This window comes from Lagopus muta, chromosome 7 (assembly GCF_023343835.1).
Source record: "Lagopus muta isolate bLagMut1 chromosome 7, bLagMut1 primary, whole genome shotgun sequence".
Classification (NCBI taxonomy): Eukaryota; Metazoa; Chordata; class Aves; order Galliformes; family Phasianidae; genus Lagopus; species Lagopus muta.
This window is the reverse complement of record NC_064439.1, coordinates 17,922,374-18,048,932: the sequence shown is the minus strand read 5'-3', so window position 1 is coordinate 18,048,932 and position 126,559 is coordinate 17,922,374. Positions and strand designations below refer to the sequence as shown.

The window sequence follows — 126,559 nt, the reverse complement described above, 5'->3', positions numbered from 1 at the left end:
GGGAGGGGGAGGAGGACGCGGGCTGGCGTCAGCCCCGTAACAAAGCATAAAGAAGGCAGAAAGGCGCACACTTCCCCCAGTTAACCGTGCCGGATGGCGAGCTGCGGTGTGCTACGGTCCCGGAGCCCGTGTCGGGATTGCTGCGCGCCGATTGATTCCAGCGGAGGAAGGAGAAGGCGGAATACCCCGGGTGCTTCCAGGGCTCTACGTAACAACACCGAGCGCTGCGCGCACCGTGAGCGGGGCTGCGAAGGGCTACGGAGCGGCTGCCCCGCTCTGGGCATGGCCGGGCCGGGGCGGCACCTCCGCGGCCGTGCGGTGTTCCATGGGAGCAGCCCCTTAACATCAACGTGAAGGTTTAACCTCTTCTTGGGAATGCGGAATTATTGCAGTGCGAGGAGCGATGGTTCCGGACTCGCTGCCCCGCCGCACGCCGCTCCGTGTCACGTCCAAGTGATGCTCGCGGTGTGCACTCAGCCGCGGGCACGGCCGTGTGGCCCGGAGTCACACGTATCCGCGAGGGGAATGACACATGCCGGAGTGCTGGGGCTTGGCAAGGGAAAAAAAAAAAAAAAAGAGAAAGAGAAAGGAAAAAAAAAAAAAAAAAAAAAAAGCAGCTTCAATCTTGACTGTCAATATCCACTCCATGGACTGGCGATACGGTGCGCAGAGGTCGCGTTACCCCGTCAGGTACAGCCAAAATAAAGGGCATCATCCCCCCGAAAAAGGCTCGGCGAGGGGGAAGCACGCGATCCCCCCCGTGCTGCAGGAATTCGAGAGCGAGTCGGGAATTTCGAGCAGCGCATCCGGAAATTGAGGAAGTCTATGGCAGAGAGCCTCCGAGTCACGGGCTGAGGTTTGAAGTCAGCCTCGAACTACTGTTGCTCTCAGCGCAGATGTAATCGCCGCCGTTCAACTTAATCCATGTGTGCCCGGCCCGCGATGTCTACTTCTTCCCTTTGAAATCTAAGGGCAGCGTTCCCATCCAGGAAACCGGAGCTAGGGCCGATTACATCGCGGCCCCCGAACGGGAGAGGCTCCGGGGCGCATCCCGCGCCGCGCGGCCCCACCGCGGCCGAACAATGCCTCCGCCGCTCCCCCCGCCCGCGGCTCTGCCCCCGGCTCCGCGCTGTGCCCCGGCCGGGAGGGACCCGGGGGCTGCGGCGGAGTCGCGGGGGAACGCGCTGCCCGCGTGGGAAGGAAACCCTCGTGGTGTTTGTAGAGCGAGAGACAATACGGGCGTTTAAAAATTCCTCCTGATGTACTTATATGCTGCCAACACCCCCACCCCCTCCCGCTGCTCTCCTCCCCCTGCTTTAAGGTTAAGGCGATGGAGTCAACAGTGAGGGAGCAGTGAACTCCGAGAGAGCTTTTCAGAAGACGTTACAAAAAAATAAAATAATAATAATAAAAACACACACACACACACCACCACCAACAAAACGCCATGAGCCCCGAGGTCCTTTATCTGCACGGAGCTGGGCGGTTCGGTCCCTGCTGAAATCCCCGCGGGGACACACAGAGGCACACACACACACCCTGCGGTGACAGCCCGGCTGTTATTTCCAAAATGCGTGATTTCTGTTGGTGTAATTCCACCGATACCAAACGCCAGGAAGCAGCGGCGGCTGTCTGAACACCCTTCGCGTTCTGAAAGGTACGGCCACGGCCGCTGGCTGGAGCCGGAGCCCCGTATGGAAGGGCAGGAAGGCGGCAGGACTCCTAGGAAACGTCCCCCCGTGCCCACAACCGCACCCAGCCCCACATTCCCTCACCAGCACACCTCTGCCCGCTCCCCGTACCCCTCCTCTCCCCGCGCCGGGTCGGGCATCCGGGCTCTGCCCCGGCCCCGCCGAGAGACCCCGAGGAAGGGCCGCGGGCCCCGCGCTCACGCACACGAAGGGCCGGGGGCTTCCGGATTGGTTTGCACACACAAGGGGGATTGCGATCGATAGATACCGCTGTTTGCGGCCGGGATCGGTAACGTGAACGACAGCCAAAAGAATTAAAATGAGCAATTAAAGGTGTCTGGCGTCAATTACGCGAAAAGTTGTGTGCGTGTACGCCCGCGTGTCCACGTCCGTGTGTGTGTTGACCTGGCTGTGTGTGCGGGGCTCCCAGATGCCAGGGAGTCCCTTTGTTAATTTTACAGACGGTGTCACCCTGCCCGCGATCACGGATGCCCACGGTGAAGGGCCGCTGCCTGTCCCACGTTTCCTGGGAGGAGGACGCAGAGGTGCCCGCTCTGGCTGAGCACACACACACACACACACACACACACACACACACACGGCTCTGGGGTGGTGTGTCCGGGCACACACACACACCCACACACCCCATCAATCAGCCGTGCTCCTTTTCACGCTGAGCAGCGCGTAATGCGCGATCTGCACTCTGCGCTGAGCGGTGTTCCAGCCCCGGAGCCTTCTGCCCGAAGTAGAAACCTCATTAAGAAAATAAAGAGAAAAAGAATATTCGTGGTACTCCGCTGCAGACCTATTCCCATTTTCTATAAATCGCATACTTTCATTTTTATAAACTCGTGTTCAAATATAGGGAAGTGCTTCATCACGGCGTTGAGAGGAAAAAAAATACGCGTAGCGCTGGAAATTCGCCTTTACGCGATGGTTTGATTTATTTTCACTGAACGGTGATGTTTAAATACCGTCGCAATTCCTCCTGACCTCTTCCCCCCGCAGCGGCGCGGCACACACACCGCGGAGCGCTCAGTGGGAAATGCAGCAGCGATGCCCACCGGCAGCTGTGCCGATGGGAGAGCGCTTCGGGAACCTCCAGGGCAGCCCGAGAGGCCATCTGCATTTCCACCCACGGATTGCTGTCTTATTCGTGAATTATCATTACTAATTATTATTTCTTAAGTGCTGGGCTGTGTCTTCAGGTATTGACGAGCTGTAAATAAACCTTCTGCTTTCACGACTTGGGCAAAAATAAATGCTCCAAAGGATAACTCCTCTGCTCCCAGAGCCCGCCGTGCGCACCGCGCTCGGGGAGGAGCAGCGAGCAGCCAGGGGCTATCACAAAGGGCCGGGAACGTAAATATAATGGGGTCAAAGAACAGTATAATGGGATCCTTCTGCTATTTTAAAGTCAGCCAAATGTGACTGTAGGACTTAAAAATCGCCGTAAATTCCGCTGTGACAACAAACGAGAATGTTCGACTAAATCTCCTAAATACATAGGACACGTAGAAATGCCAAATATCGGCCTGAACAAAAATCATCGCACCGCTGTGTCCAGGAGTTGCAGGGCTCTCTTTCTCTCTCTCTCTTTTTTTTTTTTCTCTCTCCTTTTCCCCCTTTGCAAACAAAGCAGCGCTGTGCAGTTCCGCGGAGCGCTGTATAAGTTGTGATGGTCGGAGGGGGCCGGGGCGTCCCCCGCACGTGAGAATTTGGTGCGATTCACAATCACGGCGGGTTGAGGCTCTGCCTGAGCTCGGCGCTCCCGCAGTTTTAGGACACTTTCCGCAGGAGTTTCTGGCCGCGTACTCCATGCCATGTTGTTTACTGACCCATAATCAAAACGCGGTGACCTCCTACCCTTTTTTTGCCCCTTGACCCACGCTGAATTCAATGCAGCCTTTATAAATTTGCAAATCCTTGGACGTAAAGGGGATTTGGCGCGGCTTTGTTCGGAAAGGCTCCCAAAAGTTTGCATTTTTAATTAGGTAAAGGTACAGCACCGAGCGCTGGGAAACTGGGGCCCGTCCCGCACGGAGGTGATCGCTCTGAATTTCTGCACCGGGGATCTGCGTCCCCAAGCTGCGCCGCAGCCCTGAAGCGGAGGGAATCTGAAGTTTTGGGCAGTCCCAAATCGGCGATGTGGCCCTGCTCAGCGCGGGTCGTGAGGACGGACGGGCGCGTCCTTTATCACTGCCATCACTCAGCCCAAAGGACACCGTCATTACGATGGTGATAAAACAACGCCCGCTGATGTGTGCTGGATAAATACAGAATGTTTACAGCCCTAAAGTGCTTCGATTCCAATCAAAGGCTATGAAAGAAAAGCCCCTCTTCCTGCCTCCTTCTTCCCCCCCCCCCCCCCCGTCATTCTTTATTTATTTACCCCGCAGTCGCAACGCGGCCCTAGGAAATAGAACGGCCGCACCGGGGGGGGGGGGGGGGGGGGGGGGGAACCTCTGCATTCATTTTCCAGCTGCCCAGGGGGTGCCGCTGCGGGGGGGAGCACAGAACCCCCCGCTCCCCGAGAGCCCGCGATCATCTCAAATATTCACGGTATCAGCAGATCGCATCGTAATCAGATTAAAGCGAGGTTTGGGGGTGGGAGGGGTGGTGCCCTGGGGCCACCATTGAGATGCGTGGGGAACGCAGAGCAGGGTCTGCCCGGCGTTAGGGAAAAAAAAAAAAAAAAAAACCAAAAAAACACAACAAAAAACAAATACAAAGCACCAACAAACCAGAACAAAACCAAGCACAGTGAGGCACGGCGGCCGTTGTGCGAGGAAGGGGCACCGTAACACGCCGAGGTTCCACATTCAGCCGCCCGGTTCCGCCCGGGGGCTGTTTCCTTTTAAACTTCCTGACCGATGTTTCTGCGGGATGTGCTTATTTGTTTGCGCTCGGAGCTCCGCGCAGGGCCGGCTCCGAGCTCGTCGGGCGCTCGGCTCACCCCGTCCGAGCCGGGAATCGCCGCGTTTAACCTTTACAAAACGCGCTCCGCGGCGCGGCGCCCACTCGTGCGGACTCGGCGCAGAGCCCCGCCGCTCTCCCTCTCTCCTTCCCTCCCTCGGGCGGTTCACAGCCCCGCGCCGGGGTGGCTCCGTTTGATGCCGCACGGAGCGAGAAGCGCCCAGGAGCGGCCCGAGGGCCCTCCCGACCCCGCGGCCACCTCACGGCAGACGGCGGCGCAGAGCCGATGGGCGCGAAGAAGGTAAAGGCGCCGCCACACCGAGCCCTGGGAACAAAGGCGGCCCGAACCCCGCGCGGCCCGGTCCCGTCCCGCGCCTCGGTGCCCCGACGCGCCGCCGAGGAACCGGGCGCGGAGAGGGCGGTGCGGCCCGGTCCCGCCCGCCTGCGGAGGCGCCGCCCGCCATTGGGGCCGGCGGCCGCTGACCTTTGACCCCTCCCCTCCTCCCGCCGCTTCCTCCGCCGCCGGCCGCTCGCCTACCCACAATGCCCCGCGCCGGCCGCGCTCGTGCCGCGCTCGAGCCTCCCGGAACGCCCCCTCCCCCGCCGCTCCCCTCCCCCCGGCCCCGTCCGAGAGGGGGCAGCGCCCTGGGGCGGGGCGGCCCCGTGGCGGCGGCGTTCACGCCAGTGGGGGCGGGGAGGGACCGCGCCGTGTTCGAACGGCGGCGTGCGAGGAAGGGCCGGGGGCTGCCGGCGGCTCCTCGCTCCGAGCCGCAGGGAGAGGAGAAGAGGGAAGGAGAAGAGGAGATGGGGCCGGGAGCGGCACAAAGGCCGAGCGCGGGGAGCGGGCAGGGCTGGGCCGCGCCTCGCCTTGACGGCGCTCCTCGGTGGCCCGAAGGAAGCCACACGTGACGCCGGCCGAGTCGCGCCAATGTAAACAGTCGGAAGTTAAATCCTAATGTTATGCAATTATTTAAATGGAGATGTGGCTCCGCTCGCTCCGCGCCGTCCGTTGCCGCGTCCCGCTGTGTGGCGGCGCGCCGCTCCCGAGCGTGACGTGGGAGCGCTGCGGCCGGACCCGTCCGAGGCGTGCGGGAGCGGAGCGCTGCGACCGCTGCCCCGGTACGAGGCGGGGAGCGCGGCCCCAAGGGAACGTCCGCGTGGGGGAAGGACGGGGCCGGCGGCGCCGAGCGGAGCGGAGCGGAGCTCCCCCGAGGGGACGGGGCGCTGCGGGGTGGGCTGCAGAGCGGGCCTCCCTCGTCCTCTCGCCTCCCGCCCGTCCGTCCCTCCCGGCTCTCCTTGGCCGCTCTCCTGGCGCGGGGACCCGGGGTCAGAGCAGAACAATGCCGCACGGCCCGCCGTGCGCGGCACTGTCCCCTGAAGGGAAGCGGCGCGCACTGCAGCCCAGGTGGGGCCGCGCGGCTGCCTCCCCTCCCGCCCGCTGAGCTCTCGGCACGCGGGGCGGGAGGAGGTCGGGGCTGCGAGCGGGGCTGCGCGGCTCCCATAGGCCGCCCCGCCGACCCCGGGATAGGCTTGGAGCGCGGCTGGCCGCGAGCCAGCCCGGCCGTCCCGCTCGCCCTGCGGCACGCTTTGCGCTGAGGGCGATAGAGTGCGAGGGTGAGTAGCCGGGAGGAGGAAGCCGCGGTGGCCCGGGCGGCACGGCGAGAGCCGACGGAGCTCCGAGGGGAGCCGGGCGCCCCGGGGCCGCGGGAAGGCGCCGTAGGAGGATGGAGGACCCGGGCGGGAAGCGCGCCGGGCCCCGGGAGAGCGGTGCCGGGCCCCGAGGAAGCGGCCGGGCCCTCCCATTGTTCGTGCGGCCGGCGGGGCCCTCCGGCCTGAGGGAGAGCGGAGCAGCTCCCGCCGCGCGGCCGCGGAACTCGGCCGGCAGCCCGCAGCCAGCAGCGCGGCGGCTCCGGTGCGGGAGCGCCTTGCTCCTGTGGGGCCGTACCTCACTGTTACTGCAAAGGTAAAACCCCGCTCCGGCGGCGGGCTCGTGCGTAAATAACATCTGTGTGTGGGCGGATGGTGGGCAGCTCTGCTCGCAGGGACGGACAGGAACCGCTCCGAGCTGCAGCGTTTGAAATCGCAAACGTAGCCAGAGAAGTTTGGAAGGAACTCGCCGTACTGGTCTGTTTGTAAAAACGGAGATTAATCTTGTCCCGTTCCATATAAGCACCACAATCTGGATTTTTCCGCTCTTTTCGTTTTTCAAGTGATTGTTGGATTTTGGCTTTAAAAAAAAAAAAAATGTTTTCTAGGAAAAGCGTTTTTTTTTTTTTTTTTTTTTTTTTTTTTTTTTCCCCCTAAAAATAATTACGAATTAAATAGTTTGGTACGCTGTTCCGACCAGAACCTTCTCATGTGTTGGCATAGAGCAGAGCTGCCTGAGCCGATGCTGAGGCGGTTTCCAACAAGTGCCCTGCTCTGCTGCGGGAGAAATGTGCCCTGCACGTTGGCTCGTGAAGAGCACTGACACGGAAAGGGCTCCTGTTAGCGAGGGGGGAATTGTTTCCAGAGAGTGCGATTTTGGTAAAGAAGCCCTTTCGAGGAGAACGGTGATCGTTTTTAGCAAGTTAGTTCACAGTGTGTGGCAGTACATTTGGAAGGATTACAGTTGGTGTTGTCGCGCTATTTTTTTTTTTTTTTTAACGTATCACCACCAAAGATTTTGCAGTCTTGTGAGTGAGGAGTATAAGAAGTTAAAGGATGATATTAATGAATATCACCGTTGAAAATAATTCAGCAGTGATTTCCCCCTCCCCCGGGAAGTTGCCTGCTCGCGGGCATTGTCTGAGATAGCAGCTCCGGACTCCTCTTTCGCTCTTTGTGAGCTCCGCTCCTTTGTGGGACTCCTCCAAATCAAAGCCTGCTGTAGTTCAGATGGGAAAATGCATTTCTGTTACTGCGAAGTTGAGGAGGCTGGAAATATTTAATAGGAAAACCACACCATGGGAGCATCTAAAAGCAATAACTTTAAAATCGAGGAAAAAAAGCTTTTATTTGTTCTGTTTTACCTCTCCTGCTGAGTGTTCCGGAGATGCGTTTACTGTTAATTGCTGTTTGGTGATTTTCAAAAGGTAACTGCAAATTTAGAAAGCGTCATTCAGAAAGACATTTAATGCTCTTGTATTTACTGAAAGAATATATCGCTATTTAAAGGCCGTCTGATGGAAAGGGAAGATGGAAAAAAAATACAGGGAGAGACTGCATGTTGCCATTCTTTGTTGCTCTTTATTTTGTATTTGTGTGGAACATGTTGATGTATTTCACATAGGAATTTTTTTTATTTTTTTACTTTTTTTTTTTTTTTTTTTTTTTTTTTGAAAGGAGCATCGTTGTTACATTTAATGGGGAAGTACCACGGTATAAAACCAACCCACATCCCCCACTCTGCAGTGCCCATGTAAGAGTGACAAATCGCGGGCTGAGGCTCGCGCCCTCCGTCCTCCAGCAATGTGAGGCTTCCCAGATCCCAGTGTGGCCATGCCAGCCTTTTGCTCTTAGGCAGTTCCTCATGGTCACAATCTACATAGATATATTTCTTCCACGTACGTATGTGGGGAATTGAAATTAGATGGTAACCAGTGGGAACGGAGCTCTCTGATCGAAAGACCTTTTTTTTTTTTTTTTTTTTATTGCATTTGGCAACCTCTTTTCTTTCAGAGACACAATACAATTAATTAACATATTCTGGGGCGTGTTTTTGCGATTGGGAAGTGGTGGCCCCTTGTTGAGAAGAAAACACTTTAAATAAAAAAGTAACATTGTTGTGTCCAAATGGTACTGGGAAAAGCAGAGTGGTACTGCTGATGCAGCCCATGGATGCGGTTGATTTACTCCAATTTGCTTTAGTATATACCAAACCAGCTTATCCTTTCCCACGCCCACATTAGATATGTGTTTTCTTTATACAAATCCACCTAAAATAGGTCTGTATTTAAGATATTGGGAAATTCAGCACGTCATTTCTCCTGTATGGCGGTAGCAGAGATACGATTCCTAAATTGAAATCAAACACACGTGAGCAGTGACATGATACAGTATCATGCTGCTCATCGTAACACCACAAACATGAGAAAAGGTTGTTAATTTATATGGAATGTTAATTTGGCAAATCCCACGCTGAGGTATGCCTGTGCAGAAAAAGTAATCCGAGGCTTGGTTTTGGCATGATGCTATGTAAATGTATTTAATAAAAATCCAGTCAATTAATACGTACCTCCCCAAATCCAAACTTTGCAGTGATGTACACTTTAAAGAAAAGCCCAATGTTATGTTCAAGTTACATACAATCTAAATTCCAGAGTTTACTAAAGCAGCTTTTCAGGGCTTAGCGTGACATTAATATTCAATATGGTTTGATGGAAGTTTATTTCAGGTTCTTTTGTATCATACTGTAATTATCACTGCTTTGACTTGACTCACATAAAAATGTGGTTAACGTTTAAATGTCTTTTTAATGTAGAGAATTATAAATTAACTGTCACATGTAAATCTTTTAGCTGGTATCACTTAGGGAATGTTAAGTCTTTCACAAGGAAATAATCACTGCGCTTAAAAACATCCCGTGTAGGATCCTTTCCTTTAGAATTTTGGTTTGAGATGGTTCATTCAAAGAAAATCCCTTGTTTGGTGTTTACTGTAAACCTAGGTCGGAAATTAACATTTAAATGGCAACATGAGTAACAGAGGCAGTACTTGAAAACCACCACCCTTATCCATGGCTGCTAGCTAAGTGGAATTTACCAAAGTCTCCAAAGGTGATAATGCAATTTAAACCAAGAAAATGAATACAATAGTTGGTGGAATTCTTCCCCCTTCCATTCCACTCTGAGGAATTACAAAATTTGTCATTCCATTTGCACAAAAGAAAATAGCACAAGATGTGCAGGGGCGCAGTGTCCAGGAGATGCGCCAGCGTGACCCCTGGTGCTGCTCCCTGTACCTGTGTCACGTGTGCTTGTGCAACGTGCAGGCTGCCCGTGGTGAAGTCATCGCATCTGAAGTGTTAGAACGTTCTAGTTATTCAGCAGCTTGCATTGGGGTAGGTGTTAAACACAGATTTGACCATTAAATTAAAGAATATAAAGGAAAATTAAACTTTGCTTTCTTGGTATAATTTAAGAGTAAGCACACACAGATGCACTAACGCTTCACTGTGGGTTGTGGATGTGCATTATCCATCCTAACTGAACATGGGCAGGAATAATTTGTTGGATCCGAGGCGGACTGCCATTTAGAACACGCTATGTGCAAAGGTCAGCATGCGGGAGTCGCATTCTGCTTTGTGTAGGGTGACCATTTTGCTGCTGCCTTCCCAGAAATGGAGCAAGTACCCACGATCAGGATGTATTTCCACGAAGACCGTTAATGATTTAAACCCGCAGAAACAAAAAGCAGACGAGCATCAATCTATTTTAAAGAGATAAACAGGGGAAGTATTATTGTACATATTGAGAACCTCCGAGTTACTGCAATTTTCCTGGTCTCGGTTGCATCCGCTCGCTGTGTAGAGTGTGTCCTTTTGTACAGAGGTAAAGATCAAAGCTTTCCCAACAAAGTCGCAAGTAGAAAATGGACTAAAAATGGCGACTAGAAATTTGCTTTAAAGAATTAGCTGTAAAGTGAGTTTTCCCACTTGGCATTTCCAAGCCCGATGTCAGTTGATGTTTTCTAATACAGCGCACATTTTATGTAAAACCTCTGCTTTTTCTCTTATCCGTGGAGGACTCCTCTGATGCTTACATCCAACCAATAATGTGCCTCTGTAAAGGAAAGACTTCTGCTTGTTCAGTGCTTTGTTTTATTCACTGAAGTTACAGTGATTGTATACTTTGTAGAGAAAAAGCAGTGAAATTTAAAGCAAGTATGCAGATCCCAGCATTGTTGTTGGGAGTGATGAATGGCTAGTAAAAATTTAAGGTGAATACCTCTTTATTTTTGCTAACGAAGCTGAAGTGCCACGCAGCACTGTATGTTAACATTTTTGTGAGGGATCCCTTCAACTTTAGAAGTGCTTTACATGTGGGCAGTGTAATTTTCATTCACTTATGCATTAATTCTATTTTAAAAATATCTAAAAAAAATGTGGATATGTATCACCCTGTTGTATGTTTGTTATAACCAAACTTGTCTGGGTGTTAGATTCTGTAGGTTTCTTTTAAGAGAACTGGCTTTTCTCCTCGCATTTAGATTAACAATGAAATTATTCATTCTTACCCCCTGAACTATATTCCTCTCTAATTATTTTAATCTTATATATCACTATAAGAAGGACAGGCTTCTTTTTTCAAACAGAAAATTGGCCTTCTGTGTCATGTCAGTGCTTATTAAATACTACAATCATAAGAACACATACACTACAAGATTTTACCTTCTGATTCCATAGCTGTTACAGGCTTAGTGGTTGCAGAATTTATTTAGTGGTAATGCATTTCTTTTCCTATTTTGCATTTCAAAGGTCTCGTCTAAACAATTGTTTTACAGAACTATCCAGAGGTTATCTAAATTTCCCCATCAAATATTACGCAGCACCATAAGCTGGGAGTCATGGAGTTTCTTTCCGTTCATTTACATTCCCTCTGTAGAAAGAACTGATCAGAAAGCCACAAAAGAAATACGACAAATCCTTAATGAAATGGTTCAGTGTATTCGGTTTGACTGAATTTGGACCAAAGCAAAGTTTCAAGCTGTTCACTGCTAAGCTGGTGTTAAACGCTCTCTGAGTAAAATATTTTTATTTGGAAACAATGCAGTGGGCTTCTCATAGATGTATTCTTGATTCCTCGGTGCGGCTTTAATCAAGTTGTTGCAAAGCAATTAATTTTTTGCTTTAGTGATGCATTTTTATAAAGCCAGAAATTGGGTTTCAGAATCACTAACATCAAAAAAGCCAAAGCCCCAAACCCAGCGCTACCGGCAGCTGCACGCGTTGCTGTTCAAAGAGGAAGTTGCAGGAAAACCGTCTCAATTAATTAAAAAAGAAAAAGAAAGAAAAAAAAAAGCAGTGATAAAAATGTACAACTGTTTGTTGCAATACAAGCTTTACTGTATGTATACATTAATCCAACAAATTAAAATATACTTAATATGTTTTCCTTTCAAAAGGATATTTATTTTAATTTACCTGTCAGGGAAATAAAGGACAGATTTGCTGCTGCTGTATCGTGATTTTTTTTTTCCTTGTCAGGGTTAACAGAATCATTGGGAATGCTTTTTAAATTAGATGTCATTTTCTTGACACGAATGAGGAAGGGCCAGGAGGGTGCATCTACCTTCAAATCATTTGCCTTTTTTTAAAACAGTGTGATCTATTGGCTGCTTTATTTCCTCACACAGTAATTGCTCACACCTGCAATTTTCAGCGTATTTTTTTTACGGGCCTTAAAAGTAATAAAAATAGCGTTGTGTGTTTTATCATACAAATAATTCCGAGTCCAAATGTGTGTTGTTCCTTGCTAAGATAGGGCAGTTTTGTGCAGGGTGGTGTTTTTGGGAGCACTAACTGCATTATTTTATGCAAACTGAAACATTCCACATCCGGATATCCTCCACTGTTTTGTTTTGTTTTGTTTTTTGTCTCATGTGTTAAAAATGTCTAGACTCAGGGATATGGGAGCGTGCATTTACAGAGAAATGCTACAGCGTGTCCCAAATGGCCATGCTAATTGCGCTGGGCTGGGCCTTCACGGAGGAAGCTGCCTCCATCACTCCCCTTGCTTTTGCCCTCCATTCTGCCTCTATTTATCTAATTTCACTTAAAACTTTCAGGGAGAGAAAAGAGCTTGACCTGAGCTGTCCTGCCTGCACTGCGGCTCTGGGGGTGGAGCTGGGCACATCCTTACCCAGATCCCGTCTTCCTGCTCCCATACACGTTAATTAACAACGTTTAAAACACATATATATGTATAGGCCCAGGTAGCCAGGCGTCCAAGAATGCACACAACTCAGCAGTGATTTGCTCAGATACCGTATCGACTGAGCTGGCCTTGCAAAACTATCACAAAAAGCACCCGTTCACCACACAAATTCTACATGTCTGCCTTTTAGCGTGGCAACGGAGATAAAGCAGTGAGGGCTTCCTGGCCCAATACAAATGCAAAAATAAAATAAATATATAACGTCCCTGGGGTGGGTGAGGGAGGACCGGGCAGGGATGTGTGCATTTCTGTGCTCCCGAGCACAGCCAGGAGCACCGTACCTGCCTGCAACGGAGCACCGTGCAGCTCGGGGCCGTCCTCAGTGCAGGCTGCCTCCGCTCAATCAGTTTTGCGATTTTTTAATGTTAATTTTTAATTTTGTTTTAAATTCAAGCATTTAACTTCAATAAAATAATAACAAATACCCCCCCCACCCCTCCGAATAAATAAAAACATTTTAAAAACAATGCCGCCTCGCCCCAAATCAATAAATCCCACCCAACCTCCCGGAGGGAACGGGCACCTCCGAGTGCGGCGGGACAGCCGCGTGCGAGCCCGCGCCTCCCAGCGCCCTCCCGGTCCCACCTCCCGCCTCCCCGCAGCAGAGCGGCGCGGGGCCGCCGGCGCCTCCGTTCCGCGGCTCCACGAAGCGGAGAGCGGAAAGGCGCGAGGGTGGCGGGAGCGCGCGGCTCCCGCGTGCGCAGCGAGCGAGGGGACGGAGGCCATACGAGTTGGCGGCGGTAACGCGCGAGCCCCGCGGCCGCGTCGCGAACGAACGGGACGGTAAAAGTCGCGGGGCGGGAGGAGGGAGCGGCGGGGGCGACTCCGTCAGTCCCCTGAAGGGGGCACGAGCGGCGACATGGCGGTGGGAGCGGGGCGCATGTCTGCCACCTCCCCGCCCCCGCGCCGCGAGGGGAGGGGGGCAGCGCGGCGCCCGGCCAGCGCTCGCCTGGGCTACGCGGGGAGGCGGCTCGGCGCGGCGCGGCCCGGCCCGCCAGCAGCCCCGGCAGCGGGCCGCGGCGCGGGGAGCGCGGGGCCGGGGCCCGCCCGGAGGCGGCGGCGACGGCATGGCGCGCCCGGCGGAGGCGGAGTGGCAGCGCGCCGAGGTGGGTGCGGGGCCGCGGGGCCGCGCGGCCGGGCCGGGCCCTCGCTCAGGTGGCGGCCGGGCGAGGCGAAGCGAGGGGCGGGCGGGCCCGGCGGCGGGGCCCCGCGCGCTCGCGCACGCTCTCTCGGCGCGGCGGTCGGAGCCGAGGTGGGGGGCGCGCGCTCGGCCGCCGCGCACGTTCCCTGGGCGGCTCCGAACCATCGCGAGGAGGCCCGGGCCCGGGCCTTCCCCGCGGGGGCGCGCAGTGCGCTTGCGCGCGGCCCGCTCTGCCCGCCGCCCGCTGCGCGCCGCCCCGCTCCGCCGGCCGCCGCCGGGCCGCCCCGTGCTGACTGACGCACCCGGCCGCCGGGTCGGGCGCGGGGGGGGGGGGGTCGAGGAGCGGCGCTCGGCCCACGGCCATGGGCCCGAAATCGTCGCCGTGGCGGCGGTGGTGGCGGCGGCGGCGGCTGAGCGACTGAGGGCAGACGGCGGCAGGGATCGGACAGGCGGGGGCGAAGCGCGTGTGTGCGTGTGCGGCGCTGACGGCGGTGTGTTTAACCCTTAGATGGTCTCTAGCGAGCCGCTGCTGCTGCCGGTGTCACTGGAGGGCGAGTTCTCCACTAGCATGAAGGAGATGATCGGCGGCTGCTGCGTGTGCTCCGACGAGAGGGGCTGGGCCGAGAACCCGCTCGTTTACTGCGACGGGCACGGCTGCAATGTCGCAGTGCATCAAGGTGAGTGGGCGGGGGGCCCGCGCCCTCTTCCTGGGCTCCCTGTCCTCTGGGCCCGCGTCCGTGCCCCTGGCCGCCCCCCGCCCCCAGCGGCCCCTCGTGGCACCCCCTAGTTGTTTCCCTGCCTGCGGGCTCTTGTGCTGACTGATCTGACCCGGCCTGTCATCCCGCGCCTCGCCGTCTGTCTGTCTGTCTGTCTTTTCCCTCACGTGAGACTTCCTACGCCGTGACTTCCTGTGTTATGACTGGTAGAGACAAGGAACTGTGCTTCCAGTTTTCCATCCCTTCTCCTTCCCCTCGGACCTTGCAGTCTTGTGCTTCCCTGTCCTTTGCACCCCGCTGACAGCCTCACCTATTGCAGTCTGGGGACTGCTGAAAACTCCTGTCTTTTTTATTTTCTTTTTTTTCTTTTTTTCTTCCCCCAAAGTTCTGTCCTGGCTTCTGGCCTGGCAGTTGTTGCTTTGTCTCATTCTTCCTCTTCCTGATTCCTGTTGTCTCTGCCTTGCCCAAGTTAGATAAACTGTCAGCCAGTAGCTGAGGAGGGTTTGGGACTGGGATGTGGCAGCGTGTAGGGACAGCTCAGCTGTCATGTGATTTCTGCCCCTGCCTGCATTTCTCTGAATGTCGTTTTTCCGAGGTCACCTGGTAAGCAGGGAGGCTTCCTGTTGTGGTTGTGCAGCAGGAGGATGCCGGTCACAGCGGCTGATGCAGGATTTGTTTGGATTAGTGAGACCGGTTGGTTGGTTTCCAGCTCAGCACAGGAGCTGGCGTGTTCTCTGTTTCATTTTTGTCAGCGGGCCGACCCTTCTGATAACACTATTTCTATTGAGTTCTTATGTTGCTTATGTTGTAAGAAAGGCAGTTACAATCACTTTTGCTTTATGTGTAACAGAACTAGGAAATAAAATTGTAGTTTCTCGCTACAAACTCCCAAACACTCATGTGAACTCCATGGTTGGTTCTGACTCCTAGGTGGTAAATAAATGGGAGGAGAGGTAACATTCTCAATCCAGTTTACTAGTCTGAATGCCTAATGTGTGTGAAAGTACTATTAACACGTCTCTAATGCTTGGTCTTAAAATAAGATGACATAGTAGCTGTTTGTTGCACGTATATGTTCTTAAATAGCAGCCTTCATTTAAGGAGACGTGCAGAAGAATTCAGTTAGTCTTGATGCTGGAGTTCAGGCAGAGAGGAGCTGACAGTATCTGTGAAATCAGCTAACTTCTGAATTAGTTTCGTGTTGTTTTAAGAGCTGAATAAAGTTAACTGGTAAGTTAACTGCTTTTGTGGAACCTCGGGATCGTGAAAAAGAACACCAGAACATGAATAGTTTAAGAAGTCATATCTGAACCACCTACTACTACTATTGTATTAAGTTTAGCATCTTCATTTAGATTTAGAGTCTCACTGATGGTTTCAGTGAGCAGATCTGATGATAGCAGCTGGGTGCTGCCAGTACTCACTGAACTGAAAAAGTAACAAGAAGGTTTAGGAAGTATTCCTAATAGAGAGAATTAAGTAAGTTGGGTGCAAGAGTATTGCACTTCTTTAAGTTCAGGTCCAAATCTGAATTTGAATATGGAAGGAAGCATGCAAAGTCCTGCTTCTAAATCCAGGTGCTGTTTTAGTGATAATAAGAAAGGGAGAACTGTATGTTTTGATGTATTGTGTTGGTAATGTTTTCTGTTTTTAATTTGACATGTTGTGTGAAGATGGTAGAAGAAACATGTTGATTCCGGATTTTCTTTTTGTAGTCTTTCTGCAGTGGTTATCAAGGTAAAGGCTGGAGCTCCTCATTTGAAGATCAGATATAAGAATTCCCAATGAGATATTCTTAACTGCATTTTAAAATTATTGTAGTTAGTTTTAATTAAATGAGAGGAGACACCTTTTCCAGCATTATGCCACTGGCAAGTTGGGAAGTACAGAATTCCTCAATGCGTTTTCCTTTGTGCAATTGTAGAATAAACCAAAGGAAAACAAGAAACTCGAGAAATAATATCACAGTGTGTCAGAGCACAAAGCTGTGGTGGAATTCTGTTAGGCTCTGGAGATACTTCTACATTCGTACTAAGTACTTCAGCTTTGGTTTTTTTTTCCCAGCTTGTGTTGCCTTTGGATTTCATTGGCAGCCCCATCTCAGAGTTGCATTCTGCAGTTAGTTTCTTACTCTGCACTGCCTTCTGGTAATTTAAATGTGTGATTGCATGCTTGAAGTCTCCCACTGAATTTATAGAGGAATTCAGAATCCCCCCCCTCCTGTCTGTAGCTAATACAAATGCAGCTAAAATTAGATGTTTTCTCTCATGTTAAAATTTTTTCTTGTACAGGGTTATCAGGTAGTTTGGTCTGTCAGTGCTTGGATAATGTATTTGAAAATCTGACAACTGATCTTAGTATGACTAAGTGTATGCACAGAATAGGAAAGTAGTTTCATTAACGCTTCTTCGTAGAAGGAAAGGTGCCTTGTGGAAGGGATAGCTGTGTCGTGCAAGGAAAGCTGTTTTACATACTGCTGCTGCATTAGTTTGTTGTTTGTTTATACAGGCTAGCACAAAACCAACAATGTTTTGGGATATATGGTAGAAGATAGCAATATGATCTCAACTTTCCTTATTAATTTAAACTATTAATATGTGATCCCCCAGATTTTTAAAAATTTAAATAAAATATCCTAACTGGCTATTGAGGCATTAAAAACACAAGGTCAGAGTCATGATTATGTTTTTTGAGAAACATTTTTGGCTTTATGGGTTGTTACTAGTCATTAAAACCATGCAGATAGAAGAACTAAGTGCTATGAGCAAATTGGGATACCATCACTCTGTCAGGAGTTCTCAACGTTTTTTGATCTGTGCATTTTGAACATAAGCAGTACTGCCAAGTTGCTAAACTCTTTTTCTGTTAAATTTCTTATCAGACTTCTGTATCAACGTACTATAAAAATATTGATGATAGGCTGGCAGAGAAATGTGCACATCTCCAAGCAGCCCTTTCCTAAGGGTTTATGTTGTAGCCTGCTTACAGTTACGGCGTTAGTCGTGATGCTCAGATTGGTTTGTATTTAAAGCTTCACATGAATTTTCAGGGCAAAAAAGCCAACTTTTTCTCATTGTTAAGTTCACAATGGATTTTTTACCTAAAAAGGGTTATGTTATTCATAAAGTGTAAGAAAACATGGTTGTAACTGAGCGTATGAATGTGGTGTGGCCATCTCAAACCCTGTAAGTCACTTTTGGTTTTGTGTTAAGAAAAATCAGTACGACAAATGAGTGCTTATTATTGTAAGGTACGTCACCTGTTTTGCTGGTAAATAAATAGCAAAACATGTTGCATATAAAATGTATTGCTGCTTTTGAATTATTACATTACTTAAAAATTAATTGAAGCAAGCATTTTTTCATAAATTGAAGTGGAAGGTAATTGTTCTTGATGTCTGGTACCGTTGTGGTAGAACTTCATGTGCGGTGTGTAGGTGTGAATTTGGGTCATTGATGTGAGATGTATTAATATGAATTTCGCAAAAAAGCGTAGTGTTATGCTGTAGAGATACTGCAATTTTGCTGACATATTGTGTCTTGTTCAAAACAGCTTGCTATGGAATTGTTCAAGTACCCACTGGACCTTGGTTCTGCAGAAAGTGTGAATCTCAGGAAAGAGCGGCCAGAGTGGTAGGTGCTTTGTTACATGTTGCTATTTACAATGATGGTATGGGCAGTGTTTGCTGAGGTATCTCAGTGACAGTAGAAAATAGCTCTGTTTTCTGTCATAATTCCATCTATTCGGGAAGACTTTTTTGTAAAGCAATCTCTAATTGTTCTTTTCTGTTTCTTCAAACAGCTGTTGGTGTGGTTATTTTCTTCTTATCTGTGATGGGGGTCTTGTATATTTTTGTCTGCTTAATACTTTTATGGTTATTGTTCTAAATTTCAGAATCTAGTGCTTACTTTGAATTGGCTTTTGTCATACAGTACTTCTAAATAAAGAAATGTCTTTATTCTGTCCTCTTATTTATTTAATAATGGTAAGTATTGAGGACTCAGGTAAACCTCTGAGCAAAAAAAAGCAACCAAGAAATCAATTACAACCCACTTTTTTTTGTGATTACATGCGGTTCTTTTCTGTTTTTCAGTTGTATGTTATTAACTCAAGCTGCGTGATGTCAGATTTTTAGTGAGAGAATCATTCTCATCACTACTTGTAGTTTGTTTTCCAGCAAAAGCTAAAAGGAGGATGTTTTGAAAGATGAAGTTGTGTTTTTTTTCTCTCTTAAAAATAAATTCTTTGTATAAAAATCAAAGGATAGTTCAGTGCCGTGGGTCATTGTGAACTATTTTTAGTTTTCAAAGCTAAAGACAATGAGTGTAAAACTGAATTTTTAGTTTCATCAGTGGCTGGCAGGGTGTTTACATGAACTGCTTGCTGTACTGTATTTTCTTTTCTACTGTAGTGTACTATAAAAATGTTAGGAAGACTTCCCAGGGTGTGAATTTTTGGCATAGAGTTGAACAGTCTTGTTCCTCCTCTTTTTCCCATCTCACATCTAGTAATTTCATAATGTGCTGGAATGTGTTTCCTGCTCCTTCAGAGCAGATCTGTTGGTGGAAGCAAGAACAGATTGGAATCAATGTGCTCTCCAAATATTTGTCAACAGAAAATCAAAACCACCACCCTTCATAAAGAAAGGTCATTTTTTTCCTTGTCCCGGGAAGATCACCAGCAGTGTGAAGTTTTAAGAGGAATGGTTTTTTTCTTATTACTGAGTTTGATACATTCAGTTTGACAACACAAGAAAAATTGTAGAGGGGAGAAGAGAGATGGTGGCTGAAAGGAAGGATTTTCTGGCTCATGGTAGGAAATTCTCATCAGGATTTAGTGTAGTTATTCCTGTCTTCTCTTGACCCAGTGTATGAAGGAAAACTGCACTGACTTCTGAAATAAGCCTTGTATTACTGCTGCCTGATACTTTATGGAGTTCACCAAAGAAAATTGCTTTGACGGGCATTACACTGCTCTTCTTCACTGATGGAATTTGTTAAGCAGTCAGCTTAAATGAGTTCTCTCCCCATTGTATTCAGTTTGTGTTTCCACCTTGTGTCTGCGTACTGTACAAAGAGCTGATTTGTTTTTTAAAAGAAGAAGTGAAGAAATCTGTCCTATTTGTCATACAGCATAGGTTTAAGTGGTTCTTAAATGACCCCATGTTTGGAGAAGGGATAAAACAGCTTTATAATAGTTAAAATTTTAAGAACTGCATGTATGCTAGTGAATTACAAACGTGGTGCATGTCTCTGAGGTGTCTCGATGAAGTCCTTAATGGAGAGAAACTGAGCTTCGATCGGAAACCAAAACATAATCATTTGTCAGACACAGAAGGTGGACCACACTTACAGAAGCAACCCCTTCATCATCCTTCCAGGAGGCTGGAGCTTAGTTTTTCTGTTTGCATTTTTGTCTAGAAACAAAACCAGAAACTGTATCACATTTGAATGTGCTTCAGCTTACTTTTAATTGTTAAGAAGACCCAAGTCTTGCACTCAAGGCAGATGTTTCCATACTGATGTGCTCAGAAGATTTCTTATTGTTTGTTTTAAGCTGCAGTTGAGAAAGAAGGGCTAGTTGCTTGCACTGAAGTTAGACTTGCTTAACAACTGAATGAAGCAGACTAGCTCAAGAGCATGTAACTTAGGTAGGTGGATCACCAGAGAGCTTAACAGCAGAAATGAGTTTCCTATGTACTTTCAGTTACGATGTCTACCTTCTTTTTATTTATTTTTTTTTTTTCCCAGCTGACCTGCTACATACTGCTTGTCAGTGGAACTGATGGAGTTGTGTAGGCTGTGCAAGCCTCCTGGCTGATTGACTTCTGTGGTTTTGATAGTGAGGTTGTTGCCAGTATTCTGGGTTTAAATGGTCAGCTGTTTGTTGGAAAGCACATTGTGGTGACTGAAAGCTGTCTCGTGTCTTGGCTCTGCTGGAGCCATATTTCTGTGTGCGTGAGAGAAACTGCAATTTTGGTAAACTTAAGCTTGTTAATAGACATATTAAGTTATCTGGTAGTTATTTGGCTTATAATCATACATATACAGTGCATAAGAAGTAGATGAACTAAGAAGTAATCCCAGTATGCTTTTTTCTTTTTTTACAATAAATATATACTTTTTTAGTATTGCTTGAAAAATGTGTTTTTCCTGAGTGAGCTGACTTAACTGACTCATGGTGTGTTGACTCCCTTCAAGATTGGTGGCAATTGCTTTCAGTTGTGCTGATGTCAGCGTTGACTGTTATGGCACTGCATTGTGGGCATTTTTGATGTGTTCAGAACTTCTGAATCAAAAAACTGGGCAAAGTCGCTGTAGGAAGAAATTGATATTAGGCTCCATGAGAGGATGTGTGCTTATGAAATAGTATGTTAAAGGCTTTAGGTCCTGACTTGGAGAGCTGATTAATGTGTGTAAGTTCTTAGTGCTGCTGTCCAAAGAGAGCCTAGAGAAGCTAAGTTTAGAATTTATAGCGCAGCTGTTTACAAAAAAACTTTTTTCCCCATCACGCTATTATGGTCAAGACATTTTTCTTGATAATCTTATTTCAAGAATGATTTAATTATAGTATTTACAGGAGTAGAAATAGGCAACATTTTACTACAGGCTATTCTTCCTTATGCTTATCATGAGGGAGCTGGAATAATCCATGTGAAAGAGATACGAGGCAGACATCTGACATTTGCACAATTAGCTTTTGTGTAGTCAGGCTTCTACCTGCTTGGGTCCTCGTGGATGCAACTTGATTTAGAGACACAAGAAGATCTTGGCAGTTTGGAATTCCAGGAAGCACAGTTCGTATCATACGTGGGAGTTGGATTGCTTGTAGTAGAACAAGTGAAGTAATACAGTGTTGATTTTTTTTTCCCCACTGCAATATGTATGTTGTAAGCATCTCATTGGATCTGGAAAAATGTTTGTTTTAGTTGAAACTGCGTAAGATTGTTAAAGATGATGGTTTTTTTTTTTTTCCACTTGGCATTTCTGTAATGTTTGTTTTTAATGGGTCAGTTTATGAAGTCAAGTGCAACACTGGCTTGCAACGGAGTCCTGATGTTTGAGTGAGGCTGCGGCTGGCCTTATTAGCCACCTGGATTTGAGCCCTGGGGAATGTGTGGAGGGGGCTGTGACTCCCTGTGGAGTTAGCCACATTTGAGTAGTGTTCATCTGGATGTCAGTTGAGTTGAGGATTACTGGAGTCTCGACACTTACATGTATTTCTTGGAATTTGTTGAGAGACAGACAGACCGTGCAGTCAGTGCAGATGATACAGTACCTCATAGTTAGGGGTTCTGAATTGCAGAAACACAGCTGTAGTGTTTACCTCCAGTGTGAGTTCAGGTACATTGTACTGCTGTAGTGATAGGTTTCTGCTTCAAGTCCTGCCAGACCTGAGCTGTTCCTGCATCTGCTGCACAGATGATCTGAACTCTGAACACTTGAGAATAATTTTATTTTAATCTGTAATATAGCAAAGTTTGTAGTTTGCCTTTCCAGATTCCTCTTTTTTTCCTTTTAAAGCTTTAATCACACGTGTTTGCAAGTTCATTATTGAAGAGCTGTTTATAAGGGTTGAATGATATATTCATAATTTAGCCCTGACTTCCCCCCAGCATTTAAAAAATATAAAATAACCATGCTTGTAGCATTGCTTGCATTTTGCCTGAACAGGAGGAAGTGAATGAGGAGAAAATAGGAATGCAAACTTTGGAAAAGCATATGAGTTTGTAATCAGGGCTCTGACAGTTTGGGCACAACAAGTTGCTGCTGCAGGAGTGGGATCTTGGCCTGTGCTGAGAGGCTTTTTGATGTGATTGTTAGATCTGCAACTGTTAAATAGAATGCATGTTGATAAATATGGTCACAATAAGGATGAAGTAACCTTAATTTTAGAGGAAGAAAGTGGTTTGTAATGACTTGCTGCTTTCACCTTTTTTTATTCTTCTATGTGAACTACTGGCAGCCTAACAGTTAATTCCAAGGTGAATTTACTGTATGTTATTTCTGAAGGTACTCCTTGAAATAATTCTTAAAGAAATTTTGGAATGAACACTCTGTTGTATGTATCCATAATTAATATTAAAGGACAATTTTATTGGGCTATAATTAATTGGGCTACTTTAATAGTACACTGACAAGCACTAGAAAAGTTGCTTTAGTTTTGAGCATAGAATGGAAAAATTTACTTACTTTTATTTGTCACTTGTGTTTTCTACACAATAGTAAATAGTAAACTTCTGAATAAGGGGAGTGACTGTAAAATACAAATGACCAGAATTTTTTTTATTAGTACATAAACTACTTCTAATATCCCCATGCTTCCTCTCCGTTTAGAAGTCAGCCAATGTTTGTTTGTAGTTGGCTAAGTGAAGTAACCTGCCTGTCTGAAGATACACAGGCATTGCACTTGACATTTCTGCTTTTATTCTGAACCCGTATGGATTAAGAGAAGTGCATTTCTTGTCTGTTAGACCAGTGACTGTTGTTTGCCTTGCATGTCCTGAGTAGAGAGAATAATGTATCATGTTCAGATTATTTTCATGTAAGTAATAATGACAGACCCTTAACTTCATCGCACTGTGTCTCAGAACAAGTTGCTTAGGACTATCTCAGAACAAAGTTGCTTAGGATCCTGTGTTGTCTGGTTGTCACAGTTAGTAGTACTGTTTGCAGAAGATGCTGATGGTTTCTGTGCACTCTCAACTTGCCGTTTTCCTTAGAGATATTGATAACAAGTGCAGTGTCACTGAAGAAATGGCTTCTTTGGTGTTATTTAAAGACACAACAACATCTACCGATTTGCTTGAAGCAGTAAAAAAAAACCAAAAAACAACTTTAAAGTGATTTTCTTTAATCTTTGTTAACGTATCTGGTATAGCTACTGATGGCACCCTGATGGTTGGTAAAAAGGAGGGACTTATAAAATTAATAGAAGATGATGCAGTTACTGGCAGCAGCTCAAGTTTGATGAAATATCACTGCATTGGACATCAAGAGAATTTGTGTGTGAAAGCTTTAAAAGTGGATAATGTCACACAAGTGGTCATCAAGTTGTGAATTTCATAACGTCCAGGGGGTTGAATCATTGCTGATTCTAGGGTTGCTTAGAAGTACAGATGCTTTTTCACACAGGGGATGGTGACACACTGAAACAGGTCGCCCAAGAAGGCTGTGGATGCCCCATCCCTGGAGGCATTCAAGGCCAGGCTGGATGTGGCTCTGGGCAGCCTGGTCTGCTGGTTGGTGACCCTGCACATCGCAGGGGGTCTGAAACTAGATGATCATTGTGGTCCTTTTCATCCCAGGCCATTCTGTGATTCTGTGATTTTATGATTCTATGCTGATTATGGGGTCATCTTTTCTGAAGGAAGATGGCTAAGCTGGGTAAAATACTATGATTTGCAAGGTGAGATATAGTCCTTTGTGGAATTGAAAGGAAAATCAATGCCAGGACATGGAGATTAGAAGTGGCTCTCACATTTAGCATTTTTGGTTGGTTTGACCGTTCATTTGAATGAATTGAATGTGTGTCTTTAAGGTGAAAATTACCTGTGCTATGTTTCAAAGCATAACAGCATTTGAAATAAATAAATTACGGCAAACTCAAGATATATAATATCAAATAATTTCATGCATTTGGGTGCACTGGCTAAATACAGTCCTGTGAACAGTAAAAAATATGCAGCCTTTCTGTTTCAATGGAGAAATTTGAGAATAAGTTTCAAGATTTTAAAACAAAAAAAATCAGTGTTTTGGTATATTTGTGATTCTCTTTTCAGTCAACGGAGTACATTACCTGTGAATTTTCAAGTGGAAGGTATGGAGTTGCAATCAGACATTCAACTGAAGGAAATTTTGGTTGTGTCTCTTCACCAGACTTTTACGAGACCTATCTTGCCAGAGAAAAATATCCTTCATTTCACAGTCACGCCTTATTCATGCAGTCACTTTTTGGCAGTGCATGTGTTTGTGAACAATAATTGCCAAAGATGGAGAGTAATATTTCACCAAAAATCTCTGACAAACGCCTTGAGAACTCACTAAGAATTGCAACCACTTCAATTGAACCAGACATTGACACATTAGTTTCATAAAAACAGGGTCAAATATCCCACCAGTTTTATGTTTTTGTTTCACTTTTTTATATTTTAATAAAAAATACATAAATTTTTGTTACTTACATACGTTAACTATATTGTAGATTTTATATGTGGCCCGAGACGGCAACTGTTTGCTCATTGCGGGTGGCCCAGGAAAGGAAAAAGGTTGGACAGCCGTGAAATAATCTAAATGTCCTGTGGCAAAATGAGTAACTAAAATGAGAATAGAGCCTAAAGCAAAACATTTTCTTTCATTGGAAATGCCTGGTGCTCACACGGAAATGTTTTGTGACCATTAGTTTCATTTCCTTAATTGATGAAAATTTGTTAAATCACAGGCAGAGATATTCTGTAAAGAGCTCCTCAACTGCCAAGGGTCTTAAAATGTGCACTAGGGTTTTATACCTCAGAATTTGTAGGGTCCAGCTCTAATATGTTTCAGGAAGACACTGAAGAGAACCAATGCAGACTTGTTTTTCTTTGGCTGTTGCTTTCAATTGGGATACTTACAGCCTGATAGCAAAAGCTTAGGTGGCTGGTTGGAAATGCAGCCAAACGTGTCATAGCCTTCTGATGCTTTCCAGTAAGGGTAGATGTGTGCGTTTTGAATTTTGTGTGTGCTTATAGTTTGTGTTCCTGTGACATCAGGACTTGGTAGTCTTAAATATGTGCTGGGAAATATATAACATGGGACTTGGGAGGTTGGAGTAGGCACATCTCCATGTGTGCTGCGTGGAGCTGGGGGTCATACTGATGGTCAGTTGTGCTGCGCGTTATCTCTTGTAGTTACCTTATGTGTACCGAGTTGAAGTGTGACCGACTATCACCTGTGCTGTGTACTGAGTGGATGGTCTTGCAAGAATGCTGATTTGCATGTTGAGTGCCTCTAATCTTCTTGTCATATTTAGTAAATTTACTGTCTGTAGTAGACGTCTTTGACAGAGCTAACTGAATCTGCATGTACCTTTATCTGATCTCTTGATAAAGCAAACTAGATTGAGTCTCTGTAATTTATCCAGGTATAAAGCCCCAAATACTGCAGGTAGTCAGTCTGTTTTTCTCTTACCTGTCAACTGTCTGCTTAAAAAAAAAGTTTTCTCCTCCTCCTGGGACAGATGACTGAATAGAAATGGGGCAGAGATTTGGCAAATTTGTCAGCATTGAGAAATGATTATTTGAAGAGGGAGATGACTTAATTTCTTCAGTTGTCAAGTTGCAGAACATAGCACTTTGGAAGAGAAGTGTGACAGTATGCGTTCGTTTGCTCTATTAGTGGTGTCAGCCAGTTGGGGATTCATGAACGCTTTCCCCATGGTAGTAGAAGATCTTTTTGTTCCTGTTGGTTCTTCACTGCAGCATGTAAGTACTGGAGCCTGATGTGAATCATAGGTTAGAAACATTGGAACTTTGGTAGTTTTTGTTTGCCTCTTTTTAGATATCTTAGTTTGAAAAATTGTGCAGTTAGCTGCTTGCTGACTTCTGCTTAAAATACTTGTATAGTTGAAAGCTATTATTTATAGAGACATTTAAGATAAAAATATGGAAGGTGTATGCTGTAGGTTTATGGGTAAGGTCATAATTCTGAAATACTGCAGGTTGAGACTATTGATAAGGTATCTTACTATCGAGCTGTAGTTTAGAAACTGATAAGTAAAGAAATGTGGATTTGGTTATATGACCATCAGATACATTATATAGATAGCATAAATACTGTGTGTTGTGTGGATAACAGCATTGACTATCTGTGTTACATAGATAGCAATGTTGGCTGGGCTATATATTACCATAGGTGCTTTTGAAAAAGAGATTATGTGTAATTAATCCTTTTTGCTCTACTGAACAATGAAAAAGAAAACGGAAATGATGAAATTTTGATGTTAGTAAGTACTAGTAAGCAAGGGTTTGAAAAATCAGAAGTAGTCTGTAATGGGTGGTTTGAAAGTACCTCATTAGTTCTGAGGAAAAATGATCAAAAATATTAATAAAACATCAGAGTAAAAAAGTAGGCTGAGTTTGGTCTAAGTTCAGTAATTTCTGCAGCCCTTGGGAATGCGTGTGAATTTGAGTGGGCTGGATTTTCTGGAGGTTTCAGGAGCTGTAAGGTTGGTCTCCTCTGGTTAGTATGTTGGCAACATCAGTTTTGTCTCCTGAGATAGTCTGAAGGGGTGAATGGAAAAATGAAATGTCACTGAATTCTGAGGCCTGGGGTAGGTTATTACCAGCAGATGTAGACATGGTCAGTCTCCTATACATCCTGTTGCTGGGTGTGTTTTTGTACTAACCATCTGTGATTTCTCATCTATTGGTTTGCCAAGATCTAAATTTCCATTATTCTGGTTTGCCCCACTCTGCAAATATCTGTTTTTTTTTTTTTCTTTTTTTTTTCCCTTCTATTTGTTTAATCCTGGAAAACTTGGCTTCTCTTTGGGCTGTCAGGCAATGTATCCGCTGGATTAGCTGAGTTAAACTTAGGTTTTCTGTTAAGTATAATCTAATTGTCTGTTGTTTGATTATTTGATTAATTTATTTACATGCTAGTCTTTTCAAAGTATGGTGTCTGCTCATAGAGGAAGCCATGCTTGCCTTGTCCCAAATTATTCTGTTTTTTTCTTTGCTTTTTAAGGAGGAGTCTGCAGGATTTTCTTCTGTCCAGTGTTTTCATTTTAAAGCACTTGTGTTGGTTTTTTAACTTCTTTTTTTTCTATCAAAGAAATGGGCCAAAACATGAAGAAGAGAGATAGTGAAAGAAAAGTTTAAAAAGGGAATATAAGAAAACTAAAAAAGGAATATAAGAAAACTTAAGACTCCATCTTCTGTTTGAAGAGAATAGGACACTGTATGGTTTGAGATGGAAATTAAGCTTGTAAACAAATCAGTTCACACATGGCTGATGCTGGTTCAAAAATTTGAGATGTAAGTACGCTGGGGAATAATAGTGGCCCAAGAAATTTGCATTTATTAGTAGAGTGTGGTTGTATTCTTGTCCTACTCCCTATCTTCATTCCTGTTACGTTCGTTATCTAACATAGTTGTTCTTATGGTCTTACGGAGAGATGACTCGAAGTGATCTGGCTGAAAACTAAGAAGGGAAAAAGAGTTTTATTTTTAGCTTGCTGATCAGGATTTCCATATGGTTGAATGATTGCTCTTCCAAGAGCAAGGGAGACAGTAGAAAAGTACACAGCAGGGGGTGGCCAGTGATCTTCTTTTGGCAGAAGTCAGCAATTATGTTAGCTTAAAGTGAATCTGAATTGAAGTCAGCTGGAACTGCAGCCTAATTTCTCGGCTAACAGCTAGGAACTGTACTCTATTTTAGCTGCTGTAGATCTTTTGTGTTATTTAGGTTAACGGGTCATACTGAGACACACTGTTTATTGCATTATTGCAGTGCTGGGAATGCTGGGAATTCAGTCCTATAGGACTTGGCTTGCTTGGACAGTCATTACTCAGGTGAATGGCTCCATTGGCCTACTGTGGATTACAATTCAGTAAATTACTTGCGTATTTTGTTTTATTTGTTTTTTTTTCTTATAGCAAGATAAAATATAAAATGGATATCTCCACATTATGCTTATGAAACTTGCTTCAAATTAACAGAACTCTTAAGAAAGAACAAGACTGTATTTCTACCATTCTTTTCTTCTCTCAAGAATAGTCTTGTTCTTATTTATATACTCTGTCTACTCTATAAGTCTCTTCATTTCAACACGAATAAGCTGGTCTGTTGGACTAAATCAGTTTCTCTCTTTTTTTCTGATTGAAAAATTGGTGGAATTAAGTTAACCAAAAAGGCTCCAGTAATTAATTTGTATAATGTCTACTGATGGATTTGACAGTTGTTATTCTTGGTTAAAATGGAATGATGTATTTATCTAAAATGAGGGAGAAAACTTGGGACCTTAATGCAGTGGAGCCAAGTTGTATTCTGAGTAATTCAGTATAGGAAGTTGAGTTTATGTAGCTCTTGCTTTACTTGTGTTGTTTTGGTCTTTCTGTCTTGACTTTTCCTACTATGTGTCTTTAATGGTCACCTCCATTCTTTTTATTTTACTGTTATTCTTGATTATTTTTTACTTGTTTAAGACAAAAGCTATGTCTGTGAACTTAGTCTGTTCCACCAGAGAGTTTCAAAACTGAGGTCTGCATGTTACATTCTGTAAGCCAGTAATGCTCCTTTTATCACTTCTCTTCTTCAAATCGAAATCAACTGGTTGTACCTACAGCACCGCATGCACTCATGGCCCGCTGTGCACGCAGTAAAGGATGTGGCTATTCCTTTGCATCACAGTCAGCCTTTCTGGTATTCCCATTTGCATGGTCACACCCGATGTTTATTTGAATTGTTGATCAGTCTTAGGATTTTGCCCTGTTTTTGCTGTATTTTTTTTCCCCAGTAGATTTAGTAGTTCCATGAACAGTAGATCTCAGAAATCCTTTCCAAGGGCTGACCCACAAATGGGGAAGAGAACCTTGCTGTTGTCAGTGCTTGAGTATTATAGGTCATCTGGCCATCCATACAGAACCTTTTTGCCTTCAGCTGTCACAGAGATTGAAGCTTTATTCTGTTGTGTGAGTTACATGCAGATGTGGCATTTAGTAAAGAGATTCAACTGTTGTTCAATTCAGCATTAAGGTCTGTCCATAAGTTAAAGAAGGAGACATGATTTTAGATGAAAACATTCAAATAAGAAATTAAAATCAACTGGATTTTTGAAATACGTATATATGGATGCTATTCTATTTCTTTTCTCCTGAAGAATCTTTTGTAATAACATGTGTTTAAGCATTTTGAAAGTACCCAGGATTTATTTATTTATTTATTTTTTTAGCCACTTGCAAATTCTCAGCTGAAGTTACCACTTTTTTTGAAACACAGAAACATAAAATCATTTGTGTTGGAAGGGACCCTTAAAGGCCATCTAGTCCAACTCCTCTGCAATGAACAGGGACACCTACAGCTGCATCAGGTTGCTCAGAGCCCCGTCCAGCCTGTCCTTGGATGTCTCCAGGGACAGAGCATCCACCACCTCTCCTGGCAACCTGTTCTGGTGCTTCATCATCTTTCTCCTTATATCCAGTCTACATACAATTTTAGAGACTTCATGTGAAGGGTCAGGCAGCAGAAGGTCTGTGACATGAGATCCATCTGAAATGGTTGCTCTATCTAGTAATGCTCTAAGATTTTAGAATGAGTAGTAAAATATTTGTTAAAAATGTAATGGGAAGATGGTCTGCTACTTTACTTACTTGTCTCAGTCAGGTGGGAATGAGGCACGTGGGGCCCACCAGGCAAGGACACTGGTTCTGCTGCGTGGTGCCTGTTGTGAGGAGGTAACTTATGAGAGCCTGTAGGCCGGGAACCAGTTAGATTCATAGCCTAGAGCAAAAAGGGCAAAGGGTCACTGTGTGGTATATTAGCTTATTATGATGCTACTTTATTGCAGATGGTAGCTAGAATTCATCGCACCAGAAACACTACATATCATCAGAATCCCACCTCCAGCTCGAGAGCTGAGCGCAGGCATTCTGCTCCCTGCCAATAGCAGGATACTCTACAGAATTCCCAACACTTCAGTTTTCTTTCGTTGTCACAGCTCTCTCCTCCAGATCAGTTTTCTGTCTCCTGTCTTTATTCTTCCCTGGCTGGTTGCAGCTACAGAGGAATAATGAGGGGAGATCTAATGGACCTGAGCCCTATGGGGATCTGAGAGAAAAAGAAATGAGTTGAAACTAAGCTCTGAAGAGACAAAGGAGCATACTGAACTCTTACACATAAATAACTGGTTCTGTTCCTTGTCACTCAGTATCTTGTGATTGTTTTCAATTTTTTTTTATTCTATGACTTATATAAAGTTTATTCAAGAAGTTTATTCATTCTTGTTTATGTTGCAGTACTGCCATTCCCTGCCTTCTGTATTGCTGTTGTAACTAACTGTGGGATTATGCTGTAAATTGTGTGAGAAATACACACTGAATTGAAAATATTAAAAGTTTATTTCACTCCATTTCACTGATCTGGTTTGAAGAGCAGCCTTGCAGAGTTTAGCAGCTGTGGGAGTGATGGAAGGAGAGATTATTAAGGGAGTGGTGAAGGGAAAAAGAAGGGAACCTCCTAAACTGGTTTTACTACTAGTGAAAATATATGATGAATTTTCACAGGCTTGTGGAGGTAGGGCAAGGGAAACTATGTTAATAGCTTCAGTTGTCTCTGTGCTAGATACATCATCTCAGCTCACTGCTCTTAAGCTGTATCGCTTTGGGATAGAAACAAACTTCATTGCACTATTATTGTCAGTATGTACCAGGCTTCTTACTTTGAGAGTCTAATCCAGTATGTATGGAATTCATTAAAATTAACCTCCAGCTACTGCGTGTCTCAGCAGCTTGCATGTAGTTAATCTCCAAACATGGAGAGCTGAAGTGTTAAGATACAGCACATTTACTGCATATGTAAGATTTTGTTGGAAAGGAATAATGGAGTCATGGAATGTCTTAGGTTGGAAGAGACCTTAAAGATCATCTAATTTCAATTCCCTGACATGGACAGGGAATGAACCAATCGTTCATTTCAGTTGCAAGAAGGTCATTATAATCTTGACTTGAAAAAGAAGTGGTATAGTGCTCCAAGTCTGGAGCTTACAGAATAGTTTGGAAGTTTTCAGACACTTTGACCTTTGAATTTCACTGTAGACTTAATATTGCCTTTTAATAAGTTGCTGATCATTTTCATGGGTTGATGTGAGGGAAGAGTAAGGGAAGCAAAAGACAGGAAGGAGGAATCCTAAAGATTCTTTTTCTTGTGTGCATCTGCCTATACCAATGTACTCAGCAAAAATAATTCAACAGCTTTTCAGTTTTACCTTCTGTGAAAGCCTCTTTGCTGCTAATACCAGTTTTGTTACAGGTTACATAGTCCTGAAGATATACTTTATCTGTGTTAGTTTCAGGAATTTCCCAAGTCTACACAAACTGTTTTTGAGGCACATAGAGCATCGTAGGCTCCTTTATCTGCTAGCTTAGCAGTTTGGGTTGTTACTAATTTGGGAATACATAAAGATTGCAATAAAATGATGTCTAGGTATAGGTTCTCCTGTATCAGTACTGCTTTTCACATCATCTGGACCAGTTAAGTGGAATGTGTGTCAAACCTGTTCAGTTTATATAGTCTCTGGACTGATTTGGAATTGATTGACTCTATTGTGGAAAACTTAGTGCTAAGCTTGATGTTAGGAAGTTGATAGAAACAGTTGCAGCAGAAAGATTGCACTGCTGTCATTCTGGTATGTCACAAGAAAAGGATGCCTAGCTGCATGTTTCAAGACGCAGTCTTTGGGAATTTCAGGGATGAGTCAATTTTTGACCAGTTCATGAAACAGAAAATGAAGTTGTTTTTGGCTTGTTGGAATAAGTGTGAGTCGGCAGGGACTATGAAACCAGTTCTTACTATAGCTGCTCTCTGCTCTAATTATATCTGTGGCACATCTTTGTGATTGACCATTTTGGTGAGTACAAAGATCCAAGGAGAAGGGCTTACAGTAGGGAGTCTTTGGACTGCGCCCAAGTTTCTTGTCAAGGCACTCTGCCCCATTCTTGGTGACATGTATCCAGAATTCCATGGTGTGGAATCCAGGGATTAAAACTTGGAGGTGGAATTGTGAATAGCTTAAATACACTGCGGTTTCAAGATCCAAAGGGGAAGGTTTTGTTTGTGACAAACTAGCTTTAATACAACAGTGAGGGTTAAGGAAAAATATGCCCATTCACTTTTCTATAGTGGTTACTTTTTTACTGACACCTAATAGATTTGATTTGTATGGTTTCTTTTGTAATGCTTCTGTGATCATTCCATTTTTTTATTTCATTTTTGCTTTTTTTTCCTAGAGATGTGAATTATGCCCTCATAAGGATGGTGCTTTAAAGAGAACAGATAATGGGGGTAAGTTTTATTCTTACTATTTGTGAACTCTCTTATTCTGTGTGAGGGAAATAAGACTGTGAAAAGAATATGTAGGGATCTAATAACAGTGGAAACTAGCAACTGGTTTATCATACTAGCTTAGAAAGTGATAACTATTTTGCAGTAGTCCAGATTAAGATGACTTTTTATGATGTTTGAGAACATCAGTTATTATTCTTAGACTTACTTGTAGATAAAAGTTACAGTAAAGGAGAAACTGCATTTTAACACAAGAATTTACAAGGGAAACAGATAAATTTTATATTTATTTAGTTGGAGTTTGAACGTTTATAGAAAGCTATTCAAAGTGCATCGTTCATGGGAGAAAGTTAATTTTTATGTCTATAGCCAGGCTGAATGTGTTGGTGCATTTTCAAAGATAGCTCTTTCATGTTTGGTTTACTAATAGGCTCAGTAACAAAGAAGCTAGAGCTGAAAAGTTGTAGTAGCAATTACCTGTCCCTTGCATCTTTCTAATTGTATCACTCAGGTTATCATCAGTTCTGCTCCTGCCAAGTAGAACTGCTAAAAGAAATCTCCACAGAATACCATGCCTTGCTTGTTTTTTGTAATAGTTGGTTGATGTGAATGAAATCTTTCAATTAACTTTCCAGTCATTTCTGGATTGTTGTCTTCTATCTGTATTAGATACTTCTAAATTCCTGTCCATCATCTGTTTGTAAATAGCGCAGTCATTTTGATACTGTGACCTTTCTCTTGGGAGAGGAGAAAGAACAATCAGGATTGCAGATATCATTTGGACAGTCTATGTTAATTGTTTTCTGGAGATTCTGTGCTGCATACATAGTATTCTACTTAATTTTTATCTTAATCTCAGTTTAGCGTTGTAGTTGCAGTGGCTTTGCTGTTCCTTTTACAGTTGAATTGCACAGGCCAGATCCTGCTTGTATTTGGACTGGTCTCCTCTTTCCCTTTCTAATCAGTATGTTTGACAATAATGTATAACACACCTTCTGGTATTCACTATTCTAGTGTCTGTTTATCTCAAACATGTTAGAGAATTTTGTGTTGTTCGTGTTAGGAGATTGTATTAAGTTAGTGTGTCAGTGAAACTACCTTAATGAGTGCCAGCACAGTACTTTAGCCTTAAAACTAAGCCTCTCAAACAGGTTAATATGCAGCAGCATTGAATTAATTTCTTCAAATGGCAACTGAAGCATGAGGTAGCTGAAGGATTTTCCGCTTCTGTATTTAAAGTAGTGTTTGGGAATGCCTTGCTGTTCTGTATGGTAATTTTGAAGAATTTTTAGAAAGTCTTGAGAGTGTATTTTGGCAGTTTGCATCAAATGTCTGAACATCCTTTAGATTCTCTCATGCAACTGTACTCTTTGTAATTATGAGTTTCTGTCAGAAAGTGAATTGCTTTATCTGGTTGAAATTACTTAAGTTTAAATAGCAAAGGTTACACTGGACAAATGGTATTTTCCCTCTTTTCATGTTCATGACTGGCGATTTTTATCAGTGAAAAGCTGATAGCAGAGAAGTCTTGAGAATTTGTGTTTCACAGTCTGGGAACCTCCCTCAGTAATAGATATTGTCCGTGGGCCGAATACAGCAAATCTGACTTTATGGACCAACTGCACTTTTAGTAACGGGTCTACAGGGGGGAGTGAGCTTTGGAAAAATGAACTCTAACTGGTGTTATGGCATGGAAACCTGCGTTGTTAACTTGAAGCTTTCCTTTCAAAATATTGCTTAATAGAAGGGATTGTGCCAGAAGAATTTCAGTGTCAGGGTAGTACTGTAGGAGGTCATGTCCTGGGAATCTCGGGTTAAAACTTGATTTTTAAAACTCTTCCACCAGCATTGACCAGAAAGCCAATGCAATTTTTGTTGTAGCGTGCAGATAACTCGTGTGGTCTGCTGGTGTTAATGATAACTTTCTTATTTTTTTAAACAGTCCTCTGAATATCTGCCTTTTACTAATGTGAAGAAACGTGTTTAGTTTTGGGTATTGAAGGTGCTATATTTTCTTTTACATTTGGAATCTTAGTGTTTTGTCTGCTGAGCTTTTAGTCTAGGATTCCATGATTTTCTTAATCTGCAGTAAGACGCTGTTATTGCAGTAGGGCCCTTAGTGTGCATTACTGCCTCCTTCTTTGTGGTGGCATTGGTGTTTACAACTTCGTTTCCTGTGTTCATTTTCTGCTAAATTAAATCAGTTCCCTGATCCAGCTGACAATGCTGATGTCAGGGAATGAACAGGACCATTCTTTTAGCAGTAGCCTGTATGTAAGCTGTCTTAAGTCAGCTGTACAGCTGTCCCTGAAAATAGCCTAAGCTTATGGCTCTTATTTGGTGGCATTATCTTGTCTTTAAGAACTCTGGGGCACTATAATATCTATTCATCTATCTGTCTGTGACAGAATAGTCCACGAGTCAAACTTGTGTTGTTTTTAAGTGTTACTAAAAACAGCAATAGTTGTATTTGGTGCATTTGTCTTTATTTTTCCCTATCTTTTAACTCCTCCTTCTCTGTGTGATTTGAGGTTCTTTTGTGTTTTGTTCTTTCTCCTTCTCCCTTTTACTTATCTGTTACAATTTATTTGATTTTTTGGAGCTCGTTGCTTCTTGAAATTTCCCTTTTGACGTTTTATATTTCTATTTGGAGATATCTAAAATTCTTTAGTTATGCTTGTTGGTACAGTTGCTAAGGGAGTAATGTTGGGTTTTCCAGTCTCATAGTAAATAAGGAATTAAAGTTTTCAGCAATACCACAAATGTGGCATTCTTGGTGTGGTTCTGTCCTGTATCTTCTACATGAATTGGAAGTGGTAGCAAGTATGTGGTAGCAAGAGAAGAGGATCACGCTCTCTTTGTCAGTATGAACTTGGTTCTTGGGAAATTTCATGCATGCTTTCTCAGAATATGTTCCCAACCTACAGGTGTGTATGCTTTGGGACTACTTGAACCAGTGATGGTATTTTTTGTGTTTTCAGAGAACACAAAATGTTGTATCTATCAGGTGTGTTTTAAATGTGTCTGTTACACGCTTAATTTGTCCATTTCTTTTGGAGCGTTAGTGTCTGTAGCAAGACATTTCACAGCTGATCAGTGTGATGTGTAACAGTAGTATGCAGATTGTGAGTCCTTTAAATCACAGTTTTATTTGATGGCACGTGGCAGTTGCTAAGTCAAGGGAAGTGACAAAGACCAGTTATTTTATTTTCAGTACCACTTGTGGTTTTATAGACCCTTGTCATATTCTTTTTCTGTCTCCTTTCAGGGAAACCCCGGACTGATGGGGTATTCCTTGTATGGAAGTATGACCCATCCCCTTTCTGCTTCTCTTCCTCTTCGAAGTGACACATAATCCCTACCAGAACTGCATATGAAGTTTTAGAGAAGCAAATCTGTATCTATCTAAGCTGCCAAATGACAACAGTATGATTTAGTGTTCCATAGCATAGATTGCTAATGTGATTACAGGTCACCACTTTTTGGTACAGATTTTTTCTCGGTAATTACAAAACACTAGCTAGCAATTCACACTACATTGAATCTGGGACAGAACCTCAAATTGGAACACAAGTGTTAATTTTAACAATTAATTTTTGCCTGAGGAATATTCTTAACATTGAGTGCTTGGTTTTCTGCATCCGTTCTGAGAACAGAATACATGGGCAATGTAAATTTTTGAGGTGTTAACTGTTTTTACAGTCTTTGTTGACTCTTGACCATTTGGGTAATTAGAGGTAGAGTGGGATAGGGGAATTTCAGTTACCTGAGGTAACTGCAACTGTATTAGCTGCCTCCTGTTGGTCTGGTGGCAGTGGCTGCTCCTGTTGGTGGTGGGCTGAGAGAGAATTTGATCTGGATTTGAGCTGAATCCAGAACTTTGGGCTGCTTCATTGTACGTTCAGGGCTTTCCATTGCCAGAGACCTGTATTGGCACAGAACAGGAGCAGCTAAAAGCTGAACGCACGTGTTGGTTGGATTTCTTCTCACACTGTGTGAAAATGATTGTTCAGCTTTTGCTGAAACTTGCATGGGTCTTGGAAACAATACAGTTGCACTTCATAGCATGCAGTCTGCATGACAACCGTGATGTGGTTTATTGTGAAGAGAGCATGTGCTGAGGATTATGAAGAGTTGACCATATTTAGCTGCAAATTTGATGTAATTCATTCGTTAATAGTGATGGGACATTGCATGGTTCTAGTCTGGGTGATTGCCAGAAACTTTAAAAATGGGCTTTGAATGTGTAAATAATACATTGTAATGTTTTGGCTGCTTAATGTGTTGTGGGGGAAAAGGATCTTTGTACCTGAAGCCTGTGAAACTATTTACAAAAGCATTAGGAAGTCTGTGGTCACTGTCTGCAGTTATAGAAATTCTGTATTTTGTTATTTTTTACTGAAAATAAGAAAGTAGAATTGAGCTGAAACTTCAATGAACTTTTGTCTTTGAATATGCTTATGAACAAAAGCCTGTGCTACATTTGGTAGTAGTGTTCATTTAGGGGCATCATTGTGGTTTAAAATACATAACTGAATATGAAAGGTTTTGAAAATGAGGAAAAAAACTGTGGTGTATGTGGGAATTCTTTATTGATTGCTGTTTTATGTGTAAGAAGGCTACTGAAAGAGCAATTAAGCTGTTTGTAGCAGTATCTGTTCTCTGTATGCGGCTTAGGAGTTGGGCAAAGTGTGAAAACACATTTAATACATTAAAAAAAAGCTCACTTGCTCCTTTTTTTTTTTTTTTTTTTTCTTTTTTCCCAAGCACGCTGTTCGTTGGATATATTTTTTGGATGTTTAAATAGTTCTCTTACAGTAATCTTTGTCCACATTTCTCTCTGAGCCGGAGAGGCTTCAGCTTGGTGTGCGACTTGTTGCTTTGAAATCTGATTCCACTGGCTGATGATGAGGAATGCTGTGTAACAGCATTCTTTGTGTCGACTTTTCACCAAGGCTTCTTTCATGCAGCTGCTTGGGAAAAGGCCAGCTAACAATGCAGTGGTTTTATGTCATCCTTCAGGCCCTCTTCCCATCCCCTGGGTCAGCGTTGGGATCCCCCAAGTCTATAAAAACACCACATGCCAGCTTTTCTTACTCTTAGCGTTACTGGTTGTCAGCAGCTCTCGCTCTCGGGTTTGCTGTTCTGATGTGTTTTCATGGTATTCATGTTTAAGAATATGGATGGTATAATGTTGTATGTTTAGGCTTATGCATTTTGCTAGAAATGTTTACATAAAAATGTTCAGGTCCTTTTACAGAGATTTGCAAGATTTAGCATATGTATTTTTTACTAGAAAAGGCAGTAATATTATCTAAGCAAAATGAAAATATTTTACTAACAAATACACATATTACCATATAATCTGTTAATATTACCATAAAAAATTAAATGTTTACTAATTATTTTACTAGTAAGTGCAATGTAAGGAACTACACTGGGAACCTGGAAAAAAATTAGAGAAAGCTTTAGATAAATATTTATGACATTTTTTCCTTTTGTTGTATAAAATGTCTTTAGAGAAGAGTAAGAGACTCATTAATGCCGTAGCATGCAAGATAAGATGATTAAAGCTGTTGGCTTACTTAGTGGACCAGTGGGATGTAAGCTGGAGCTGCTTCAGAAACAAACTATTTGTTGTGCTGCCAAACGAAGAGCCAATGAGAATTTTTCATACGTACTTATTCTTTAATTGAAGAGCAAGTATTGATAAATGCAGATTTAGGTGAAATTCTGTAGTAAAGCTCTGTGGAACGGAGCCTTTTCTTCACAGATAACAGGTTTATTAGTGTTATTTTTAGTAGAAATTGTCACTTGATTCAGCGTACTGGTGATGAAGTTGGCTGTCAGCTGCTGGGGGAGGGATCTGCAGCAATTAGTGTGGGCATCCTTTTTCCTCTATCTTTTCAAGGAGTGGATCAAACAGCGTAGTGAATAATACCACGTTATTAGCTCCAGCAATCTCTAAAACAGCGAGGTTAAGGAAACTGCAGTATTTTAAGCAGCTTCATCTTTTTTGCAAGTTTTGTTACGTTTGTGGGAAAGGAATATAGGTATATGGAATGCTTTAATGAGGCATTTGGACTAAGGGTTCAAAATAGTACTTAATCTTTCCCCGTAGCATATAGTAACAATTCTGGTCTTATGCACATCTTCTCTGGCTTTACCTTTCAGGGTGGGATGGGGCTTTGGGATAGAGTTTTGGGATCAGCCAGCAGATGTGCTGGCAGCAGAACCTGGGGTGCAGTTCCCAGACCTCTGCAGAAAGGAGAGGGCTGTGCTTTTCCTGTGCTGGCTTGTTTTTTCACCTGTGCTTTTGTTTATGGTAAACATAAAACCTTAGCATGCCTTTCATCAGCTTGCTGATGTGACCACAGGGTAAATTGCTGTCTTGCCCCAGGGTTAGTAATGAAATGAATACAGTTTTATCTGCCCCAGTATATGGCAAGCTGTACTTCAGGGAGAGGGAGGTGGGACTTTATCTTCCCGTGACAGCTCACAGTTGAAATGGATTGAGGTGTGTCCGTAAGCTACAACCCAGAGTGACTCTAATAAGAAAAATAGTGTTTCAAACAAAGAAAGCTTTTTCTGTGCTAAAAAATGGTGTTCACTTTGGTTAGGAGTGAGTTAAAGTTACAGATGGCATAAAATTCCTTAGTGAAATACAATGGACTCTTTAGGAACTTTCACAGAATGCATAAGCAAATCTTATTCAGAGGTCAGATTGGAGTTAGGAGATGGTGATGACATCACAGAGCTCTGTTTTGGGCCCGGGCTGCCATTGCAGCTGGACTTCTCTGTGACTTCATGGTTCTGCCTACTACTGCTCTGCTGTGCTCCTTTGGCATCGATTGTCCAGAGCCTGTTCTGCAATTGTTAGCACTCTGCCTTCTCTGTATTTGAGTGGTAGAGTGGATTATTACTGTAAGAGAATTTGGTTGTTACTATACAATTATGTGTTGGCAACAGCTTTTATTAACTAGTGATGAAATAGTTACCTGTTTGCTGTTGTTGGGATGACAGACTTTTAGTTAAGGCTCTGGAACTCGAGATCTGTTACACTGAATGTTAATGAATATTACATACTTAAATATTTTGAATATGCAATGTTAGAAAGTTTTCACTGAGGTGAAAATTAGTTAGGCATCTGAGATCAGAATCTCAGCAAAAGATTTGTAAAATGAGGATGGATTCTGACTTGTAATTAAGCATTTGACATGCCAGGACAAAACCTAAAATTGGCAAATCTCAGTGTTCTTTTCTGACAGATACTTAAAGAAAAAATGGTGGCAGTGGGGCTCAAGTAAAAAGCTTTCATAAGATATATTTTAATTTTGAAGGCTTTTTGGCATTAATTTTCAATTCTTGCTGTTTGAAATTACTGTTTTTGTCATTATTGTTACTGAAGTAGATCTTGGGCTTGTTTTTAAATGTGGAAAAGTGTTATAGCTACACTTGAGTTACCTTATAAAATAAAGTGGATGCATAAATATTTCTGTTAGAATTTCCTAAAGTTACTGAAAGTAATGAGTAAGTAAAACTAGAAAGTGCAATTGAAGTATATTGAGCATATATTTTAAGTTGGCTGTCATCAGAAAGCTTTGTTTTTGTTTTACTCTTGAGATGTGTGTATTCACACTTAAGCATTGGGAAACCTCAATTTAATTTAATTATGTCTTTTTTTGGAGTGGAAGATGTATAGTTGCCCAGAAATATTGTAATAAGTTATATGAAGTTTATGACTTATGTATGGAGCTAATTGAAGAATGTGACTTTAATGTGGCCTTAAATATTATAAATCCAGAATAAAAATGCTTGCTTCTTCAGCAAGTTGTATACATGCACGCATTTGGGTGGGTGTCTGTTTGGAATGTTTAATTATTCTTGCAAAAAAGTGTCTCTGTCATCTAGTAAGAAATAATACACAAAACTACTCAGCTTTGAAGATGGCAAGAGAGTCTCTGAGTTATGTAAAGGGGAAGGGAGTAGCAGCTTCTCTGGGCCAGGCAGCAGAATGGTGTAAGTACTTGACAAGGAAGGGGAATATTTGGGTTCTGTCCTCCTGTCGACTAGGAGAGTCTGAGCTCTCCAATGAAAGTGGCCTACTCTGTCTGGCTAAATAGTCTTGTGTGTTTGTGTGTTGCTTCATTTTGCCTTTTAAGCCTGGGCTAATATGAACTGAAATAAACCACGTGATAATAAGCACATGAGTATGTAGCCTTATGACTGCACTCTTGAGATGTTTTCTTGGGGAAGATGATACTGAATTTTTTTGTTTCTGCATTCTGTGCTAGAGTTTAAAAATCTGAAAGGCATAAGGAGGAGGTAGAGCAGGAAGCAAAGCCCTGGCCATTCACTTTCCTCCCTAGGAGGATGGGGGAGGCATTTTCTCACTTTGTTATGCAGTCAAAAGCCTCTTGGTTCCAGAAGGTTGGAAATAAAGGCTACTTGTATGCTAGTAATAGTAGCTCATTCTTCCATCATTGAGATAGCGAGCTGTCACACTTGCTCCCTTCGGGTGTCCTTGGTTTCATGCTTTGGAATAGTCTTGAGTAATCTTTTGGTGTTCAGGAAAAAGGTGAATCTTGTTTACTTCCTATTCTGTTTTCCACTACTGGTTTGTCTTTCTGTGGTGAAACTGAACACTCTGGCCACCCTTAACTGATAAATTTTGTGGAGGGGTCTACAGACCTTGCGAAGTTCTCCAGTGATGGAGATTGCACAGCCTCTTCAGGAAACCAGTCCTCAGCAACACTCGTGAGGGAAGAATTTCTTCCCCATGCTTTCATGGGAAGGAACTCCTGAGTGTGCTGGTTTTGGTTCTTCCAGATGAGCTTTCTGATACTTCAGTCTTTCTTAACCAGTGAAACCTTGGACAAAGTAACACTTAAGTAGCTTGGTGCATGGACTCTTTGAGTCCCAGTGGGACGTCATGCAGGCTTAGGCATTTGTGGCTTGTAGATGGGGATAAAAATGCTGCAACCTTCCCTGTGATTTAATTTCTTATTGGGCAAGTTGTCATTTTTTGCAAAGGTCAGATTGTTTAGGATCTGAAGAAGATACTGGAAACAGGTGGAGAAGGTCCCTGGTCCTTAGTTCCTTGAGCAGTTTTTAATCTCTTTTCCAAGAAGTTTGTCAGTGCTGATGTATGTCATTTGTTTTGCTATGTAGACACTGTCTGTCACTTTTCTGTGGGTTTAGTGGGTTATTAGATTAATACTTTTTCAGGGGAGGAGATTTAAAGAGAAATATCCACCTTTAACACCATGTTAACGTTTCCTTATCTGTCTCTAGTAAGATGGCTGTGGCTCAGGGCAGTGTGCAAGTCTTAAGAAAATCCTTATGAACACTAATTCTCTGAAGATATATCAAACAGAACATACAACCTGAGGTGTTCATAGATGTTTTGTGTTCTTTTTTCTCTGTTAGTTAGTTAGTGATAGTAGAAAATTTTTTAAAAAGTGGCTGAAAATGGCAGTTTGTACTTCAGTTTCTCTACTCTTCTACTAGTCGAATACTTGTTCCTTGTGTTAAGAATTTATGAATATGATGATGAAGCAGCACAGTTGCTTCTGATATTGGGTTAAATTTTGCTGAATTTAGCCAAGCATAGAATATGGACAGTTTTCTTACACTTGTGGCAAAGTGGTCTCTACTGGAACAAGCTTGTAACTCTCAGAATCTTGGCATGGAAGGAAAGCCTGAAATCAGTAGTTTTCTTTCTGAGGAGTTTTCTTCCTTCCACCCCCCTTTCCCCACCATTCCTAATGCTATTTTAGGAACTTTTATTTCTTGAAGTGTTGCTAAAGTACAATGAGGTAAGTAACTGAGCCCCAGGTCAGTGGCTTAGAACAGGACTGGATGTAGGAGTTGATCTAGTTAGAATAAGTAAGTTGTCTAAATCTTCAAAACTAGGAAAATTAAAAAAAAAAAATCATAGGTATGTGGGTTTTTGTTTTTTTTTTTTTTTGTATATATATTTATGTGTGTGTGTGCGCATGATGTGGGATTTCTTGCTTTGGAGAGAATAGATGAGTCTAGTCAATTCAGAATGGTTTTGTTTGAATAAAAAGTGTACGCAGAAAGTCTTACACGAAAGTAAGGCTTGCATGAATAGTTTCTTCAGACCCTATTTTTCTTTTGTGGGAATTTGCATAATTTTTAAGTGTCTTCTGTGGTAATCCAAGTAATTTAAAGAAAGAAACTACTTTTCCATTTGTGTTTGTATGAATCATTACTGTCTGCAGTTCATGAAGTATTATTTTTAGGAATTCTCCACACAATAAACTTAAAATATTTTACAGCTCATCTTAACTTTGGGTAATATAAAATGAAATGTGAACCTGATTTAAGCCATTTAGGTCTGCAATGTTTGAAACTGTTAAAATAGTTAATGGAGAAGAGTGTTCTAAGAGGTTCTTCGTAGAGTAATTGAAATGTCCTTTGAGCTTCTAGAAAACGTTAAAATTAAATACAATTGTAACTTTTTGTAGGTTGGGCTCATGTGGTTTGTGCTCTGTACATTCCCGAGGTGCAGTTTGCGAATGTCGCTACAATGGAACCTATTGTGTTGCAGTCCGTTCCTCATGATCGTTACAATAAGGTATAATTATGAGTCTTTTTATCTGTATGCAATGTGTATATTTGCAAACTTGTGAGCTTTAAATAAGCTAAAACTACAGTTCTTTAAATGCAGTTTACGTGAAATGTATCAATAGCTACTGTAATGTTGTGTGTTTTCTTCCATGTATCAATGATGAGTTCAAGAATTGTATAACCAAGATGTTATAATCACAATACAATTGTGTATAATCAATAGATATCAAGATGTTATAATTGCAATATAATCAAAGAGTAAGGCAAAGCAAACAAGGATCACAAAAGAGAATAAGTAGAAGAGCTTACCCTTGGGTTGAGCTCACTAGAAGATACCAAAAGAGAAGGATCTCCAGAAGAGATCCTTCCCCTCTGGTAGCCAGCTCTTAAATAGGTCCAGGAGGGGTGGAGCCTGGCTCCACCCTTCCGGCAGCACAGGAGAATTGCCTTCACCTGTGCTCCTCTGGCTGACTCATGGCTCACCTCAGGTGATCAATCAGAGGTTCAGGCCGTGACTCAGCAGTTCCCATACAAGAATTAAGAAAGCTGTGTTATTCAGTTGAACTGCAAAGTTATCTGCAGTGTCTGATTATTCTTATACAGAGTGGGGACTGTTTTGTTAATTAAAAATACTGCTTTATATATCTTTGAATAATTGTTTATTTTGAAAGTAATGTGAAATATGTCCCATATGTAAGAATATTATTACACCTTATTTGAAATGTTAATATTAATTACCACTTAGTCCTACTGTTTTAATTATTAATAAGAACTTCATAAACAAGAACAGCAGTACCAATATATTAAGGCTAAATCTTGCAGACTTTTGCTTTTGTAAACAATGCTTCCTTTAGCAGGATTAATTGCCTATAGAAGAAATAGAATAGCTGCTCCAAAATAAGTGTCAGTGAGATGGAATCTTTTTTGAAGTGTGGCAAGACTATTTAAAAAAATTGTTAATATTTTATACTAATAGCTTATTTTTTTCTACTTGGTCTTCCACTTGCACTGCCTTTTCCCCATGATATCTAACTACTCCCTCCTTTGTATTTTTGTGTTTTCCCTTTTGTAGGCAGTGAACTCAATTTATGAGTAGTCTTATTAACACTTTTTTGTGCAGTTCCTTTTAATTCTAGTTTCTTTCTCTTACGTTATTCCATGATGGTTGGTGGACATAGGAGCAAAAGAAGAATACACTTCAATATATTTAAAAAAAAAAAAAAAAACAGAACATGTCATTTCCTACAGGGAAACCAGTCCATGTCATGTTGTTTCTGTAACCTGTCTTTTTTTTTTTTTTTTCCCAGTTTATGTCTCTGCTTTTATTTTTTTTTCCTCTCACAGAAAAATCCACATTATACTCTATTCTTTTTCCTGTCTTTCTAGTCTTTTTTCCTGTTCAATATGTTGGTCTTTTCCTTATCTGTCTCATTCACTAATATTGCTGTTCCACACGTTTTTCCCTTCCTACTTACCAGTGTATGAAAAGAGTCAAGCTGTAGGTCTTTCTAATGTTTTCTCATTTGTACTACCTGAGTATCTGTATCAACTTTTGACTGTGAACTTCCTTCTGCTTGGCAAGAAATTAGTGAGAGTAAGTGCAGAACCAATAGATGTTTTGTGCTTGGACACGAAGCAGCAATTTTTTCCCTGCTCAACTTTGGGCCAATAGAATTTCTGTTTGCTCCTTTTCCCCCATCAGTAGTCACAGTGTTTTTTTGTTTTTTTGTTTTTTTTTTGTTTTTAATTTGTAATGGTTCTTCCTTAATGTACTTAAAACATTTCATTGAATATCAGTGGCGTACAGACAGTGTAGAGTTCCTGTTGTCAAATTTTTAATTTTCTGCTTCTTTGTTGGTGTTCAGGTTGGGGACGGTTTTCCAAGTTAGCTGTCAGTCTAAAACTACTTTAATACAGGCCAGTATAATACATTAGAAAATGTAATAACTTATCAAAAATTGCAAATTTGGGGTCACAGTTCCAGTCAGTTTGATTCTGCTTGTCAACTTTGGTTGGAAAAGAATGATGTCTAGAAAGATTGGATTTCTTGTTAAGTCCTGACTAATTTTTGTGTATGCAGCTGTGTATGTCTGGAAGTGGTCTTCCGTATGGAATTGGGATAAAATGTAGTTCAACAAAAATTGTCATGAGAATTCATACTAAAGTCTCTAAAAGAAAGAAAAACCTCCTTGGAATTTTGCCAGGAGATACTACTTGATTTACATGGGATTCTTTTATGTAATTGTTTCCTTATTTTATGTTGTGAAATACATAATATTATGCAAAACTGTAATCTTGGGTACAAGAAGGAACAAAGATGATGCCAGAGCATGAGCTTATGGCCACTCATTCTGTGGAGCTTACCTGCTGCTTGGATAAAAGCCATCATGTTACAGTGTAAACTCACTGAGTGAACTGATGAGTGAGTTAATACAAAAGCTCTTCTTACATAGTTGCATCCAAAAAGGGAATGGACTAGAAATCACTTTCCTATTGAATAGATGTTTGTTATTTCTTGGCTGCTTGTGCATGTATAATCTCTTACTTGTTTTATGAGAGATTTATCTGTCTTTCTTAGATAAATTTCTCAGGTACATTTGAAGCCTGTGGTAATTGAATATAATTATTGCTTTTAAGAGCCTCTTCAGAGTTGATTTAAACAATAAGTGCGTTTGGAGTTTCTTGATCCACCTAGCAGTAAAGGCAGCTATTAAAATTTTATTTCATTATTTGCTGCAACAATAAGAAACTTGTGTACAAATTCTAAGTTCAATTCTGTAAATAGGCAATTCTCTTAGGTAGCTTTTGCAAGTAGAATAAACTGCTTCTCACATTACTTTTTTTTTTTTTTTTTCTTTTTGCAAGACATTCCTCGCTTTGTCTTCCCTTCTGGCTTTTTTTGCAGAGAAGGTTTACAGTTTTGAATCTTCGAAGGGAAATTACTGACAGACAACTCAAGGCAGCTTTGCAAAATGTTTCTAGATATTTGTGTTGGGTAGGCAGCCCGCAGTGTTGTGTTTAAACTTGTTTGTAATGTATCCAGTCAGTCTTATTTTTTTTCAATCATTTTACTGTAAATCAGTTTAAGGGGTCCTGAATGCAGCATACACTGCCAAAGAACAGGACCTACATCCTTACTAAATGGAGCACTTACACCGCTTCTGAACTTTGGTGAGGAAAACTTTTTAGGCAAAACTGTCAAAACAGAATGGTAACTGGAGCTTGAGCTGTATAGAATCTATTGAACTCTGTTTACAGAGCTACCTTACGTTGAGACTTAGAAATAGTTATTCAGATGCAGTTGAAGGTTATGACCGAGTTTGTTAATAAGATCTTCACATGTCGGATCATGGTATGGAAAGCTAAAAAGTGGCCAGTCTCTGACCCTGGCAAATGACCCAATGCGTTGTGTGTGGTACCTGGCACAGCGGGAGCAGGGTGAAAATTCATGTCCGCCTTCCCCAGCCTTCAAGTGTTAGGAGATAGGGTATGGTGTTGGGCTGTGTTAGCTACTGCTGTTAGTCCTCCTCAGAAGCCTAGAGAAAACCATGCCAAATAAGTCACCTACCTCAGAGTCTTGCACAATTACAAAAATGCTTTAGTTGGCTGACTTAAGTGTTGAAGATGGGTAACTGTTCAAGGCAGTTCTGATTTCAGAACTTCACTCATTTTCACTCCTTTTGTAAAGAACATCAGTTTTGCCTTATTTCCTTTTTCATTCTCAATTTCAATGATGTTTTGGGACATTTTTCTTAAACACTGGGTAGTAGACATCAGTTTATGTTCTTTTTATTTATTTACTATCCTACTCTCTTTCCTTGCCTTTCTGGAGAAGGTTGCACTGCAGGTGGGACAAATCAGTTACATCTAAGGTCCTACAATGGAATACCTATGGATAGCAGTGTACCACTGATATTTGTCCCTTCAGTAAGATTCTGTCATATTTAAGAGGAGTAACTTGATTGTACTGGTGCTGGATTCATTAAGAATGAACTGATAAACAGTTAAATTTTATGTGGGCTGTAGTTTGCAACTGCTGATACAAATGTGATGTGATTTTTCTAGATGACATTTTGGTTATTAGAGGAGTGGTGGAAGAAGATGTACTTTTGACTAATGCTTCTCACTGAAATGCTAGTGAGAGTTTGTAGTGATGTCTAGTGTAATAGTGCGCTTCCATACAAGTATCCCTGTTCATCAGCTACATATGAAACAATGTGATAGATACTGCATTCTTTTTGTCTTGATTTTTTTTCTCCCCCACATTTTATTGAGAATGTTTTGTCAATAAAAATGCCGTTGTATCCCAGTAAGGCAAATTTATGTGAGAAATTCTGTGAAAAGATTTTCAGGTAATAGAAACTTCTCATTTTAGCATGTTTTTAAGCTTGAAATAGGTTTGGTGTATTAATTTGAACTTTGTTTCCAGAGAGTTCTTTCTTGATTACTTTCTAAGATGCTTATGAAACTGAAACTAAAGCAGAACTCTGTTAAACTCAGTATTTAATTGAAGGTAACTGAATGTTGTGTGTATATTGAAGCATGCTGTGAGACTTCTGAAAATTGTTTACACCAAATGTGCAAGTAAAATTTTAAGCTTACAGCTTTTCTTTTGGTAGTTTGTGTAGATATATGCACATATACCTTATGGTACCCACTACTGGTAGGCACTCAGTCTGGTTTGATGTTTCTGAATGTCGTAGCTACAAGTACTGTTAAATGACTGTCAGAATGATTGCAGCTTAAAAAGACATAAATGCAAACTTGAAAGCCAGGAAAATCCTAAAGCCTAATGCTATTAGCCTTTGGTTGTTTAACCATTTTGGCTGATTGAGTAGCAGTATAGAATTTAAATAAATTAGTATTTGTACTCGTTTAGCACTGATCAAATGTTATACAGATCCAAAGTATCTACCAGATAATCTTCTTTTGCAAACAAGTATAATTAGACTTCTTTATAAAGGAGTTATTACATAAGGTTAGATGCACAATCCAACAGTTCTCACCTTAATTTCTTGTGACACATAGCTTATTTGTTTGCTTTTCATCATATTAAGTATTTTTCTCTTTGATAGACATGCTATATCTGTGATGAACAAGGCAGAGAAAGTAAAGCAGCCACAGGTGCATGCATGACATGTAATAAACACGGATGTCGACAAGCTTTTCATGTAACATGGTAGGTATATTTTATTATTCCACATATCTGAAAGAATTTTCCAGAGAGTCAACTCTATAATATAAAATGAATAAATTTGATTAGAATATTTTGGGATGAAGAAATACAGTGAAGTGGTTTGTGTAGAAATAATTTTATTAGAGTTTACTGATTGTATGGCAGTGGTATCATATACATTGCTGGGAACTGCAGAAGTAGTCTGATAATTCTCCTTTGTGTTGTGTTAAGTGCTCTGTGCTTATGTGCGTAAGGTTTAGTGTTTCTTCTCCTATCCTCTTTTTTTAGATGTTTTATAGGATACAGGCATGGGAAGGAATGTGAATTGTTGACCTGGTGATTTGATGTTATCTTTTGATAAATCAGTAGGAAAAAGTGTTGAAACATACAGCAGTAAAGTGACTACTTCTGGTTTTCAAACATTTGGAGTAGTTCACCTCTCTAGCATTATGTACGTGGTACACGTCTATCCTGAACTATTTATTTAGGTTTCATCTGTAGCTGCTGGAGAAAAAACAGCAATGTCTGCCTGATTTATTCCACTTTAAGCTATTGTGGTTGGCAAGCATTCAGTAGATGCTTGTCTCACTTTATGGGTTTCTAAAAGAGACTGTATTAGATGACAACAAATGTCAGCAAGTAAGATGAGGCAAAGGGATTTCCACCCCAGAACTTCTGGGGGATATTTACTCTTTCAAATTCAGCTGAAGCTTTTTTGTAATAGCAGATTTACACAGATTATTGAGGTACGTTGGCTGTAGATGTACTCATCAGTTTTATGAGTGCCCCATTGTGCTCCATCATTTCTGTGCAGAAGCTCAGTCTAAGAAAAAGTATTTGCACACCTACTTAAAAATATTTTCTTCAGTGTAACCAGGTGTTACTTTGAATGTCTTGTTCAGATTAAGTACTGATTTTTTTGCAACTCTGCACATTCTCACTTGCAGAGGTGGGGGCCTCTCTGTGTGGTTTTTGTTGTTGTTTTTTTTGTTTTGCTCCTTCAGTACTTAGTTATCTGGAGGGATGTTGAAGTCTTACTTCTTCATAACCATCTGATTTTTCATTGGATGTAATCAATGTCAAGTTTGGTTATATGGTGAGAACAGACTTTGCTCCTAAAAACTTGCATACCTCCTTGAAAAATTGCTTGTGGACATGGAAAAAATGTATGCATCCAATTGTTTGAAAGAAGAGTCCTTTTCATCTGTTGTCTCTTTCTTCCAAAGTCTTGTTATCAGCAAGTGTAAAAAGAACTTGGGAATCACATTCAACTTACAAATACATACCTTTTGTTATCTTGCCATTTCTTAGGATTTCTGTTTCATTGTGAACAGATATGTACCAAAAAATGATCTCTAACCAGGGAGCTATTGATACTGTATTGAGGATATTGAGAGGCTTCTGTAATATTTATGAAATGGAAGGAAAATGTGAAAACTGCAGGAAACAGAGATCCAGATCAAGCTGTGTCAATTCTGTGTTAACAAAACTAATGTCTGAAGAAGAAAGAGCTGGAGTCCATCTGTTTTTGTATGACAAGCTTAGAATGACAGATCTTCGCTTATAGCTGGCGTCTGCTGTAGGTGTGCATGTATTTAGTAGACAGTATTTCTGGATTGCACAAGAATGTGATTATATATAAATGAGGGGAAAGTGATTTTTAAAAACAGTGAAAATAAGCTGCCCTGTATGTTGTTCTTTCATTTACATATTTCCTTGCATCACTTTGTCTGTAACATTGCATTATTATGCTAATGAAAATGATGAGGAAAATGAAACCGAATACTTGGTTTTTCAATATCTAAGTTGGTTTTGATACAGAAAATAAATCAACATTACTAATGGTGAAAAGCAAATTTGATTTGAAAAATGTAGTTGAATAAGGTAATATTAGCCCAGACAAAGTGACACTGTAAGTCATTTTCTTCTTTTAAAAGAAATTAACCTGCCACAGTCTTTTAAACCCATGAAATATATTAGATTTATTATGTCATTGAAGTTCTATTTAAAAAAAAAAAAAAAAGTAATTTTCTTGGCAGAGCAGGGAAGGATATATGCAACTTCAGAAGAATTTCTTCTTTGGGTCCACACTATAGTTTTGTTTAAAAACAAAAACCAACCTATTCTTTCTGTACATAATTTTGACTTCAGTTTGAGTTAATAATCATCACTGCTGTCTTTATTTATAAAAATAACTCAAATTTTTCAAGCTATACGTTTGTTTGAATGGTTTGTAGATCTAGGAGAAAGTCATCAGCTGTAGGTAACCAACAGGTTTTTCCAGAGTTGCCAGAGGTGGATTAGGTACTGGCATGCTGTTAGAAGTCGCTTGCGTGGAAATCTCCTCTAATTAAATACAAATACAAGCATCCACATGTTATCAACTGTGTTATTTTGGTGCATGTTGGTATTTGCTTGTCATGAATATTGTTTGGTTTGTTTCTAGTGCACAGTTTGCAGGACTTCTTTGTGAAGAAGAAGGCAATGGTGCAGATAATGTCCAATATTGTGGCTACTGTAAATACCATTTTAGTAAGCTGGTAAGTAATGGTTAAATTCTGTACATTAATGGTACTAACTTATTTTTTCACTCTGAATTGCTATTAACACTAAGAATTATATTTTCATGTGGCTCAGAAGGTAGACTTTTCTCATAGCATTTGATTCTAGATAAAAATGTTGTTTATTTTCTAAATGTGTATTTTTTCCCTCTGGCAGAAATAATATATGCATCTAGTTTTTATTTGTATTTTTTGCAATTAGTAGTTGAAAATACTTTTTCTTTGTTATTCTGTATATTGACCTGTAAAGAAGGCTTCCATTTCTTTCTCCATCTGTCGTTCTGTTTTGCTGTTTTTCCTTCTGCTCCATCTTCACTGTATAGCCAGTGGATATTCTACTCATTAGTTCCCTTCAACACAATCTCAAGAACACAGCTTGGGGTTTGGTGTTTTTTAAAAAAACAAAAACTTTGAAACTTCTCAGTTATTTCAGCACCTTTTTGTGTCAGGCTTCTCAAGCTTTAACATCTGTTTGGCAGTTCCATATCTGTGTACATGTGTGGACTTAAAGAATTAGAATCATTTGAGTTGGAAGGGACCCTTAAAGGCCATCTAGTCCAACTCCCTGCAGTGAACAAGGGCACCTACATCTAGATCAGGTGCTCAGAGCCCTGGCTGGTCTGAACTTCAGTGTCTCCAAGGACAGGGCTTCTGCCACCTCTCTGGGCAAGCTGACTTAAACAGTTAGTGATATTTTAAAAACATTATTTACAAACATTGACATATGAAAATTAAAACATTTGGACTGAAATTCATATGTTGCTGTAAATATGGTGAAACTTGTAGGTTACTTGTTCTCTGCAGAAAAGCTGAATATTTTGGAGACTTATGTTGCAATGAAGTAAAAATAGGGCCAATGAACCCTTTTAGGTTTTTAGAATATAAGCTCAGGGAGATTAACTGTGAATATTGATGAATTTCATAATGAAGATAAGTCAGGGTCTTCTAAACTTGAATCAATCTATTTTTTAAAAACGTAAATCTTGAGCTAAGTATATGAAAAGAACAGAAGTTAGGCAGGCATTACTTAGTGAAGGCAAGCTCTATATTTCTATACATTTGATTTTAACATGCCAGTGCATCTGTGTTAGAGAATACGTACAACTACTTAAAACAAGGTAATAGTAAAGACACAGCATCACATTTGACATGATAGCTTGCCATTGCAAGTGGTAAGAACAGTAAAAACTGGGAAGATCATGCTAGTGTTCTAATGTTTCTTTAGAGCTGTTGCCTGATAAATACAGGTATTAGTTGTCTATTACTGAAAATGATGGATGTTGTGTAATTACCAGAGATGTCAGTTGGAAAAGCACTGACTTGAAGCTGTTTATATAACTCTGTTATGAGCTACCTCAGTTATAATACAGTGAGAAACACTTTTTGGGCACTGGGTAGCATAAATATATGTGGCTTCAGAATAGGCTCTTGAACATAATTTTTTTCATGGATTTCCATTATGTACTGCTTATGACATGATTGTAGCAACATGTATCCTATTTAGAAAAAAACCCACAATTTTAAAGAAAATGTCATAGAGAGGTCACTTGACCAATAAATGGTGAAGCCATAAAGCAATTGCCTCACATTGCATTTTAGGCGTGTAACAGCGTTAGTGATGCAACTTCTTCATTTGAGCAGCATCTTCTCTGTTTTATGTTATGAAAACTTGAAAAAAATGTGTCTATCATCTTTTAATCTTTAGAAGATAATGTATTTTTCTCTGCTAAAACATTTTGCTTGAGAGGTATGAAAGTCAGTGAATGGATAGACATTTTCTGGATGTATATTCAGTAGTCTTGTTAATTTTACTAGTATTAGTTATTTGTCAAGCTTTCAGAAACTGAAGTTTTTTCTTCAAGTACTAAGGCATTTTATCAGTGAAGTGCTTTCTATTTTTTTGTTTATTCAGATGATTCCTTTTGTATATCCATAAATATGTTTTCTCTTTTTAGAAAAAGAGCAAACGGGGATCTAATAGGTCATATGATCAAAGTTTAAGTGATTCTTCCTCTCACTCTCAGGATAAACATCATGAGAAGGAGAAAAAAGTAAGTGGATTTGTCGTTGCTAATTATGTGGCACATCTGCTTAATAGTAGAACTTTCTGATAAACATTTACCTTAACTTTTGCTGAAAAGCATGAAGGAAATCTTGTTCCTGAAGCACTGGATAACACAGGTGATGAGCTAGAGGTTCTAGGGTCCAGTCAAAAAACATCTTTGGTGTGCTTGTATGCGTGCTTTCCGTTTCCTGCTTCCTTATGGCTAGTTTTGGGATACACCCTGAAACATGTCTCTTGGGAAGGCTGTTTTTGTGCAGCTTCATTTGCCTTAGTTCTTCTATTAGAGATTTTTCTTTTTTGTATAGTTGTTGTGACCAGGAGGGAAATAATAAAGGGAGTAAATTATTCAGCAAATGTCTGAGTACTCAACATCTAGTTCATCATGTTTGTCTGTTGCATGTTTTTTTTTCCCCCTATCAGGGATCTTACATCTGTTGTTGACACGTTTTAATGGTACTGGTGATCAGATCTACCGTAGTGGCAAAATACTTTGTAATTCACCTGGAATTCTTCCAGTGAAGTACGAAGGTAGCAAACCAAGTGATAATTTTGTCATTGGTGAATTGTCATAACAATTTAACTTCATATATTTTTAAAAATGAATTTTAAATTTATGGTGATTATTTTACATTTCTAGTGCTGTGAATTAATACTTGTCTGTGGGAAATTCATCTAAATACAACACAAAAAAGAACAAACAGTGACACAGCAATACAAATTATCTTTGAATCTTTTTTCAAGTCTCCTTCCTGAGAATACATGCAGAACTGCTCACCTGCATTCATTGTATACTACTAACTTAATAGACTTTTCTGTGAGTATGGGTGGACTGAATTTTGTATTTCTCAAAAGCATACAAATTGTGAAAAACAAAATGTGTACTGAACCAGGTGTATTACCTGGAGGAGCTAAATGTATAGTGGCATTTAATAACAAATATCTGTCTTCAGGGCACTAGTCTCCTTAACATTGGATTTGTTTTCAAGCTTATTTCCACTGTGGATGGTGTTGATTTTCATTATTCCAGGACTGCCCTTTAAAAAGATGTCTTTATGTCTGGTTAATAGTAGTGGTGAATAGTCCTGTTTTCATCTGGCGCTGAAGGAGTACGCGCACTGTGATGTAGTAGTACCTCTGAATCACAATTTGACTGAAAATAATGAAAGTATGGATTCTTGGCATTTTTTTCTTACCAATATGAGCATGGAAGGAAACAATTTTGAATGACACCACAGAATTACTTCCAGGTTCATAGAATCATAGAATCGCAGGGTTGGAAACGACCTGCAAGATCATCCAGTCCAACCACCCTCCCATTCCCAGTACCACAAGCTACTAAACCATCTATCATAGCTCCTCATCCAGGGACCTCTTGAACACTGCCAGGGATGGCAACTCCACCACCTCCCTGGGCAGCCATTCCAGTGCCTGACCACCCTCTGAGAGAAGAAGTTTCTCTAGTGTTCAACCTAAACCTCCTCTGGTACGACTTCTGGCCATTTCCTCGGGTCCTACTATTTGCCTGGGAGAAGAGGCCAGACCCTTTTTCATCACAACCTCCCTTCAGGAAGTTGTAAAGTGCAGTGAGGTCTCCCCTGAGCCTCCTCTTCTCCAGAATTTAAGGTTAAGACTGCTAGTCTACTAGCTTTACTTTCTCTTTAGTTTGCTTAATCTTCCACTGTTACTGTATTGCAGGTCGTGCTTTTAAAAAGTACATGTGTGGATTTTTACTCAAATTGACAAAACCTTGAAGTTAAGTTTGAAGAAACTTTGAGTTGTTTCATGTGTCTGAACCAGAGCAAGAAAAGTGACTTTGATTGGAGATATTTCAGGCTATAATATCTGTGAAATAGTTTGAGTTCTTGATATTGTTAATGTTGTATTTTGCCATTGCAATTCCTGACCTTTTTCTGCCGCTGTGATAAGTTTGCAATGAATAGGATTAAGTTTTTCTACTTTTCATGAACTGAAACACAGTTCTCCAGAAAGCTGCATGACCTGTAACACTAGGTAAAGCAACACTGTGTAATGAAGCTACCTCTGGATTAATGTTAAGATGTTGTCAGAGCACGTTATAGCATTTTTACACAATCAAGTTTAATTTGCTTTGTGTGTTGTATCATAAGATGCTGTTTAAAATTAAATTAATTGATAATATAAGTCATTGCTTGGTAGAAAAGAGTTGCAGATTTCAGAATTTGTAAATCACTTAAGTTTTCATGACTACAGGCTTTTGTTCTGGAGTTTTGTCTGACATACTTAATAAATATCCATGCTTTGCAAAACATTGGCCAATGGAACAAGTTTGGTATGAAAGCTGTAAAGATAAGCAGTAGTAGATACAGCTGCTTTAAACAAATTTTTGATCACTTGAGAAAGGCAGAGCTTACAATCTAGCAATAAAATAGGAATCACTTACCCCTTTCTGAGGATCAGGGCTCACCAAACACTCCCAAGAAGGTAATTCTGTTGCAGCTGCCAGCCCTTAAATGAGGTTAGGGAAGGGTGGACCCACGGTCCAACCCTTCTAGTCACAAACGTGAATTGCTTCCACCTGTGCTCCTAGGGCTGGTTATGTCTCTTCACCAGGTGCTCAATCATGGATTCAGGCTGTGATTATTATTTATTTTACTTATTTTATTGTACTGTATATGTTATATACTACATCTTGGAGGAGAAGGGTAATTTATTTAGAGTGATTTTTCTTATTTTGTCCTCTGCAAATCCATTTGGAATCTTGATTATTCTCAGAGTAAATACTTGTATTTTTATTTCTATATAAATAAAGAGTTTTAGGGAGTGTGTTTTTATTCTGTCTTTCATCTTTGTACTTTGGAGATCTGGATAATCTGAACTTTGGGCATCCTTCCATTCAAAAAGACAGAAACTGTGAGCTGAAAACTGGATGTAGTTATTTTGATCAGACCTGAAAAACTATCCCTCAGGAGTCACTACTGGGACCAGTGCTGTTTAATATCTTCATCAGTGGAACTGAGTACATCCTCATCTAGTTTGCAGATGACACTGAGTTGTTTGGTATGATTGACATGTATGAGGGATGAGATGCCATTCAGAGAGATCTAGACAGGCTAAGCAGTGGGCACAGGTGAACCTCAGAGGTTCAGCAAACCCAAATGCAAGGTCTTGTACCTGAGTGCAGTCCTCACTATCAGTACAAACTGGGGGATGAACAGATGGAGCAAAGCCTGACTGAAAAGTACTTGCAGGTACTGAAGTCATAGAATGGCCTGGGTTGAAAAGGGCCACAATGATCATCAAGTTTCAACTAGTAGTGTGTCCCTGCAGCCCAGAAAACCAACTGTGTCCTGGGCTGCAGTAAAAGAAGCATGATCAGCAGGTCAAGGGAGGTGATCCTGCCCCTCTACTCTGCACTGTGAGACTTCACCTTTAGTACTGTGTCCAGATGTGCAGTCTTCAGTACAGGAGGGATGTGGAGTGCGTCCAGAGGAGGGCCACAAAAATGATCCCAGGGATGGAACACCTGCCCTGTGAGGACAGGCTGAGGGAGCTGGGGCTGTTCTGCCTGGGGAAGAGAAGGCTCTGGGAAGACCTGAGAGTAACCTTTCAGTACCTACAGGGGGCTGTGAGAAAGAAGGGAACAGACTGTTAGCAGGGTCTGCTGTGATAGGACAGGGGGGGATGGTTTGTAACTACAAGAGGAGAGATTTAGATTGGATGTAAGGAAGAAGTTTTTTACAATAAGGGTAGTGAGGCACTGGCCCAGAGAGGTGGTGTATGCCCTGTCCATGGAGATACCCAAGGTCAGGCTGAATGGGGCACCCTGTTCATTGCAGGGAAGCTGGGCTAAGTGATCTTTAAAGATCCCTTTGAACTCAAGCACTTCTGTGATTCTGACCATTCTGTCAATACTAAAAAGTATTGTTTTGCAGTAAGAAGAGGTTGGTCTGAAAATATTGGTATGGATAGCTGTCAATTTTGCAAATGAACTGTTGAAAAGTTGAAAAGATTTGTTTTCCTTTAGAATAAATATTAGTCTCATTTGGGCACTGTGCTTACAAAATTAATGTGTAAAGATGTAACAGTAAAAAACAACTAAAAAGCTTAGGTATAATTGAATTGTAATGAGCAATTTGAAACTACAGAATAAATAGCTTAGTTACTCTCTAATTACTATGGCACTAAAAATGCTTAGTTGTTATGGGGAGGTGTTTTTTAGAAATGATTAGAGATGAGTCTGTGTACCTGTTAAGTGGGATTGGTAGTATCTTGCTTGACGTTCTGCTCTAATTCCTCTTTTTTCACTTCCCAAGTGTTTACCTCAAGGTTTTTGGGGAAAATACTTGGGGAACAGGAGGCTGTGGAAGAACACCTTATTCTGCTGGTGTTGCTAGTAGCTTTATCTTTGGAAAGAGCTAAAGCAGGAATTTTGAATGTCTGAGATCAACCTTTGTGTCATGGAAAAGTTTTGTACCACTTGTGGAATTCAGCAAGCTTACTGGCAATTCTGTGTTTATTATTTTTAGCAACTGAAACAACTATAAGTTGGTATCAGAAGCGCTTTGATATATGTGGGCCAGGACAGAGAAATACAAAATTCTTTGCTGCAATGTGATAATAGCCTCTGTAAACTATACAAGAAAAATTCCATGGCTAGCAAAATTTAGAAATTCTCTTTACAGTGAACTTTATATTTTTTCTCTTTAAAGAAAAACAATCCGTGTCTGTCAAGGTTTAATGGTGTAGAGAGGGACTTGAGAGAAGACCATGGAGGAGCCTTAGCTGCTCTTTTATATTCCTTTGTGAAACTATTTCACTTTGGCTTTTGTAGTAAGTTCTTTCCACACTCATCAAAAGACTTTTTTGAGAAAGAAAGATCACTTTGCTTTTCCAGATTGCCTCCCTACCCTGCAGGGATCAACTGAAATACTTTCAGTTAAAAATAACCATTATATACTTCTTATATTATTAAATCTTCATATTTTATTCATTATTATGACATTATTTATTTTAGTTCCATCAATAGTTTTCTAACACTTTGAAGTAACTGCATTAATTGGACTGTCATGTGTTGTTTTTTTTTTCTTCAATCTCAGTGTGTTGTAGTATCCTTTGCTTGACTCCTCAGCGTTGGTACTTTGCCACATTATAAGATAGAGGAGGGTAACTTTTGAACAATCATAGCAGAGAATCTACTGAAATTTGTGGTGACTTAAACAGTTCTTATTTGAGAAAATTATGCAGTGGATCTTGTTAGTAATTTGAAAACAAAATGTTGTCTAAATATTAAAAATAGGTCATTAAGTTTACTGCTTGATTTTGTTTCCATATGAGCAGCTTATCTACCTGTATTTGTATTCTGTAACAATAGCTGTGAAAGATGTAGAAGTAAATGGTGCTTTAAGATACTCTTCTTATTTGTTTTGGATCCTAGTTTACACTATGATTATTAGTAGTTCATGTTGGCTTTGTTTGACTTGTCACTCTTTGACTTGTTTGACTTGCAACTGTTCCTAGAAGATATTCTTGGTACTTTATTTAAAAAAATAAAAATAAAAATTGTATCTGCATGCTGTTCACCAGGCACCAAGTTTTGCAATTAAAGGTGAACTGCAGTGTTAAGCTTACAGAACCAGTAAAATGTTATTTATCCCTTTTATTTGCCATTGTATTTGCATATTTTTTGGCGTGTATTTGATGGATGTCTTTAAAGATACCTTGCAGACAGAGTAGGATTTCATAGTATGCAACATGTGTTTTAGATGCTTGCAGTTTTTTATAGGAATAAATGAAGGTGAACATAGACAATAAATAGAATAATAGGTAGCTTAGATTGGAAGGGACCTCAAACAACATTCGATTCCAACCCTTTGTTGTTGACAGGGTTGCCAACCAGTAGATTGGGCTGCTCAGAGCTTTATCCAACCTGGCCATGACAGCCTGCAGGGATGAGGCATCCAAAGCCATGTCATTGAGAAAGGTGCTGAAGAGCACTGGTCCCAGGACAGACCTCTGGGTGACTTCACTTGTGGCTGGCCTCTTTCTGAACACAGAGCTGTTGATCACAACTCTCTGGCTGTGACCATGTAGCCAGTTCCTAATGCACCGATGAGTGCCGCCTTCAAATCTGTATTTCTCCAATTTAGAAATGAGTGTGGTGCGGGGCCATGTCAAAGGCATTGCCTAAATCCAGGTAGATGACATCAGTTGCCCTTCCTTTGTCCACTGATGCTGTCGCTCCATTTTAGAAGACCCCACACTGGTCAGTCACGATCTGCCCTTGGTGAAACCATTGCTAACGTCTCAGGTCATTTCCTCATCCTGCATGTGCTGTAAATATCTTCCAGAAGGATCTGCTTCATAATTTTCTAGGCAAAAATGTGATGTTCACAAGCTTGTAGCACCCCTGCTCTTAAATTTCTTTATCCCTTTCTTAAAAATGGGAGCAGTGTTTCCCTTTTTCCACTAACTGGGGGCTTTGCCTGAAAGCCATGACTTTCAAATATAGTGGGGAGTGGCTTGGCACCCACATCAGCCTTTAGGACCCTGGGGGTGCATTTGTCTGGCTCCATAGTCTTGTTCACAGTAAGTCTTATGAGGCAGCCTCAGACATGCTCTGCTCTTATAGTGGGAGGGATTTCACTTCCCTGACCCCTGCCTACACAGTCAGGGACCTGGGAAGCTGGACTGGCAGTGAAGACCAAGGCAAAAAATTCAGTTACCTCAGCTTTTTCCACATCTGTTGAAGCCTGTTCCCCCTTCTTGTTTATCAGAGTGGGTGCACTTTCCTTTGCCAATCTCTTCTTACCAATGTTTCTAAAGAAACATGTTATGTTATTTTTCATGTCCCTCATCATATTCAGTATACCTGTGCATTGGCTTTCCTGATCCCACCTCTGCACATCTGAACAGTATCCCTGTGTTCTTCCCAAGCCACACATCCTTGTTTCCATTGCCTGTATGTTTCTTTCTCCCTCAGTTTGACCAGCAGTTCCTTCTTCAGCCATACCAGTTTCCTGCCTCTTCTTTTTGATTTCTTGTGCTGGGGAATGGAGAACTCTTGTCAGGCAGAGTCCTTGTTAAGAGTATTTATTTTCTGCTTTTTTTCCTGTTTCAAGATTTGCTCTGCTGTCAGTCAGTTGATATCACTGCCTTCTATAGAATGATAGTTTCCAGTGGCTTTCAGGATGGGTGTCTTGGGAGCTACGGCTGATCAGAGAAGCAAATCTGATAAAAAGTGAAGCATGTACTGGGTTGTCATGAAGGACCAGCTGTTTATTTTTTTTTTGTAAGTGGGAAAGATCATTGGTTTGTGTGTCCTTTCAGACTGACTTGATTGAAAGTTTTGATATTTGTTAAATGTTGTGGGAATTCATGTCGCTTTGTTACTCCTTTTCTGGATCAAGAAGTGAATAATGTTTTAGAACTCTTGCTATGCTATGTATGCATCTTTATGGTGAGATGAGTGTGCAACTGCAGGAAGTCAATTTATTGGCAGCTAAAGCTCTTCATCTCAGCAGGTTGTTGAAACATTTATTCTGATCTGTGTAAAACCTGAGCATTCATTTCAAAGGTTTTCCTGCAAGTGAATTTTTCCCTACTTCTTTGATGTTAATTCCATCTGGAGTCAATTCATGTTCAGAAGTAGGATGCCTGAATTTTGGTTAGAAAGGAAGAAACAAGAAAAGAGGAAAAAATGGAGGCATGATTTGTTGGAGGAAGTAAAACCTAAGAGGAAGAGGAAATATAAAGCAAAGAACATCAGACCTCCTGTGGTCAATATCTTCATATATAAAGGCCTTTGGGTGAGGTTCCTTCCAGCATCTTCTGGTGACTCCTGCCAGTGCCATCTGTGTGCACCTTGGTAACATGTCCTAGCAAACTCTGTGTTGATATTTTGTATCTAGAAGAAAGATTCGCTATGATGCTAATGCTTTAGGGATTTAAAGTATGTTCTTTCCAGATTGTTCGAGTCATTTATTTTATCTACCTGTGCATCACCTCCCCTATTTACTATTTTGGATCCATCCCTCTTTCCTTCTTGACAAATCCTTCTGTATTGAGAATACCATCAAAGTTATTTCAGTACATTACAGAATATAATTTGAAGTCTTCCTGGCTGTTACTTTGATCAGAACACTGCATGTCATTGCCTTTCAGACAAAAATAATGGTAGAAATAAAAGAAGAAAGCTGAAATTGTACAACATGTTCATTTAAATGTTTCATATTCTTTATTGATGTTGCTATGAAGTTTCATCTTGAAGAATTTTAAAGTCATTGTTCTGAAATTATAAAAATTTCTGCTGGATAGTTTGAATTTCCTAGTAAAATGATAAAAATTAAATAAATTCATGCAGTGGCTTTCGTTTCCATTTCACAGCTTCATTCTCAAGGCTTGTTTAGGCTTCATTGAAATAGTTAAGTTTATCTGAATGTGTTCACTGATGATACAGAAAGCTGAGTTACTTGTGCTGATGAAAGGCTTGTGAATCAAGTCTTTACTGTGCTTACAACAGATCTGATAACACAGGAATCTTGGTGTAGATGTTGTTCTCTTCCTGCTTGTATGCTGGCAGTGCAGGATAACAATTCTTGGATTGATACATTTAAGAAGTTATTGAAAAGGCTGTGCAGTGCAGTCAAATCCCTCTTCCCTTACTTTTTCTTCCCCTAAATTTTTATTTTCCAGGTCCAAAAAGCCTGAAACAAACAGATCCTTCTCCAAAACAAAATCCTCTGACCTAAACTTCCCTCAACAAGCTTATCTGAGGTGTTACAAACTTAAAATCCTACTTTGTGGCATACATTGTTGTAATTATGACACCTATAAGCTTTGCTGTGAAACGGCAAATTTCATATTTCTATTTAAATGACACACAGGAAGAAAACTTCCACATCTGTATATGGAGAAAAACAGAAAATGAAATACCCAAACAACACTAGACCCAACAACAACAAAGCAAAATGAAAAAAAAATAAAAATGAATTTGGGTACATTAAAGTTGAAGCTGAATTGTGTTTTCTTTTGTAACTTACAGAAATATAAAGAGAAAGATAAACACAAGCAAAAATATAAGAAGCAGTCGGAGTCCTCACCATCCTTGGTTCCATCTCTTACTGTAACTACAGAGAAAGTAAGTTGATGTATTTTTTTTTTTACTCTTCTTCCATTTTAATTTCTTATGCTGACTCCTCATAATATTTGCATTTTATACTCCAAGAGCTTTAGAATGACAGTGTCGTAGTCTTATTTTAGCAGTCTACTCTTGGTTCCGTGTTCCGTATTCCTGTTAGCCTGCTGCAGATACCTAACTGAGAGGAAATACACATAGGTAAATTATAAGAACTATTCTGATTATGCTCTGAAAGAGTAACTTCTGTTATTTGCCTCCTATCCCCTTCCCCCACTCCCCACTACAAAAAAAGACTCTAATGATGCTAATACAGAATAGCATAATAGTATTAAGAAGTAAGTTTTCTCACTTCAAAGTTAGGAAACATATGGGAATATTTGACATCCAAGCTGGGGAGTCATACCTGAATTAACCAGCTATCAGTACGTGGAGTGTTTTGTTCTTTAGGAAAGATGCTGAAGCTTGTTGTAACACATGTAGTTCATCACCAAGAATGCAAGCTTTGTAGTATGTTTTGTGTATTTTTTTGTTCTTAGTAGTAGGAGTATTGACCTGAGGATGTATACCTGTTAAAATTGTTGTTTGTGACTCATGCTTCTGATACAGTCCTGTTTCTGGTTCTGTTGGATTCTTTTGGTAATGATAAAGCAGCTGAGATCTACTAATCAGTGGCTTTCTGAATCTCACAATAATTCTGTATTTCTTCATTTTTAAATAAAAGGTAAATTTACTGCTTTGCTCTTCTGATGTAAGAGTAATCAGATACTGCAATTAGTGTGCAGTTAGGAGTATGGTGGGTTTTTATTGAAATGATTGTAGAACTCCTTGAATTATACTGACTGGTCCCTGTGGTTTTTTTTTGTTGTGTTGTTTTTTTTTTTTAACTTCATTTTATTAATTTATCTGGAGCCTGTTTCTCTCGAGTCTCAGACAACTCTTAAAATAGCTTATAAGAGAATTTTCTTGTGTGAGAAGATCCTGTACAAAGATTTTGTACTACATATATCCTTATCTTTCTTGGGTATATATCCCTTTTGTACTTCTGTGACATAATTATCATCAAAAGTTTTATTAACAAGTGGTGTTACCATATATTTGTGTAAGAGTTAAAGAAATTACGTGGAAATGTTGGTCATTTCTAAGTCCTACCAGTTAGAATATCCTTTTAATGTGGCAGAGGAAGTTGGATTTTTCTCCTGCTAACCTCATTTATAATGATTTTTCATAATTTCAAGGTGTGCGATTGAATGGTGTGCACTTTTTAAGACGAACAAGAGTAGATTATCACTTTTAACAACAGTAAAACAACATTTTTAACGGGCCTCTGACTATTTCATGCAAGTTAACCTGCAACGTTGCTGAGTTGTTAGCAATACAGTTATTAATCAGAATTAACTGTACTATATAAAAAAATATATATGTATATATTTCAAGTCAATTTATGTAGTTAAAGCTATAAATAATATGAACATTTTAATCATTTTTGTATTCCTGGAATATTTAAACCTTGCTTCTTGATAGTCTTCAAAAATCATTAAATACATAGCATTACCAAAAACACATTGCAACTAGTAGCAAGGTAGACTTACAGTAAATACAGAGAGCAAGAGCTGTCTGTAATTCTAGAACTTAAACTGTAAATGAAATAATTCAAAAAAAGCACCAAATGGAAGTATTCATTGTAGAATTGGAACAGCAATACTTCAGTTTCTTTTTGTTTTCTACCTTCTGACTCTTCTTTCTACCTAAGTTGTCTAAGTATTTTCTAGATCCTTTTTATGGTTGTTATTTTTTATTGAAGCTACTGAATGTGATTTTTTTCTTCAAATGTTTGCTGTCCGTTTGGAAGTGATTTCTCTGTGGCTAATTTCTTCACATACCTTTTTAAAACTTTTTTCTGAAGTTCCTTTGACCCAATTTACATGCATTTAGTTTTTGGAATTATATGGTCACACTGTGTTCCTCAAGAATGTGTTCCTTAAACTTTGAAATTTCAGTAATTTGAGAAGCTCTGCTTTCTTCTGAGAATAATATTTGCTTCAGAACATTTTCATATTATGCTACTTTTGTGTATTCCTTTACTTAGTGTTGTCAGAATTGATTTGAACTTGCTGTCTTTTTCACAGCGGTCTGTCTTTGCAGTGAGCACACTGTTATCATTGTTTATAATCACTTCTGCTGTCACAGCCGCTCTGCTGTGGGAGCTGAAATTTGAAATGAACTCATCTTTTCCTACTTAAAGAAGGGAAAGCCTTTGTGGTAGGAGTGGTAATGACCATTTATGCAGGTGGAAGCTTGGAGTATGTTTTAATCTGGATGAGTGGCTTCTTAAGTTATATTCGTGAACAGCTGCATAGTAAAACTGTGAGTTTACATTATGTGAGTTAGTATGTGTGGATTGTTTGGCTGTTCTGTAAAATGTAATTTGAAGCAATTTCACTGAAGTTCCAGTGCAATGGTTGCATGCAGTCGGAGCACATCTCCTGAGAGGCAGCTCTGAGCATCGCTGGGATGTCTCAGCAGGCACCACTTAGTCTGGATTGGTTATGTTGGAAAAAGTTTGAAATAGGAAATTCTGAACTACTCTGTTTACTATCCTGTCATTTTTTTCACCTTTCTTTTGGGATATAGGCATTGAATTTTTAAGGAGCGGAATAACTTGGGCTTTTTCTCTCTTTTCAGATGAGGGTGGTTTTTTTTTTTTCTTTTTTTTTTTTTTCCTCATTATAGCATATATATGAGAGCCACCAACCCTTTATTTAGTCGTGGTGAAAACTCCTTTCTAGTATTTTGAGCCTTGAAAGCTCAGAAAAGAGTTAAAAAATGTGTATGGCTCAACAGATCCAGAAAAATAATGATCACTACTTTTTGGTTGTCTTACAGATATAACCCAAGAAAAACCCAACCCAAACCAACCCCTCGAGATGCTAAGATAGTGTATCTGCTTTCAAATTGTAGCCGGTGGCTGATACCTGTAAGAGTAGGTCACCCTGAATGTCAGCAGATGGGTTCTCAAGGGAGATGCTCTGATCCTACTGCAGTAGAATATTGAAGGGAATGAAAAGAGAAGGATTATCTCTGTTTTACGACTGAGCATCGCTGTATTCCATCAGTGTGGTGTTTTGTTTCATGTGTTGGGTTTTTCTGTTAGTTTGTTCTGCTTGGACTCATCTCTTACCACCTGGCACTGCTGTGGTTGATGGCCTGCTGTGGCCCTTCCCTCTGCAATAGTACTGTTCTGTACATCTGGATTAGGGCTAAAGGCTTTTCAAGTATCGGATGTGCTGTGTATGTTAAGAATGATTATTGTGCTTTTACAGTGAACCTAAAGCTTTTCCAGAAGTTTTAAGACTTGCTCTCCTTGCTTTTAAGGCTTGCTGTGGTGCACACAGGGTGATATATGTGAGGTATAAAAGTGACAGTAACTCTCTGCTCCAAGTTGGCAGCATAAAAGTGTAGTTTAAGGAAAAAAAAAAAAAAGCCTGCAAGCTGCTTTATGAGAATCATAAAGGAGCTGTGATGTACACCAAGTTTGCTTGATAATTGCAGTAGCAATTGCTGATTGACTTGCAGAACAGGAGGAACATTCATGAACTGCTTATTTCAGTTCTCTCACATAAACCAAGGAATGGGCTTGGGGGACATCAGAGGAATTTCTGTTCTGGGGGGATGTTTGTACTGAAGTGAAGGGAAATGACTGACGGCAGTGTGAGCAGTGGGGATGCCTTAAGCTGTCTCTTTCCTATGGAAAGCACATGCTGGGGGGAGTGGGGAAGGCATGGTAGGCTCCAGGGGACAGCAGAACCTGAAACCAGTTATTAAGGAACCGAAGTTCTGCCTTCATCCTTAGATCACTGTTCCTTGCCACTCCTCACTTGCATCACTTCAAAAAAAACACCCTGCCAAATCAATCTGTCTTTGCCATTGATGATGGCATTTATACTAGGCCTTTGTGTTTTAGAGTGTGGCATTTTAGAAAAAACTGTTTAGGAATGGGTAAGTTGTTTTATGAACCATTTAGCTTTATAATCAAATTGTTCTGCCCTTTCATCTTGGATGGTATTGTGCATCTTTCGGATTCTCCAAGTAATTAATATGCAGATCTGTTTAGGATGCTTTCTTGTAATTAACTCCTTGAAATGAGGAAACACAATCTGGAAAAAAAAAATACTGGTCAAGAGATAGAATTTTGCTTTGCTTCATGTCTGTTACATTCTATTAGTGGTCAAGATATTTTGAGCAAGCAAGTATGTTTCAGAATATTTCACAGCACATACTGAAACAGAAATACCTGTTGAATAAAGCTTTCATGAGCAGAACTGCACTGTGTATGCATGTTATCCAAAATCTGCTAAATGCAGGATTCAGGCATGCAGTCTCTGAATATATATTCGGTATTAATAGCTAAATCATATTATCCTGACCTTTCTAGGGATGGCAAATGAAACATTATATCCTTACTTCAAATCTCTGCACAGCATATGCAAATGACTGCCTATTAGTCATTGCCTGGTCCTGACCGGATCTTGTAGAGCTTAAGCTCTTGATTACCTTTTTACTGAGTAAAAACCCACAACGAAAAAAAGCCCTCCAAACCAATCCTGCCATAAGGAGAAGAGATATTAGATAACATCAAAATATGGCTGTTGATAGCAATAGAGAATTATCCTGGCAATTAGTATTCAGCTGGGGGGCGGGGGGCAGTAGTAGATAAAAGTTAGGAGAGGAGAGAGTTAGATAAGAGGAGAAACCACAGGTCCCAGAAAAAACTGACTTTGAGGGAGTGGGTTATTGCATGTCTGGAAAGCCTTTGTTCAAATGACCCACATTTGAACCACTGCTTCTTAACACAGGTCAAGTGACACATCAGTTTCAGGAAAATTGAGCATACTTGTGGACTTTGCAACAGTTCAAAAAGTTAACTGCTACATTTACCTTAGAATTGGCTCCATCTTCACTGAAAACAGTTATCAGTATAGTAATGTCAAACTGAGGTAAATTATTCTTAATGTTGTACTTTAACAGACCTAGGCTAATATATTTTCTTCATTGATATTTGGAAAGCCTGTAATATGTTTCTGTTGCATTTTATAATAGGACTGTATTTGCAATTTTGGAGGGCTATATTTTGCATTCCTGCTTAGGTAGGTAAATGAAAATGACTTTTTTGCTAGTTAAAAAGAAGTTCTATTTTAGACAGGCTGTGCAGATTTTGTTAATGTGAGCGGGTGCTTTACAGGTACTTTGTGTGTCTTCGTAACAATGTATGTTTTCCATTTAGGTTATTATGTAGTGAGATACATTTTACTAGGCATTATGGTTTGGCTTATTTGATATAGGGATTTAAAATAGCAGTAACTGAATGGTATGAAAATATGAAACACCATTTGTTAATTATTGGTTTAGAAATTGTTACTTGTGGACCTTCAAGTCATAATGGTGCTCAGCATTTCTTACTTGTATTTAGGATATGCTCTACTTTTCAGATTTTAGAAGCACTGTCTTTTGCATGTTTTTGTCATACACTAGGTCATATGGCTGTGATGTAAGTGGGAGAGCCTCAGGAATAGCCTAAGCTTATGGGGAAAGTGCTTTTAGAGTGAGTTCACTTGTCTGTGTAGAACTATTATGCGTGGAAATGCTGGCGCCTGTAAAACAAGAGATGAAGTCTAGCCAGTTTGAATGTGTATTTGCTCTCTGGAGAAATTTTTGTCTGCTTAACAGTTGTAGTTTGGAACATGGTGTCAGTCTTATCTTGGCTTATGGTGTTTAGACATAACAAGTTAAGACAAAGAAGAAACCAACGCTACAAAGTAATACTAAGGTTAAGGGACTAGAGGTAGAATTCAACCAGAACAGTTTTTCTGGAGACGCTTTAAAGAAGCTACTGACTGAGGGAAGGCTGGTGTGATGATGGGAAATGAATGCTTAGGAGCTTATTGCAGTTGATTTTGTTTGGCGATGAGACTATGAAGTTGTGAAAATGCAAATGGTAAGGTTCTGAAGCCTTTGTCAGATCCATTGCTGGTGAAAAATTTCCAATTTGATTGCACTGTGTTTGAAGTCTTTCCTTCTTCCACCAAAGTTGATGTTACATTTAAGCATTCTTTTTCACAAAATAATTGTACTTTAATCATATATATTGACAATTAATTTTATGTAACTTCTGTTATTGCCAGTTAGCTTAGTATGTGAAATCTTCTAAATCTGTTATTTGAGAGAGCGGCTTCTTTTATACCTCTTGGTATATTGGAATATATAAAAAATAGTCTTGTATGTTTTCCAAATCATTAAAATTGTTTGAACAGGCATGGGGAAAACTCATATTCAGCATGTATATATAAATATGCAGCACATATAGTTATGAAAACAAATATAAATCTGAGGCCAAAATATTGGTCTTATGGCAAATGTAACTCAGAGGCTGTCTACTTCAAATACCAAAAAGAAATTTGACACCTTGCAACTCTTTCCAGTCCTTGGCATAGGATTTCTGTTTGCTCTGAATTTGTTGTGCTGTGAGTAGTTCTGCTGGCTTAAATAGGAATACTAGATGAATCAAACTGAACATACTGGCAAGTTTATTGAACATTTCTAGGATTTTGTATTGCATTACTAAAATTTTATTACTAATTACTGATGTAAAACTAGTAGCTTTGCATAAGCTATGGAGGATAAGTCATCAAGTCGGCTTCCACTGATTGTTCTAATTTGATAGTAAATGATCTGACAGTAATGCCACTTAACTGAGTAATTAGTAATGATAGCTGACTGTTGTTCATATAGGATGAAATAAACTTTTAAAATTTTTATGATGGAAATTTCAATACTTGTAGCATTCTAGTTGTGCGAATTGATTGTAACAGATTTTTGTATGATCTTACTGTTTCTTTTCTTTAATTCCATTTCACTTATCACAATGGTAGACTTATACAAGCACTAGCAACAACTCCATGTCAGGCTCCTTGAAGCGTCTGGAAGATACTACGGCTCGATTTACAAATGCAAATTTCCAGGAAGTTTCTACACACGTTTCAAGTGGAAAAGATTCTTCAGAGGCTAGAGGGTCAGAGAGCAAAGGGAAGAAATCTACAGGTCACAGCTCGGGACAGAGGGGAAGAAAGCCTGGTGCTGGAAGAAATCCAGGAACAACTGTGACTGCAGCTAGCCCTTTTCAGCAAGGTATTAATCGTTACGCAGTAATGCCTCTTTTGCTTTGACATGAATTAGACAGAAATCTCACATATTTAAAAAAGATTACATATTGAAAAGTAATTCATCCTTTATTCTCAGCAGTGAGAATGTTGTTTTACTTGGGAAAACGTAACTTTTTACGGGAATAAATGTTTATTGTCATAACAGGAAAAAGAAGGTTGTGCATCTTTAAAGGGCAAAGGTGATGTTTTTGTTTAGGTTGTTTAGGGTATGTTCTTTAACTGATAAAACCTGAAATTTCATTTCTTCTGAACAGTTATTCTGGGTTAACATTTAACATGAAATTGAGCTTACGGGTCTTTTGTAGCTCTGCTTTTTAATTCATATTAGAACAAAGCTTAACTAGTGTATAGAATGGGATGACTGCTGAATAACTCCTCAAGTTGCACACTTGTAAAATACTCTACCTTCCTCAAAGATAGAGATGTTGCTATGGGTTTTAATGTGGTATGTGATGAGCACTTCCGAATTTGTCTAAAACATTTACAGTTTTTTTCACTTGAAATACTGGAGTGGTTTTTATTTGAATTTTCAGAACCAGTACAATTTTCCTCTGGAATCTCACCTTTAAATAAAAATCTTGCCTACTGTTAAGTGGTGAAACAAAACTATATAAAACAACACTTTATATGATTTAAAAACTAACATAAAGCAATTGTAAGTAATGTTTAATGGGCTACTAGTGATAAAATATTCATTTTCATAGGAGTTTTTTCAGTACTTTATGTCATTGTTTAGGGAGTGTTTTCTTGGTGAGGCAGTGGTCTCATAAGTTTTACAATATAATGCCCATATATGCATTCACCCCTAAAAAATTACTGAATTTCAGTGAACTAGATTAGTGTTTGTATTCTGTAAACATGCTTATTTTTCTGCCTTGCATGTGCTAACTCAGCATTGAAGTGACTGCATTCCAGATACTACAGAAACAGTGCAGTTCTATTACAAAAAAGATCTTTATGGTTCTCTGACAATGTAAAGAAGCCTTAAAATAACAACTTTATACACTTCTCTCCACTTGCTTTCCTGTCCTTTTGAAAAATACCTCTTCTGTGGAACATGTCCTCAGCCAGGGTAAATTAAATGCAATTGCTGTTCACTTGACCTATGTCAAACCCCTGATTTAGGTAGAATGGAAGGAAGATTGCAGGCATAGCGTAAGTGTGATCACAGCATGTTTTATCATCTGCCTTCTTTTTATATAAAAGTGTGTTTAAAAAAAAAACAAAAAAACACAACAACTTGCTGTCATATGTTTGTTGCTTCAAAACACAAGAGAAAGCACGAGTGTTTTAAAACTGAGGTTGTTATTCTCCTTTTATTAATTTTTACCTTATTAGTGCCCCAAAATGAGTGATAGGAGATTCAGATCCAGAAGAATAAAGATCAACAGTAGAAATGAATTCTTTTAAAAATAAATTCTGTGTCTTTTGGTATCACTTTTTCATAAAGTCTTTGTGCTTCAGAGTTTTGTATTTTAAAATACTGATCTCTTCCATGAACTTTCATCAGCTGTACTAAAAAAATAAAAATTGTGCTTTTTTTTTTTTTTCCTCTTTAGGAAGCTTTTTGGGCACTCCTGGGAGCATAAAGTCATCTTCTGGAAGTTCGGTTCAGTCTCCCCAGGATTTTTTGAGTTTTACAGAAACAGATCTGCGAAGTGACAGTTTCACTCATTCTCAACAGGCTTCGTCAACCAAAGATGTACATAAAGGAGAGACTGGAAGTCAAGAGGGAGGTGTCAACTGTTTCTCTTCCTTAATTGGTCTCCCTTCATCATCAGCTGTTTCCCAATCTAAAAACTTTGACAGCTCACCTGGAGACATAAGTAATTCAAGCCTTACTTCTACAGCATACAAAAGAGCTCAAACTTCTGGAATAGAAGAGGAAACTGTAACAGAGAAGAAACGGAAAGGAAATAAGCAAAGTAAACATGGGCCTGGTAGACCCAAAGGAAATAAAAGTCAAGAAAGTATTTCCCATCTTTCAGTTTCTTCTGCTTCCCCAACTTCATCTGTAGCATCTGCTGCAGGAAGTGTGACAAGCTCTGGTCTTCAAAAATCTCCAACTTTGCTCAGGAATGGAAGTTTACAAAGTCTTAGTGTTGGCTCATCTCCAGTGGGATCAGGTAGGCATTCAATGGGTTTGTTTTCTTATCTCAGAAGGCATCTGTTATTTTAGCCTTAATTCTGAGTATGCTTTTCATGAACAGAATATCATTTCAGTTATCTTGAAAGTTGAATTAGTGGAAAAAAAAAAAAAAGGTCAGATTTAGAATATAGTGATTGGAAGAGTGAGTTTTGTTCCATATGTAGATGCCGCTATGTTGTAGTTGGCTGTAGTAGATTGACATATATAATGATCTGTATACTATATAAATGAAAATTTTGAGGCTTAGGGGAAAAAAAATTAAATGAAAATAGTTTATCTGGAAATTGTGTGACAGGTTCAGCTATCTTGAGAGAGAATACAGACTATACAGTCTGTATGTTTTTGTTGCATAGAGAAAACAAAATCAGTACTCGAGCATGTCAGCTGTGCTGAATATCCCTCAATTTCTGATTTTCAGTTTAGCTCAATTAAAGATCAAACCGTATATATGGAGATATAATCAGTTTAAACTGTAAGATGTAAGAGGTTATTCTGAATCTGAATTCCTGTTCACCCAGATGATAATTTCATGACCTTGTGTGCTCTTTAGCAGTTGAAATTGACTGATTTGTTCTTCTTGTTCTAAATGTCTGTACAATTTGGGCTGTGATAGGCTTTCTGTTTTCAGTAATCCTATGTGTGGAATGATGTTGCAGAATACTGTACTGAAGTCTGTCCTGCTTTGAAGTTTCCCTTGAGACCTTTGTCTTACATAAAAATAATGATGAAGTGAGGCTCACTAATTTGTCATTTTTGTTGTTGTAGAGGATTTTTTTTTTTTTGGTGCTTTGTTTTCTTTTTTTGAGAAGGAAGAAAAAGTCGTAATTGAGGTAACAGATGGAAGTACGAGATCTTGTTTTGAAGAAAATGACCTGTGTTTCCGTGCCTTGTATTTGTCTGAGAATATTTTGGTTCTGTCAGCTCCTAGTGCAGGCCTTTCTCTTGCCATGTCTGTGCTCGCTTCCTTTGCGCTCTTTGAGATCTCATTGATGATAATGTTAAACACGTTGTGTAAAAAATCTTTGAAATATGTGGATAGATAAACCATGTTGGTTTCACTACATTTATCTTGATACGGAGCATATAATTTTGCCTTTGTTGAACATACTTAAAATCTGACCACCCAGCATCCTGAGGTAGACCTGTCCTCTGAAATAGTGATGTGTATGAAGGTGTTGAAGAAACATATATATAAACAAGCAAGCACCTCCCCACCCCCAAGAAAAAAAAAAAAAAAAAAAAAAAAAAAAAAGAAAGCCACAAAACCAGAAAAGCTAAAGAAACAAAACCAGATGGGAAATCTGAGCTTGGAAATTCATCCATTAGCTTATGGTTAAGTCTGGGCATATTGTTTTAATGTACTCTTTCTCCCCTTTTCCCTCCTTTCTTTTGGTGGTAGTGCTTCTTTCCTCACTTCATCACAAGCATTTTCTGGGCTTAGCAGACCATTTAAAACATTGTTACAGTGCAGAAAGGCGTATCAGTGTTATCAGAAGCATACATCTTCTCATGTACGATATGCTTTTTCTCTTCCTTTAAAACGTCTCTGTATTGTCTGGTAGCAGAATAGGACAGACAAGTGAATCTAGGCTATTTGACTCAAATGTAATGTAAATATATAAGAAATATCAAGAAAGTTGAAGCAAAAAGTTTGTAGTGATTCTTAATTGGAGTTGTGTTATATCAAAGAAGCAGAATCAGGAGTGAGTTAGAGCATATTAACTCAGAATTTGAAGCACCTTTTCAAGAATCTCCAGGTTTTTTGTTTTTCATTTTTTTTTTTTTAGGTTCCTGCAAGAACTGCAGTTATTTTTTGGAAGGTTAACTATCAAGTTGGGCCTCAAAATGATTATGCCATGCTTTCAGAACCTATGCTCTACCCACCTTCTGGAATTCCTTTCTCACAGTCGAGGCAACCTTACTATTTCCCACATTTTTGTCTCCACATCGGTCATATTCTGTTCTTGTCCAGCTGTCTGTATGCCCTGGCTAGGAATGCTGGGTATTTTTTACAGTAAAACAACTATCCAAACAGTGTTGTACTTCAGTATAGTACTGTTTGAAATTCTGACTTAGAAACAGTGAATGTTTTTTGTCGCAGCCCTTTTTGGGCTTATCTTACGCCTTATCCAATCATATTTTCAGCTTTATATAGGAGTTTGACTATGCTGGAGCATTCAGTAATGTATTTCATTCTTCCTTCTCATCTGCTGCAAGCAGTGATGATGCCTCTGCTGGGCATTATGCTCCTGTGCAGGGAGGTGATCTTACTTTTAAGGTCATCGTCTTACTGATGATGTAAGAGAATGTTGAGCTTTTAAGTAGATAAGTGACTCGTTGAGATTGAGACCCTCAGAGCGTGTGGCTAAGTTCCTCAAGAAGTTACATTTAAATTCCCCTGAAGTCACTGATTTACAAGCTGAATCTATTGGGGGATAAAATTATTCTGAAACAATTAGTGCTATTATGTTTTATCAGCAAGAAATCTTACAGTGTTAAAAAGCCTGTTTGTATTCTAGATAGAATCAAATAGAAAGGACAAGTTGTTACTAATAGGTATGCATGACTTTCAGGACTAAAGACTGTGCAGACTGTGTAGAAGACACGCAAGGCCCAGTTTTTGTCCAGAGTTCATGTTGAGATATTAAAAAAAAAAAACAAAAAAAACCCACTGTCATCCCTGTGATGCTCATTTCAAAAAGTGATGTAAAAGCTACATTCCTTTAAATTTTTTCACAGATAATGCAAGTATCAGAGTACTGTATTTAATAGTGGTAATTAAAAAAATAAATGTGGGAAAGTTGAGAAGAGATACACAGAGAACACAGTTGTTCAAATGTCCTTTTTTGGAGAGAGTCTTAAGTACTTTGATAGACTGAAATATCTTTGAGAACATTTCAGTTCACAGAAATGATTATGAATGAGTGTGATCGTAATGGTTATGCAGAAAGAATTGGTAACTTCTGGTCAAGAACTTTTCATTGGTCATTGTGCTGTGACAAAAATAAAAATACGGACACAGAGCAGTGAGTTAGCTGGGCTGCTGCTGCAAGAGGTGCTCAGCCATTCCTGCTGGATGTCTCTTGCCTTCTTGGCTCTGTTGTTGTGCATCAGCTGCAAAGCTTTCAAAACTACAGAAGTACTGTTCTGAAACAAAACTTGATTTAAAAAAAAGGAAAAAGAAAAAGGCAGTTTTCTTTCCATAAAGAGCTGTAGAAAAAAAATTTGAGTGAAAGCAGATATAAGGGCTTTCAGAAGTGATTTTGCTTCCCAAAGAGGGGAAGGTAAATTCTACTAAGGTTTGGATTGCATGTCAGGCTGCTTAGGCCAGCGTATCTCAGATAAGTTCTTGACAGCTGTGGGAGTGAGATTTTACCTGACCAATTAATTGCTGTGTGAGAACATAAGTGTCCATCAGGTTAAAACTGAAGTTTTGAAGATTAAATACTTGAAACTAGACTCCTAAAATATGGTGTGACTCTGGGTGTTGGTTTCTAGTTACATTGCAAAACATATAGAGGTATGATATGTTTTTTTAAGATGTTATACTCACCGTGCTCTGGTAATCAGCAGCAAATTATATATTTAAATTGGTTATGTACATTTAATGCATTTTGGATTTAAAAAAAATTGGTTTTGGTTGTTGTTTATTTCTGAAAAAGGCATTCATATTTTTTAAAGTAGCTTCACAGAAAGGCGTGGTAATTTGTCAGATACCATTTGAAATTATTTTAAAACAAACTTTGCAAATTACCCAAATAAGGATTTCATTATGATTAAAATAAATTCTGTAGGTCTGGATATTTACCTATAACAAACTGTTTGCAAGAGTGGCAGCTAAAGATGATGTTTGTGCGAGAGTGCAATATCTGTAGGAATACTTTGTTAGTTGTGTCTGTACTAGCAGAGAAGCATAAAAGCTGGCTAATTGCTTAATGTTTTCCAAATGCAGCTATAAGTCTTTAGTGTTTGGTGGGAGGAGGTTTTCTAAGAAGTCTTACCATTGTTTTGGTAAACTGTACTCTTTAGTTAAACTTGACATGTAAGCCTGGGATCTGCCATGTATATACTTCGGTTTAGGCTTGAATTCTTATTTAAAAACTCACTTATTTTATGTATGGGTAATGAAGGTAAGAAACACGGTATAGCTGAGAACTGGCTGGCAGTGTTGCTATTCTTGCTGCATAGTGCACAAAATAGTCTGCTCTTCCAGGAGTTGAATATCTTTGCAGATACAGCAAATATGTGATGTGAACATTATTATATTAAAAAAACAACAACTGAAACTACGGAAGTTTTAGTTTTGCGCTTGGGATGCGTTAGTTCTTCAGCTTGTTTTGTAAGGCTAAGATTTAGATTTTATTAGAGGGGAATAGAAAGACATTGGAACAAGTAAGATTCCTTTTAAATCAGATGTCTTTGAAGGACTTGGTATTTGCTTTAGACATGTATGTCTTTTGTGGAAGATCAAGTAAATCTTAAACGAAGTTCTGTTGCTGTGTGGAGACTGCTGTGAGCTATAGGAGTTGTTTCTTGTAATGTCTCGTTCCAAGGATCTTTAAAAATTAACTTTCTGAAACTCCTTCATTTCATATCATTTTGTAAATATCTGTATTTTTAAAAATTAAAATGTACAACTTTGAGTGTGAACATTTTTCAGCATCTGGAGTCAATTTACGAGAGTACAGCATTCTTTGTAAGTCAAATGCGAGATAGCCATCAGTCTTTTAACTCCATAAAATCTGTTAAAGGTGACAGGAGAACATAAAAAGTGTGCAGGCGGGGGCAGGGAAAGATGAGGCTTGACTGTAAAAGTGGCCATGGTTTGGGTTTTTTTGTTTACTCTGCCTTGAAAGTTGTACTTTTCAGATATTACAGACTTTCAGATCTTTTAAAGAAAGCAAATGCAGCTGAAAACAAGTCAGTGGTGCATTTGCAGCGGTTTTGTGCTGCAAAGACTATCCAGTTCATATGGTGAAACTGTTGTTGTAGTTAGTTTTCCCAGTCGGCGGTGATAGCATTACAGTCAGGTTTTTAAAATCAGAAGGAGTTGTACCCGGTGGTTAAGTATTACATTTATTAGATGTGAAGAGAAGAGCCCCGGTATCAGAAGTTAAATTGGGTGAAAGTTGTTTCAGGATTAAGATCAGAATGACTACCTTCTGTGTAAGAGGCTGATGTCCAGAGCCTGTAGTAGATTATCCTAATCCTTTCTGAGACTATAAAGTTTTAAAAGAAAATGCAAACAAAACTAAAAACCGATGCCAGTTAGACCCATAAATTAATACAGTAGTGTAAGGAAGACCAGATACCTTAAAATAATTGAGGTTTTAACTGAGAGTCTTTGAATGAAGACAAATCCATTAAGACTTGCAGTGGACAGAATCCTGCTTTGATGTATGGCATCTCCCAGAAGCTCTGCCCTGTTTTTAAACAGACAGACCAAGTATGCGATTATCAACTCCCCATTTCCCTGTACTTCCTTGTAATTCAGATAATTTATGTTACTCTTAACCAGGTTGACTGAGAGTGAAATGTCTAAGCGCCAAGCCTCTTGAAGGTCCCAATAGCTTGTGCTGTTGTGTGGTACTGTGTGTGTAGTTTGTTATGATGTTGGGGTATACTGAAGAAATTCTTGCTCTATAGTGAAATATTGGGGCTGCTCTGAAAGTAATGGCCCCTATTTTATTATGTTGGCCTATGATGTCAGAGGCAGAAGTTGATATGACAGTAGGGGTGGAAACTTCTCTCCAGTATTCCATTACACTTTGTTGCCATGCAACAGATGGCAGCAGAGGGGCATCTCTGGAAGTGTGGATGAAGCAAAGGGGTAGAATTTAATTTCTCTGTGATGAAAAGAATGGCATCCACTAATATTCATTGACATTTACTGAATGTTTATGGAAGCCCAAGAGTGAATTTGAGCACAGTGAGGTGGGGGGTGGTACATTTTAACAGTGGTGGCAGCATTGCGAAAGACAAGCCACGTACTGGATGGCCACTTACAATTATTACACCAGAAAATGAAGAGCATCTTGTTGAGCTCATCCATGTATATCAGCCAGTTACGACCAGGAATCTCTGTATGGAATTGAATATTAGCTTCAAAACGTTGAAAACGATTTTGGCAGTGTTGAATTATCAAAAGTTCGCACCAGGTGGGCCTTGCAAATACTCATACAGGAACAAAAGGTACAGCATGCGTAAATTTGTCAGGACTTGTTGAAGCACTGTGAGGATGAAGGTGATGGTTTCTTGTATTGCATCATTACTGGTGGCAAACCGAGGTGTTACCGTGATAAGCCAGAGTCAAAACAGCAGTCCATGGAGTGGCAACACGTGAATTCCTCTAGTGGTTTAACCCCAGCAGTTGGCTCAGCGCCACACAGTTGTTTACTCACTCTCCCCCTTTCCAGCGGGATGGGGAGAGAACAAAAAAAACCCACGTAGAACTTGTGCATTGAGATAAAACTATTTACTAAGATAGATGAAAGGAAAAAGATAGTAGTTATGACTGTATATATGTATATAACAAGAAGTGCATGAACAATTACTCACCACTCACTGACAGATGCCCATCTAGCCCCCAGTGAGAGGATGGATTCCAGAGCCAGATGGATTCCCACCCTCTTCAAAACTATCCTTCTGCACGATGTGCTTGATATCATATGGTATGGAATATCCTTTTGGCCAGTTAAGTCAGTTGTCCTGATTCTGTGCCGTTGCAGCCCATCATTAGTATGAGCTGAGAAACTGGAACAGCCTTGGTTCTGTTCAGCTCTGCTTAGAATAACTTTAAACAACTGTGTGTTATAAACTTTGCTTTGGTTTTAGAAGAAAACCATAGCATCATGCCACACACTGAAAAAAAAACCAGTTCTGTTCCAGCTGAAACTCAGACAATTCCCCTGTGAAAAACAAGATGTAGCCCTTAGTGGTCAAAGGGATATGCACTGTCTTTTGTGATAGGGAAGAGATGATCTTTCTGGATTTCCTGGAGCACAGACAAACCACAAACTTTGCTAGATTGTGATGCTGACTAAGTAGAAGGTTCAAACTTTCAGTATTAGGTCGGAGAAAACAGTGTTTCTCTTGCAACAGAATAACGCCAGGCCCCATGCCAGCTTGAAGGCCAGCACACTGCTGGTCTTAGCTGGACTGTCCTACTACACTGGCTGAATAGTCTGGTTTTGGCACTGTAGAATCCACTGTCTATCTGGACATAATGATTTGGCTTAGCCATGCAGTGCGTTTTAACTATATGTCTGTTCCTGATGCTTTACAAATGTTACCTCAGCTAGTTGCTTAAAACCTGCAGGATCCTTGTGATGATTCATCTGGATGTGAGCTCGTTTTCAGTAAATCTCCCTAACATAAATAAAATGCATGGAATTGTCTAGATAGACCTACAGTGTATTTCCAGAAGATTATTCAAATAACTCTTTCTTTCAGGAGCATTAGGCATGATTTCAAAAAAGATGTGGGAGTTCTGTATACGAGTATGCTGTATGCAGGAAATATACAGTCAAAATACTTAGCAAAGTTTGTGTAAGAGCTTGTGTGGTGGGAACACAAGACATACTAAGTGAAACAACCTATCACATACTGTTGGAAAAGCTGCTTTATTTCCAATCCTGATCCTCGGAGTGGAATTTTTGTCAATTTGAACTCACCTGGGACTTAACTAGTTTAGACGTAAGCTCACTACTTTGTATGGCTCTTGACAAATGACTTGTTTTATACCTATTTTCTATTGCTTATTTTGCACATTTATGAGAAGATTTTCTTGATAGGAATGACTAGAAGTTTTAAGTACATTCTTAAACCAAAAAGCTACCCGTAAGTCATGAATGTAATTTGCTTTCACATAAAAATCCCAAATGCAGATTTAAAAGAAGAAAAAAGTTTGTGGTAACTGTCACAGACTAATTCCTAATCTGAAGGATTCAAAGGTTCATTTGGGCAAATAACATCCTTTTGGAGGACTTTTACTTTTGTATGCAAAAACAATTCTCTTAAGCAGTAAAAGGATGGCAATGCAGATGAACGTATTAATAATACACAGTCAATTTTAATGTATTTTGAAATGAATAAGCTGGAAGTAGCAAAGTCTTCCTGACATTTTGAAGAGCATCTATTCTGAGCAATTATAGTTATGAGTTCTAAAGCAAACAATAAGAATAGGGTGAAGCTTTCAAAGGAAGGATTCAGCCATGACTGAGAAGGAAGTTCATAAGGGAGCAAATATCTTGCCCCTCCTGTTTACAGCTCCTTTCAAATATTGGAAGGCCACAATGAGGTCTTCCTGAAGCCTTCTCTTCTCCAAGCTAAACAAGCCCAGTTCCCTCAACCTTTGTAACATATGCTTATCATGAAAATTATCATTGTAACATATGCTTATCATGAAAATCTCATTCTGATAAGCACAGTATCAGACTGTTAAATTCTAATGTGTATCCTGGAAATGGTACTGTTCTTTTAAGGATCTGGTATACTATGAACGTTAAAATAACTTTTTTTCCATGTTTAATTGTTGCAATTGGAAGGAATCATACTGCAGCTTGTTTGTCTCACTTTGTCTTTAGTTATGTCCGTGAGTTGCCAGACAGCTACTTGTGTTAACCGTAGTGCTGACTGGGTCTACAGAACTGTTTTGTCAGCTCTTCAACTGCATCTCTTCCTAATTTGTCCATAAAGTATGTATCTTGTAGTAGTAAATTATTCACTGGGGCATATCTAGTGCGTTCTGCCTGGAAACTCTCAGAGAGGTCTGAGTGATGTTTGGGAACATGATGCATGTGACAGTTTAGTAGTCCCTGTGCTGTATAGTTTTAGAGAAACAAAACCCAAAAGTATAGCTCCAGGCAATCCAGAGTATCCTCGTGTAAGAAAAATAATAATAAAAAAAAACTATCACTTTAAATTTGAAAGAGGATTTCCTTAGTACAGGAAGATTGAGCATAACTGGAACAAATTGATGGCATTGTAATCAAATAAAGGCTTTGCAGGGTAAGTGTGGGTGAAATGATTCAGCTTGTAAGGGTAGCAGACAGCAGTTGCATCATGTCCTCTACACCTGAGGCAGAATTAGGCCCAATAATTTAATTTGTATGAACGCAGTAAAGCCATATTTGCTCCGTGCATTTTTGCAATACAGGTAGATTATTATTTTATTTTTTTCTTTTTGGCCATGTTAAAGCAGTAGTTTTCATTTTGAAGTGTATTGCGCAGTGTTACTGGCTCTTTGAAAACTGTTGGCAGGGTTGATTGAAATGACTCATTTATTTTTATCAGATTCATCAGTTTTCAAAAACATACAAAAATCCTGATTGTATGTTGTGTTTTCTCCACAAAAAAGTTACTTTTTGAAACCATTCTATTTTACCTTATAGACTTGGTCTGCAATGCTAATGTGGGAATTACAGTCAGTATTGCTATTTTCTTATAGTAACTCCAGATACAAGGAAATTTTCTAAACTTACTGTTGTTTTTTTTTTGTTATTGTTGTTGTTTTATTCAAGTTCAGGCAGTATGGAAAAAAGCAATGATTTTTTTATTATTATTACTTTATTATTACTTCCAAATTAGTGTTGTGGTTTTCTTGAATCAAGACCAAAAGTTAAAATTGTCTTTATTTCAATGAGGATTATTATATTAAAGTTGTTGTGGGGAAAATAAAGAAGAGAAAAATAAAAAAGTCAGTCAGTCAGTCACCCTGTTAGATGATGAACGTTTTTAATGTCAGACCACAGGAACTGGTGCATCTGGGAAGTTCACCCACGGAAACATTGCGGAGATTTCACTACTCTGGCATCCTGTCATCTTGTCTAAACAGACGTAGGTGCTGAGCGCCTTTAATGATGTGGAAAAAGTGAAACAGTAAATGGAAAAGAAAATGGTTTTGTAGTCATGAGGTTGTTATTCTTAAGTATGAATAAAACGGTAGTGTTAGTGGAAGAGGTATACCATCAACACAACTGCTTTCTCCTTGTAACTGGGCATCCAGGTGCTGGATCACCACGTAGGGTGAACTGCAGCAACTGCTGCCAGAGGGTATGAGTGTGTCCATGGTCACTTCATGGTCAGAGACCTGCAGTTCTCTAGATGGCAAAAAAAAAAAAAAAAAAAAAAAAAGCCCTTAGAGAAAAGTTTATGTGAGTGTCTTTGGTTTGCCACTGATTGGAGTTCTTCCTCTCAGTTCATTTGAGTTCTTCCTCAGTGACCTCCCCAAGACCAAGAGAGACGGCTGTTTCGTGTTAAACTTCACAATTGCAGAGTTGGGCTTAGTCTATCAGTGAAGCAGAAAGATGCCCTGTGATTAAAATTAGCATGTCAGCTTCAGTTTAAGTTTCCAAATTTGTTGAGGACAATGAAATTAAAATCAGTCTTTTGCTGGGGAGACTGAATTTGACTGGGGTGTATTTGACTTTTTATTTGTAATGGTAGCTTTAGAATGCAGCTAATTGGCACGTGCTGGAATGTTCTTATTATACCAGGCGTTTAAGAGCTAACAAACACTGACAAAAGAAATATGAGTAAAAAATTATAGTGGGTAGAAATAAATCCATTTTACAATTTGAGCTACTGTAAATGATCAGAGCTCTAATACAAGAAAGATGTATTCAGGTATATTATTGTTCACTGGAATTCCTGTCTATACATATATTCTTTTGTGTGTCTGTTAAACATGATCTTAACATGAAGCCCTTTTTCTCCTAACTCAAAAGCTTTCTCGAAGTTGATGAATACCATACATAATGGTAAGTTATATTAGAATCTTTTTCAGAGATTCATTTATCCCAAAGGGTAGCCTTTTGTAGAAAATCCTGATTGAAGGTCTGCATATTCTATTGATTGGGTGAAATACAGGTCTGCAGTGAGTCAATTGTTCAGTACTTGAGTGAAAACTTTGTAGATTGTCTGCAGGAGCCTGATAGGTCAATAGTTCCTCAGTTCTCTTTTTATGATCTTTTTGTATGTGCGCAGTAAAATGATAACAGTTTTATTCTAGTTCTAAGATTCTTTTCTTTAATTTTGTGAATAGTGTTTTTAGTTCTTCTTCTGTGCTCCATTCATAGGTGTGTTATAGTGGTATCTGCCTCAGGAATTCTCTCACTTACCTTCCTGACTACTTAAATTACTACGAGTAATGTATATGAAGGTATCCTTGTTTTGTCCATTCTTTGTTCTGGCAGCCCAGTCCTGCCATTTGTGTCACTGGTAACAGTACTATCAATTTCAGAGGTGGCAATATCGAATCTTTAATGTATCTGATTGCAGTTTCCCTCTAGTATTCGGTATTAACTTTGTGTCCCTAGTTGAGTATTTACTCATAGCTTGTGGAAATGAAATATGTTTTATTAAATTTACTTTTTCAAGGCTTTTGTTCATTTATAGGAAACAATGATAGCTATATTCACAAGCTGCTGAAAGATTCAGTGGGAATATTTACAGTTAAAATGATCTCGTGAGGATAGTTTTAAGGATGATCGAGTGTATCTCTCAGTGTTGTATTTAAATGGTGGCAGGCAATCTAGTAATGAACTTTGGAGTTTCTTTTTCAATTGATATCAGCCATATAGAACGATTTTCTTATTGTTGTACACTTATGTGGGAAAAGCAGTGCTGTATTCATTGTAAATTCTATCAGTGTGGAGTGCAGAGTATCCAAAAGAAATTGTTTAAACTTTGCATGTTGAAATTCTTCACATCTTAAGCTAGCATTCATTAAGATTTCATAGGATTTCTGCTTTTCGCACTGCTGGAGGCATGGGTTATATGTTAGGCAGATGTCTGTAGTGGTAGGTCTCTTTAAAAACAAAGAAATAAATAAATTGTAGTCTACGTGTCATGAGAAATGCTGATATTTCTCTAGGTTTGCTTTGCTTTAGCAAAACAGGTTTAGCTCTTTCCCTTTTGATATAGGGTTTCCCTCTCACTCTCCCAGGTGTGCAGTGCTCTGAACCAGCTTTGAGATGAAGGAAAGCAAGCTCACCATTTTTCTGAACAAAAATAAAACATCTGAAGGGTATCTGAGAAAGTGTGCTGAATTTGGACTTGGTGAGTTTCTGCTGTTTATAAGCAGAGCTTTTTTGCTGTTTAATGTTGAAGAGGTATAAATTCACAGTGAAGTGCAGAACAAAAAGAGATGGAACACCATTTGTCATTACTTCTTTCCACATTACAATATTTTTAAAAACTGATTGTATATTCCTAGCACTAGTGGAATACCAGTGTATTCCTAGCGTAGAAGTTCAAAGAGCATAGATGAAAAGTAGTTACTTAATATTGTACGCTTTCTTGTCAAGCATTAAACAGTGCTTTGTAGGAGCACATTGTAGGACAGAGTAACGTTACCTACGTGTTTGTTTTAGAACAGGACTGGGTTTATCATCTCATCTGCCTGGTGTGCATGGGGGTGTGCATGGGGGTGTGTTATTTATTATTTACCTTCCCATGTTTCCCTCAGTAAGATTTTGAAGTTGCTTATTTCTTTCCTCCTCCAACCTCGTTTTGCAGGAATGTTTTGCATATTCTTCCTTTGGCAGAAGTGTGTATAGGAATGAAAACAGTGGGGGTATGTAGATCTTGGTAATACGAACAGTAAGGAGAGATTGTAGTGTGTGTACAGGATGAAAAGAACGTGTTAAAACTAGTGATAAGATTGTGAGTCAGGTGATGCTGAGGATGTCTGGGTTGTCTGTAAGAGTTTTGAAGGAGATGATGTATCAGGAGATCATTTTTATTGCACTGAGTTTGCTGGCTGCACATGGGCAAGAAGGTACCAAAAAGAAAAAAAAAAAAAAAGAGCTTGGTAGAGACAAATACAGGTTTGAAACAGAGAGTTTTATTTGATAGCTACACTTCATATCAAGGTGATGGTTGAAGTCAGTGAGTCGAATTTGGTGGTGACCAAGAGTAAAGGAGGAGAGATAATCACAAAAGGCTTAAACACATGAGAGAGTGTCAGTTAAAAAGGAGGAATAAAAAATAGTGTCATGGAAGCTGTGACTTCCAGTAAAAATACCTTAGTAGAGGGGAATCGGGATACGCGAAGTGGTACACTGCAGTTTTACCAGTAAGAGACAGTTCTTGGTTCTTGGATTTGGTAGATTTTCAAGGTCAGGTTTTCTTTTCTTTTTTTCCTTCTTTTAATAAATATATATGTGTTGTTTAAAAAGTCCCTGAAAAATTCGGATTTGAAGATTGCACTGCTATTCACTGTGTGATAGCTTTGTGCTTTGTCTTACTCTGGACAGTCAAACTTTTTTATTTGACCTTGAAGTCTCATCTATTCTACATCATCTTTTATCACTGGAAAGCAGAGGAGGTAATGCAGACATACGTGTCTGTTGGGGATTTTAGAGCATACTAAAGACTATGGGTAGTGATGACCTGACAGTTTTAATTTCATGTTAGAGCTAGCTGTAAAGTGTAATGGTTGGTTGTAGGCTTTCTCTGGCTACTTTTGTCCTTACTTGTTAAGTCTGCTCTGTGTTTTGTTTCTTGTTCCTCTTCCTGTTTTCAGGTCTGTTTTCATGTGTTCCATCTTACACTGTTTTTTGTGTCACAGTGTTGGCAGTTATAGCCAGTTACCCCTGCCATCAAAATGGTTCCAAAGAATGTTTATCAATCAGGTGATAGGCGCTTTATATATAAAATATATATATAAATACATATTAAAAAAAAAAAAATTAGAACAGACAGCAACCAAGCCGCTTCTAGCACTGTGATCATCTTTAGAAGGTAGTGTGTTTGCAAATGAAGATTTTAGCACTGCACACTTGACCTGAGCATAAATGCTGGCAAAATTTATTATATAGTATATAATATTTTTTTAAAGAGGACGGATTACATCTGAAGAATGTCATTCATCTACTACTGTAGTGTAACTTAATACTGTAGGCTGTGGTGTTTGAAGGGGTTAAATACTCTATATTCTGTTAATAGTGAAGAGGAATAAAGTGCTTCCATTGACTTGCTGTTCTAGCACTAAGAGTGATTCCTGTCAGGCTAGTTTGAAGATACGGTAGGTTTTCAGGAATATTAAGCTAACATTTAAAGCTCTCCCTTAGGTTCTCTCTCAAGTTAGATCACAAATGTCATGTTCCTACTTGGGAATACTTGTTTTGTGGAGCTAATACTACTTTTAGTATAGGCCATATTAGAGTAACTTAAACTTTTATGTCTTGGATTACCACAATAAAAGCAAATATATAAATAAAAGTTATAGATTTTATTTATCAATTATTTCTCTGTATCTGGGTTTTTTTTTTTTTTTTTTTTTTTTTTTTTTTTTTTTTATTCTTACAAAGATCTTTCACTGCTTTTACATACTTTGAAATTCATGTCTTTTCTGTATTCCTGAGGATATTGTCTCACATCTGACTGTGGAGCTCTGGATCTTACCGATCTTTTTCTACAAGAGTACTTAAAAAAAAGAAGTTGAATCATACTAGAATAAAGATTAAATTCTTAATATGTTTTATTCTATAAAGCTGAATTAGTTGTAAATGTGAACCTTAAGCTGACTGTTACGAAGCATCTCAAAGATTTACTCTGGAAAATCAGAACACCTAGAGATTCGTGATTACAAAGCAAGTAGATAATTAGGAACCTTTTCTTTAGAGTGATCTCTGCTGATGCTTTCATTGGGGTTGTTTTTTGTACGGCTATCATAGCGCAAAATGAATAGGGAAAGAAAATTAAGATAAAGGAGGAAAAGCCTGTGTAAAATTAAGCATGATTTGTGCTATTAACTAGTGTTTCTGTGCAAGAATAAAGGCCAAATCAATACTAAAATTAGTAATCACTTCATTATCTCAGAATGTTGTACTTTGTTTTAGTTTGTCATGCTGTAATAGAACACACTGAACTTGATGGCACCTGGAACTTACGAACGATTGCATAGGTTTTAGTGGTGCCAACTTTGAACGAAGAAAATCCTGTTCCTGAATGATTTTTAGCTCAGCCCTCGAGCTTTTTTCTGGAGGTGCTGGAGTTGCAATGAATCTGTATGTGATCATAATGGGATAAGCTTTGGTATCCCAGCCTTTCTGTTCAAATGGGCTGTTCCAAGTATGGGGTAGAGAGAAGACCGTGCACTTCTACTGAAAGTATGAGGAAGCAGTCTGCACTGTGAGAAACCAAAGGTCTGAGTGAGAAGGCAAAGTTACACGGGCTGAGAATTTAAAAGAACCCATTCAGCTAGTAATTCTGGGTGGCTCTGGAGAGATGAGGCAGGAGTGATGCACTTTGGCTGGGCATTGATGTGTCTCATGTGCATCCCAAAGGTATGTATGGTACCAGGTGTTCTGAGTCAGAACAACATAGTCTCCTCTAAGCTGTTTGTTGTGGAAAAGGGAGAAATTGGAATTTTTAAGGGTTTCAGAACTCTTTCTGTGAAGGTAATTGTAACCTGTATGCCAACAGACATGTTTCCACTTTTTTTTACTGTGTGATTTAAATTCTCCCCACTCCTCACAACCCATTCCTACTCTGGGACTCTCTTCCCCAGATTGCCTTCAATTCTTGCAGCTCCTTCATCGTTAATGTTTCTTACCTGTGAAAATCCTCCCAGAATGACTCCTCCGCAGGTCACTGGTAGCACCACCCTGTTGTTGGTGTCCCCTCTCCCCACACGTGCAGTCTGTCTGTGGTACAGCTTTGCCACAGGACATGCTGTGGGAATTTACATTGGTTCAGAGAGGGATTCCAGGAATTCATTGGGACAGAGCTGGAAGCAAACCCAAGGCTACATGCTTCAAGCTCAGAATCCTGAAATCGTAGGGTTCTAAAAGCTGGGAGATTATCCAAAGGAATCTTACTTCATACTTACCCTTCTCTTGAGCCTTTCTATGTGCAACTGTTGTTGGTCGCAGTAACTGGTTTTTATTTGCTTGTGTTTAGCATTAGGTGCAACTAAGCTTATATTTCACCCATATTGCAAATTAATGACCTATGTGATAATTCTTCCACAGTTAGTATTCTAGTAGAGCATGTTCTTGCTTGTTTAAAATAAATAAAATTTGGCTACTAATCAACAGCAGCATTGAAGGGCACTTTCATTTTGCTCTGTAGAGAAAACTGTCATGGCTTTGGGGTTGATTTCTTGAGATCATCGCAGAAAATGGAAGTACTGGAAATGCTTATAAAGCTTCCTTTTTTTTTTTTTTGTGAACAAGTTCTTGTTCTTAAAGTGCAAATTTTCCTTTGATTTATATGAGTTTTGTTGCATGACTGAAGTTTATTCCCTCTCCCCCCACTTCTCCCCAAGTAGGAAGGCAAATCTTAAGTTCTGTGGTTCTCTGCAACTTCTGTAAACATAAAAGTTTACAGAAAAAAAGCTCTTTGACTAGGCTAAGTTATTTCTTAAGCTTTTGCAAAGCACTAAGAGCATCAACCTGTGGTAGATACTGCGGATAATTAGAATAGTAACCTGGAAGGAACCTTTACGCTGCGGTCCAGCTGCAGCTACGTGGGTCATGGTGGGGAAATGTAGGTTATTGATGCAGTGCTATTAAAAGTGAAAAGTTCATCTGATTTGTTAATTCTTCTACTCATGCAACTACTTTTTTTAAGGTTTTTTAATAAGACCATTTAAATTGCTGTATGTGCCTCTTGATGCATGTTCTGCACAGCTCGTTCTCGCTAATCTTGATGTTCTTTTATTTGCTCTATTATCAGTTTCATCATTGATTGTCAGCAAAAGGATTGCCGTTTCTCCCAATCTGCATCATCTGATATGTTCCCTGCTCTATATTAATGTGCTTCCTTGCTAAGCAGGCAGTTATTTCTTGTTCGGGGATGGTTTTGTTTTGTTTGTTAATTGCCCTTCTGTGAAGCGTTTTGCTCCAGCAGTGCAGGCTGTACATGCGTTTAACGTCTCAGAGCCTGAAATCATGCTTTGCGTGTGTCAGCAGTGGTAAGCTTTGCCCTGACAGGGCTGCACGTCCTCGTGTAGTTGAAAAATTGGGTACTATTTAAAACACTGAAGATTGTATTTAATCATGCTGTTTATGCCTCTGGCAAATGGCGCAGTGCCATTTGTCACAAGTTACAGCTGTTTAACTTTTCAGTAGTATGGGAGGGACTTCAGGGTGATTGGTTTGTTTGGCACCTATGACTTTGGTTTATGTTCAGTTATTATTCTTCACTGATTCAGACTGATTTTTCTTCCTTCAGAGAATAAAAGGAGAACTTGATAGACTTGAGACATTTTACATATGTACTTTCCTGACTTTCTGATATGATAAGCACTTAGTTTTTGTACAGGTATATTTGAAATGGTGGGGAAATTGAGGATTTATTTGTGTGTGCCACACACAGTTGTTTGGGTGCCTGCATGAAGTCTTGGTTGCATGACTGCTTCCAGAACGTGCGCTGACATGGTGTATTAAGTAAGGTATTGCTAAACCGGAGAGTTTAGCCAGAGTATCTGGACAGGTGGTATTTTCTGGTGTTTTGCAACTGTAACAACTAAATAGCAAGTGTTCAAAAGCAAACAAAACAGTAACAAAGGCAAAAAAAAAGAAGAGGAAAAAGCTTACCTCATTGCACTGGCAAACTAGTTTACTGTTTTTCTTTTGAAGTAGTTTGATACCCGTGGTTTTATAACTGTCTGCTTGTATACCAACAGTTCATTTTAAAGAATGAACCCTACAATTAAAATAGAAGCAGCAGAAACCGTGCAGTTATTAAATATCTGAAAATGAAGAAGCATTTTAAAACAGTATGCTTTAAAATTTGGATTTTTTTTTTAACCTTTCTAGCAAAATATCTTTCTTTTTTACAACTTGACTGTCACAAAGAATTTTGTTTTCTCCACTTGTGATGTTGATGCTTTATGAGACCAGTAGCATTTGTAGTAGCATTTGTAGACTAGGTGTTGTGATTTGATCTGTGTTGTGATATTTCTTTACTTTTAACTTTAAAATTCACAGAGCTGGATAGTTACGTCAGAATCTCATTATTGTCAAGAAATGACGTGGCTTTAATTGTTTAAAGGATACTTCCAAAATGTGGGATATTGCATGTAAGAATAAGCTCAGTAGCAAGGCTGTTCGTTAACCATGTTCAGTTGGTAGTGTATAGAGATAAATCTAGAGCAGAATCCATATAATTTACTGTCCGTGAGTTAGGTGAGGCAGATACAGTTGGAGAAAGATTGTAATAACGTGGACACTTCAGGGTCTTAACTGTTAGTAATGTCATAATTATAGACTAAGGGGATGGTGACAAAAATAAAGGAAAGATGACCATGAAAACTGTGTTAAATGGAAGAAGGAAAGATGAAGGTCATTAGAAAAGTGGAGAAGGTATGGAATTGTGCTATAGGGAAGAGGTTGAGAAGATTGCAAGTCCTTACCTGATCTAGCTTAGACAGGGAAACTAGTTGTCAGCATGTGTCTGGCTGTTTTTTGTCTCTCTGTTCTCTGCTAGGTCTGGCTGCAGTTTTTCTTGGTAGTTCATACAGGCAAGGAATTTAAGGTGCACTGATGTTTGCACAGTATGTGTGGTTTGGGTGATTTTAGTCTTGTCACTGCCTTCTTCAGATCATTATTTGTATGAGTGACAAACTAGCTCCAGCTTTTACCCTCTAACTAGCATTTCACTTCTGTTGCTTTTTTTGATCTAACCATGTTCATTCTACTTCTATTTACTCCCTGTGGCACTCTTCCTCTAACTGCAATTCAGTGCTACCATGCTTGGTATTCCTTGGCTAGCTGACAGCTCACTTATCTAATGCACGTGGAGCCTAACAGTTTCATAGACAGGTACTACTTCTTGTCCTGGGCTTCTGGTCAGTAGGGTGTTTTCCCCCAGCCTGTATCATGAACTTTACTCTGCATGTAGACAAACAGAAGTAATGGCTTCACTGAGGGGTGTGAACTCTTACAATTTAATTTGCTACCATGCATATCTGACTAATGTTAATAGGTTCAGTTATTTATTTATTGGCTGCTCTAGCAGAAATGCTAGTCAAGCATTCTTAGATCACAGATGGAGTTCTAGGTTGTGACTAAACAAAATAGCACCAGTTATACCAGTAAATCTGAGTACTTGATCCTCAGATTTGTTGTCATTTTTTCCTGAAAATACCCAAGAAATCCTTAGTTACCAGAATTCCTTTTTTGAACAAATGTATGTCATTCAGAAATGTTACTTTAAATTCAAAATATTTTTGTATTCAATTCATGTATGTTGAGCCTATAATACGTTATTTCTTATCTACTTTAACTTTCACAGTAATTCATTGAAACTGTACTCTTGGATAACAGACTCAATTGAAGGCAGGTATTTTAGCCAAAAAAAAAAAAATCTATTACTTAAAAATTTGAGTGTAGTTTTTAATGCACATAAAATATTTGATCTGTCATGAGTCTTTGTGGAACTTAGAACTGAGACAGTCTATGTTCCCTGCATTGTAGAATGTCACATGATGAGAGCACTTTTATCAATCAGCATGGTTAGAAATTCAACACAGGAACTTTCTGCGTTATATATTAAGTAATCTTGTTTGTCTTGTTTAATTTTCTACTGCATATTTATATGGTTACTAGAAAAGAGGGAGGGGGGAGAGAGATGCATGTAATCATTTTTGTAATTTTTTTCAGGTATTTTTAGCAGCAATGATGTAGCAGTATCATTTCCAAATGCAGTATCTGGCTCAGGATCTAGCACTCCCGTTTCCAGTTCTCATTTACCTCAGCAGGCTTCAGGCCACTTGCAGCAAGTGGGAGCTCTATCACCTTCAACTGCGCCTTCTATAACTACTGTTGTTGCTGCAACTCAGGTAAACTATCACAAGAGTTTAAGATAGCAAGCAATGTTATTGACCCGCTTATTTTCGGTGTTACAAGAAACCATCATTTAATTGGAAAGTAGATTAATAAACATTGTATTTGTTGTGCAAACATTATGATATTGGCTGGAGTTTCCCCCGCATTGTTTCATAGTCCAGTCTCTATAGAGTGGAAGTACACAGTAATACAGATTGTATTGTGACTGATAGCATAAGTGCTATTAGTTCATCAGCGCTCCAACCAGTGTCTGCTACCAGAACAATGTTTTAAGAATGAATTTAAAAGAAAATCATATGAAGTTTCTGGATGTTTCATCTAAATGTGGTGGTATCAGTCAAAGAATAAATGGGTTTGTCTGGGAAATTCAACAGATGGGTTGAATGGAATGGAACAGATGGAAGAAGCTTACCTAGGCCAAGGTTGGCATCTTGATAGCAAATAAAAGTTGACAGACACACTGTAGTTTTATATTTGAAAGATTATACAAATGAAGATGTGTAGTTAGAGGAAAAGTTATGGTAGCATTTTATATGAACTTAAGTTGGGCAAGATTACATTTGTCAACACCACAGAGTATGAAGCTGTAGTTGTAAAGAGCCAACACAATTAAAGTACACAGGGCATAATGTTTTTTGTACTTCAATTTGTATTTTTCTTTCTCTATTGAGGATCTGTTTTATGACTAATACATTAAATGCAGCCTTCTGTGTACATATAAACATCAGTTTTTAAATCTGTAGAATCTACAGTGATTTAAGGTAGTGAATAAAAACTGAAAAATTAAAGTCAAGCTTAACGCATACTTGTGTACGTATGTGTGTGTGCACACATGGACACATGGGTGTGTATAGTAAACATATAGCAATAATGCTGCATGCAGACCAGCATAGAATCATTTTCAGTATCACATAACACTGTTGTTAGAGGTGGTACTTCATATTTTAAGGTAATTGTTCTGGATTATAAGCCTTGCATTTTCCTAATGTGTTAGTGTAATTTCTGTATCATAACCTTTGGAACTAAAATTGGGAACTAAAATATCTTTGCAGAAACTGATAGAAACCATTTAAAGGAAATAAATAAATGACACAGTGTTTCTGGGAAACCTGTGTAGCTTTTCTGAGGGGACGTGACGACCAACTAATTTTTTTCCTTTCTTTTCCTCCCCTCTGACCTCCCCCCCTCCCTTTTCCTTAGTGTATTACATAAAATAACTCCGTGAAGTCATTTAAATTAAGCAGTCTGGAGATGAGTGAAGAGGTTGTGTCATAGTGTAGTAGCTGATTAAAAGACTTAAAAACAAAAACAAAAACAACAACAACAAAAAAACCACCAACCAATCAAACAAACAAACAAAAAAAAAAAACCAAACCACCAAAACCCAGAACAAGTATATATGCTCAGCTCTCACAGTGATGAGGTTTTCCATTGGAGTCTTGCAACAATCAGCATTATGGCCTTTTGTGCAGTTCAGTGTATTCATAAATAATGTGGGAAAAAAAGGAGGAACAGAGGCTATGTTTGCTGATTATGGTAGGTGATGCAGTGAGCTATTAGGAGGATCAACTGTCAAAACTGCTGAAAGACCTCACCAGCCTTTGCTGACAAGGTGGTAAGAGGACAAATGAAATTCACATTAAAGGGAAAACAGTCTCTATTCAAAACAGATACAGCAAACCTGAAAGAGTTACGGAAGAACAGCAGTAATGAGCAGTGGCAAGGAACAGCATCTCTATAAGGAACAAATAAATAATTTAGAGGTCTTGGCTTGAAAAAAAGACTTGTATGGGGTAAGCCAAAGGTCTGCAAAGTCATGGAATAGGTAAATAAACAAGAGTGGTGCACTATAGCTTTCTATTTGTTAAACTCCGATTGAGGATAAACTGATTGAAAAAACAATGGGAGAGAGCCTGAATGTAGTTTACCAACTTAAAGGACTTGAAAATACCGGGCAGGTTTCCCACTACAGGTATTTTTGTTTCATACTGAATTATGAAAACCACCCCTAAAATGCCTTTGCTTTGCTGGACTCTGGGACTTCTTTCAGTTTCAGTTCATGAGGTATTTGAAAAGACTCAGTCAAGTGAACCTATTTTACCATGTAGTTGTTCCTTAATTCAAGAGAAGCATTTTACCATGCAGTTACTTTAAATGACTGATTATTTACCTACTTAGTTCTGCGAGTTTCCACGTGTCTGCTTGAGATCTTAAGTAAATATTAACAGTTACCACTACTTGACCATGAAAGTCTTCAAATAATGGCATGCTAATGCATTTATTGTGTAGTATTTTAATTAAAAGAAAATGAGCCAAGATCCTTGGTGCACCAAAAATGGTTACAAGATAAGGTAAACTTGGGCATCTACAACAGGTAAAAGGTAATGGCTAAAAAGTTTTTTTGTTTGAACTAGTTGTTAAGAGAGCTACTATGGCCAAAACTTGATTGATCAACATGCAGCTGGATTATTATTTAATAGCATCGAATATATGCTGTTACAGTGCGCTTGTCTAAGACTTTAAATATTCTTTTTCTATTAATCAATTGTAAATTATGACTTTGGTGAGATGATAAATTTTCCATTTCTTCATAAATTTTGGTATCCTTTTCTTAATGCTAAGGTATTAGGAAATTCTGAAGAGAGGAACTGGGGAAAAAGTATTTTCCAACACTGAATTTCTGAAATTGGCTGAATTGTTTTGGCTGGGAGGCCATGGCAGACATCCAGAGCAGAAAATTTTACTCAAAGTACTAAAAAAACTAGAAAGCATTACAGTTATGCCAGTGTTGTTGAATAACTTCTGTGTCCGTGTTAAACATTAAGAAAAGCCCCAAAAAGTAGTACTTCAGGTGCTGCTTTTCCTTCAGCAACTAAACAACACCAATTTAAAGCATAAAATATGGTTGTTTTTTTTTTTTTTTTTTTTTTGTTACTATTATTATCTTATTTTATTTTAATCCTGGATTTTAATTCTTTGATTCTGTTGACTGATACGAAGGCTCCTGCCCTGCTTGTTGTTTAAGAGTGACCTTATTGCAATCATCTTTTCTATCTCATTTTATTCTGCCTTCATGCCACGGGTAATTTTTATTCCAATCTAATAAATCCAGAAGAGATTATTAGCTTGTGTTCATGCTGTGCCATAACTGAATTTAAATGCTGGTGTTCCTCACCAGGTGGGAGTTGGTGGTCTGCTTGCTGGAAATGTGGACATATTTATGGATATTTTTTCTTGCATCATTTTCCTGTTTTTTAGTGTTCATGGACATAGACTGTGATAGATTACATTGTATAATTCAGTGAAATTTCATTAGCATGACAGTGCAATTAACAATTGCAAAAGTGTAAGAAAAAGCATGCAGGAGAAAAAGGTACGGTCCACACAAATACTTGATTCTGGTTTTCTGGGAATGGATGCTCTCTGTGTTGGTAGGTACTGCCTGTTTTGCATGTAGCAGCTAAATACTGCATCTTACGTCTCTGAAACTTGTCTATCTATCACATGAAAATTAACATACGTTTTGTTGTCAAGAAAAATCACTTTCTGGCATTTTGGTTTGGAATATTGTCTTACTGCTGAACCAAATCTCATGTTGTACCATGGTGCTCGGTTTTCATCTCAAGGATTTCTTTGTGTTTCACGCTTGATTATAGCAAAGACATTTATTAGTCTCTTGTGTTGTTCTGTATCAGTCTGCTGTATTGCTCTTCTGATAAGTTGTTCTTAGTGATTAAATATTATTTACAGCAAAAGTAGTGATGTAGATGCCTCAGAATCTTTTGGTATCATACAGCAGCATTTGTTTTCTACTTGCCAGGAAATTGTGGTTGGGAGATTAATTTACTTTCAGTTTTAAAATTTTTAATTAGTTTTAGTAGATCACGTGTTTTATAGAGAAGGAGCTGTTTACTGCTTTGATAGAGACTGAGATTGGTTGAGCTGTCTATTCGTTTTGATTACCTAAATCAGTGAAATTATCCTAGTAGCGCTCTGGGGCCATTTGTTTCTGGGCTGCGTGCATTCAGAATATAGTATCAGACTGCAGGAACGGAAGCAAGGCTTTTTGGCTGGGTTTTCTTCCAGTCATTGATTATTAATCTCTCAAATTGTATTCTTTCTAAGAAAAACTGTATCTTGTAGTCTGATTCCAAGATTTTTAATGGGAGTAGAGTACGCATGTAGTGGTTTCTTTAAAACAGAGCATTTTGTTGTAAAGATTTGGAGCTAATAAACTCTCTTGTGCTGGTATTGTGTGGTTTGGATTATAATAATTGCAGATGATGCAGAAATTTTCAGAATTTTATTTTGGAATCAATATATTTGAGTTGCAATTTTAGCTTTTTTTTTCCCTCCCGTGTGATGGTATCTATGCTTCTAGTGATTCCCAGAACTGCGAGGCGCTTTCAAGCAGTGTTGCACATACATGACAATAGCCTATTTTACAGATACGGTCCAAAATCTTTTCTGTTTCTTAGGACAGAGAGAAAGATGTTTCTGCTAGCGGTTTCCTTCTTTTCCCAAGCTCTTTTTCCTTCTCCTAAGTTTGTTTTGTTTTCTCCCTAAGTTCCCATCTCTATGCACTGTGTTTCCTTGACCACAGAAACAGCTAATAGAGGGAAGGGAAAAGAAGCATCTGTAACAGCAGTCCTTGTGACTTGCACAGTGATAGGGAAAGTGAATAGCTGCTGTTCGTTACTTTAGTCCGGTATTTAATTATGATGGAGTAAACTGCAGCCACCGTGGTGGAGATGCGATAATTGGGAAGGTAGGTGCTGCTACTCAGTTGCAATTCTAAGTGAAATAAGTTTGCTTTAATCACTTCCATTATCCCTGAAGTCTGTTTGGCTTTACTCCCCTTAGGAGCAGTAGGAAAACAGCAGGGTTTTCTTTAGCATTCATATAGTGGTGGTTATCCTCCTTTGTGTGATGCAGCCTTTAAGGAGAGATAAGGCTTAATTTTTTCAATAGGTTTGGAGTTATTTGTTAACAATAGAGGAATGTGAAAGCTCAGGAATCCAGAGATCTTTTCAGATGCTGAATGTATGGCACCTTATGTTTCAGATGCTTCTGTCCTTTGGTTTTTATTTTCTCACTTTCTGGGTTACTATAGCTTGTCATTCTGGGTCTCCTTAGCCCTCTGCTCTTTCCCCACACTGCTAATTTACACTATTTTTGTATTTCCTATTTTAGTGGTTTTTTTCTTATTGTGATTCAAGTCTGCTCATCATTGTGCATACTGTCAAAGGCAACCTTCTCCCCCTTTTTCTTTTATATTCTGACACCCATAGGAAAATAACTGAAAATACTGGAAAAATGAACTGTTGTTAATTCTGGTCCTTATCAACAGAGGTTAAGAGCAATTTCAAAAGCAATGTTATTTATGCCTTTCAGAACAGGAGTGGAATGTTCTCTGTAGTTGAAATGATGATTACATAAAAAATACTGCTTCAACAAGTACTTTTTACCAAAATTTTTTTAAAAAATTATTATTATTGTTATTGTTTTTGCAAATCTTCAGAAGGCAAATTTGACACTTTAGGACAATAAAAAACACATGCCTGACTGATACTGTGGCTGAGCGAAAGCTGTAGCAACAAATGGATGCCATATTCTCAAATTCATTATGGCCAGAGAAGATATTCTTTGCTTCTGTTTCCCAATCTTGTTCAGAGAAATGTAGTCTTTTTTCTTTTTCTTTTTTTTTTTTTTTTTGGTAAAACATTCAGCTTAAGAAAACATGAGGAAGGAAGGAAAGTTTCACGGTGAGCATCTAACATGATAGAGCTGGGCAGGCAAAAGTGTAAGTCCATTTAAAGGTGTTTTTGGTCCATCCTTTTCATGAGTAGTCTAGAAAAATGGCAGGTCTGTTCGCTGTCAGTGCTTTAATGAGCTTTCCTTTGGGAGATGGAATGAAAACATGAAGAAAGACAAATTGTCCTCAATTCTAGGACACTGATGTGGCAGACATGATAATCCCAGTCTTCAAGCAGCCTGCAGTAGGTGGTAGCTTGCTTGAGTGAGCGAAAGTACACACTGCTGCCACTTGCCACTTACCACATGGCTGAAGTTAAGAATTTGGTATTGGCTTGTGTGGATACATTTGGATCAGAACATCTTAAGGCTTAAAACTAGAAACTTTGGAAGTATCCCTGTGGACTTATTTGAACAGAGTAACCCTTTCTTGCTATCCAAAACAATTTGTCTTAATTATGGTAAATTACTTTGGCCATGTAATTAAATATGATTTCCATAACTTGGGAAGACCATTATGTTGTTTTTACTTTTTTTCAGGTCAATTCCTAAAGTGCTTCCTAATACATAAACACTTTGGATGCTGAATACCAGATATGAAGTCCAGAGTGCAGTTAGTATGGACTCCTTATCTGCAAAGCCTAGTGACTTGTTTTGGTTTGTATCACAGGCTGCCTTGTAATGAAACCTCCTAACCCTTAGAAACCAGTAATTTGTGTAAAGCACTGATAGTGCTTATGACAGTATGTTGGTTTATTTGATAAGTTTCTCCAAAAAACACTATCTCTGGTGATTGGGAATTCAGGTCTTACCAGACTTTGTCTTTATTTGATACAAAATTGTTTGTTACAATCAGGAGTTAAATGATTGTTCCTGCAGATGAGCAGTATCTTTTTTTTTTTTTTTTTTTTTTTTTTCTTATTCTGTTATAACTTATATTGCAATATATGTATTTTTGGTTGGTTGTTGCTGTTTTTTAAGAACTTGTATAAAAGTAGCAAGTCTAACAAATGTTTGTGGTCAGGTTAGTTATATGTTTCTGGATTTCTAGTTATGTCTTTCTAAAGATGATTTGCATTTAGTTTAGTATGTGTAGTAATTAGAAATAGAATAATAAAACATCTGGAAATCGTGATGGTGCATGTTTTGAGCTGCATGCTTCCAGAAAGGAAATCGTATCCTTAATGCTATACCAGAATTCTCTAATAAATAGACATGGTGGATAAATGAAAACCACTTAACATATTTTATTTGACTATCAAAACAGCTCTTGGTGATAAGATCTCTTAGAAGAGGCTCCTAGCCATGGGGTCAAAGGTGAAATATCGCCATGGATCACAGACTGTTTGGATGCTAAGATTACTTTGTGCTCCTTATCTCACAACTTAAAAAGATGAAAAAGGGTAAAGCAACACATCCAAAACAAAAAGAGATTATTCTTAAAAAGTATGTTGTTCATCCTTGGGACTCATTGCCACAGGAAGTAGTCAATGTCAGTATATTTAGAAGGTGTTCTGTATGCATCCCCCAGAGCTTTGTAGACAGAGAAGAGTTAGGTATTGTTATGTGAACTGTCAATGCAAAATAAAAGCTTTCCTTCCTAAAGCACTAAACTGTGTTCTTGTCACAGCCACGTAAATTTAAGAGACTTAGGAAATCAAAAATGAACAAAGAATGATTCTAATAAAGATTTTGCCATAGCAGTTTTCTTGCTGGACACTTAAAACCTGTTTTAATTCTTCGTTACTTCTAGGCAAAATGGATAAAAATCTAATTTTCTTTTCCTTCAATCTGACTGAGGATTTTTGGGGTGGGGGTGGAGGAGAGTAGCAAGAAGGAAGAATTTACAGCCAGAGGGAAAATTCCTTGTAACATGTGACTCAAGTAGAAGAACAAAGGAATCATAGTTGCAAGTAATCTAGTATTTAGCTCAATTAAAATCTTTTCATATTCTTCTCTTGCCTCAGAGAGATTGTCTTCACATACACTTGTGCAGTGTACAGGTAGCTTGAAAGGCAGTTGCATGATGTTGGGCAGTGCTGCATGCTGAGACAACTGCATCAGTGTTTCAGTCTAGCAATAAATGTTTTCTGCCTTCAAGCTGAAGCTTATTTAGCTTGGCTTATCTGGTGCTGCTGTAGCAACCATCAGTCTCCAGGCAACTGAGGCACATTGACCTCTTCGTTGAACTGAGTGTAGCACTACTTCAATTTAGCTGCCTGAGACAATAGTAATGTTGTTGAATGTGAAAAATGTGAAATTTTCTAGTCTGTATGCAATGGAAAGATTAAATAAAATTTCAGATGAGACCAAATGTTTAGTTTTGACTTGAAAAAGATTTCAAGTTTATGTAGTGTATCCTTTGTTCCTTCCAAGCTGCAGAGTTCATTGTTGAGGCAGTCCTTAGTGCCTTCTGTAGTGTTGAGTATCTGGTAAGCATTTTTACACGGCAGGAATTCTGCTACCATAGGTGTTTGTTTCATCACTTAAATACCAAAGGCTGTTGAGGTTTATTTAGAAATTTTACGTCAGTGCGTGTGAATAAATTGCTGATTCATTATTTCTATTTTTGAAATTTTAGATGATCTTGGAAGTGATTACTTTTTTTCTCAGATTTATTGTTTGCCATACTAAGCAGGGTTTCTTTGGAATACTCATGAAGAAAACAGATTGCTAAATTGGTATACTGGGTCTGTTTCCTAATCAAGTCATTCTTTCTGCTGGTCAATATGAAAGTGAAATTGTGATTCCCGATGCATAGGTTCACATTCTTAAGGAAAACAAATTCGTAGGCAGGATATTGCTTCCATTGTCTGTTCAGAGCACATACAGGTTAAGTGAGTGCTACAAAGGCAGAGGTAGTTGGAAAGGATGGAGGAACAAATTTGGGGTAAAAGGGATTTGTGTTGAAATGGCAGCTCTGTTGGCAATTTTAAAAAGTTTATGTACAGGCCTATTTATTTTTTGGTGTCTAATTGATAAATATCAGTTGACTAAAGTTGTACAGAATATCCAGCTTAGTTGATGTTAAAGACATCAGTAAACTGGCTGTACAGTTGAAGTTATAGCTTTTTCACATTATTGGAATATAAGCCTTCTACCCATGTGGGTTTTAATGACTTGATGTGTCCTTGTTGTACAGTGGGCAGAGGTATAAATTAGTTTCTGTAGGTGTGCCATTAATTTTTCATTTTGCCTTTCAAATCCCACTGAGTTTCCCGGTTGCATTCATTCATGCCTTTCTTGGAAAATATCTGAGTGTTGTTGTTTGAAGGTTAGATGGTTGCATTTAATTGAAGGATTTATTTGTACTTTTAATCAAAATGATTGATTTTCAAAGACAGTATTTGATTATTTGCTTGTTTATGAGCAATAACCTCCATGACATCTAGTTTTATGCTAGTAGCGTAAGAAGTACTAATGGTGTGAGTAATGTATACATAGGTTGATTTCATAAGCCACATATACAGTTTTCTAACAGATTTTAATTATGGTAATTCTTACATTTTTAATGAATGCTTTTTGATTGAAATTTTTTTCCCTTAAGATACCCCAAAACCTTAATCTGATTTCATTTTAGCCTTTCCAATATCTGTATTTTTTTAGCTAGTTCTTTATTTTGATGAGTTAGCAGTTTTGGAGGGGGGGGAGGAGGTACAGACCAGTTGATTTCAGAAAATTGCACCTTTATTATCTGTTAAAAACCCATCAAACTTCAGGGACTTGTGCATGATGGTACTGGTGGCAGAATGGGATGGGTTATCTTTTCAAGCCCAGTACTTCTTTTGGAGAATGAGTGAATAAAAGGCTGTAGTAGGCATTTGAGGTTAACTGATATTGCTGCTGTATTGGTACGTGTGATACCAGATGGGGCGAGATGAGCTGTAAAAGGTTGTGTGCACTTCCTGCATCAGTAGTGCTGTCAATTGTAGTAATCAAGAAGCCAATACAATAGTTTGCTTGAAAGTTAATTCAACCAATAAAAAAGAAAACAAATATGAAAAAAGTGAAAAGATGGAAAGATCATTTTCATTCAGTTAAAATACAAATTGAGCTTATCACATTGCATTTTAAAATCATTTTGTGCTGCTATTCATTTTGCAAACTTGTATGATGGTTTTGAGAAGAAAAGTGGGAACAGTATTGTATCCCGGATTTTCTTTGTTCTCTGAATTCCGTCTGTATTTATTGGGATGGAAATCTTTCAGGTATTATTGTTTTCACTAGATTCAAGATCTAGACACTTGTGGTGAAGGTGCTGAAGAGTTGAAATGCAGCAGTTGATTCGGCAGAACTCCCACTTGGGGTTCCTAGAAATTTGGTGTGTCTCTGCAGTCTGACAACCCCTATGTAACTCTGTATTGCCATCCCATATGATGAGCTAACAGAATTCAGAGAAGGCAAATGATTGATGATTTGTAGCAGTGGCTCCCTCCCCACACTTCTTAAGTGAAGTTAAAGGTGGTACTAAAGGTACTGAAAGGATCTGATAGCACATTCTTCCCATTGCATTGAATATCCAAGCAAAGCTCCGGGTAATGTAATCGGCTTAAAAAAAAATCTAGAGATAAAATCACTTTTCTCCATTTGTCCAAGTTAAGCTAGAAAACAAAAAGCAAGGTTGCTTTTGCAGCTATCGCTTGATAGGCAAGCTCTTTCACCTTCTCAAGAAAAGCAGTTAATTTGTATCTGTATATTACTGATTTTTGTTTAACATCATGTACATGAGTATGTTTGAATATCTAAACTTTTTAATTGTGATGTAGGTTTTAATGTTGATGTTACTTTTGGTAAATGTTACTTGCCGTTGACTGAAATACATTATTTTAAGATAGCTGCTTGATAAAGCATGTTGACGTTAATATTTGGTCAGGAGTTAAATTTCCTTCCATACCTCATGACACTGGGCAGTTGCTTGGAATTCCTTTAGTGACATCTCAGAAGTGTAGCAGAGTATATTTAGCTTAAAAACTTCTTTTGCTTCTTTTTTTTTTTAATATTGTTTTTAGTAGTTTCCTATGTCGTTTTTAGAAGTTTGCTTGGTTTTGGTGGTATGTAGGGCTCTGTTCATGTTACTGAAACTGAGGGCGATTTTGTGCTATCGTAGCATCATTCTATGGAGGAAAAAAGTAGTATGGATAGGTAAAACCCAAGCACATTAATCCGGTCATCGAACTTAAAGGGATAAAGACAGCACAAGAATAATGACATGTTTTTATTTTAAATGAGAAATCAAAATATCCCTTTCAGTTAATCTTGGGAACTTGTATTGGCTGAAGCAGGTAATTAAATGATGTCACTAATTTTAAAGCATCATCACAATATGACACAAAGCTACAATACAGCAGTGACCATTTTTAAAAAAGCAGAAGGGAAAAGGTATGTTGATTGGATATAAACTGATTAAGAAGCTGCCTTGGAATTGGTTGTTCCGACCATCCTTGTTGTCCTATCATGAAAGGAGGAGAGTTCAGTAATGGTTTAACTACAATTAAATCCCTCCCCTTTCTTTATGGAAACTCAACTGTAGGCATTTCAGCATTAGCCTAAACAATGGTTTTGAATATGTTAAGCCCCTAACAATTAGGGAGCAGTTTGGGGCATTGAATAATGTGGAATGATGCAATTGAACCTGACAGCTTCAACAGTCAGCCTACTCATGGGACCTGAAAGTTGTTCACACTTGGTTTCATCTCTCATCACACGCTGAGTATTAAAACCTTACTGGTGTAGAGCTGAGACAGAAATGAGGCCTGTTATCAGAAAATATTTCAGAGCATAAAACTTGCGAATCTCCGAGCATGCCAATTCCCCTGTTCCTTTCAAGTTTTTGAGACCTGATGCAGTTGTATGTGACTGCGCACTGTTGCGTTCCTCTTTTTCCTTAAAGAATATTTAACTTCTGAAATTTTGGAGTCAAGTAAGCTAAATACAAAGCAGTTTTAAATATTTGCCAGGATATTTTTATTTAGCAAAGTTGAGTTAACTTGGAAACGTAATTCTTTAATTAGAGGAATACCCTCTAAGACTTCCCTACGCTGGAGGAAGCGTTCGTAAGCATCAATCAAGGATCAGTCATTTGCTCTTATTGGAATGGGGCATTCTGTGAATTACAGTGTATCTTCTTGCTGTGCTGCTCTGCTGCTTATTGCTTTACTGATTTATTGAACGTGCTATAAATGAAAGTAGTGTATTATATACCTCTAGATGGGCTTAAATCCTTCTGCTAAAACCTTCATAAGGAAAATTTGCAGCCTTTTCAAAATAAATGCTTAGTGGTCTCTTTATTCGTACATTTTGGTCGTGTGTTGTGTTGACTGAATCAGTTGAAACAAAGAATGCTGTGGCTTTAGAAGTTCTGGATTTTAGAGCATGTTTCAGTCCTGTGATCTTAATGTGTATTGACAGGATGATTGCGCATTTTTAATAAATGCTTGCTACAGCTTGTTTCGGCTGTGAGTGAAACACTAAGCTCCTATTTCACCTTTAAATAATGTAGTACCCCTCCACTTCCTCTACTTTCTTGTCAGATGAAGTCGTCACATACATAATAAAGCTTCACAAATCGTTATTCTTGTCATCTTACATTGCCATTTAAAAAAATATTAATTTTTTTTTTTTTTTTTCATTTTCCTCCAGCTTACTTGAACATTTTTGTTAACGTGACTTTTCCTTTGAAGAGTTGCATAGGATATATGATGTAACTGCAACTTCTGCAGTTTTGGCTTGTTGTAGGACACCTTTACTATTATTTTAGAGGTATAAATGGGGTTAAGTTTAGGGTGAACCACCACTTGTGAAAAAATCAACTTAGATATTGTTTGAATCATGCTAAGTCTTTTGATCTGCTATATCAGCTCACTTGGCAAACATTGTTTAATTCCTTTGATGTCTTCTGTTTTGTGATGTGATGGTTACTCAACAGACTTTAGCAATGCCTTTAAAGGTACTTAGATACTTTTTAGAATGTTCTTAGAGCTTTAGGGGCATGTTTCTGTCAAATAAACATTTATTCTCTGTGCTGATTATAGCTGCCCTGCTGTTATAAATTAATATATAGTTGCTATCTTACACCATCAAGCAAGCTGGTAGTGAATTACACAGAATGAGGGTGAATACTACTGCTTCAGTGTAAATTCTCACTGGAATTACAAAAGATCTTTTATGGAAATATCCTAATGCTGAGCACAAATAACATATTTGTAGTATAAAAGCTAACAGATAATATTAGAACGTATAATCTCAATCCATTTGTTCTCGTGAAGAAGGATACACAAATTCTTAATTTGCTAGTCTTGTCTCTTAGATGTGGAAACAAGTAATGTTGTATCTTACAATGTGCTGTTCTGTAAAGTTTCCTTGGTGAAATAAGCAGGGTTTTTTTTTCTGTTTGTTTTTTTTGGAGAGGAAAGCAATGGAAGTTTGCTGATGAATGATAGTAGTCAACTGGGAGTTTCGCTATAGGAATTTGTTAAGGGAAATAGCAGGAGTTGCATACTATTGCCTTCTTCAGCAGTTAAGTGTCACAGTCCCACCATGTACTGCATTTCTGGAAGATGTTGTATCAGTAGGTGGAAGCGCCTGCTTTACTTAGCACTAATTCAGATTAATTCTACTGGAGACACGCAGTTGTGCAAATACAGAAATAAAAGCCAGATTTGAAGTGAAACTGCAATTCTGTGTCTAACTGTTTTGCACATACCTTTAAAATACGAAGTGAGAAAACCCTCATCATTGTAAGTAATTACTTGTGGCTTTTTCTAACTTTGTGACAGTAGAAGAATGCAAGTATCAGGGAAAATTTCTCACCAGTATATAGTAAATAAAGCATCATTGAAAACAGTTGTGTGAATTCATAAAAGTCCATTCATCAAGTTTAATATGTTGGCTGAAAGCCAAAACTTAATGGTAGTGTGTGATTCTTTCCAGAGACATAGTTTATACTCTGTAATATTTTGCTGTAATAACCAGTATGTTTCCCTCGTCTCTTGTGTGCAGTTATACATGTCAAAATGTCCCACAAATTGAGTTCCTTACTGATCACCTTTTTTTTTTTTTCATTTTTGAAAAAAGTTTGCTTTGTAAGGGTCGTTTACATTTTCTTAAAAGCTTCATTCTGCAACTTGTGATTGCACTCGTTGTGTATCTGCGATTTTGCTCGCCTCTGAATCTTGCAACCTTTTGTTTGTTCGGAAGCAGTCCTTTTGTCAGGTGGGGAAATGCCTTTTTAATAAGCAGCAGCGCCTTTTTTTCTTTGATTGGTTGTCTCCAACTCAGCATTTGACACAAATCTTTTCTTCGAAAGGGAAAAAGCATAAGCAGCCAAGGAGGAAGGTATTTTTATTGCATTGGATTATGCAAGATTTTGGCCAGCCTCCTTAGCTTCATCTGTTTAAGGGTTCATTTTCGCTTGTTTGGCACAAGTCCCAGCAGAGACCTTCAGAATTGTGGTTAGCAACATGAATGAACACAAACTTTGGGAGCTCTTCAATAAGTAGAGCTGGCCAACTGCCAAAAATACAGTTCCTTATATGGGGTCAGGGCAAAGCTGTGATTCGTTGAGCCCCCTATTGTATAGAAAACATACTTGTAATGGCTGTTTGCGTTCTTTAAAATAAAAACAAAACAAAACAAAAAAACACCAGGCTTCCAAGTCTATCAAAATAGGAAGTAACAAAATAGTGTGCAGGTTTTACTAATGACGGAGCAGAGCAAAGGAAATATGGCTCTGTGTAGTTAAACTATAGAGCTGAAAGTTGGACCTTTTGACCTCCACAGCCGGCTTGTGATGTAAGGAACCCAGGCATTTGTGAGACATCTGTTGTCTACCTGCCCTTATTTTGTAAATGGTTTAATAAGATTAAATAATTAGGAGGATAACCACATGGTCGCCATGCTACTAAGTCCTAGCGTTGAGTGCATACTTCGGGACTGCAAGGTCTCTCCATCCTCTTCTGTGTCTGTTATTTAAAATGCAGTGTAGTTATTTTCAATATTTGCTAGGGTACATTTGTGATTAGTGGTTTTTTTATCAGCATATCTATAAAGAGCGCACTGCAGTATCTGGTGTATTTTAAAAGCACTGCAATTCTGTTTCTGTGCTCATCAGGGGAAAATATTTTTTCTGTTAAATGCTCACATCTTTGTTTTAAAAAAAATTCAACTTAAAACAAGCAAACAAGCACCCAATAAAACAAATTGTTGTGCACTAGGCAGACTTTCTCTTCATTTTTAAGAACAGTATTCAAGTTTTATTTGGTTTCTTGCAGGCAAACACCCTACCTGGATCTTCTCTCAGTCTGCCTCCGTCCCACATGTACGGCAATAGGCTGAATCCAAATTCAGCAATGGCAGCACTTATAGCTCAGTCTGAGAACAGCCAAGCAGGTAAGCTTCCTGGTGGTAGTGAAAACACTGACACTTTACAAACTTAAGAAACTCAAGTATTTGTAAGAAGACTGTACGATTTTAGTTTTGAACTCTGCTCAACTTTTGGGTATTGAGTCTGTTTAAAGTTGTTCCGTGTTGCAAATAAATTCTTGGTAGTTCAGAGCAGCTTTTTTTTTTTTTTTTTTTTTTTTTTTTAACTTTCTGAAATGTAAATGTTTAAGCAGAGCCATCAGCAGGCAGGAATGCAACAATGTCTCCTGTGACTTCGGTGATTGATGTGTTCAGTTCTTAGCTCTTTGCAATGAGAGCAACACAGCTCTGGGTTTTGTCGTGAATAGTTTAAACCTCTATTTGCATAATTCATGAAATTGCATTACATACAACTTCGTGTGAAAGAGATCCCGTTAGAGAACTTCTACAGCATTCAATAATCTTGTGAATATTTACCAATTGACATTTTTGTAACATTTGGGTTCCTCTCCGGTTTTAATGAGCCACTGGATTTGCTTTGTTTCATTCCATCCTAGGGATTTGTTGACATGTCGTAGTAGTCATGCCTGTTTGGGGGAAGGGAATGAGTTTAGCAGTTTACCAAGAATGGATCAGTCATGTCTTTGCCCTCCAAGAGGTCGGGGGTCACTTGACTCAGAATAGGGGGAGGGCAACCTTGAAGGGGGCAGATAGGGTTATTTTATTGAGAGGCCATAGGGAAAATAACCCTTTTGAGTCCTTCCAAGCAAAACGTTTTCATATATTTAATGAGGCCTTTTTTGTTTGTTTTACTACGTTTTTAGCAAGGGACTTTCCTATGCTTCAGCTTATAAATAGGAATTTGTGAATTAGACACTTTCATAAAGTTTTCAGTAAATGTGCAGAGTAGCACGTGCTTGTTAGATGGTAGTGGTAAGTTTAGCACGTTTCCTATTTTACGAGTTGTTTTGGGATGCAAAGTGTTAAAAAAAATACAGAGCATCAGGATTTGCTGTGATAAGCATACAGATTAGCTGTCCACAGCTGTGATTCATTACTTTCACCGTAGAAATTAAAAGTGGCTGAGGGGAGGGTACTGCAAATGCAAACCACGCTTCTGTGCTGTAAAACTGAAAGGAATGAAAGAAGTGAACATAATCCATGGCCTGGTACAGCCTCAGAAATGTGTAAGGACAACACCTTACACGCTACAGTTCAGCAATCTTAAACTAGTTACGGCTTCGCTCTTCAGTAGAAACTGTGGATAGAAGTTAAGATTTAAGATATTTTTACGATATCTACATCAGCTTTAAAACTCTTATCTAAGAAGAGTCGATTTATCAGCTGTGAAATATTTACACTGCAGATCAAGATGTGGGAGATAACGGCCGAAACCTTGCTGGCAGAGGAGGCTCGCCCAGAGGAAGTCTCTCACCACGGTAAGCAGCATTTACTTTGCAGAGTGCAGGCAGAGGAAGTGCTGTATGGTCTGGAAACCTTACTGCCTTTTTGCTTGTAATATGTAAGTGTTTTAAAAGCCTATGTGTATAAATGTGGTAGAAATGTACATCAAAAAAGGCCAGCGTGTACAAATAGCTAAAAACGGTCTGTAACTTACTTATAAGCCTGATTTTTCTCATATATGAATGAAGGACTTAGGAAATGGAGACTGGCTTTAAGGGGATTTATTTATCATTGAAGGCATGCGTACTAATTACCTGCTGAGTTTTGCTACCATCATTGTATTTTTATTCACATCGCAAAGGACCCCGAAGCCCACAGTCTTGCAGAGACAAAGAGCACAGTTAGAAGGCTTGGAGAAATTAACTGCTGGTAAATTCTGAAACAGATTCCCCTCAGCACAACAAATACGCAGTAATGCTCTGTCGGGGGAGAGTGCCTTTTTTGTTCTGCTGCAGTTCACCTCTGCTACAAAGGGCTGATGTAAGCATTCTGCTGCTGGAATTGCAGCAAGTTATTTTGGTTTAAAATATTGACTGTTAAATTTCAGAAATGTGTTTTTAATAACATCAGTGATACTTTCGATTTTTTCTTAATTGAATCTTTTTGTCTAAAGGGCTTTGTTTTCCATTCTGGGTCCCATATTGGTTACTCGATATAGCGATATCATCGGATTATTAGCATTATATTGACTGAGGGACTGAACATAGGGATTTTATCTTGGAAGGAATTTTAGGATAGCTAAAAAATGGTAGTTACAAAGATACAGCATTATAACAATTTTGTTACAGCGTGTATTTATTATACTTTCTATAAATATCACCAAATTAGGTAATTTAATGTACATGTCTTTTTGTTTGATTTTCTGTTATTTTCCTTAATTAGTAAGACTTCTTGTTGCATAGAGTGAGAATGTCCATTATAATCCGTAACTATTATCACTTATTTATGAACTGGCTTTTACATTTTCTAAGACATGTTACTTCTAAAACAATAAATAGAGAATTTATGAATTAGATTAGACTCTGTTCTCTAACAGATACTTCTGTTTATATTACCATATAAATGTTTACATAAATAATGACGATGGCTATATATATATATATTCCTAGAAGTAAGTTAGAGATTTTTGCAAAGGGAAGTGCTCAGCAATTAGGAAATTCCTGAATGTCAATATTACATAATCATTACTGCATGCATGGTAGTTCCAAGTTGCAGTGCTTGCTTAGGTTTGCAAAGGCCAGGTCATCCTGTGGGCTGAGTTGTGTTCAGGCTGGCTCTGGGTAGATTATTTTGGAAACCAAACTTCTTGAACGTGTTTTTAACACGTATTTATAGTGCTTTGACAGAGCATATACTCAGTATATGTATGTGTAGTCCTGCATATGATCAGATTTCAGCTGATTTTCATGAGAATGGCAAAGGAGAACGGCTTCGTTTAGAAGCTGTCTGGGTCCCAAATTCCCCAGCGTCCTTCAATAAGTGAAAAAAAAAAAAAAATCACTTTTATAATTCTGATATGGAAAGATTGAAAAAGCTTGAAATATTTTGTGTTAAAAAAGAAGTTCAGTAGGCAGCACCTTTCAGTGCTGTTCTGCAGCGCGTTTCTGGCTTTGTAATATTTCCAGTGCTCAGTGATCTGGTGCTGTTGTAAACAGTGTGCGGATACTTCTGAGATGTTTAGGTAATTCCCCGCTGTCCTGAGCTGAGTAAATAATTCTGGTTACTTAAAATATGATTTATGAGATGGGAAGCTGACTTCAAAAATCTGCTATTTAAATCTTTTTAATGTTACCTCTATTATCTGTTATGATGATTTTTTTCTGTGAGTTCTGACTCTTCCCTTTGAAGCTTATGAAATTTGAAAATCACATGCTTTTGGAAAAGAATCATAATTTGTAAGCAGTTGTTTAAAACAAAAATATTTGCAGGAATAGTTGTTTGCTGTTGATGAGAGCAGATTGCAGCTCTCTGAGAAGATGCATGTGATGCATGAGCGGTACAGTCCTTTGAGAAAGGACCCTTTGCATGGTTATGTTTTTGTCACCCCACTGTAATCACTGATGGGTGTTCAAGCTTTCACATTTAAAATTTTCCTATCTGTAGTATATGGGAACGTATGTTACATGTAAGTGTATTTGGGGTGGGGGAGCTGTTTCCATTTTGCAAAGGAAGAGCTGCTTTTCCCAAGGTAGCACTTAAACTTTTTTTACCCAGCACTTAACCTCTGATTTAAAAATATGCTTTGCAGTATCTGCACTGGCGTACGCTTGTATGTCTAGGTGCAGTTCAGTTGTATTCCTTACAGTTAATACTGTAAAGAGAACGAACAAGTGTACTGCAAACAAAACAATCAGTTGTGGAAGTAAGCAAGATGAGAAAATGAAATCAAGGAGGAAATGCCGTCTCAGTGGCAGCACCAAAGCAGGGCGTACAGCACTCTTACAGTCCTACAGGAAACTGTCATCAAATGCTATATGGAATAAGGATTCGAATGTAGCACGCAGAAACTGTACCATACCAAAGGGATGAAGTGGAGGATCAGCTGGGAGAGGATGGGTTGGCTCATGTTGAGGTAGAGAAATCTAGATGTGTGTTTTTTTCCAGGGAAGGACTGCAGGGCTGTGTATTTGTGCGGTGCTTTATTTCTGAGTTGATGGGGAAACCATCCTGAGCCCAACAAGCCTTTTGTTGTTCATCTACAATTCAAACGGAGTAATCTATTAGGGCAGTGTTATGTGCTTTTAAAATGCATTGGGAAGTGCTTGGGTGCCTGTGTGTGTTGTTTGTTTGCTTGATGTAAATCAGCTGTGTGTAGAGTGTAGTGCATCTGTTTAGAATGTTTCTGCTGAAACCTTTATTATTTCAGCACCTCTTGCAAACATCTAGTTTTAAGGCTGGCTTGTTTTTTTTACTTTCTCTGTGCTGAACTGTTGACCACTGTTGGGTTGTCATCTCTTGTCAAAAAGCACTACCTGGGTTACCCATTCACCAGACTTCTTTTAACGAGTGTTATTCTTTCATCCCGTATGCAAAAGAGGAATTATTTATAAATACCTACAGAGCTCTTAAGTCACCTACTTAAAACCTTTTCTCATAAAAATCACTTTGCTCTGCTGCCTACAAAATGCTTGCCAGTCATTAGGTAGCTAATGTGCTGTGACCGCTGCTTATTGCACTGGTCATAATTAACACACCGATTTCCTGAGCTCTGTATGTTGTCCTGTACTGGCACTATGGTGGTCTTGTTGGTAAGTTTGCATCATGTAGAGCAGTACAGCTGTAATCCTGTGATGGGGCCAGTATTAATTGATACAACTAATATAATCCATATATATATATATATATGTATAATCCATCCAATCCATGCTATATATATATATAGCATCCCAAATCTCAACTCACTCCACTTGTTTTAAAAGCAAACAACCCAAGCAACCAACTTTGGTGTTGGCCCTGTCTGAGAAATGGAGCTACACATACATGAATACATGAGGCCGGAATTGTGAGAAATACACTGCGCATCTGGTTTTGCTCACAGGTCAGAGTTTGCCCCATCCAATGAAAAAGGAGCCTGCTCGTAGGTCCTGAGGGCTCCCCAGCTTTAATAGTGGCTGTATGCTGAATATTTCATTTTCTCCTGAACGAGAAAAGACATGTGGCAAAGGGATTATTCCTTAAAATATGTGTGATTGTGAGTGGAGGAGGGGAGGGGGGAAGTAGTGAAGTGCACGCAGGACAGGCAGGAGGCAGCTTTAACTTCCATCGTGCGCCTTGTGAAATAATGTTTGCATGTAAAACACAAGAGTGTTTTTATGTGATTTTTTTTTTAGAACAGTTTAGGCAGTGGAATTATATATGACCTTTCCATGGAAAAGTGCCATTACTGTGATGATTTCAATAAGTGTTTTTTTATTTTCCCAATTTTCTCTTAAAGGTTTAAATTTTTCTTTAAATCTAGGTGATCTATATAGGCACATGTAATGGTTCCTGCAGGGAGTGTTGTGTAATTTAATGCATTGTTTTTTGTCAGTTCGATGCTACTTACTTAGTCTCTATGCAAGAAGTTGTTGTGTTTTCCCACTATAAGCTGTCATGTTGTAAAATATTACGTTGTTGTTTTTTTTTTTTTTATTACGAAACTCTTGGCAGTGAGAACCAGGAGTTCATGGGCTTGTGATGAATTAACTTAGGCTTGGAAGTATAAGATTCGTAGGTGCTAAGGTTTGATACAAGCTTTAAAAAAACAAAATCTTCAACAGGTTTTTGCTAATACGTTTCCTTAAGTCACTTTCTTTAAACAACAAATTGCAATATTTTCAACAGATCCCCTGTAAGCAGCTTGCAGGTCCGCTATGACCAACCAGGAAACAGTTGTGGGGACAGTTTGCCCCCGGTAGCAGCCAGCATAGAACAGCTTCTGGAGAGGCAGTGGAGCGAAGGACAGCAGTTCTTACTGGAACAAGGCACCCCCAGTGACAGTAAGTACTCCCATTCTGTTCCGAGACATTCTGTTACCTGTGTTACCCATAACTGCCACGCAATCGTTGTCCAAGAGTTTTATGAAGACTTATTTTCTGTTAGAAACAGAAATATGAACGTCGTGTTGAATTACAGCGTAGATGTTAGCGTGACGGTGGATTGTAAGAGAGGTCTGTCTTTACATTTTTTCAAATGGGGAAATTGTGTCAGGCCAGAGGAAGTGCACTGTAGATCCAGCTGGTTGGCTGTGGAGTCTGGAAACATCCTGCACTCTTAGATCCACTGCTGCAAACTCTCACGGAGTGCAGAGCTCTTGGAGACTATGGATTAGTAAATCACAGTTTGTTTCACATAATACGATCTGCACTGGTAATTTTTTACTACTAGATTTAAGATTAAACTGCCATTTCAGTTGCTGTTTTTTAAAAGATACATTTACAAATGTTGGGCAGGTTGTCCTGCTGTGTTTTGTGTCTCTCAGGAAGTCTTCTAAGTAAGTACATTGTTTTTTCCAGTTATGTTCAGTAGCTTGGAATAGTCTCAGAGTGAATAGTGAAGTGCAGAGGGATGAGTAGATCACTTGGATCTCGATATTCCAGAGGCTGTCAGTATCTAAGGCAATGATTGAATATATTAAAAAAAAAAAAATCCTGTTTGTTTTTTTTTGTGTTATATTTTATTGAATGTGTTACTCTTCTTGATAGTAGTGTAAAGTGGTATCTAGTTGGTATTTTTATGAATGGTATCCTGACAAAAATGCTAATTGTGAGGAAATTCATGCAGGGATAATCCTTTAAACATGATAGCTGGAGGACAGGTTTAGCTAAGTCTTATTGCATCTCATTTGGGCTCACTGAGGGTTCCTTTGTATGTTCTTGAAGAGGAGGGATAAAAGCTAAATCCTTGGGAAATGACCAGATGTGCCTATACCAGTAGACTTATGTCTGTAGTAGGCCCAGAGGTCATGTTAAACAAATACAATTTAGAATTTAAAAAAGAAATAAACGGCTGTCCTTGTGCCTTTACAGTCATACTCTAATGCTAGTTGGGAAATCCACATTCTGGAACAAAATCAGAGTTTGAGGAAAGTGAGCTTGCTAAAATGTCGTGTTAGTGCAGAAGATGATGCCCTTTATCTGGAGGGGAAAAAAAAAAAAAGGAAAAAAAAGAAGGGGGAAAAGGAAAGGGGGTGGTAAGTGGAGTGCTCACACAGTGCTCCCTGCTGGGTGATTTGTAGATCGCCACTCAAAGCGAATGGGGCAGCGCTGCCTGCGAGGTGGGTCGCGGTAGCTTAACAGTGGGCGAGATCTTGGCCTTGTTAATCTAAGTTCGGGTATCAGTGCACAGCAGGTTAAAATAATAATTCCATCTTCACAAACTCCTGTTTGTTTTTACGTAGGTGTGGCTGGTGGCTTCTATCGTTACTTGAATGTGTATTTTCCAAACATTTCCTGTTTTGATGACGTTTAATATTTTAACACGACACCTGAAATAGAATTTTCCCAGTTAAGCTCTCGACTTCTGCTGCTAAAATAGTACTGGTTTTGTATTCTGGTTGTGGAGTGACATTGCTGTGTACTTACGTTTAGTCAGTGTCAGCCCCAGTGCTGAGACTCCATGTGTAGTAGGGTGGTGTGGGTACAGCATGCCATTACTATCTCATGCTACATACTTTTTTACACACTTCAAATTGCACAACATTGGTCCAGTTAAAGTCAAATTTGTCATCATCTCTCATTGATAATGTTACCTTTGATTTCACATAGAGTTCTATTTGCTTGTCCTATTTTGTAATATATACATTAGCTTTATTCATTTTCTAAACTTCAGGGGCTGCGTTGTGTCACCATGAGTGACTTTTTACTGAAAGAAGAAAAACTCTGTGGTCACGAAAGATAACATCCATGTTCTTATCTCAGTTTTAGGAATGCTTAAATCATTGCACCAACTTCAGGTTGAAAACAGAAGATTGGAAGAGCAGATCAAGAATCTGACTGCTAAAAAGGAACGGCTTCAGCTTCTCAATGCACAGCTTTCGGTGCCCTTCCCAACACTGACTTCAAATCCGAGCCCTTCTCATCAAGTACACGCATTTCCCATACAAGCAGGTAAGTGGGGTATGGAAGTGTGGAAGCCATTAGAATGATTTATATGAAATAATGGCACATGCCATTGATGGAAGGTATTATGAGAACAGAGTAAGTACTTCTTGATGTGGGGATTAAAAAAATACCTCCGATGTTTAAAATCAATTGGAAAATATGTATAAATTACTTGATTGAGCACAGTTTTTCTTCTTGTTTTTCAGACTAAAGTAGTCTGAAGCACATCTGCTTGAATGTATTGATTCACTAATCGTGTAGTTAATGTTTTACTGTTCAGCAGTGATTCTGAGGTTGACTTTACATTTTCTGTGTTTGCCTCTGGCATTATTTTGAAATAATTATTCTGAATCTCTTTACGTGATACCGAAATTTAATCGCTGTGTGTCTTTTGCAATAATTGCTTTAGCACCTAGCACCGATTCCTTGAACAGCAGCAAAAGCCCTCATCTGGGAAACAGTTTTTTACCGGACAGTTCTCTTCCTGTGTTAAATCAGGTAATACTTCTTTCTTCTAAACTTAAACTTGTTACAAGTTAACTCATCGTAGTCATTCTATTTTGCTGCGATGTGATATTTTAAGCAGCTGAGAGGGTTTTGCTGTTTGTTTTTACACCAGGAGATAACCTCCAGTGGACAAAGCACCAGCAGTTCATCAGCTCTTTCCACTCCACCACCTGCTGGGCAGAGTCCAGCTCAGCAAGGCTCAGGAGTCACGGGAGTTCAACAGGTCAATGGTGTGACAGTGGGGGCACTAGCGAGTGGTATGCAGACTGTAACCTCCACCATTCCTGCAGTGCCTGGTGTGGGTGGAATAATTGGAGCGCTGCCAGCCAGCCAGCTGGCAATCAATGGAATTGTAGGGGCTTTAAATGGGGTAATTCAGACCCCAGCAACAATATCACAGAACCCTTCTCCTCTCACTCATGCAACCGTGCCACCCAATGCAACGCATCCTCTGCCGACTACATTAAACAACAGGTAAGAATTTGCTGATTTATCTTTTTCTCAGTAGTGTCTCTGGTTCCTCAGTTCAGTTTTATTTTTTAACTGTCTCTGTAAAAAAAAAAAAAAGGTACGTTTTCTTCTTCAGCCTGCAGCTGTCAAACTGATTTGCGAAAGAAAGTAAGCGTGAATAGTTATGTTAAAGATGCTTTCTGTTTAGCTTTTGTGAACCATCGCTATGTCCTTTTATTTCTGGTTATTTTTTTTTTAATAGTCGTGTTCTAAAACAAATGAAATTATGCAGATGTGTTTCAGATCTATTTTTAGTTCAGAAAACAATATTCTTTGTCTTGCCAATTCTTCTTCCAGGATTCAAGTAGCACTGGGAGAGCTACCGTTTGTTGCAGTTGTGGGGGGTGGAGGGGAGGGAGAGGGGGATTAGTATATGGTCGTGTAGTTAGCAAGGGAATGGGCACAGCTAACCAGAGCAGTGGTGCAGCTGCATGGGGTTTTTGGTGTATGTCTCCAAATCAGTTTTTTCAAGTCATTTTCTTAAGGATTTTTGAATGTGTAAAAAGTTCTGTGTCCGAGTATTCATGACAACCCTTTTGCCAAAAGCAGACAAAACTGCTGCTTGAGATGCAAGGTAAATGGGTAACAAAGGGAGAGAGCTGCTTGGTCTGGGAGTGTTTTGGGGTAGAGCAGAGCCAGGGATAACTCATTCATGGAACTCCTGATAACTTCTGCTTCCCTTCCCCCCATCCCTTGCATTACCTTTGCTTACGAAGGAGAAATACAACTATCTGTAGGAAAAATGCCTGCAAACAGGGAGAGAATTACTTGTCTTTGAGTTTATTTTTTGGAGATTATGTTGGATTACCTCCCAAAAAAGGGAATGTGATTGGAATGGTGCAAGGGATTCCTGCTTCTGTAGCTGCTTTTTCTGGTTTCCTTCCTCGCTGTTCCTTCGGCAGTTTGTGAATGTTCTTGTACAGTGTTGCTGCCTGGTATTGCTTCAGCAGGCTTGTAAAACCTGATACTTCCCTGTGCACTTAAATGCTACGGTATTTTTACTGAGGTTATTGTGGGTTGCTCAGTTGTTTGTTGTTTTTTTAGTTTATGTTGTATATGAACATAGCATTTCATAGATTAAACAACAGACGTTTCCTTAAAGAGTAGGTATTTTCATTTTATTTCTTATTTTTTCCTTTCTTGTGTATCAGATCTTGGAGGAATACAAGAATTTTCATTTACCTTCCCCAGAAGTGTGAGGAGTCCTTTGTAGTGAGAAAGTCTCGGAAAAGTCAGTAATACTGACAAGTTGTGTCGTGCTTTCTGCTTGCAGGTAGTGCCAGGACACGCTGGTCGTGCTGGTGTTGCTCACATGCTTTCTGTTACTACAAAGATAACTTATTTCAGTCCGTAGCACAGAAGTTGTGTGGTCTCTCTTGCATCCATCCTAAGCGCTGTCCCCACTGAGCCGTGTGTGCCCTCGGCAGCTCTGCTCTGGTGCTGTTGGCCAGCTCTCACCCCATCTTCTGTCGTAGTCTGGAATATTCCTGTGATTCCCTGCCTTACTGCAACAACTTTGTGATGTATAATGCTGTCAGCGTTTCCTTTCCTCTGTTCCTCCTGTCAGCATTTTGATTTCTGTGTTTCTCCTCTAGCATGATCTCTTTCTGCATTGCTCCCTTATTAATTTTACTACGGTTTTTACACAACTCTGCTTTTTTTTTGCTGGGCTGTTTTTGAGGTGTTGTTGTAATTATCCTCCATTTTCTATGAGTTTTCACTATTTCTGCTTTTGTATTTGGAGGAAAAAAGTTGAGTCCAAGCAAGCACTGAGGCTTGCTAGGGCTAGAATGATTGTTGTAGCAATACATACATTCCTTGTTCCTGTCTCTGCAGTTATTCATTTGACAACACTCTTGAAAAAATATGAAAAAAACAAACCTTTTTTAAACTAAAACTAAGTTGTGAGAGGATTCTGGGATGACTTTGGATGAATTAAAAATGGGAAAAAAAAAAAAAATCTGTAAGTATTTTCCATTGGCTGAGATCACTGTTTGTGAAACAACATGGGACAGCGTTTGTTCCTCCTGCCCTGGAGGCTGGTGCTGTTTCAGTGGCAAGGATCTGACTGCTGGGCAGTGCTAAATTCCTCCTGCTATCACTGCCCTTTGAACTGCGTGAGTGGGAGGGGTAAATTGTCAAAAGCACAGGCTGGCCTGAAGGGCTGCTGCCCTGCTGTTCGCAGCTCTGTGAGCACGGTTGATGCTGTGGTGGCAAACAGTATCAGAGCTGGCTGAAATCCCTGTTCCCAAGATGATGGAAACTGAGAACTCAATCCAACTTCCTAACTTTTTTTTGTATTGCTCTATAATTACAAGACCTCCCAGATGTTCCTGTACGTCGCTACTTACGGTCACTTCCCCAGCTTCAGAATCTGCTCAGTTTCATGTGAGAAACTCTACGTATTGTTCTCACTCACACAAGCTCTCTGTTAACTGTGGGACATGGGGAAGTATGAAAACACTGATTTACACACTCCTGTTTGGGAGAGTTTCAAATTATAGGTAAAAGCCTACGTTCATTCAGTAGAGAAAAATACTCAGCCTTTCTCTGGGGGCAAATAGCTTAATGGAGATTGCATGCTACCAGGTGATTCACTGATCTGAGGGAGAAGACAGGACTGTTTCTTTACATGCCAGCAATCTGAGAAGACTGGAGCATAGTGAGTTTCAGACTGATCAGAGACCTTTCAGTGAGGAGCAAAAGATGCAAAATTTACATTCCAGACCGATCTGATTTGGAGAAAGCTCTGTGGTGAAATGCAGTGAGCTGCCTCTTCCAGGATGCTCAGGAGCCACACAGCTATTCTTCAGCAATGAGGTTTTGTATCTGGACGTGTTTCGGCTGCTGCTTGTGGGTAGTTCTCTTAGGTGCCTCTGTAGAGCAGGAAGGGAAGGCAGAATGGAGAAAGAATGGCAGCAGCTGGGAAAAGATAAGTGCTGAGGTAAAACAGAAAAGGAAAAAAAAAAGTTTTGTTTTGAACAGTGGGAGAAAAGAAAACCCAGCGGAAAAGACTCCAGTATAGAAAAAATGAGGTAAAAAGAGGAAAACAAAGATCATACTAGTCAAGCAGAAGGTACTTATTTTTTGCTGCTGTTACAAACATTTTGGCTACAGTTGAATTTAAAACTGAATGATTTCTAATAATTGGTGTTGCCATTTGGAAGACAAATACATGTGGGGAAAAACAGTTGTACCTTATTCCTCTCAGATGGTGTGCTTTATTTTTTCCTGTCGCAGTCAGGAGGGAAATCTGAGAGTTTCCCTGGAGAGGTGAAAATAATCTAATAAACATAGCTTGAATTACTGGGAAACAAATAGAACACCAAATGGTCTCCACCATTATGTCACCTTAAATCCCTGGCATGACTGCAGCTTGAATGTTGTGTACACTTCTGATTGTGCAGTTTCTCGAAAGGATACAGTGCATCTGTGAAACTGAGGTTAATCAGAGGCAGAAGGCTGTACAGAGCACACAAGATCAGGAGAACTGATTTCTCGGCTTAGGGAGAAGACCATTGCAAGAAGAGCTTTGAGAACTTGGAGAGAGTAATGAATGTTGTGCTGGTGACTGTGGGAAATGTAGTGCAGCCCAGTGTTTCCCACAGCTCTGAGGTCATCCAGTGAAACGCAAAGCAAGGTTGATTTGTCACATGCCCTGTTCCAGCAATAGAGAAGGCTATGCTACTGCTAGTTAGCTGGTTAGCTCCAAGTAAAAGGCAGAAACGTCAAGGAACGGGGCTGCAGTGTGCTGATGCTGTGGAGAGTCATGACAGAGTGTGCCCTGAAGACTTAGCAGCCTGACTGTGCAGATGCATGGCTGACTTAATTTCTTACTACTGATCACAGCCAGCAATCCTCTTGTCCTGCTGGTCATCCTGCACGCAGCTTCATGCTGGTACCAGCGCTTGTGCATTCACACAGTAACCTCCTCCACATTAACGGATGATCTTGCAGTGCATTTTGTGTTGGCTTAGGTTTCAGCTCGATTCCCATGAGATGCAGCTCTTTGTGCGAGAGCGAGGGCAAGGGGGGGGACCACAATGGAGAGCTGAAAGGGAGATACTTAACCTTTCAGCAGCAGGATAAGCTTAGTAAGATCAGCTTAAACCAATCACAAAACTACACCTCAGTAATTTGGTGGGTGTTTTAACCTAGTAAAAACTAATGCTGGTACCAAAAGAATAAGTCCAGTGTCTCCCTGGTTGTCTGTTCCAAAACCACCCTCATGCTGCTGGTCCCACAGTGAACTGGCACAGCAGCAGAAACCCTTCGTTTCCAGAGCACTTGTCAGCTGGATCAGTTCCCTACCTGATTTCCTAAATTGCTGCAGAAAGTTTCGTAGGGGCAGAGAGAGGAATGTCACAGCCAGGTGCAGATGCTGCCAGCTTGATTCCATGGCAGCATCAGTTGATCCACTTCAGGGCTGAATGTGCTTGCTACATTACAGACAAGGTGTAGGCAACAGTGATAGATTTGAATATGGTAAGAAATGAGAATTAAAATGAAACCTGGACAAAGTAAATCTTAGCTTCTGTGCCTTTAAAAGCAAACAAGTGCATGTGCACACACAACTTTATTGACTATTTTGTGGGTATCTAATAATGTTTTCAAAGAGATTTGGGAGGTGATGAATTTGACGAGTGTCGGTTCCTATGAGGACACACAGAAGTCTGAGAGGAAAAGGCAGCTTACACTAACTGAAACGTGTGCGTCCTAAGACAATCCTGTAGAGCCTGTGGCTTTGGAGCAGGCGTTTGGCAGTTCTGCACCAGTGGGACAACTTCAGAGTGAGGACAGCTCTGTGCTGGCACTGCTTGGCTGTGGTCGTTTTCACTGCAGTTTAGGAGGTTACCAAGGCCAGCTGCCTGCTCTGCCTCTGCAGCACAGCAGCAACAGCAGGCTGAAGGAGATGCCTTCTGTGTCAGGCTGCCACTGGCAGCACTTAATGATTTGAGTACTAATCAAATCGTTGATACAGCTTGCTGTGTGGTAGACAGCATGTTTAGAAAAAGTAGGAGATTGCATTAGAAGAGGCAGATTGAGAAGCGGCTTGAGGGATTTGAATTTGATGAGAGTAGGTCAAAGAACTAAGATAGGAGAAAGGGCTTTGCTCTAGCATGACAGATGGGTGTGAGCCCAGCAATCCTTCCTTCAGTTGGGAAACAAATACTAGTTTCAGTGGCAGACATACAGCTTCTGGTAACAGGTATGGAAGTACTGAAGGCTGGCAAGAGCTGTCATAGGAAGGCCTGTGTTCCAGGTGATTTGAAAAGTGGTAGTTAGTGTCCAAGTTCAAAATAATATGCACATAGCAGTGTTAGGTCTGCTACATCTACTGAGCTGCCTGACGTACAGGCAAGGTGTTGCTGTTGCTCAAAATAAATGAGAAGAAAAGGTGCATTAACTAGATTGGTGGTGTCTGGGTATGTATCAGAAAGGCAAATAATCACAATTGGACGTTACAGAGTCAAAATGCTAAATAGGAACTGTCTATTTGTATAAAGATTTTCTTTGTTTCAATGAAATGCTGGAGTGAAAACTTCCCATGTTTTCATATGAGCTACAGTATCACTCTGTCATACCCTGCAGTGCCTCAGGACTAGGATTACTTCCTGACCAACAGAGACAACTTCTGCTCCATCAACAGCACCAGCAATTCCAGCAATTACTAAGTACTCAGCAACTCACATCAGTAAGTTTTCCAGTTAATTATAACTTATTCTTCTTGTATAGCCTAAGGCATGAATAGATTCCCTACTCCAAAACAAACATTAGGAATGTGTTTAACTTGATATTACAGCTTTTGAAAATTTTCAGTTGTTCCAGTCTTTCAGGATGTCAGTCACACTAGAGCTGCTGGGCTCCATGTACTGCTGTCAGAATTGCTCCCTGACCCCTTCAGTCCCGTTTTGCCCCTTGTGGGCCTGGTGCTTTGTGTCTCTCAGCATTAGCTGTGGGCAGTGGGGTCTGAGACCATTTGTTGGTTCTAACAATATGCAAAGTGAAGCTCTGTTGCCACTAGGGCTGCAGTGTGAAACATGTTGGGAATCACCACGAATTGTCTTTGCTCCCCTTTTCAGTAGAGGCACATCATAGGTAACTGGTTTTGCTATTTGTGCTGTCAGTCGTGCACTGTTAGTACTGGTTTAATATTCTTCTCAGATATGTTTCTTTTGATAGGGACTTGCTGAAGCCAGCAGGCTTAGCTGAACTTCTGCTGAGCAACTGATTTCAGGAAGTTTATTAATAGACACTTTCTTCCCTTTCCTCCAGTCTTGTGGAACCTCGTTAGTGTAAAATAAATCAGCTGGGATTAGGTTAAGGGTTGTGCTGATGGAGGATACGCAAGAACCCAAGGAGAAGCTGTTACTCAGTAACTAATTCTTGGTTATTCCCCCTCCCTCTTCCCCCATCTCATTCCTCAAGGAACAACATCAGGCCCTTCTGTATCAGCTAGTACAGCAACACCACCACCACCAACACCACCATCAGTCCGAAGTACAGCAACTGCAGATTACTGGAGGAGCACAGATTCCCATAAACAACTTACTTTCAGGCACGCAGGCATCACCACTTAATGCAGCTTCTACCAACCCATTCCTGTCAATTCACGGAGATAATGCAGCTCAGAAGGTGACAGTAAGTATATTTCTCACCTCGTTTTCAATGGAGTGTCTCCATAACGTAACTAAGTGATAGGAAGCAAGTTATGTGCATGTTTCACAACTCAAGGATGTGGATTTTTTCATTATTTTTTGCTTTTCTGAAGCTTTGAGGTGCAGTTAATGAGCTTCAGAACTCATCCTGTAGGTGACAGACATCTTGTAGATGCCTTGTTGCACGCTCCTGCTTTCTGAATTAGGACTCCAGTGACTCCTGCCTTCCCCTTGTAACACCATAACCCAGTCCTCAGCCCTCCTCCTTCCCCAGCTTTGCATGTCGTCGTGTCGGTCCTCCCTGTTACCACTTCACTTGGAGAACTTTTCCTCACCGGGCTGCAGGGGTTGGCTGACAGCTTGAGGGATGAGGAGCCCATTGCTGGGACAGTGAAATATGTAATTGGAGAATGGTTATGTGTGTCTTGGATCTGGCATGGGAAAGTGAGTCTGTACACTGGCAGACTAAGCAACTCCTCCTTTGCTTGTTACAGCAATAAAACCTTTCCTGGACAGAAAAAAAGGCAAGACATTTTTTCCAGCAAAGATGTTCCATTTTCTTCAACTTTTGCCCTGTAACCTCCATCCCCAAGGGACGAATTCTTTCTTTATTACTCTTCAAGGAGTGAAAGAATAGACTTCATTCTCTCAGGGTCGTGCAATTAAGATAAGAGAGGATGAAGGGAAGGAGCATATGGAACTTGTAAAATCAAGAGGAGTAGAACAGGAAGACAAAGTTCCAGTATTTCTTGGAGGACTCATGAAGTGGCAACAGTAGCAAGAAAAAGGAAGCTTGTCTGCAACAGTAGGTGGGAAGAATCTGGGGCCGCATTGGCTGCCCCTCTGCTCCCTGCTCACAGAGCCTGAGAATACGTTAGGGGCACCGTGGGCAGCTGGGCCTCGGATGGTGCTTAACCAGGAGGAGGAGAGAGACAGAAGATGATGAATTTTCGAGATGATTTTCCTAAATTCAGCTCCCTTCTGTTCAGAAATAGGGGCCTTTGCTTTTATTAAGCTGCGTGGGTGCCATCATTATTGCTTTCCAGCCTGGTCCTTTACTGTGATGCTGCAAACCATAGTGCAACCCACAATATAGGGTAAGGTCATCTTTCCTGGTCACCAGCTGGAGGAGCAGAAGGGCTGTATCACAGGACTTTGCTCAGTGCTTTGGCTCCTCTTAGAAATGTAAGAGTTGGTTCCTGTATGTTTCAAATTTATCTCCATTTTATGCAAATTGGTAGTGAATGAGGTTGAGACCATCCATTTGCTTGGCACCAGAGCAAACCATTTGTGTGATTTGATGTGATGTACTTGCTTTGAATGGTTTGAAATGGCTCTTACTGGCTCTGGAGATGGTGGCCAGGCAGCAGTCATTTTACCAATGTGCTGTTATATTTTTTTCTTATAATAGGTGAACGGTTGGACTGGATGATCTTTTAGGTCTTTTCCAACCTTGGTGATTCTATGATTCTATGATTCTTGTAAGATTTAGCTGTAAACAGTTCAGGGAAATCTGACAACATCTTCTAACTTGAAACCCTTAGAAATATATACGTTTTTTTTTTTGTTTTTAAAGGTTAGATTTGAGAGAGATTGCATCTGATTGTTGAACTATTTTAATCCAAGAATTTAAAGTAAACTCTCTGTCTGCAGAAAGTTTGGATGTTTGAACCTCATTTCAAATTGGAAGAGAGTTTTCAAACATCTCTGAGTGCTCAGAAGATGAAGTGAGGCTTTTGCTCAGTTGGGTTCAGTATTTACAGGAAATTTCTTTCATAAATTGTGGGAAAGAAACTCAATCGTGGCAGGGACAGAATGGAAACAGCATTTCTATGCTGTTGGAAAAGGATAGATTTTAACCCTCTAGGGGAACAGCGAAGGCCACCTGTTTTTCTTGACCATCATGGGGACACAAGGGCACACCAATAGCTGGGGCAGAAAGTCCTGTTGGAAATGGAAGCACAAGCCAAACTTGAGCATTGCAGTGTGAGCTCCTGCTGTGAGTTTTGCAAGTGTAGAACTGCTCCTGTAATTATTCTTTCCCACTTCTTATTTGGATATGTAATTAGTCTTTGCTGTGCAAAAGTTCCCAACCCACTATTTGGGTTGGCTGAATTCACTTTACCTCATCTGCTTTGTGTGCTGTGTATTTCATTTATGCTTTATTTGCAGTTTGGCTTTACTTAGCTCTGTATTTTATAATCTGATTTTTAGAAGTATTTTCTCTTACACAGAGGCTCAATGATAAAACTGGACCAGTTGCATCAGAGAAGAGTTGACATTTGAGTGATACTTGAGAACTGCACGTCCTGCTGTGATAGCACTTCATCTGCCTGCAGACTGCAGCTTTCCTTTCTGCAGATATGAAGAAATGCAACAAGGAACTCTTACTGCACAGCAAAAGGTTAATAATTTTCATAAGGATATTTTTGGTAGGCTTTGATTTGCTTTCTTGTTGCACTAAAATGGATATAATTTTTAATGTTTGACTGTGAAATAGATAAAACTGCAAACCACAGTTATTTTGTCAGTCCAAAAATGGTAGTGAGTACAAGTTAAACCACAGAAAAACGTACACATGACTTATCAGTGCTAATGTTAAACTCTAGAGGCTAGAGAACTGTCTGCAGGCACACGTTACCTTGATTTTGGAGCAGGAGGGTTTCTTTGTTTTGTTAATTAAAAAGCTCCACAGAAGCCCAAACGTAGCGTCTGATCTCTGCCGCAGTTGCAATCTATCCTTCAGGCTAAGCTGGCAATGGCAGTCTGGACTTGCTGTTTGCTGTTTGCTGTTTCCTTTTACACACACACACTCATTTGGAAATCTGACTCACGAGGGAATCTATTCTGAACTTTTATTCCTTTAAATTCCTGTTGTTATATAGTGGGAGTTTTTCCTGAGTAAGAATTACAGTATGGAATCCAAAGTTGATTAATTTTGGCGTAGGTTGTAGAGTGCTGAGGTTTTTAAAGGAACTGGTTTGGTTCCAGCAACAAAGTTTTCTTACCAGATGAGAAGGCCACACTGGAAGAATTAGGAGTAGTGTTTGGCCTAAACCAAGTGCCTGTTGCTACCTCCCTTCGTTGGAATGGCTGCCAACAGCTGACGATGCACTAGCCGTGTCCTTGTGAGCAGCAGGAAGAGTCGGTGTTGCACCAGCAGCCTTGTCCTTCTGCCTTTACTCCAAGTGTTTATACCACTGTAGATAGCTCAGGCAGATTGTTACCTGGGTCCTTTTCACTGATGAACTACCAAAAAGTGAGTGAGGGTTTCCCACTACAATTATCAATGGTCGAAACGGACGGGCTCGCGTTCAACGGTGGCTGATGCGATGGCGTGACTCGATGCAGGGTGGTGTTCAATTGGGGTAATGACCACTAATCAGTGCTACGGTGGGAATTGTTAGGGGAAGAGACCCAGCTGTATTTAGACCTCCACTGTGTACTTATTTGGAAGAACATGTTAATTCTGCAATATGTTTCTTAGTTAAACATTGCACAGTTCTTACCTCATTTCTGTAAATAAAGTTTTGTGAATCTGTTTTGTATTGTGAAGAATTCATAAGAAAACATTGATATTTTGATTTGTAATATTTCTAATTAGTAGATTTAATTGAAGAAGTAAAAATAATTTATTTTTATATGTTCGGGGGAATTTTTTAAAAATGTCACAGATCACTTTTGTAGATACTTTACAAAAGTCAAACCGGTGGTTTATTTTACCCTCTCGCCCCACCGGTGAATATTCTGTAACAATTTGTACAAAAGGTAAGATGGAAATGTGCTGTTATTTTGACTAGGTGTAAAATTCCAAGTGTATGAAAAGATATGTACAAAGCTTTTGTTAATAAACTTTAATAATGTTTATAGTTGCACACTGGTTGTGTGAATGTGAGTCTTGCAGAAAACGCCGCCGCTGTGGCTGCAGTTGCACCGGCTGCTACAACTCCATCCAGCAACCCTGCAAAGACCTTTCTCAGTTTCAGCTTTCAGGAGCCACGGGTGGAGCTCCTTGCAGTGCTGCTTGGCTGCTGGCAGCCCTTTCTCCTTCACTCTGCAGAGAGTAGCTGCTGTGAAACTGCACAAGGGCCGAGAGGTGAGCTGATGGCCCGCGCTGATGCTGAGAGCTCCATAGTGCCTGTGCTAAGATGATCGAGCGCTTTGGTCATTGCTGGAATTGCATTTTCTATAAAATGAGCTCACTTCTTTCCAGAAATTTTGTGTGCTGTCCATGCAGGTGTTGGTAAACACAGCAGGAGCTGCACTGAAGTTCCTTACAATTGTTTGTTCTTTGTGGCCCAGGCCTCAAACTGAGACAGCTTTTGGGACAAGCAGCTCTGAGCTGCTGCTGTAGGCTGTGCCACTTGTATGCTGCCTCCTCTGCTCCAGTTCTGAGGAGCAAACATTCCTATTTTCAAATGCGGAAAAGCGGAGTCCTGAAAGAAGGCTGGTAAGTGAACAAGCTCAGAATTAATAAAACATCTTTTTGTTACAGCTGGATCACCACTAACCTTTGCCCAGCTCAGTGGCTCTTTGGCAACAGAGCCTTCTAGGGAAGTTTCCCTTGTTGCTAACTGTTGATTGTGACTGTTCTGTGCAGTTGGGGCAGAGGCTGAGGAACAGTG

The 126,559-nt window shown here is 39.6% G+C and overlaps 1 protein-coding gene across 3 annotated transcripts; it reads left to right on the top strand.

Annotated features, from left to right (window-relative positions):
* Positions 1 to 6,920: 6,920 nt before the first annotated feature.
* MLLT10 (MLLT10 histone lysine methyltransferase DOT1L cofactor) lies at positions 6,921 to 125,809 on the top strand. Of its 3 annotated transcripts, none has more exons than XM_048950414.1 (21): positions 6,921 to 13,306; positions 14,173 to 14,341; positions 17,933 to 18,012; positions 32,364 to 32,418; positions 42,912 to 43,021; positions 48,090 to 48,193; positions 50,637 to 50,730; positions 52,707 to 52,802; positions 61,836 to 61,931; positions 68,858 to 69,113; positions 70,708 to 71,274; positions 90,914 to 91,092; positions 106,123 to 106,240; positions 107,580 to 107,652; positions 112,001 to 112,155; positions 114,076 to 114,264; positions 114,668 to 114,756; positions 114,878 to 115,239; positions 120,868 to 120,970; positions 121,705 to 121,917; positions 124,152 to 125,809. In XM_048950414.1, exons 2-21 carry the CDS (start codon positions 14,173 to 14,175, stop codon positions 124,218 to 124,220), a joined length of 3,177 nt encoding a protein of 1,058 aa, XP_048806371.1. In that variant the 5' UTR covers positions 6,921 to 13,306; the 3' UTR covers positions 124,221 to 125,809. The 3 variants fall into 3 exon arrangements, with proteins under 3 accessions (XP_048806371.1, XP_048806370.1, XP_048806369.1); XM_048950413.1 differs by lacking the exon at positions 6,921 to 13,306 and adding an exon at positions 13,559 to 13,629 and having other exon boundaries at positions 124,169 to 125,809; XM_048950412.1 differs by lacking the exon at positions 6,921 to 13,306 and adding an exon at positions 13,559 to 13,629.
* The last annotated feature ends 750 nt before the right edge of the window (positions 125,810 to 126,559 follow it).

What these genes read in the sequence shown, in the direction of transcription:
- MLLT10 (XM_048950412.1), top strand. Translation starts at nt 13,591, where the DNA reads ATGGCGCGCCCGGCGGAGGCGGAGTGGCAGCGCGCCGAG. An exon ending in GTCTGAGAACAGCCAAGCAG is followed by an intron (nt 106,241 to 107,579) that starts GTAAGCTTCCTG and finishes TTTACACTGCAG; the next exon opens with ATCAAGATGTGGGAGATAAC. An exon ending in ACAAGGCACCCCCAGTGACA is followed by an intron (nt 112,156 to 114,075) that starts GTAAGTACTCCC and finishes TTCTTATCTCAG; the next exon opens with TTTTAGGAATGCTTAAATCA.